Source organism: Natator depressus, chromosome 2, assembly GCF_965152275.1.
Source record: "Natator depressus isolate rNatDep1 chromosome 2, rNatDep2.hap1, whole genome shotgun sequence".
NCBI classification, from domain to species: Eukaryota; Metazoa; Chordata; order Testudines; family Cheloniidae; genus Natator; species Natator depressus.
In genome coordinates, this window is record NC_134235.1 from 227,893,006 (window position 1) to 228,006,621 (window position 113,616).

Consider the following 113,616-nt stretch of genomic DNA (forward strand, 5'->3'; position numbering starts at 1 on the left):
ATGTCTTGAAACCGTGAAGAGAGCTACGGAGGCGATTTTGGTGCTTGAGCCTGGATACCGAATTAGGGATACGACGTTCTCCTTTCAGTTCCTGTGTGTTTCGCTACAGATGTTAATAGGAGCCAAGCACCAAGCGCCTTTCTTACTTCTCTCTCTCTCTCTCTCTCACCAGCACATCGCACTGAAACTGATGCCCGTAGCTCCATGCGGTGGCTGGCACACACTTTCCTTCTCGAATTTGGAGGAAGCGAAACTAGCGGTGTTAAGCGCCGAAAATGAATTGTTTTGTGCTTTCGGGGCGGGGGGGGAGGGGGATGAAAAGGAGCCCCGCGCTTACTGGGAGGTATTATTTTCCAGCATTAACGCGCGGTTATGTGAAAATAACCCCCATGGCTTCTTCATTTGGAGCAGTGAGCGTCAAAGAAAATATGTGGCATCTGCAAATTCCCCCCACCCACTCCGTGCGCTGCGGCTTTGCTCAATGCCTCCACTGAAGCGTACAAGGCTCCTTGCCGCGGCGGCTCACACTGGGGGAAGAGGCCATCTTGCGCCTGCGCAGCTCCGCTCGCCGGGTGAACTTCCCACTTCTCTACCGCCAAATTCAAATGGGAATTTTCAGGCCGCGCACAAGGCAGAGAGCGACGGAGCAATCGGGAAGCGCAGACGCTGCGGGGAGCACTGACGTTTCTTCTGATCAGCCGCCAGGCCACAGAAAGACACATGCTCCTTGCACAGCCATCGCAAGCCGGAGAGCTAACGGGAAAACGAAAGCAAGAGAAAAGCCCCCACCGTTTTTTACAAGTAGCTTGAAAATCATTATTGCCAGCGGCGATCATGAGCGGTGGCCACGTAGCAACTACTGCCCGCGGTAACCTTTTGCCCAACCAGCAGCCACAGCCAAATTCACCCCCTAACAAATAATCAACCATTGCCAGTTGCCATCTTTCTCCCCGGTAACTGTACCCAAAGCAAGCACCCGTTGCAGTAGCGATCCTGGGCAAATGAGCAGCCATTGCCAAAGCAGCGATATTTGCCATACCAGCAATGATTACCAGCGGCCACCGTTAGCAACTAAACAATTCTGGCCAGCTATAACCATTTCCAGAACGAGAACCATTCGCAGCCGCAGGTCCCTGCGCATTCTTTCCAAACAAGGCTCTGCAGATCAATCAACCCCACATTTCTCTGGGCATTGCTGGGGAAGGGAAAGAAGAAAAAGCTGCTCCTCTCCTGTTCTCCTGGGGTGACACTGTGTGGAGGACACGAATCCCTCAGGCACCGATCGTCGTCCACATACACACATAACTCCAAGCCGGGACAGGAGTGCAATGCAACCAAGTCACAGTCAGACAGACAAGCTTATTTAATAACCAGAGAGCACGGATCTGTTTAATAAGGGAGAATGTCCCTTGAGAAGCCGTGACCCACTAACACGCAAGTCCCAGAGTCTGTGAATCACGGAGTCTCCTCCCCCCGCCCCCCACGTGTTTCCTTACGATGCTACTGGGAGCCTTAAAGTGGATCCAGTTTTGAGGGAAAGTGAACTCCTGACCACAACGGGAATGGGAGGGGGTGACGGCAATGCCCATTGGCTGGTTTAGAGCAACCCCTGCAGCTCCAGCACTCTCAGCTCTCCATGGGACTTGCTTCTAACTCGAAATATCTGGCTTCCAGCGAGGTCCCTCCAAATGCTGCCTGCATCTAGCGGCAAAAATAGGAAACAAAGCTCCAGCAGACCAAAGGTAAGGCAAGGGCCATTTGAAGAAATCCAGGCCTCCTCCCGAATAAACGAAGGTGACTGTACATGCCATTTGGTGCTTGTATTTTAATGGCACGTTACTGAATATCGCACCTCAGATACAAAGACAAAGGGCTGTATTTCTGATCGCTGTAAAAAAAATGCAAATTCTTTCCCCCTCTGACCACCTCGATGCTATTTACATTTTCCACTTCAGTGTGGCTTCCCCTGTAGGGACTATTTCTCACACAGAAACTCAATGAAATCTCCTTTATGATACAGAAGCATTTAAAATCGCACAGCTAATAACACAAGGAAATAAAAAACTACCCCCTAAGAAGTTTCCTCTGGTGCTGTTCCCAGCGACAGTGGTGAAATTACAGACTGACTCAAATCCCAGATTAGTCGGAAATGCTCTTTCTGTATTGTTCTGACCTTTGCTGAGAGTAACGATCATTGACATTTCCCTCAGCACTGACATTTTTAACTCTTCAATTCTGATTCGGTGAAAATGATCGCCAGGAACCTTCTCTACCCAGGCACTTTTTGATCGACTAGAAAAGAGAATACACAATCTCTGAAGCTGCTGATGCAGTGGAGGCCTCAGAGACAGACAGATCGTAGGACTTGCTTTCAGGTGGAGATGTTGGAATGATCAGAGAAAAATGTCATCAGGGCGCCTTGTGAAACCTTTGCAATGCAATTTCTGACTCTTGTGTAACCTCAGCAAGAAAACATAAAATAACCCCCTCGGCTCAGACGTATTTTTTTCTTAAAATAAAATAATTCTCGTGGGAACATTATTTCGGCTGCTTTTGGACTGTGCATGCGACTGGGTGAGGAGGAGGTCTGCTTTCTAGCAAGGGATGTTTGTGAGGCCGCAGCTCGTGCTCGAATTAAGTCATTACGGGTTTTGAGTGCACATAGGTGGCAGTTTGGGATATTCCCAGGAGAGGCGGGGGAGGGATAGCTCGGAGGTTTGAGCACTGGCCTGCTTAACCCAGGCTTGCGAGTTCAATCCTTAAGGGGGCCATTTACGGATCTGGGGCAAAAATTGGGGATTGGACCTGCTTTGAGGAGGGGGTTGGACTAGATGACCTCCTGAGGTCCTTTCCAACCTTGATATTCTATGATTCTATGACCCAGTTTATGGCTGAGCCTCGGTCGCCCGGTGCGGAAATACAGAGTTGCATTTTCTCAGTGGGTCACCCTGAGTGTATGGGAGAAGGGGGGATGGGGAGAGGTTGTTGGAAGGACAGGGAAATTCGATGACAAACGAGTATGAAGGGGGCTGCATATAACCTAATCACATACGTACGGAAAAGGGTGTCTATAACCTGATCCTAACAGGATTAAGTATGCCATCCCCTACGGGCGCTGGAAGGGGGATAGATAACCTCCCACTCTGTGCTCTGAAAGGTGTGTATAATTCACCCTCTACAAATGGAGAGGTGTGTATGCAACCAACCTTCCGTGCTCGGAGAGGGGTGTGTAACAGCTCATCCTCCTGACATGGGGAAAAAGGGGTGTATATAACTTCACTCTTTATCCTCGGAATGGGGTGTATACAACTTTGCCCTCTGTGCAGGGAGGGGCGGGTAGATAACCTCACATTGTAAGAATTGAAATCGTATCTCCTTTGCGTTGACTGTGAGCACAGCTCCCATGCAGGAAGGTATACAATCCACGTATGCTGGGAGGGGGGTGGATATAGCGTACCCGCTAGGATCTGCCATCTTGTCTCTCTTTGAATGGACTGGCTTTTTCCTTTCTTGGAGGTGTGTGCACCCAGGCACACGGGGCCTGTAGTTGGAGTACCTTCCTCCCTTCCCTCGGCAGCTGCCTCGCGGGGCTCCAAGGCAGAGAGTCCCCTTCTCTGTGCTCTCTAGGTGACTCCAATGAGCCCAACAAGCCGTGGCCTCTCTTTTCCCGGCGCTTTCCTCGCCACCTCCCTGCTAGGTGCTTAGAGCTCGCAAGCTGTTCAGCTGATTTGTTGCTAATAGCAACCACACGACAGCAATTTCCAGCCCGCTCTGCTGCTGGTGCCTCTTGTTACACCTCCTTTTTCTCCCGCAGACCGGGGTATCGTATCCTGCCGGCGCGGCATTTATTTGCCCCCACCCTTACGCGCAGCAGCTGAAGGAATCACGTGTGTGTGTGTGTGTTTGTGTCTTCGCTAGGTAACACACAAAGCTGATCTTCGCGGTCAAGATTTCAATATTGGCGTACCAACCTCTGCGCCTTATTAGCACAGACTCCGTTTACCTCGCATTGTCTGAGAGCATTGTTCTACATGACCAACGTACGGATAGACCTCAGCTCTCTCTGTGCATGTTCTGTGTCTCTGGCTAGATAGACATGAACAGTCTTCAGCCGCAACTCAAAATACACACTCACGCTTATTAATAGACACACAAAAAAGACCTAATTGGTTTCAGATCCTCAAAGTCATTTAAGGCTTCTTTCAGTTTTTGGAACACATCATCTTCTTCTTCTCTGTGTCTGCCCAAGCTCTGAAGGTTCTACAGGAAGCCAGTGATGTAACTATACCCACGTGGCTGCCTCTGTCTGAATAAAGTATTCCGGGCTATGAGGTTGCTGGTTTCATTTATGTAAACTGACCTGTATTGTTCTACCTTTCTTTTAATTTAGTTATATTTATTGCGTTACGTCGTTATTCTTATCCTTTCTCTGAATTAGTACTGTGACCGGGTACTAACTTCCACAAAGCAAATGTACACGATTCAACACCATTTACAAATTTCTGTTAAAATGCCAATGTTGCCTTTTCAAGTCATGAGAAAGGAATGACTCATTTCTAACGTGTCTACAATTTCTTTAGGTTTCTGGCATCGGTCAATAAAACGTTTTAAAAATATATGTATTTTAAAAGATTTTGTAAATTAAAATTATCGACAAAAATCTGAGAAGAGGACCCACAAAGTTATTCTGTTTAGGTATAGCTCAACATTTAGGGGGAAAATGGAATATTATATTGTTCTAATTGTACTTCACTAATTGTACTTCTTCTCTGTAAAATTAACTCGGGGGCCAAGCCAATGTTAAAGTTAATTAATGAAGTAAAATCACTCGTTGACTACATTTTAATATAGGAAACACTATGCCATGAGGGATCCCCAAGACCAATATATTCTTCTCTAAGAAAGCATTTAGTTTTCCGGACCCCATAAATATCTATCATAATTCACTTCGCTGCGGAAAAGGTATCTGTTGAAGTTAACAGCGTTAACCTTCTAAGCCACAGAGGAAATCCAGTGAGCGCTCTGCATCACCCTTTCCACCAAAGCCTCAGACTGGCTAAGTGATGGCAACACTCTGCAACTAAAAAGTCATTTTGCGGACCTATCTGTGCACTCAAAGCAGTTACTAATAAGCTTAAACAAGTCTGGTTGCCAAGATAAGTTGTAAGTATAATGCAAGCAAATAAATACTACACAAGACTAATGAGTAGCAGGAATTCTGCTACGTTATTGTAACTTTACATAATTCTAAGGAACATAGAAAATGTGATTTAGGAGCTGCAAGTTCTACCATCAACTTTTAAATCCTTCTCAGACACTGAAAGCACCTAACGGGTTGGCTTGAAGTCGAAAACAGGAGTCGTTAAGACTGTTGCATTTAGGTGGTAATACAAATCCAGGACAATATAATCCATAAACCCATCAACTAAATGTAACTCGATTTCAAGCAGTCTTGATATATTTCTCATTCTTCGTGAATATATAATTACCTATATAGCCCAAAGCAATTATGCCATTTAAATGATCCATATATGTGTGATGATTTTAGACTCCTTCCGTGAAAAAAAAGTTACCCCCAAACTTCTCACAATGTAATTACAAACACAATGTAAGCGATAAGAGGATATAAGAAATACTTACCTGATATCATACAGGGAACTGAACAACCTGTTGCAATTCATCCTCACTGACACAAGGAAGAAAGTAAAGCATGTGAAAAGTTCTTTTCTTCAGTGTTTCAAAAAATCACAGGCCAACAACAGCTGTGCTGTGCACTGAGTTGAAGTGAATATTATCTCATTTTCTCACAAGAACTGCATCTTCTAATGAATCAAGGGACACGATGAAAAACCATCCATATTAATGTGAATTAGCGCGATTCACTTGAATAATGCTTGGGTTTCTTGTTTTATTTTAAACTGGAAACCAGTAATGCATCATGCTTTAACATGCCTAAGGCTACAGGTTTTCCATTATAAGCACTCATAAGCCAAGCAATTAGGTCTGACAACCACGTCATTTCCATAAATGACTTTCTGTCTTGAGCACTTTTGCAAGAATCAATGATGTCTCTGCAGACTGAGTTTCTATACGATTTTTCGTAGTTTATTACTATCTATGTAAGTAGATCATCACAACGTACAGGAATGAAATAGAGCAGGAATATTTGGATATGTTTATTATTATAATTTTGGCTTCTTAATATCTATGAACACATGACTTGTTTATCCAGCCAAATCAATTATATCTGTAATGAACACCTCTACTTCTTTAAAAAACGTTGACCATAAATCATTAGTGTTTGTTTATTTTTGTAATTTAACGTAAGAACCCGAAATTAGAATGACAGAAATGTGTTTAACAGCTGTTGCCTTTGTCAAATACACGTGGTGACAATTTCCCAAAATATTTTCTGTTGCAAGTGACCTCTTTGACAGTCTGATTTGATGAGTCCTATTTATTTTTAGAGCGAAACACACCGCCAGTTTTTTTTTTAAAGTAGAAGTTTTTGCACTAAATATTCATCGAAACACTTAGTTGATTGTGGTGGATAATGCTGTTAGTTTCAGTCCATTTTATTTTCAACTGAACAGATTTCACGGATTATTTATTAACATAATATAACTTTCTTAAAACCTGGGTAAACTTTGCTAAACTTTTAAATAAGACTGAAAGAATAACTTCTTTCAACTGCAAGGTATATACAGACCTTTCTAATTACTTATCAGATAACACGTTCGTGTCATGAGTGATATTTTTCATCGGACTTGTCACATTTAAAGCCTTAAAGAATAACAACAAAACAAAAACAAACAAACAAACAAACAACAGTTTCCAAAATCATGATGGCATTTTGTTTTACATTCTGAGCTATATGACTTTATACTATCCATTAGAATTTGAAATACATCGGACTTAGAGTAACTTGGCCAATATTTGGGTTGAATACTATATAAGTAAGAAGTCTTGTTCACAAATATTCAACTTATTTGGAATCACCATCAAAGGAATCTGGAGCACTATGTGCAACCTAGGTATATTAAAAGACTGTCAATCTTAATTTTACATTTCAATCCTACTGCTTACTTTAGATGCTATAATGATGACCTCCGGGGTTATATTTATTTATAAATATAATCTTAGTTCTGAGAGATCAATTATAAAGTCAGACTCCAAATTTGTAAAGTAATTATGATACTTGGTGTGGAACTACTACTAATTCACAAACACCTTATCCTTCTAGTACTGGAGTTTTAATACCCTAAGAGTCCAATGCAGTGACTAGGTTATCTAATAGTTTAATATCTGGAGTCTTTTTTGACAAACTATGAATGTTGTAAAACACAAAGACAAGAACTTTCTGCCTTCATCAGGTATGCTCCTTGCTTACATCCCACTGGCATCTGTACATTACTGCATTGTCACCAACAAATACAACCTTTCTTACTGGCTTTAGTCCTGGATACCGCATTAGAAATTATCAAAAGCTACCAGAGAGACAACTCTATCGCGTACAGAATGCACCGCATTCAGCTCCCACACTGATAGCCTCATGCTCGGAATGAACTTTCTCCAGACATATGCAGTAAATAACTCCCGCTCTTTTAGAGGGGAAGAAATGGAATTTTCTCATAACCTCATTTTTGAATGGCAGAAGCCACGTGGGCGCCCCCATTACTTAATTTGCTCCTGAAAAAGGCAATAGCTTTTATTCGAAATTACAATCAATTATTCTTTATTAATTAAGACATCAGCCCTCAAGTCTGTGTACGTGTGTACTTGTGCGTGTGCCCAGACAGCTACATGGTGTGTACACACATTGCATTGTCATAGGAAGCGAATCAAAAAAACAAAATTTATTTCTCGGCTGCACATGCGCGATGCGTGGCGCAGTCCCGTTGCAGGCTCAGCGTCGACACTTGCCCCAGTCTCATCAGCCAGCTGCGCGCTGCTGCGGGGATTTGGGGGATTTTAATCTCAGTACAATTCTTGTAAAGGAAACAGAACAAAGTGCCCGCGCAGTGGCCTGACGGCGAAGGGCTCTGTTTAGCTCATCGATCTGGCGACAAGGGGAGGGAAAAACGGCTCCGGAGAAAGCCGCGCGGTGAGCGCCTGTCTGCTGTGCTCCGAGGCAGCTGCTCACGCTCCGTTCCCGCCTGCGGGGAGGCTGGGGGAGCCGATCTGGTCGCGCCCCGCCGGAGCCTGGGAGGAGGCGCGGCCTGCCGGCTGCGCGCGGGGCCAAACTCGCGTGCTGCTGCGCACCCTCAGGTGGACGGAAAGTGCTCGGTGGCGGGGAGAGGCTCCGGCTCCTCCCCCCGCCCCTGACGGCTGGCCGGAGCTTCTTAGCCTGCGCAAATGGAGCAAGTACAGTATGTTTCCAGTGACGTGACCGAGAGCACAGGGCGGGGGACTCCCGGCGCCGGTAAAGGGCGAGAGTTATGACTAAACGGGTCTCTTCGAAGTACAAGTAGCCCTAGGGGTGCACACAGACACAAAAATCCCCCTGCTTCCCCCCTCCGCCAACGGCTGCCTGCGGGTGACACACACAACAAGCGGTCTATAAGGATAAACACCCCCCCGCCCGCCCCCAGCTTTCCCAACAAACAGAAAAGGCGTTTCCCCCGCGGTTTAGCAGCAGCAGTTGGAAGCCACCCCAAGTTGTTCCTTGCTGAGCAGTCAGCCAAGAGTCGCCACGATGGAGATTTATTTTCTATACAAGACACTCAATGGAGCAGCGGCTGCTTTGCCAGCCAAGTGGTTGGCAGCAGGTCTCCTGCCAACCCCAAATGTGGGATTAGCGAGGTCACCAAAACTAGCCGCAGCCGCCGCGTACGCGCTGGATCGCTGCCGGCAGCAGAGTCCTCGGCAGAAGGCGGCAGCGCCGGCGTGCCGAAGTCACCCCCCTGTGCGTGTCGCCAGGGGCCAAGCTTGCCGCGGAGCTAAAGATTTAGTAGGCGCCGCCGGGCAGTTTCTTTGTCTCCATACGGAATCACCACCGAATCGGATGCTCCTCGTAATACAAACTTTGCTCGGGCGGCGAAGTGAAAGGAGGAGAGGCCGAGCCTGGAAACATTCACTACCCCCGCGTAGTGCTGTGCTTGCTGCTGCGCGCAGTGCCGCGGAAGTCCCCGAGAGAGCCCAGAGCGACAGACCTTAGGCGGGGGAGAGTCTCCAGAGAACGCCCGCGGGAGCGGTCTCGTGGGGTGCAGCTCTTGTGAGCAACAAGAGCCAGGTCTATACGCTGCCTACGGCAGAGCCGCCCCCGCCTTTCGGTCCTCCCCAAACTCCCCCGATTTCCCAGGGCTCCAGGGAGCCTTGAACTCTGGGGGAGGCGGTGCGTGGGGGTGCGGAGCTGCGCCCGCCTGGCGCCTCGAACAACTCAGTTCCATTCCTCCCTGCTTGTCTAAGGGGACTTCTCTTCTCCGGCTTGAGGCTATGGCTTTAACTCCCGGCTGCTTGGTAGAGAGCAGCGTGCAAACGCAGAGGCTGCCGATTTCCTTTTTAAAAAATAAATGTTTTCAAACTGGATTAATTCTTTAATCCAGTTACAGAGAAAGGAGGGGCAAAGGAAAATTGTTTCCGAAGCTTTGAAATCTTTTTTGTGAAGACCTTAAACAGTTGCAGGAGACCCAGCTGGGCTTTGTTAAAATGCCATTTGAGTTCTTGTGAGATATTGATTTTCACTAAACACATTACTTTTTCATCCCCTCCAATTAATAAAGTGGAGAGAAAACCCAGAAGTAATGAAAGCAAACAGGGTTTTAAATTAAAACACAAAAGTAGACCTGCTAAATCTCACTCTGTTGAGGGGGTGAGAGATCCCTTCATTTAAGATTCATTTTAAAGCAGCATTTAAAGGCTTTCCCTCGGGGGAGGAAGGATTTTGCTGTGGCTTTCACTGAAGCATTTAAAATCTCATAACTTTATGAAATCTTTCTTCTCTGGAGCCTAGCACAAGGAGACACAGTGGTGGAGATGTTTTCTTTATAGGTCGTGAGCACAGTGAATTTCAAATGAAGCTGAGGGTCTTAAGCACCTCTTAAAATCAGACCCCGTGTGTATGTATAGAAGACAGAAATGTCTGTATTATCATACATATACTACATTGACTTAGAATGACTCTCTCTCTCTCTGAATATATATATATAAAACCTAAATATTGCCACTTAAATATATAGGTGAAATACAAGTGATTTTATAATATCACACATTATATATATACACAGCAAATTTTAGGTGACAAATCTGAGGAATTGTCCCAGATTGAGGTGTTGTTAGCAGAGGTTTTGGAACAAACTGATGAACAGTAATAAGTCACCAGGATCAGATAGTAGTCACCCAGGAGTTCTGAAGGAACTCAAATATGAAATTGCAGAAATACTAACTGTGGTATGTAATTTATCTTAAATCAGCCTCTGTACCAGATGACTGGTGGATAACTATAATGTGACACCAACTTTTTAAAAGGTGTCCTGGTAATTACAGGCCAATAAGCCTGTACCAGGTAAACTGGTTGAAACTATTGTAAAGAACAGAATTATCAGACACCTAGATGAACATGATTTATTGGGGAAGAGTCACATGGCTTTTGTAAAGGGAAATCATGCCTCACCAATCTTAGAATCCTTTGAGGGTGTCAACAAACATGTGGACAAGTGTGATCCAGTGGATATAGTGCACTTGGACTTTCAGAAAGACTTTGACAAGATCCCTCACCAAAGGTTCTTAAGCAAAGTAGGCAGTCATGGGATAAGAAGAAGGTCCTCTCACTGATCAATAACGGGTTAAATGATAGGAAACAAAGGGAAGGAATTAAAAAATGGTCAGTTTTCATAGTAAAGGGAGGTAAATAGTGAGGCCCCCCAAGGATCTGTACTGGGACCTGTGCTGTTCAACATATTCATAAGTGATCTGGGAAAGGGAGTAAACAGTGAAGTGGAAAAGTTTGCAGGCCATACAAAATTACTCAAGATAGGTTAGTTAAGCCCAAAGTTGACGGCAAAGAGGTATAAAGGGATCTCACAAAAACTGAGTGCCTGGGCAAGAAAATGGCAGGTGAAATTCAGTGTTGATAAATGCAAAGTAATGCACATTGAAAAGCATAATCCCAACTATGCATACAAAATGGAGGGGTCTAAATTAGCTGTTAACACTCAAGAAAGAGATCTTGGAGTCATCATGGATAGTTCTCTGAAAACATCTTCTCAATGTGCAGGAGCAGTAAAAAAAACTAACAGATTTTGGTACCATTAGGAAAGGGATAAATAATAAGACAGAAAATATCATAATGACACTATAGAAATCCATGGTATGACCACACCTTGAATATCGCAGGCAATTCTGGTTTCCCAATCTCAGAAAAGATATATAAGAATTGGAAAAGGTACAAGGAAGGGCAACAAAAATAATTAGGGGTATGGAACAGCTGCATGTGAGGAGAGATTTAAAAGACTGGGACAGTTCATCTTAGAAAAGAGACAACTGAGAGAGAGATGATAGAGGTCTATAAAATCATGACTGGTGAGGAGAAAGTGAATAGGGAAGTGTTCTTTATCCCTTCATATAACACAAGTATCAGGGGGCACCCAATGAAATTAATAGGCAGCAGGTTTAAAACAAACAATAAAGTACTTTTTCCACACAAGACACAGTCAACCCGTGGAACTCTTGCCTGGGGATGTTGTGAAGGCTAAAAGTATAAAGGTTCAAAATAAAGTTAAATAGGCTCATGAAGGATAGACCCATCAGTGGCTATTAGCCAAGATGGTCAGGGACACAACCCCATGCTCTGGGTGTCCCTAAACCTCTGACTGCTAGAAGCTGGAACCAGAGGACTGGGGATGGATCACTGGGTTAATTTCCCTGTTCCATTCATTTGCTCTGAAGCATTTGGGACCGGCCACTGTCAAAACACAGTATACTGGGCTAGATGGACCATTGAGCTGACTCATTATGGCCATTTTATGTTAATTAATGTGTTTGTGTTCCACAAAACACACAAAGGCAAACAGGTAATAGGGAGACAGCTTTTCTTCTAGGGAGAAAAAAAAAAGGCAAATAAATAAATAAAAGCACGATATAACGATGTGATAAAATCCATGATATGGTGTCTATGTCACTATATATAGCATAAAGACATGCCATACATTTTATGTTGGATATGTAACATGTCCGCTAGGACAGCCGGATCCTGCACTTACACACTTGTTTAACTTTATGCCCAGCGCAGTGTCTATACCGTCTACAGCTCCTAACAGACCCCGCAGCCAGCAGGTTCATTGCACTTTCCCCACTACGCCGCTAACAGCCCCCAACGGATCTGCGTGGCAGGTTTGAGCAGCCAAACACCCGCACGCTCTGTGCCCATGGCCGGGGCTGCCCCCGCCCGCGTACGCGACGTGTCGCGGGGGGAGCAGCTCCGCGCGCTGGGCTGCGGGGTCAGCCGCCTGATGTCACAATCGGGCGGAGGCGGCTCCCGCTCCCTCCTCCCCCCGCCGGCGCCCGGCTTCCGTTTGGTTACCTAGGAGAAGGTACACACTGCGGCGCGGCCCTGCTCCTCGGCCCGGCAGGCAGCGTCAGGGGGTTCGCGCCCCGCGCCGGCAGCCCAAGTCGAGAGCGCCAGGGGCCCCTTCAGCCCCGTTCATTGACTCGGGAGCTTCACCGCCACCCGGAGCCATGAGCCAGAGGCAGGTCTTACAAGGTATTTATTTGGGGGGCCGAGCCCCTGGCTCTAGCCGTGTGCGGGGCGGGAGGGACTGGCCCGGCTCGGGATCTCTAAGGCGCCACAAGGTCTCCTCGTTGTTCATGCTAACTCTGTCCCCCCTCTGCCACTTGCAGTTTTCGAGCAGTATCAAAAAGCCCGGACTCAGTTTGTTCAAACGGTCGCTGAACTGGCTACCAGGTCGCAGAACATCGAGACTCTCCAGAATGCAGGTAACGCGCTTCCTTTCTTCCGCGGATCGGGGCCACAGCCCCCTGTGCAGGCACCAGCCCGCAGCGCGTGCCCAGGGTGACTCTTACCGGTCTGTACTTCAGGTCTTTGCGCCTTAAGGCCAGTCTGCATTTGCTTATCGAACTGATATGCCCACAGCAAAGGAACCCCAAGAGGTGTAGTTACATGATTCACAATCGCTATTGCCAGGAAAAGAGAGAAAGGGAGGATCATACTCCCCCACCCAGGAACGAGTCGCTAGTTAACCATTTTTACTTCCCTCCCTCCCCTGCTGCAGTTTTATGAAGGAGAAAAAGAGCTCAGGTGTTACATTTAAGGAACAAATGCTAGGGTTTACAGAGTGCTACTATCTAATTTGTGTGTTTAAACTATTGATGGTAGATCGAAAAGGAATGGTAGAAGATTAGCATTTTACTTTGCCATTATAACGGTGTCTGACAATGTTGGAGTAGAAATATTGATCTCATTGATAGAGGTGAAGAGAAAAACTTTACAGAAATACTTTAAAATATAAATGTTCCTGTTAAGTTCACGAAAGCTAAAAGTTTTTTAGGCACAGTGTGCTGACTGAAAAAATAAAATATCTGTAATTTTTAAATATTCAGCATATATCTGTGGAATTCTTCTAGAGACAGCTCAAGACTTTTTGTTTTGTTTTTGTTTTACCTGTTGCTTAGGCTTCCAACTAGTCAATATGTAGGTACTGTATAGTTCTCATTGCAATCATATTTGGGCACCTGTCTGTTGTATCTTCTTGGGTGAAATTTGGAAGTTTAACTATACTCTTGGATTGCACACACATATTGTCTTGCTTGACTGCAATTTTATTTCTAATTTTTTTAAGACTATGGATACCTGTGATATGATCCCCTACAATTTCCAATTTATTTGTATTTAAAGGAAAATTTGGCAGTATAAATGAACTTTTTTATTTTATAAATAAAATTGTATTTGGAAGCATGAGGAATCATTAATAAATGGACTTTTAAATGAGGCTAGCTGTGATATTGTAAAGCAAAATCCTACTCAAACGGTAAGCAGGTATATATTGTGCTAGTTGTTTATAAATTGTTGAATGCTTTCAGCCTCTGATGTGTTCTGCAACCACCCAGAAATTCAGACTTATTGCTATTCTGGAATTTAATAAACCAAAATAAGAATAGTAAGGCATGTGAACTGATGAACAGTACAACCTGACTTAACTTATTTTATGGTATTGATAAACTAATTAGAATACTGTAAGCATTTTGTATTAAATACTTGTTTTCCAAGTCTGTTAAACCAGTAGTTTTCCTGAAATGCGATAGAAACAAAGAAAACACGTACAACTCGATTAATAAATTTTGAACCAAACCATATCACTATACCTAAGTTCTTGTTAAAGAAAGGTTGGGCTTGATTGTGCAAATGATCCATGAATGGAACACCCATTAAGTAAGCCTTTTATAGTATTATATGACTGTGTATACCTCTTGATTTTGTCTTCCACACAACCTGATCTTGGTGTCCTTGCTGATGCAATTTGTCCTCATTTCTGAAACAGGACAGTTTGCTTGAGTATGAATTACTCATGATTAAGGGATTTGGGATCGGGCCGAATATTTTAACAAATTGTATTTCTTTTGGAAACAGTTCTGCAAACTATTCAAGTCAGGATCAGGCCTTATATTTGCTATTTAAAAAAATGACTAAAGAAAGTTATTGTTTTCAGAGAGTGAACAAAAAAACCCAACTAATCAACCAGATCAAACCCACCAACCAAACAAAACACCCCTAACCTCCAAGCACAGTTATACTCTACTTTGTTATTTTAAAACACTTGTGATTGATTAACTTAGTGTAAAGCTATTTGGCTAGTTGAAATTTTGATCACTTTACAAACTGGAAGGAAGAAGTGCAATGTCTCTACAACTAACTAACAATTAGAAAAAGAAAATATCAAAATAGCTTTTTTGAACTTAAGTAAAATGAAAACAATGATATGGTTTAGATGAACAATAACTAATTTTAAAAAATAGGAAATGGGTTTAATGCACTAACTAGCATTTCACTTCAGTGTCCTGAGGTCAAATAGTAGACTAGCTCAGGGGTTCTCACAACAAATTTTTTGGTGGCCTCAGAGAGCAGCCATCAACTCTTGCTGGTGGCTGCTATGACAATTTTTCTTAAAATACTTAATTAATTTTAGGAAAAACAAATAAATATGCACGTATAAATGTCCAAATCATTGTAATTTATTTATGTAGGCTTTTTTTTCACACTCAATAATAAAAATAATGTACAGTTGTCCCTATTCTTTACTGGACCTAAATAGAATAGAAACACAAATAAGGTGCTTTGCATGTTTTGCTTTTTTTGGTTGATTTTTTTTTTTTAGACTTGATAGCTAGTAAGTCTACTATTGTGAAAGTGATATTTGTATATTTGTTAATATCACTTTGCACAGCAGACTTACTCATCCTTGGCAAGTTGGGGGACAAATTAAACCCTGGATGGGGAGGTGGGTACGAAGACAGGGGGGCCAGGGGTGATGCGGGACTGGATGGGAGGATGGAGGAGGGAGCGGGGGTCAGGGTGATGGTGGTGGGGGGGGTGAGTCCGGGGCTGAAGCCTTGGGTCCTGCTGCATGGGTGGGGGCTGGAGGCAGCGGGGGCCACTGGTGAAGTGAGGAGGGTGAGCCCGGGGCCAGAGCCCAAAGCCCTGTGGCTGGGGAACAGAGCCTGCTGCTGTAGGGACAGAGCCTGCTGCCCACCACCGAAGGGCTGAAGCCAAAGCCCAAGCCCCACCACACCCAGGAAGCTGGGAAACTCACACTGGTTGTCTGCTCCTACAGTGTTTGTGGCTTCAGAAGGAGGCAGGGTCCAAGCCCTGCTGGTGACCCCGGGGTAGGGGCTGCTGCTATGCTCCCCTCCCCCCCCCAGTCACCACCCAGGAGGCTGTGGCTGCAAGAATAGCCCCTGGTGACTGCATGTGGCCACGGTGGCCGTGTTTGAGAAACGCTGGACTAGCTTACAAGTGAAAACAATGACTCAATACTGCACCCACTGACATAAATGGAAGCAGGACTGGGGGATGAGTTTCATAGTTTTATCCTAGTTTCCACTTGTGCGAATCATAAAACCATCAAGCAAATTGGCATGATTCAGCCTGTTGACAGTTTCTGTTCAAAGTAGGCCTAGGACTGGGATATCTGAAGTACTCCAGTATTCCAGTTCTTTTTTTTTTTCTAAAATATGTGTTCTAGGAATTATTTTGGGGAAGTCCTATGGCCTGTGTTATACAGGAGGTCAGACTAGATGATCACAATGGTCCCTTCTGGCCATGGAATTTATGAGGGGCCTGATACTGTATTTGTTGTGCAGCCAGAATTCCTACTGAGTTTTGGGTGGACAATGAATGCAGGATCAGGCCCCAGCCTACTGGTGTATTGGAACAGCAATGCACAATGTTTGGGTGCCAGACCTGTTTCAGTTTAGTCCTGTTACTCCTGTTTCATAAGTTTTAAATTTTCTCTCAAATTTTTAGATAAGAAAAATATTTGCAATGATAGTTTTTGTATAATTTTTTTAAACTGCTGACATTCACAGACATTAAAAACAAAACCTAAATTGCTCCTTGAAAACCAATTCATAATCATATGATTGTAACAACGGCTGTTGGTATTGAAATACTTCAGCAGATGTGTCAAATGCACAGTTTCTAAAACTGAATGTGGTTAATTGCTTAAAAAAAAAAGAACCAAGAACCATATTTTGAGGCATTGTTGTCTAGCAGACAACTGTCATGTCCTTTTTGGTGATCCTGCTATATGAAGCTGTTTCTAATAAAACAAGGGGAGAGGGCAGTTCCTTTATTACATAAGAATGAAACCATTCTGTATACACTTAAAAGTTGTCTCTTTGCTTATCTTTGTAAATAAAGCTCATTGTTTATTAAGCAGAGAACTGTTTTAAGAAGATGTAGCACTGGATCCTGAAAGATACTGACTGTCTAAACTTCCATTGATTTTAACAGGAGTTGAGGGTGCTTGTCACCTTACAGGAGAGGGCCCCATACTGAATTTAAAGGACTGTCAGGCCTGCTCCTGCTCCCAGTGAAGTAAATGGCAATTTTGCCATTGAATTAAATTTGAGCAGCATTGGGCCTTTAAATAACTTACTTTACATGAGTCAGTGTAGAAATCCTTAGCAATAAATACATGAAGTTTCCTAATGTCAGTTCAAAAATGAAATACAGTTTGAGAGGGCTCTTGCTCTTTATAAAACAGTGTCCTTGATCAAAAGCACCCAAGCTGGAGATGTTATTTTTAAAAATTTTGATTACACTTCAAGCACCACTTATCTAGTATCATAATAGATGCCATTTGAGGAGGCGTGTGAACCAATAGTGAGTAACAAGAAATGCAATATCAGTGGCAACTGTATTGTGGTGGTAGTAGATAATAATACTAACAGTGTAATTGAATTTAAAATATAATGGCTCAGATTGAACTCCTAGATCTGCGCACACAGATCTCCACCACCTTTTGCACAAAAACAGGGTCAGTGCCGGTGCTTAATTTGTAATGAAAGAGGTGTCGGGGCTCAAGCAATTCATTTACTTTTGTAACTGACACACCAAACTAAGAGGTGCCAGAGCTCAGCCCTGGCATAAATTAAACACTGTTTAATGCCCTTAGCAGCACCATTTTCCCCTTTCAGACCCTGTGGAGGCCTTTCAATATGGTCTGGGCTCCATGCTAGTGGAGACTGGGGATGTGTCTATGCTGCAACTTGGAGTGAGCCTCCCAGCCTGGGTAGACAGACTCGTGATAGCAGGCGTCAACCTAGTGTGTTAAAAATAGCAGTGTGGACGTTGTGGCTCTGGTGGAGACTCAGGCTAGTCACCCAAGCTTAGACCTATGGTGTCGGGTGGGCTTGAAAGCCCAAGCGGCATCGTCCACACTGCTATTTTTAGCACACTAGCTTGTGCCCCTCTGTCTACCCTCACTGGGAGGTTTGTTGTCAGCTGCAGCCTATACATACCCTGGGAGGGCTGAAGGGAAGATACATATCTTCCTACCCCCAATACACACATACCTTCTGGACTTTGTGGCGAATCCTCAGTAAAGATAATATAGCGCCAGGCTGCATTATTCTGTCTGCAGAGCCCCCACCCCCAATCCTGTAGCCACAGTTGACCTGGGAGTTAGGGGCCATTGCAGATAATGCTTCATGCAGGTGACTCTGGCTTTCCTCTGATACCCACATTTGGTGCAGAGTGTGCCAAGTTTGGAGGCTACCCTATGGCTTCTTCCATGGGGGAGCAGTTCCCCTCTGGGACAGTGAGAGATCATTGCGAGATAACCTTCACAAAGATTTCCTCCAATAGAGCTCCTTCCTGTATGTGTGCTTTCTTGCTGGCCATTGTTCCTGCCTTGGACGTTTTTGTGAATGGGTCTACTCACATGAGTAAGTGCTACTCATTACTCAAGATGAGTAAATGTTGCAGGATTGGGCCTTTTAATTCATAATTAATGCACATGTCTGGAAAGGCAAAAAAATCCTCCCCCAGAAAACCTGCGTCAACTGGTAAATGTGTTACTGAGACACTGAAAAACAATTCACTTATCAAATTTCATTCTAGTGGGCTGGGATTTATGGAAGAAATTTGTTTTGATGTTAATACTTTTACACATTTCTTTTAAAAATAAATCTGTTCCTTTGGCAGGCACAGCCTGTGAGTTTTGGTATCAGAATGAATTATTAAAAGAAAAACAATGATTTCAAATATTAGAAATTGCATATTTTCAACAATAATTAAAGATGGACTTGAATCAACCCCTCCACTCCATGTGATCCAAACTTCCACCTGCCTTGAACTTTGGGATAGTTTGGAATCAAGTCTGAACTTTTGGCACAGGCCCATTTCTACTAGTGAAAATCTTCACTGTGAGCCTAATTCTGCCATCCTCATTCATCCTTCCTTAGAAGTAGAATATTCTGCAAGTAGTCCCACTGGAATGAATGGGATTACTTGCTGGGCAATTTGCTATTCAATAAGAATAAGTACAGCGGAATCAAGTTCTGTGAGTTTAGTGGTTTCTTAATTTCTGGAATCCGGTTCTGTACTCTCACCTTCAGCTTGAGTGAGAATTTAAGTTATAATACATTTTCTTCCAGTGGAGCTTGCACTGATGAGGATTGTTGCTTTTAATTATGAAGTTAGACATCCAGTTGGAATTAAGAATCAGTTTTGTTTCACTGACTGAAATGGCCTCAAAGCCAACAGACTAAGGAACAATTCTTGCCATCCTTTCTCATGGCTAGATCATGCCCTTCCGAATAAAGGCTCTGGGTGGCTAGGAGTTGGGTAGAAAACTGAGGATAGAATTTGAGAATTTGAAAAATGGAATTTGAGAGGCAGTGTAGTCCAGTGGATAGAGAACTGGATAAGGAATTGGGAGACCTGCTGCCGACCTGCTGGGTGACCTGTGCAAGCCACTTTACCGCTTTGTGCCTCTGTCATGTCTATTCAGACTATAAGCTCTTCAAGACAGGGGCTGTGTCTTATCTGTTTCTACAGGGTCAAGTGTGATTGGGTGTGGGGTGTGGGGCTTGATGTCAGTTGAGACTTCTAGGCACTATTGTAGTACAAATATTAAACATTTCCAGCTCTCTATTGGTAGGGTGGTTTTTCTAGAGAGGGCTGAGTGCATGGCCATAAAAGGATAGTGAGGACATAGAGTGCAGAGAAAGGAGGATGTACACAGGAAGCTTGAATGGTTTACTCAAAGCCACATAGGAAGCTCATAGCAGACCTGAGATAGAGTCAAGATCTCCTGAGTTCCAGTCCACTATCTTAACAACAAGACCATCCTCCTTTCTTTTCTTTTTGAGTTTCAGGTGTTCTCCCCCAAGCAGTAGAAAGAACCAAACAAAGGCTGCTGTCTGTGGCAGACTACTCTTTGTTTGGCTACAGTCTTGGAAAGAAAAACCTGGAACCTGTAGCTACCCTGAAGGCTTTTCCCTGGTAAAGTTAGGCAGCAGCCAACACTTGCCTGCTGAAATGAGGCAAATCAGGCTTTTGCACAACACCACCACTTGAAATGTGTGAGTTAAAGGTGATTCAGTTTATAAAGGCTATAAGGTTTCTTTGAAACAAAAATGATGAATTAGAAACTGTGGATAGAAAGGGGAGTCATTCCCTGTCCAAGGTCAGTCACTGTGAGGTTATGTAAGGGAGAATATTTGCCTACTGTTGTTAGTTACTTCATCTCTGAATAGCTAATAGGATCTCTTCAAAGACAAATCTAGACTGTTGGTATAAGTAGCGTACTTTGTTGTTATTCTTTACTTTCTACATTGCTGCATGCAAACAAAAGTTAGAGAATTCATGAATAAAGTTTTCCTGCCTCTGTAACAAGAGACGTATCTACAGCAAGTCCAAAAAGCAACGCCCCATCAAAGCTCTATAGTAGGGCACTGCTACTTCCAGTTCTCTGTCTGCTCCTTCTGTTTCTCCATAGGAATTAATTCAGCTATCCCCTAAATGGGCGGTAGTGGTGAAACGAAGAGCTCCCTATTCTTATTCGGCTGTGTGCCAAAACATTCTGCCCCTCCCCCCCATCCAGTAATTTTTTTCTTGTTCAGTTCCACATACTTGGGTCTAGTGGTGGCAGTCCTCTGTAAGATGTCTTCCTTTCCATCTCTGGTCATCTGTATTTGTGGGGCAAGGAGATAATGTTCTTCAAGCTACTTCCTTTCTATGGCTGAGTTCTATTTTGGAGCTCAGTCAGGAAAAGGTGATATGGGTCTTTTATACTTGTTCCCTCAGTAATCATCTAGGGAAGGACCTTCCCCATCCCAGTGAACCAAACTGCAGCAATTCGAAGTAGATTGAATCTTCTCTGTGAAGGATTTGGTTTTGTTTCTGTTCTATTCGGGTTCTTATGTTGAGCCCATCATCATGGTATCTGAGTACCTTCCAGAAGAAAGAAGACTAGTATCTGTTGTGTGCTATGTGTTGCTTAGCAGGAAAGTAAAGGTGAAAAAGAAAGTTTTGCATTTTCACTAGAATGTGATGAGCATTGTTGATTGACATCCCTGTAAGCAATGTTTGTGCCAAAAATGACTTGATGCACTTGCTTTGAAGAGGTAAATAGATTGTGTAGTCACCAAAGCCTCCTGAGCATGCTGTGGGATCGTTCCTAAGTGGGCAGTAGTAATGTTGTAATAAAAAGGGAGAATGTGCAGAAAAGCAGTGGAGGATGTACTGGGATTAACAAACATGGGCAATGTGAGTTGTGTTGGAGTAGGAATAGTAACCTTTCTTCTCTTAAAGGCACAGACTTGTTAAACTGTGTAGTATTTTATGTTATACAAAACATTTTTAATCTTAAAAAGGGTGTCTGTGTCCATATACATTCTATGATAGGTTCCCCTAGCAGGTAAGCACAAATATGTGTTTTGTTGTTTGTTGGACAGGACCTAGCTAAAACTGCAGCAGAACTGATACTATAATTCTAGTACATGGTCTCTTTCTACTTCTCTCTGCTGTGCTGGGGCAATGTCCGATCCCAGTTGCTCTGATATTGTAGCTAAACTTTTTTTTTAAACTATTTTTTCCCTTCCCCTTTTGGCAGCTATTGGTTTCAAGGTGGGAAGGGAGGGAATGGAAATTGGCTTGTGTGGAGGTGTGTCTGGTGTACAAACCTGGATGGGGAGGGGCAGGAGTGATCGTGACAACTTGTTCCCTCATGTACAGAATCCCTGATTCCTTCACATGCTTATGCTTGTGAGTGGTTCCATTGAATTGCATGAGAATACACCTGTGTAAAGTTACTCATGTGCATAAGTGTTCACAAAATCAGGGTCCTAGATTGTCTGGGAAGCAGTAGCCAGCTGGAATATATAGACCTTGTATTAGAGGACTAGCGGGGCCTTGACACTAATAGTGAGAGAGCTATTATCATGGTCTTACAGGGAGAATAGCCACAAGCCTTTTTGTTTTTTAAATTAATGTAAAAGTTCTTACTGATGTTTAAAAAGCAAACCAAACTTAAAGTACCCTTACTGTTGGGCTGTATAGCCTAATATGTGTGTCCATATATTTGTAAAATGAAGAGGTAGTTGGGAGTTTCTGATGTCTAAATGTTGCACTGCTGTTCTAATTTTATGCTTTGCTTTTTAAAGTTAACATTACAATTATTTTGATTCAAATTCTACAAATTCCCATGGGGTGCTGGTTGGAACATTTTTGGGAGATAGAGGGTGTGGACTTTGCTGTAGATGAGGATGAGGGGGGAAATCAAGAGACTGTTGGAGTTGCTGCTAAGTACTGGCATGTTAAGGGAAGGAGCATGTATAATGGGTCATTTGATTTCAGTGGGGCTGCTTGCATGAGTAAGGATTGCATGAGTGAATAACGGTTGCAGAATTGGTGTCCAAGGACCTGTTACTGCTCCCATTGAAGTCACTGGAAAAACTCCCATCGACTTTAGTGGGAACAAGGTTGAGCCCACCTTCCAGAAGGAAAGTCTTCCTTTGTGGCAGGCTGATCTGCCCTTTGCAGACAGAGCTGTCATCACTAAAAGCTGTGGAAAAGGAGGTAGATGCCTTTGCTCTTCTTACAGCCAAGATTGAGGTTAAAACTTGCACTTCAGAGGAGAATTTACAACCTCTAAGTAACCAAATTGAAACATATATATGGAGAGTATAAAACTATTTAATGAGTGCTAGTCAGAGAAATGCTCTGGCACACAATAAATGAGAAATCATAGGATGTGGGGGGACTTTTTTTGAGGAGTGGATTTTTAAGAGGGGTCTCAGATCACTGATAGGATCTAGACCAGGAGAATCAAACTCATTGTGTGGAAGGGTCCAGCTTTTGCTTTTAACCATGGCCTGTGGGTATAGTATAGCTTTAGAACTATATACTGTCCTTAGTGAATCTCCCACTGTTGTCAATACAAGGTTTACATGAAGATCAGAATACAATATGGCTGCTTTGAGTTCAAACGACAACAAAACTTTTATTCAATACCTTTTGTCTCATTGATATATCACTCTGGGAAAATATGTTCTCCTCTATGACCACCACTATTACTACTCTGTTTCTCAACCTTTCCCATCCTTCTCCTTTCTTCCCATTGCATATTTCCTCCCCCCTCCATTCAATGGTCTTCACACTAAATCCCTTCGCTATTGCATCATCTAAAATGATCATCAGTGAAATATTTAACGCTAATATTCAAAGTGGTGTCACTAGGGGTATATTTACACTTCGAGATGGGGGTATGATTCCCATCTCGAGGAGACATACACGTGCTAGTCTCATTGAGCTAGTGATCTAAAAATAGAGTGTAGCTGTGGTAGTGTGAGCACTGGAACAAGCTAGCTACCCCCAGAACATGCCCATCCAAGACCCTGCGCCTGTACTTGGGGTGGCTAGCCCATCCTGCCACTGGCACTGCCATGCTATACACTCTTTTTAGTGTGCTACCTCAATGAGAGTTGCGTGAGCAGGTCTCCTCGAGTTGGGAATCACACCCCCACTTTAAAGTATAGACAGACCCTGTAATTCAGCTTTAATACTCAAATTAAATTAATAGCCAGCAGGAGAGTTCTCCCATCAGCGCAGTTGTTTCAGGCTCAGGCTGTCTGCATTGTCTCAAAGACAAATCTGCATCGTATCGTCTTGAGGGCGTTAATCACTGTGTTTTCACAATCATGAGAGCTAGAAGTATATTTCTGAGAAATGAAAGCTTAAATTTTGCAGAATCTGGATATGTCATGAAGGCCACAAATGTCACCTAGTGTGGATCTGGCACTTGGACCCCTCAGATCTAGACTGCTTCAGTCTCTGTTGCGTTCAAAGTTTGATCCACTCAAAATGTTAAAAAGGTTTGTTGACTCTCAAGCCCACCCTCAGATGTTCATAGAAATACAGGTTTGGATAAGGCTTGGAAACAAAAAATGTAGAATGATTATTTCCTTCTGCTCTGTTGGCAACTTAGAGCATTTTATAAATTGACCTGAAAAAGAGGGATCTGTGCTTCCTGCTATGACAAGGGAAGTTGAGTGGCACAAGTTTAACACACATTAAAAGCAGAAAACCCATCATAGTCAGTGTAAAAGTAGCACTGCTCTTGTCTACTGAATTCTATGTAGTATGGAGATGCAGAGAGTGCCTGATCGCTCTGTGCTCAACCGGATCTTCAGTGGGCATTGTGCATTGTGTCAGGAATGGAGGATTGAGCGTGCAACGTGTCATTTTAAAAGGAAAGATAAGAAATTATTGGCTGCAAAAGCAGTAACATCTCATGAAGGGGAGGTTGATGGTTTATAAAAAAAAAAAAAGAGATTATAAAAATGGATAACATAAGATTTTTGGAGTTGGCACCAGGTCTTATCTTTTTATATACTCTGTAAAGTACCTGGCATATTTCAAAGTGATGTATAAATAATTTATTAATAATGATAAACTTCTTTCATCTTATAGCGTGGGAGGATAATAGTTTAGTGGCCAATCCTCTGGGATGATAAGTGTCTCCTGCAAAGAGTTGCATGAACTCTCATTGATATCATATTGGAAGGAGTATGGGAGGATCAGGCCCTTGATCATTGTCAAGACTCCAAAGACCACCTCTTGGCTTGAGCAGAATAGGCCCCAAATGTACCTCCATGACCAAAGAAATATTTATATAGGGCCCAGTGTTGCCTTTCTTTGGAATATGGTCCAATGATAAATAACTAGAAGATTGCAAAGTTACTATTAAAAGGAAAATCCTGGTTCATTGTTAACTCCAGAGCTGCTATCAGTGCCTTCATAATGTTGTGCAAGTATTAGAATTTAATTTTTGGCTTTCCCTCAATGAGGGGCCTCTGCATATTCTGATTTGTAGGACAGGGCTTTAGGAATTTTCTGGGAAGTAGTGCCCATTGGGGTTGCACAAGCTTCCTCTCGCAGCACTTGATGTTCTGAGATGAGATTTTTAAAGGGTCTGTGTGGCCCTAGATGGTTCCATTACTTCCTTTTCACAGCCAGCTACAGATGTAGGCTCATTTTCTCCTAGCCAGAAACAGTGATCTTTCTCGTGATCATAAAGCTCTTCATTTCAGTATGTTGTTAATTTAGTCAGCTAGCTAGTAAGTGTCAGGTAACTGTGTACATTTAATTTTATAATGGACCTAGGCCCTTAGATATTTTGGTCATGGTCATGAACTAAATAATGAGTGTGGAATCAAGTGGTGTATTTTGTGTTCTTCCATGTTCCCAGAGGCGGACCAGCATTCTTGCTGGCTGTTTTGTTTGGGGGAAGCTTATTTCCTGATTTGTTGCTTGGTGTGTAGGGCGTTTCCACCTTGAATATGCACCATTAGGCAGATGAGGCTCTGTGCCTCCCTCACTGAGGACAATTTACAAGCCTGGCCATGGATCTGACATCATCAGATTAACCATCTACTCCTGTGATTGAACAGAATCTGCCACTTTCAGCTTCGAACCAGCCAAGTCACATGACACAGTCACCAAAGAAATTAGTACCAGACAGATTGAGAGCTGTGGCTGTAGTGCCTAAAACCATTTTAGGCACAGAGGCCTCATTGGCAGTGAGAACCTCAGCAGTGTTCTTTGCCTGAATTTCACTGATGCCAAGCCTGATTTTGCCTTCCACAGAGCCCCTCTGTGCAAGTCTTTCATTGGTGGTGGGCTAAGTAACCTGGCACAAAGTTGGTAATAATTCATCTCCACAGTATGCATCCCCATAATCTATTCTGGATTATTTTTTGTACTTGGTCTCTTATTCTCTCCTTGTCTTCTATCCAGGTGAGTCAATCTGAAACGCCAGTGTATAATTTGCCAGTGGTCAGTTCTAAAGTTTTTCAGTCACTCACCATCACAAGACTCATAAAAATAACTTGTTCCATCATGGTCTCTTAACCTGGTGCTGGCAAAGTTGATGGGGTCACTGAGCCCTTGGGAGAACCCCCTCTGGTCCACTTGTCACTACAGACAGTGGGCTAGATCAGCTGAATCAAACTGGTGTTGTTGAAAAAACAGAGACAGATGGAGTGTAATTACCATAGCTCTGAACATTCAAGGCTGTGATGCAGGGCTCTTGTGCCCATTGCAACCACTGCTTTACAGCTGAGGTAGCGCGTCCACCAAGTCTTAGCATATGGAGGCAACACTTTCAAAGAACCACAGTTAGTATAATAAGTAACCTCCCCTCCTCTACATATTGTGTTCTTTATGCAGACATGCACGTATCTCCTAACTTTTGTTTTGTGTTTCTTCTTTAGGTTATATTAGATTTGGCTCTGCTTTGTAGGGTATTTTATGTCAAAAATAAAATGTGGTTCAAAACTGCTCCAGATTAAAATGTTTTATCTCTCTGCATAGTTTAATTATGTGAGGAACAATATACCCAAACTCTCAATTCTGCAGGGTACATCCATTATGTAAGCTCCTTAGGTTAGGGAGTTTTCTTTTTTTATGTTTGGCTAGCATGTTGTGGGCACTACCATAAATACATAATAAATAATAATTATTACAATAATAATGAAATATCAATAACTCTTCTATCTGGAAAGCAATATATTACAGCTCTTGCTCCCCAAATTAGTCACTATAATGTATGTAATGTAATCTGGTGTAATTCCATCAATAGGTTGTGGTGGCAGCATAAATCAAGAGGAACATCCTAATATTTCATCACCAGAAGCCCAGGATGGAATTTCTTGTGCATATTTGCATTTCCTTGGTAGCATATTTGTTGTTTTTTTAAATAAGAGTTTAAACTGCTTCTATTTGTAATGTTTATAGTTTTATATTTGAAAAAGTGATTAATACTATTGTGATGTCCTGTGAGTATTATAACTTTTATATTTGCTATTAGAATTTTCAAAAGTGAGATTGGAGGATGGTTAGAAGAAAAGGAGTACTTGTGGCACCTTAGAGACTAACCAATTTATTTGAGCATAAGCTTAAGTGAGCTGTAGCTCACGAAAGCTTATGCTCAAATAAATTGGTTAGTCTCTAAGGTGCCACAAGTACTCCTTTTCTTTTTGCGAATACAGACTAACACGGCTGTTACTCTGAAACCTGTCATTATGAGGATGGTTAAGTATCTCTAAACTGTGTTTCTAAGAGAGGACCAAATCCTGGAGTGCCCTATGGGAATCTAAGTCCCAGAAGCACTTTAAAAACTGGTTGTGGGGACTACAAGGGAATAAAATCAGCAGAGATGTTGCAAAAGAAGATTCCATATTCCTGTATGCCCAGCAGGTCTTTGCAGCTCACTGTGGAGGAAGAGAATGTAGACTAGCCATAAGGGGGACAAGGGCATAGCTGGTAGATCTTTAAACGTTGTGGGTGAAAAAAATCTGTGTCTGGCAAAGCAGACCTGCTACTCTTCCCATAATCTGCTATAGGAGCTGTAGCCTCTGTCCAGATGTCCTGGCCTGTTGGGGCCAGGATGACTTCATGTAGAGCAAAGCCCAAATAAAAAGATTTTGCTTGATTTCTCAAGATTTGCCCCCAAATACTCACCTGCTTAGGTATATTGTTGTATGCCAGATGGACTATCAGGAGAGGAGTGGAAAGATGGTTTTGTGATTATTGTGCTGAACTGGAAATGAGACTTGCTTCCTCACATGTATAATGGGGATAACAGTACTTCCCTACTACATAGGGAAGTTGTGGTGATAGATAAGTATCTGAGAACTTTATAGATATTAATTAAGTGCCGGGAGGAGAGGAGGGGCAAATCAGTACCTAGATATAGTACATCGCCCACCCATGTGTTGCAAATACATCTTTACTTGCAGGAAAACAGATGGGAATGTTAGACATTAGCAGGAACAGGCAAATATTTGATTAATTTTCAGTGGAACATTTGTGAATTTACCACAAGTTTCTGCTACTTGTAAGAGTCTATTTAATTTGTTTTTATGAAAAAAAGTCTGTTTAGATAAATCTTTGCTTATTGTGTTGTTTGTTTCTTCTTCTTTCTAATGCAACTCAGGTGTAATGTCTTTGCTGAGGCCTCTTCTGTTGGACGTGGTCCCAACTATTCAACAGACTGCTGCTTTGGCTCTTGGGAGACTTGCCAATTATAACGATGACCTGGCAGAGGCGGTTGTTAAGGGAGACATTCTTCCACAGCTTGTATATTCACTGGCTGAACAGAATGTAAGGAATTTTTATTTTCTTAAACAATTTAACTGCCAGTGAAAAAAAACATAATGAACTGTCTTGACTCTTAGTGCAGTAATACATGTACTGAAGTTACGTATAGCATGTACATTGGTCTCCTGGTAGGTCAAAATATACTGTAGTCATAATTGCAACTCAATGAGACATTTAAAAATTCTTATTTTGCATTATCTGTAATATATTCATGGAAGCTTTATTTTTCTGAAGTGTTAATGAAAGGATTTGTAGAAGGCTGATTTTTTTTAAATAATCAGAAATGCTGTACTGATAATTGGTTAGAATTTGTCTTTAATTCTGAACACTTATAAAATGCACATAATTGAACTGCAGTTATCCTGTAGTTAACATTTCCAAACATGAACATTTGGAAACTTTTATAGCACAAGGAATATAAAATCTAATTATTGGCACAGACACAGTACAATACATTAAAAGGATTTAATCTGCTTGTTTGTCAAATAAAATGTCATATGATATAGCACAAATATATCTGACAGGCTCTCCCCCACTTTTCCTACAGTTTTTGGATGGATTCCAATTTTAGGATCCTAACTTAGGTTAACAGCAATGTTTTCAAACATAGTTCCTAGTGATTGGAAAATACAGAAATTTGAGAGTTAAAATATGGCTACAATTCCAATTTATTTAACTGCATTTAGATTGTAGTTTTGTTGTTTTAGATTTAGAAGAATTAAAAATATCAATGCTTATCACTGAAATGAAATTACATAGCTTTTCATCTTTTGAGAATTCAGAAGTAATCACTAATCAAATAATATTTTCATTGTTGCATATCTGATTAATACTTCTACAGTCATAATAAAATTACATATTATTATTGAAGGAAATCACCCACTCATTCTAAAATATGTGTATATAGTATGGAAGCAAAGTAGGACTTAGACAAAGTTATAAATAATTTGGTTATTTAACTGTATTTTAAAGAGAGAAAATTATGGTCTTTGTTGTTTGTTTGATGTTACATCATTTATTTGATAGCAGAAACTATAGAAAGTTAACATAGATGCCTTGACTTATCTTTTCCATTTTAGTGTCTATACTGTCAATGCATCCAGGAGGCAGCTGTGATTCAAAATCACTTGGGGCATCAGCAAGATTAGTGTGAGGTCACAGAAGGCCTACCGTGCTTTAGTGACTGAGGGCAAGTGAAGGAAACTAATTATCCAGTTCATACAGAGTTTAGCAAGACATGCAAGTAATTTGTTAGTTCCTATGGGCAATTCCCTATGCATTCCTTTTCCATTCATTTTATGCATCAGTATAAAAAAGGATCAGATCCTGTGAGCACTCCATACGTGGAACTTCCATTGACTTGTACATGTGCAGGAATTACAGGATCAAACATCAGATCAGTGTTTTGTCATATAAACTGAGTGAAAATAAAAAAGGTTTTATAGCACATTCTAAATGCTTTTTGTGAATGTGTTTTATTTCAAGAACAACATGTTGTGAATAAGAATAAACCCTAAAAAGTGTCTTTTTCCCACAGTATAACAGGAATAATGCACATGCACACACAGGAGGGTGTATAATGGGGCAGATCCTCAGCTGGTGTAAACTGGCATAGCTCCATTTAGCTATGTCAGTTTACACCAGCTGGGATCTGCCCTATCATGGATATATTATTCCTATTAAATTATGCTTTGGGCAGAGACACAAATTTTTTAGGGTTATTATTCTTATTCAAAATATCTTTTTCATTAAAAGCAACCTATTTTTCAATTTCAGAACCAGGTCCTTCTGCCACTGAAGTCCTGGGGAGTTCTGCCATTTTAATTTCATTGGGATCAGGCCCTTAGGCTAACATCTGTCAATTTGCACACTAACTACATGAAGACTAGATTTTGTCTGGCCCGTTTTTATAGGTGTAGCACGGTTCACTTAGGGGCCAGCAGGCCTAGTAGGTTGGCCACAGCTCATTAATTTCCAAAGTCCTGAGGGAGGGGTCCTTGTCAGGCAGTCTGGGGGCATGTTAGCCAAGTTACAGTCTGTCCTTTTCTGGGTTGCCCTCAGTTGGGCTAGGGGAAGACGGAAGGGTAGGGAGAGCTGGGCCCTCCTTCTCAACTGGATCCTGGATCAGGGACCAAAGGGAAGATGGGGGTGGTATGCTTCCATCCCCACTAACTGATACCCCAGATCAGCCTTCCGTGGGCCACTTCCTATCTTCTCAGTGCTCTCTTCAGTTTGGAGCATGGTCACAGCCCTCTGCTTCTCTCCTCACAGAAGGTTGTTCAAGCAGTCTCAGTGATTCAGGTAGTCAGCTGGGGCTTCCAAATTGCGATGTCCAGTGATTTCCCCTTGTCAGGTAGAAGGGGAAAGAAAAAGCGGTCAGGACCCTGGCTGCCCAGTGAGGTCTTACCCACGGTCCAGGTTCTTCTCCTAACTGGCTTCCTTCTTACAGACAGCCTTTCCTTCACTCTCCCCCCGCTTGATTGCCAGAGTACCATTTTAAGCAGGTCCTCCAATTGGAGCATAGTCTGCAGCTGCTGAGGGGCGGGGCCTTCTTGGCTTGGTCTTGCTCCTTTAGTCTTAGTGAGGGGTCTGTAAACCCCATCACAATAGGCATGTAGGAGGTGTTGGCCCTCAGATGCTTCACAGTCACCTGTGTACTCCCCACACAAAGCCAAGGCACAATCTTGGTAACTGCTCAGAGAAAGCACAAGGACTGCTCCCTTCTAGTGCCCACAGGGGCACAAGGAACCCAAAGGGGGTAGGGAAGAGAGATGGCCAGGTGCACAAAGGGGAGCATGCTATGCTGTCCTAAGAGAGTTAGAGAGGAAGGGTGATCCAGTGTTTAGGATACTAGCTTGGGACTTGAGAGACGTTGAGCAGATCATTTAGGGCCAGCATTTTAATGGTATGTAGGTACTTAATGATGTACATAGGCAGCCAGTGGAATTTATAACAGCACATAAAGCAGGCTAGTGCCTAATTCTCATAGACTTCATTGAAACTTAGGCATCCAACTCACTTAGGAATTTTTGAAAATCTTATTAGGCATCTATCTGCATCGTTAGGTGCCTAAATACTCTTGAAAATCTGTCCATTAGTCTGAGTGTTCCCCATCTGTAAAATGGAAGTAATATTATTGGGCTTGTGAGGATAAATACATTCTACAGTATTGAAGGCCATATAAATACCTTAGATAGAATCTGTCCTGGAGCTTATCCTGTGCTGGGGGCAGATAGGTGCATAACATACACAGTCTGGTCCAACAGATCAGATTTATTGTATTTGCATAGCTTTTGTGAGTTGTGAGCATTCATTTATGCAGATATATGTATCTTTCCTGTTACCTTTTTGTCACACCTCCTCAACCCTCCCATTTTGTCTGTTTGTTTATCTATTGCATACTGTCAGCATCTTAGATTGTGAGCTGACTAGGGCAGGGTCTGTATGTGTTAATTGTCTGTTCAGTGTCTTGTACAATGGAGCCTTCATTCCTAATTTGGATACTTATGTGCTACTGCAATAGGAATTAATAAATAGTAATAGTAAAATACTTATTTTAATATTTGTTCTGATCTTTTTGATTTTTGAAGTAAATGATGTCAGTAAAAATGGATGTTTTGTTTTGTTTCCAATTTGTGTAGCGTTTCTACAAGAAAGCAGCTGCATTTGTGTTAAGAGCAGTTGGTAAACATTCTCCTCAGCTAGCCCAAGCGATAGTTGATTGTGGAGCACTGGATACACTTGTGATTTGCTTGGAAGATTTTGACCCTGGAGTAAAGGAAGCTGCAGCCTGGGCACTTGGGTATATTGCCAGACATAATGCAGGTAATAGGTTTTGTGTGTGCTATCTTTCACTGTAATATTGTTTGTTTAAAAGTGATTACACATTGTGATAAGTTGATTTATTGTAATTTATAACTCAGAAAATGATTTCTCCCCCACATTAAATCTTACGTTTGGAACTGAATTCTACTCTATTTTACCAATCCACCAAGTTTCAGACCTGTATATTTGGCAGACCTTAATGCCTGGCAACATGAGAGAGGCATTCCCCCATGAAATGCCCTTTGGCTTAGGAGGAGATGCATTGGGATGAGGACCAGCAAACCACAGATTCTGACTTCACCCCTTTTACTGAGTGGTTTTAATATTTCTGTGCACTTCATAGCACTTATTACTGAACAAGGACTCCTAATCCCTCCAGCATTTATTCCCTTAATTTAACAAATAGCATAACTGAGAGGTTGTACAACATCACTTCTGGGAAAACTCAGAATAGAACTGATGTCACCTAACATCACAGAACCAAATCTCATCTGCTTGGCTGCACTGCCTTTCAGAACAAATATGCCAAATCTATTGGCTTGACTATACTGTCTGTAATCATTGCTCTTAACCTGTAGACCACACTCTTCTCCCAGAGCCAGGAACAGATCCCAGGAATCTGGTACCCAACAGTCTACTACTCTCTCACATATAGTTGTGTAACACTACTTTTAATGTGTATATCATGTTCCTATTTAAGGGCTGATCCAGGGTAATAGCTTACTTCTACCACTGTTCCTTTAGTTCAAGTGGTAGAGGGTTGTGCTGTGGAGTTAAGGGTTGTGAGGTAAAACTCCACTGACCACTTGTATTTGGGGGGGAAATAGCTGGTGTTTATTTGGATGAAAGAGCTTAGTGTGTTGACCCTGGAATAATTGTAGCTGTTGAAATGATTTTATATTCTGAAATATTGTATTTAGTATGAATTTGAATGTTGTCTTTTGTTGTTTTTATGTGAGTGGGCACTTGATTATAGATTGTGGGAGATCTTGCTTATATGTCCAGAGAGTAGGAGACCTTGCTTGTGTAAGCTCCCAAAAGGTCAGCACTTGACTTAATAAAGTCATCTTTCCAGAACTTCTGTCCATGTAGACCAAGCTCCTACCTCTTCCTGATGGAACAGCTCAACTTCTGACTTTTGACAACAACTTCTGACAACAAATCTGACTTTTTCGTTTCTGTCCAGCCCTCTTCCCATCCCGGTTTCCTTTAGTGAATCACAGTGCTAGCTCTTCCAGTCCAACACTGCTACTTTGAACATTTTGATACTACCTTGTGAGATGATTTGGGCCATAGGTGTAACTGTCTCATTACAAAGTGTCAAGCATGGTCCACAAGCTAGAGAAAGAAATCTGGGAAGAAAGGTGGGAAAGAAAACACTTTAATTTCTGATGCACACATATAAAAAGATCCAAGTGTAATTGATAGGAAATAGCTTCTGCTAGTTCTGATTCCCAACATCACCCCCAAACTTGTAAGTCCTAGAATTGCAGTTCTTTTTCAGGTGATTTCAAGTATTGTCTGAGTAATTGGCCCCAATTTCAGACTGCTTCAGTGAATGTGCGATCTTGTCTCGTCAGGTCCACTTAGATAACTGGCTAGGTGATAGTACTAATGAAAAGGATCTGCGGGGTTATAGTGGATCTCACATTGAATATAAGTCAACAATGTGATGCAGGTGCAAAAAAGTCTAATGTAATTCTGGGGTATTTTATCAAGAGTATCGTATGTAAGACACGGGAGGGAATTATTCCATTCCACTCTGCATTGGTGAGGCCTCAGCTGCAATTCTGGGCTCCACACGTTAGGAAAGATGTGGATAAATTGGAAACAGTCCAGAGGAATGCAACAAAAATGATGGCAGGTTTAGTAAACCTGCCCTATGAGGAAAAATTAAAATAACTGAGTATGTTTAGTCTTGAGAAAAGAAGACAGGAGGAGGGCCTGATAACAGATACATTAAGGGCTGTTACAAAGAGGAGGTTATCAGTTGTTCTCCATGTCCACTGAAGGCAGGACAAGAAGTAATGGGCTTAATCTCAGGAAGATTTAGGCTTGATATTAGGAAAAACTTTCTAATTATAAAGGATAGTTAAGTTCTGGAATAGGCTTCCAAGGGGCGTTGTGGAATCCCCATCACTGGAGGCTTTTAAGAACAGGTTGGATAGTCTAGATTTATTTGGTTCTGCCTCAGCACAGGGGGCTAGACTTGATGACCTCTCAAGGTCCTTTCCAGCCCTACATTTCTATGATTATATGAAAACAAGCCACATTCTCAAAGGTGCCACATGTCTCAGGGCATTGGTATGAGATAGAGCTTTGCACCTATTTGTCACCAGTTTGAATCCAGTCCAGTTCAGTAGGGATTAAAAGTTACCATCTAATGGATGTTTGGTGGCCCCTGTATGAGAGAAGTTTGACAGATCTCAGTTCCAGCTCCTGCATCATAAGCTATGCTTTGCATGAATTGGCAGACCTGAGAGAGAGACGAACTGGATGAATCGTGGAGACTGAAATACCTGTTTTCCCTAATGGAAGTTGTTCTCCTCCTGCACCCTGTTTAGGATTGATGCATGCTGGCAGTGTGTGGGACTTCATCAGAGCCATCAAGCAAATCCTCTAATCAGCAATAAATTCATACAATTTGTTTAATACTAACATTATTGTTATATGCAAATTAGTTCATTAAAATATACATAAAATGTTACACATGAAGGGGAATCTTTCATACCATGAGGCTGTGAGGTTAAAGCCCTGGAATCCCCCTCTCTCTGATTCTAGGACTTGGATCCTAGTTGTTGCACAAAACTTGGTGGCTATGATTTTAGTTTATAAATGAATAGAAATAAGGCCTGGTTGGTGGCTTAGTAGTATAATCTCATGGCTTCATAGAGAGAACAATAGTTGGAATACTCATCTCAGTTCTTCATGAAGATGTGTGAGTATTGTATCAATCCTGTGTCAGCTTCAACTGACTGATCTGGATGGGATACAATGTTCTAAAGGTAACAAAGGACTCAGGGCCCAGTCCAACTCCCCCTGAGGTAAATGGGAGTTTTGCATTTGTGATAGCTGCCATCTTGGTCAACATACGAGAAAGATTGAACCCAGAACTGCTATAGGTCATACAGGGGCCACCAAACATCAAGAGCCAAGGCTCTGTAGCTGTGGAACATAACTCCTATCCTTTGCAGAGTGGCACAGAGGAGGGACCTGTGATATACTCACTAGTGGTAGGTTTCAGAGGGGTAGCTGTGTTAGTCTGTATTAGCAAAAACAATGAGGAGTCCTTTTGGCACCTTAGAGGCTAACAAATTTACTTGGGCATAAGCTTTCATGGGCTGTAACCCACTTCATCAGATGCATGGAGTGAAAAATACACTGATGAAGTGGGTTATAGCCCATGAAAGCTTATGCCCAAGTAAATTTGTTAGTCTCTAAGGTGCCACAAGGACTCCTCGTTGTTTTTGTTGATACAGACTAACACGGCTACCCCTCTGAGGCCTGTCATTATGGTTGAATTTGTCTGCCTACACCAGCAACTTAGCTGTGCATTTGGTTCCCTGTAGCCATGCTTCCACTCTTACTTATCGGACTGCTTGCCCTCTTTCTGACTCTGGTGGTGATTTCCATTTTGCACCAAGACCTCTCCTCTATGGAGGGCCAGAAGATTCATTTTGTAGCCCCTAGCTTTTCACTTCCTGCCCTCTTATCTTTACAATTCATCATCATCATCACTCCCATAACCACATTGGTCGTTGGGGAACCATCACTGGTGAGCAATCAACCAATTACTATTAACTAACACTTTTTTACACTAGTAATAGTCAAATGTTCATTTCTTTTGACACTTCTGGGGCCTGATCCAAAGCTTTTGGAAGTCAGCGTGAAAACCCACATTGACTTCATTGGACTTTGAATCAGGCTCTTAATGACTGCTGCTCCCTGTTCACTTTCCACTTCTGGTGAACAACAAAACTCATGACTTGATCTCAGCTTCATTTAGGTACAACTCCATCCTCTCCATTGACTTTCCATTGTCTGTAATCTTGGTGTCATTGACTCTGAGGTTTCCTTATCCCTTCACATTTCCCATGTCTGCAAATCTTCCTGTTGGCCTCTCTACAGTGTTGCCCATGTATGTCAGTGCCTTGACTCTACCTTGCTGGAATCCTCCTTTCATTTTTGATTATCTTGACGATAGCAATTCCTTTTCACAGACCTCTCCTGTTGCCCAGCATAATGCTTCCTGCTTTCTCTTGTGGACAGAGAAGAACTGCCACATCATCCATGTGACCAGACAATTCCCCTTGTTCCCCATTTCAGGTTCCAGTTCAAAACTACCCTTCTTGTTTTCTAAAATCTTTCAAGGACCAGCACCAGACTGCCTCAGGAACCTCTCATCTCTCTGCTTCTCCTCCCTCTATTCATTAGGCACTGGCCTCCTCTCTGTCTCTCCACATAATCTTTACACTTTTTGTGATGAAGATGCTTTTATTGTATCTCCTTCCATCCAGATCAACTTCCCTATCTTTTTTTGTCTCTCCATTTGCTTTCAAACTTCACCTGAAAAAATATTTTTTCTCTCTTTCCTTATCAGTTTTTCCACCCTCTCTCTCCCTCTGCATGTGTGAGAGAGAGAGTGAGAGAAAAAAACTTTGCAATTGTATAATTTAACTCTCTAAAGTGTCTTGGGGGGTATAGTTTGAATGAAAGACACTATAGAAAGTGAAGCTATATTGAATCTCTTTTTGAGAAAAATAAATTTTGTTTCACATGTGCACTTTGCAAATAAACACAAGCAAATGAGAAGGTTTCTGAAAACAGATGATGAGTGTTTCTTTGACCACTGCTCTTTCTTAATGCATGTTGGCAGGGCTTAAACTGGGCTGTGTCAACTCAAAGAATGTATGGATGGAAAAAATCATTTGGCCACTAGTGGAGAGAGAACACAGACCTAATGACAGCATATGGGAAGTGCATTTGGGATTTTGGGCATGGAGAGCAAGGGAAATGATGGGGTAGGGTATGACAGTGAGGATAGGTAGCAAGATTGGGGGCAGGGGGAAATGAACGGTTGGAATCTTGCGTCTCTCCTTAAACACTGACATGAGCAAATATGGGGCCTGATCCCCTCCCCCATGCTACAGGAAAGCTTATAGGAGAGGGCTAAAGGAATTAAAATCTCCACAAGGTAAACATCACAGAGATTTCTCTGCAATTTTTCTGTTGGGGGAAGAATTTGTCCCAGTCCCCCCTAAAGAACAGGCCACAGGGACCACACACAAAGCTCTTGAATCTTGGGGAATCAGAGATAAGCCAGGGCCACTGAATTTGTCATTGGCTGACCCTACTCTTTGGCAGCATAGCTCCAACAAAGCCATGCCAAGAAGGAACCCTTTAAATGTAGATTTTCCCATCAGTGTTATGCCCCAGGCCATGTTACATTTCTGTCTTGGGCTATGCTAGGCATTAGTGGTGTGGGGGGATGGGAATGATACGTGTTTCCCTGCAGCCCTGTCTCAACCTGCTCACTCCTCTGCCAGCCCACCTTCCCCCTACCTTTGTGGATCTTAGGGGTGCAGTTGGGAGCCTACATTAATTATGTCTTCAGCCATGCAAACAGATACATCTTACAAACAATATCAGAAAAGCAGATACTCATGGTTCATATTGGTCATGTTTAAATTAGTATTTAAATGTTATCAGTCTTCTAGACCTTCCGAAAAGATTTAAACTAAATCACACTTAGTTTGTGTTCCTTTTTAAATTTTGTGGATCATTAATTTAAAAAAAAACGTGTTAGGGCTTAGTGGTGACCTTAAGACATTATACCACTTTTCCTCTTCCTCCTCTTTCTTTATAAAAGGTGATGACAATATCCTGACAGTACGCCACGAAATATATTTTTCCAGCAGCATCACCTATCTCCTTGATGTGATTTCCTTGGCATCATCTCCTTGGCAGTCTTCAGGCAATTGCGATGGTGCCTTTGAAGTTGCCTCTAAAGAGGCTGTTACATTAGTAGGCTGCTCAGCTGGACTGTCTGTTTTTATTTTTCTGGATATTCTCTTTCTTTAACTGACCTTTTGATTAGGAGTAAATCATGTGTCTATATCAATTAGTATACAATACCAAAACATATTTTTGGTGGGAGTCAAGTATTACTTTACACATTTTTCATTAAAAATACATAAAATGCAACAGTTTGTCACTTGCATTCAATATCTTTGTGCTCAAATAACCTTCTTTACTAAATTTTGTTTTGAAGTCGTGAATTGTAAATGCACACTCCAACACAGAGTTTTGTTGAAATCCTGGGCTTTGTATATATATGTATCGCTTTACCTTTTAGAGAGAGATATCTGCTGTGTGAGTGTGTATTAGATGCATATGACTTGGGTATATACGCAAATCCCTAATTTTCAATAAAATAGTTCTTTGAAAGTGAACCCTGGAAGATTAATTGTAATAATCTTTTAAAAATTCCTGTATTTATAATATAAATATTGCTTCATAAAAACAATTACTTTAACCATGTAAAGTCCTAAGTACAGTGTAAAAAACATGTGTGTTCAATGCATGTCAGGGTGAGCATCTGTGGTCTACTAATTCAAAAAACACATAGAGTCATAAAGATGATTTGGGTACTAACAAAATACAAGCAGCATAATGACTGCATAACTATACATACTTAATGAAAGATTGTGTGTGTGTAAAATATGTGTGTGTGTGTATATATATGTATATGTTTCTTAATATGGAAAGCCTTGATTGATGGACTGTAAATGAAAAGCTAAGCTAGGTCCTTGAAATACAATAGCCATATGTTGCCATGGTACTGTAAACCAAGTTAAATGTTAAAGATAGGAATGGATGTGCATAACAAGGATAGAACGTAGCAAAACCTTATTTAAGACACTAAAAGGTTATTTGAAACTAATGTGTTTTGTATTCATTCCTCAACATCTTAAAATGGCTATCATGTAGTTTTTGCACCTCATTATCTAATAATTTCTTATTTCATTACTGTGATTAATGCCAAATATAGGGAGAGAGCTAATGAATTTCTAATACTACAGTTCTTGAATAAGTCAGCTAATTACATGGTTTTTTTAAATTAAGATGAAGTTAGCTAAGGATGTTGTGCTAAACTCAAATGCATAATCTCACAATGACAATACACCTCATTTAGCTAAATATATGTGGTAGAATTTGTATTTTAGTGCTATCAAAATGTTCTTCTTTTAAATGGACGGTGGCAATTCCTAGTGGGGTTCTGTTACGAAACAAGGTGCATTTTTTTTTCAATGAACAGTGTAAAACATATGTTTTTTTAAAAAATAGTATTGCTGAATTTGGCACATGATCCATATTAATATCTGCTTATCATTTAAATGGACAAAATGTTGTCTAATTAGGGTGGTTGGTAAAATTTTGGTACTTTAGCTTTCTCTGTTGTTAGCCATGCATAAAATGCTTGCCTATTGATCAGTGCAGAATAGCCAGGGCTTAAACAGCTGACATCTGCTTACTCTTTTTTTTTTTTTTTTAAACACAGAATAACAAACCATTTCAGCTTAATCTACCTCAAATGTGTGCATGTAAATGGGGGTCCATCTATTGACCTGTATTCTTTTCAGTTGTGGATTGGTCCACATGGTTTATGAAACCAGGAGGGCTGATTTGAAATGCAGATGTCGAGACAGTGAAGTACACCCTCCCCTTTTTCCTTTGCTCTATCTGTCAGGGTGAAAAATGGCTTGCACAAGGGTCAGTCACCCATACTCACTTAATTACTTTTCTTGGACCTACAGAACTGTCACAAGCTGTGGTGGATGCAGGAGCTGTTCCTCTTTTAGTACTCTGTATCCAGGAGCCAGAAATTGCTTTGAAAAGGATTGCTGCCTCAGCCCTCAGTGATATTTCAAAGCATTCTCCAGAGTTAGCCCAGACAGTAGTGGATGCGGGGGCTATTGCTCACTTAGCTCAGATGATCCTGAACCCTGATGCTAAACTGAAGGTACTTAAAATTTTTTTTTTCTAAATTACACCAGGCATTATTTGTTACTAAACTGAGGACATTGGTATCCATATTTATTTAGAAAGATCTTATTGAAATGTCTAACAAAAAAAGCATAACTACACAGTTGATAAAGAGTTCTGATTATTTTTGTGTGTTCAATAGCTCCTCAATAAGGAACAGTGAAACTAGTCTTTCAAATGAATAGTGTTTGTGTTCTAGGGCAGCAGTGCACAGAGAGGTTTATGTAGTAACATCTAAGAAACAAATTTGGTGTTAAATGTAAAATCCAAGCCCCTAAACTTTAAGGCCTGTTAAATGGATTTAATAGGTATTACGTGCACAACCCAGTTACTGGAAAGCAGAGTTACACATTTCTGGTTGTGTTATAAAAACATTTTCGTTTAATATTTAAATACAATAATGCATTTGTTTTTGGAATACATTGAATATTTGTTTCAATAGCTCTTAAGTTGTCATATTTATAGTTTAGTTTATAGAAAATATAGTTCCATTCCTGTGTACGGTTTTACTGTCTTATTCTTACAGCTATAAATAAATAATAAAATATCATGATTAAAAGGAATATAGCTAAACACTTAAATGGAATATTTTAAATATAAGAGCTGTGGTCTCAATCTTATGCTTTGCAAGCAAAAGCAATTACTATAGTTTTCTATATTTTCTTTTAAGATATAGTGTTAAATTATGACTTGTATTTGTGTTTCTGTTATATAGCATATTTTAAGAGGTAAACCTAAGGAGAAACTTTTATTAGATACTAGTGAATACTCCCAGCTATTAGACTGCTATGTGAATTGACTCAATATAGCTTTGGTTGTTTGCTCAGTGTTGCTTTGTTTTTTCATGGAGCAGATTGTGTGTATGATTATAGTCTGTGTGTTGTGGGGTGTTTGTATAATAATAATAACTTATAAAACATTTTCTGTTTACTAGCGTCAGGTGCTTTCAGCTCTCAGCCAAATAGCAAAGCATTCTGTGGATCTTGCAGAAATGGCGGTTGAAGCAGAAATTTTCCCAGTTGTACTCACATGCCTGAAGGACTCAGATGAATATGTCAAGAAAAATGCTGCAACTTTAATTAGAGAGATAGCAAAGCACACGCCTGAGGTAACACCTTGAAAACGCAAATACAAGGTCGCATCATTAGATTTTACATTTTAAATACAATGCCATATTATTCTGTCATTTGCTTTTAAAAAGGGAGGGCAAAAGGCTCTATGTCATTTCCACTAGAAAAATATGGAAATGTTTTTGTTGGTGTTCTGAGATGTGAATTGAATATGAATTGGATTAGGAAACTATGAACAATGTACATAATTAGCTTTTCCTTACCAGTAGGTCTCAGTGCAGAGAATGGGGAGTGCACTAATAATACTTCAACCACAAACATTAAAAAATTATGAGTCAAGATTCCCCCTTATCCCTCCAATCATGAGATTGGCTTAAACATCATGAGGTATTTTAAAATGCTGGGATTTTTTTCTTTTCCTTCTGGTTGTTGAGCCTTTAGGTGATACTTGAGTCACATTTCAGGTTTTTTCCACAGCCATAAAAACTTGTTTTTAAAAAGCAAGAAAAACTTGCTTTTAAAAAGCCTAGAAAGCTGAGCTTCTGAACTACAGAAACTGGAGGCTTGAAACTAAGCGCTAAATATCATAAGACTCAAGATAAAATCACAAGAGTTGGCAACAATGGTCTGTAAATAATTGTGCCCTAACCAGGCTCTAGATAGACTCCTAATGACTCTCATTGACACTGGAAAGTTCTAATCCACAAGCTTGACTTTAGACTGATAACTATTGGACCAAAATCATCCCTGCTGTAAATCAACTGAAGGAATTTGTGCAACACTAGAGCTGACTTTGGCCCCAGGACTTTTCTAAACTAGTCAGATATATCAGTTATATGAACATTCTGGAAATTGTCCCCTTGGCCTCCTTCTGCAAACACAAGGGAACTAGTACGGCAGCAGGATTTGGTGAGCTCATGCAGTGGTCCAAACCCCCTCAGTGCTGTGGAGCACATCTCTACTGGACTTCCCTATGCATATTTGAGGGGACAGTGGAGGAGGGTGTGGGGCTGGTGGGTCTGGAGGCTGCAGTAGTAGTCATGGAATAGCTTTGCGGCTGTTCTACAGCCTAAAGGGAGGATTCCTTCCCCTCTCTCTTGGATTTCCCTTCTGTTTTCTGTGCCTGTGCACAGATACAAGATTTGACCCTAAGTGACTGCAGTCAACAGCCATGTAGAGTATTTATATTTTTAAAGTACTTAACTTTTAAAGCGGTCATCTTCTAACCAAGCTGTTGCATTAACAAAATGGTCCTGTTCCTAAAATGCTTTGGGAATTTTAGATAAAACTGAAAATACCCATCAATATAGGTGGAAAAATCCCCCATAATAATATGAAATTAATATAATCTCTAAATGTTTGTGATGTCCTAAACCACTCAAATGATGCTGTCTAAGTGATGTTAGAGGTGACATCATTTGGAAAAATATAAACCACAGTTTAATCTACTCTGTGGGCATTAAAGACCCCAGTCCTGATTATTCTTTGCACCAAGGCTTCTTAGAGCAAATTACACATGAACCTGCTTTAAGGACCCTTCACACACTGAGTGGTGTAATTGGGCCTTAGTGTAAATGAGCATCTGGCTCAATATGTATATTTCTACAAGTCATTAACATGTTCAACTTTCGTCTGCATAATTCATCAATAAATACTTACTAAATAGATTTTTGGATTAGGCAAGTCCATAACGTTCAATGTCCAGCTTATCTTGCAGTAAAGTTAATAGAAAACAGAGACATTCATCACACTGTCGATGTTTTGCTACACTATTAGCACTCATAAGTCCAAAGAATGGATCTGATTCATCACTCCGTTACTCCAGTTTTACTCCAGTGTGACTTGATTGTGAACAATAGAAATACACTTTTTAAAAAACAGGAGTGAAATACTTAATACTCTCCTGAGTATACTGCTTTATGGTTATAGATACTCTACAGTATCTAATTTCTCTAGTTTATTTTCTTTCAGCTTTCACAACTTATAGTCAATGCAGGAGGAGTTGCTGCTGTGATTGATTGTATTGGCAACTGCAAAGGAAACGTCAGGCTGCCTGGCATCATGATGCTTGGCTACGTAGCAGCTCATTCTGAGAACCTGGCAATGGCAGTGATCATCTCCAAGGTTAGCTCCTGCTTCCTTGTTTTCTTATAACCCTTACAGTGAGTTTCTGAGAAGAAGAGGTAGAATATAGTCCCACAAATGATTGGGTGGAGTGGTTTATTGATTTGTTTAGTAATGCACATCATAGAAAAAGTACCAGCATATTTTTCTGTTTTGTATGTCCCTTAGGTTCTGATCCTGCAAACACTTAATCACATGCTTAACTTTCAGCACTTGAGTAGCTCCACTGAAATCAGTGAAGTTACTCAAGCACTTAAAGTTAAGTACATGTTAACTTTAAGATCAGGGCCCTGTTTTTCAGTCATGTACTTACAGGTAACTATTAAGGAAAGAGTAAAACTACATCAGTTTTAAATTTCACACTTGGCAGGAACAGTGCTCTTAAACTGCTGATAAAACATATCCATTCTTTTCAATAATGAGACTAGGCAGTTGTATGTAATTTTTAGGTTAAATTATTCAGTATAAGAATTATAATTTGTGTGCCTTTATTAAATAAACAACCATATTACAATTTTTTAAAACATGTATAGTTTTGATACAAGCTGACATACCCAGTGATATGAGTGCATCTTCTGTAATATTACTCAAAGTGTTCAAAATGATCGGACAGTCTGGAAAAGTAAGGTCCTTAATGAGTTGCTGCTTTTGTGCAATGTTGGTATGGATTGGTTTACTAGAAAAAGCATCTGTTGAAATGTAAAATTATGCTGAGTTGCATTTGCACACGCAAAGAAAAGAAAAGGTGTGACTTTCTATAGCCTGTTTCCTGTAAAAATGAATATTTGTGCCCACATGATAATCCTTTTTGAAACAAGAATTTATGATGGCATATCATTTACTAAACCACTATGACTGCACTGCTACTAGTATAATAAGTTTACAACAAAAATCATCATGCTTACACACAATCTTGGTCCCTGAAATGCATTATATAGTTTGATTCAGCTGTGCATATGATACTTTGGATTTAATAAGTTTGATGTTTGTAGATTTTTCAGTTTTAAATGAATGTGTTTGATAATAACGTTAGAGGGTAGGTGAATTACCATATGTGCAATAGGCGAGAAGAGGGTTTAATATTTCTTAAATATAATTGTATCTAACATAATGTTTTGATGTGTGTTAAGGCCAGTGGATAGTTGAATAGGTGTTATACATTATCAAAATACATAATTCTAATTATAAACTGGGCATGACTAAGGGAGCAATCTAACTGACGAAGGTCCCAGCTCATGTGATTATGGGTCAACATCCCCCTAAGTAATAATGTATTAGTCGTTCTTAGATCAATTGTGTCCAATGAAAAAGGAAAAAATGACATTATGAAAGACTCCTGTTCCTAAAAATAGTATAAAGTAAATAAAAAAGTACTAAAGACCTTGGAACATCAGTGTCTGACAAAAATGGCAGCTTTGCTTTCAGCTGCAGCCTGAATTGTGGCATCAGCTCTTTGAATCCTTTGGAGTAGCTGACATGTTCACTCAAACTGCCCTAAAACTCAGAGAAACTGGCAGATTTAATATTCTCTCTCCAGTTAGACTTGTATAGATTTTTTAAAAAATTCTTTCTGGCCACTTTGTTCACTTGAAAAATGATAGCTCCATCCCATGTTCATCTACAATTTATTCAAGCCAGAAAAATAGAAACAGAAAAAACAAGCTTTTTCTAATAATCTGTTTCAGTGTCTAGTCCTGCCCTAGATTCATAATGTTTGTGTTTTTAATGAATACTACAGGGGGTGCCACAGCTGTCTATCTGCTTGTCAGAGGAACGAGAAGATCATATTAAGGCAGCGGCTGCTTGGGCCTTGGGACAGATTGGAAGACACACTCCAGAGCATGCACGTGCTGTTGCTGTAACAAATGTGTTACCAGTGCTGCTTTCCCTGTATATGGAAACAGAAAGCTCAGAAGATCTTCAAGTAAAAGTAGGTGCAGTGTCTGAAATATTATGCATTGTTAATCATCAGATTTAAGTCCTTCAAAATTACAGAGTGTTAATTGTTATTCAATATTATCATGCTACCAGTCAGTGAGTGACGTCTAATGGTGTATTTTTATTTTTTGTACACATAAGCCTTTCTTACAATTTTATAAGTGCTGTCAGCATGAAATGTGTTTTTGCTGGCTTAGAAAAACCACTCTTGGGTAAAGTATAGTCCATATTTAGGGCCATCATTACACATTTACAAGGGGGCCAGTTACTGTCTGCATATTACCCTTTGTTGAAATAGATTTTTGTGTGACATTACAGGAAATGATGTAATGGTATAATATATGATATATATATATATATCTTATCATATCATGTCATGCCATTGTGAAGCCAACTAGGGAATGATCAGCCCCAAATCTGTTGAGTAAGAAGACTCCACCTTTATATAGCCATTTTCAGAGTTTTAAGGCCAATGGTCACAAAATAAAAATTTTAAAAAAAGGCCAACATTCTCTGAACCTGCAGTCCTACTCAATTAGGTCATTACTTTCTGTACTTTCTCTGGTTTAAGACCCAAACACTGATGTACACTCACTTCCCTCTGCAGAGGTGGCAGTGCAAGGTGTGGCTCCAGACTGGCAGGGTCTCCTAATAAACTACTACTCAAATACAATCTTTTAAAAACATGCTTTTAATTTAACTTTTTTGTCACATTACAGTACTTTAATTTATATTTGTTTAGGGGGCCTGCTCCCTTTTCCCTTGTAGTCAGAGGAAAATTGCCATTACTTTGAGTAGATAACTTAATAGGAATATGATGCACTGACGGTTTGTTTTGCAGTTTGATAAGATGAGCCGACAATTGATTCTTCATTAAATTAATTGATGGATTGTATAGTTTTGATTCAGAAAAATGCCCTTTTGAAATAATTCTGACCAAAAAAGCAAATTGATCAGACTTCAAACCCCAGGAGTGTGGAACATAAATTCACATTGTTGTTTCATTGGTGTCTTACTATAGACATTTTGTTTTGCATTTCAATAGACTAAAAAGGCCCTAAAGAACATCTTGCAGAAATGCACATATCTGCCAGCACTTGAACCCTTGCTGCATGATGTGCCTCCCAATATTCTGAAACACGTAGTTGGGCAGTTCAGTAAGGTAAGAAAAGGCTCTGCTTGGTGAATGATAGATTAGCCATCTGTTACCTAGACAGCATGTTTGCAGTGTTGTTGTAGCTTTGTTGGTCCCAGGATATTAGAGAGACAAGGGGGGTGGGTGAGGTAATATCTTTTACTGGACCACCTTATATTGGAGAAAGAGACAAGCTTTTGAGCTACACAGAGCTCTGTCTCTTTCACCAACAGAAGTTAGTCCAATAAAAGCTATTATCTTGCCCACCCTATGTCTCCAGCTTAGACAGCATGTCATCCAGTATTCTTGAAGTATTCCTAAAATCAGTCTGAGCTGTTCTTTCAGGAGGTGGGTGGTAGGGGCCTCAAATATATCCATTTTCCTTTTATTAACCTAAGATCCTACCTGGGACTGACCTGCTCTAGCTGAAGAGGGGTAGATACTGCTGTCTCTGGAACTGTCAGTGATAATCCTGGATGGGGAAGAAAGCAGTCACCATAAGTAAGGCTACGATTTAGTCACGGAGGTCACGGCAGTCACGGATTCTGTGATTTTACCGGACGTCCGTGACTTCTTCAGCTGAGGCTGTGGCTGGAGCCGGGGCTATGCTCCCCACATAGCCCCATGGCTTCCACCGGTGGCCACTGCTGGGGCTGTGCGCCTCTGCCACGCAGTGAGGGCTGCAGCTGGGGCTGTGCACCTCTGCTGTGGCTTGTACGGTTATTTTTAGTAAAAGTCACGGGCTTGTGAATTTTTGTTTGTTGCTGGTGACCTGTCTGTGACTTTATTAAAAAGAAAAGGAGTACTTGTGGCACCTTAGAGACTAACCAATTTATTTGAGCATGAGCTTTCGTGAGCTACAGCTCACTTCATCGGATGCATACTGTGGAAACTGCAGAAGACATTATATACACAGAGACCATGAAACAATACCTCCTCCCACCCCACTCTCCTGCTGGTAATAGCTTATCTAAAGTGATCATCAAGTTGGGCCATTTCCAGCACAAATCCAGGTTTTCTCACCCTCCGCCTCCGCCCCCCCCCCCACACACAAACTCACTCTCCTGCTGGTAATAGCCCATTCAAAGTGACCACTCTCTTGGAGTTTGGGGGGGGGGGCGGGCGGAGGGTGAGAAAACCTGGATTTGTGCTGGAAATGGCCCAACTTGATGATCACTTTAGATAAGCTATTACCAGCAGGAGAGTGGGGTGGGAGGAGGTATTGTTTCATGGTCTCTGTGTATATAATGTCTTCTGCAGTTTCCACAGTATGCATCCGATGAAGTGAGCTATAGCTCACGAAAGCTCATGCTCAAATAAATTGGTTAGTCTCTAAGGTGCCACAAGTACTCCTTTTCTTTTTGCGAATACAGACTAACACGGCTGTTACTCTGAAACCTGTCTTTATTAAAAATAACCATCAAAAAATCTTAGCCTTACTCATAAGCAAGACATTGTCTTCCTCCTCTGCCAAAGTAGAAAATTATCCCTTATGCAGAGAACCCCACTAGGTCAGTGCATCGCTTAAGTTCCACTGAAGCCATGTTTTAGGTCTAGTGCAAGCTCTCTGCACGGGTGAATTGAATCAATTATTTGAAAAATTGTTTTAAAAGTAAAAGCTTCTCCAGTTCTGTGTTTTATCTTTTGACTCCAGACTTTTTATCTTTTGACACCTGGACTAGGTGGAAAAATCCTAAATCTTCTTCCAAACTCTTTAAAATGTGCAATTGTGTCTGTTATTTCAGTAACAGATTTGAGCAAAATATAAAGAAAGATAAAAATTAATGTAATTAAAATATTTTATTTAAACTCTGAATAATTGTCATGGATTTTAGGTATTTTGAGTTTCTGCCATGGTGACCAGCTGTTAGGGAATCCCACTCCACTATAGGCCTTTCTTCTTTCAAATACAATATTGCATAATCCTTTAGTAGAGAGTGCCAGATTGTCCTGCTGTGGTGTTCTTTGCTGGTAATGCCCAAATAAAATGTTCTGATATTATCTAGTATTACATTTCACAGGCTTATTTATACATCTGTCTAAATCAATAAGGATTGCACATTTGTTCAAAATACCAGTGCCACGTTGCTTATGTGTGTTGACCACTGGAGCTGGCCAGGAAACCATTTTCCTATCCTGCAAAAAATTTTGAGGTACTGAACAGTTCAACATCAGGATGAAAAGTCAATCTCAAAAATGTTTGTGAACTGAAAATCTGAAAAAATTCTTGGTTCAGCTTATCTGAAACATTACATTTTGATTTTGACCATTTGAAATTTTTATATTCTTCTTTGAGTGCTGTCCCTATGGGTGCACCACTTCAGGTGTTGGTGCATCCTGGTGCTGTTGATCAGAGATCTTCTGTCCCAGTGTTTGGATGGGATGCGCATGTGCAGTAGCTGTCTCGCTGCACTGTTGGAGTCTAATCTAGCGTGCGCATGACCCAACCCCTTCAGTTCCTTCTCAACCATCCTTGGCTGAAGACGGAACTTGGGGCAGTGCGTCAGCTTCTTCCCCTGTAGAAAGAGAAAAAAGAAAAATATTAGCTAGATACCTTAGATAAGTTAGGGTGAGAAATTGCTATTTGTAACCAGTTTCTTTAGTGAATTAAGCTTAGGATGTGTATTTGTTTATTTTGCTCAGTGATCTGCTTTGTTCTGTTTGCTATCCATTAGAATCACTTAAAATTCTAATCCTTTATAGTTAATAAACTTGTTTTGTTTTCTGAAACCCAGTTTGTGCAATTCATAACTGGGGGGGCAAAGAGCTATGTCTATCTTCCTCCACGTTCAGGGAGGGGGCAATTTTCATGAGCTTACGCTATATAGATCTCTATACAGCGCAACACAATCTAATTTTGGGTTTGCACACCAGAGTGCTGGGCAATCCCCTAGCTGAGTCCTCCCACACAGCTGATCGCAGTCTCTGGGTGTCATTCTGAGTTGGGTGTGTCCCTACTTGTGTGTGTGCTGGAAAGGGGCTTGAGAATCTGTCACAGCAGCACAGAGTAGGGGCAGCCCAGGCTGGTGGGACAGGCGGGCTCAGTGGGACCTCCGCACATCCGGTGGCACCCCAAAAAGGAGGTCCAATCCACCACATATCTCAGAGATCTGCAGAGCAGCTACATGGGCCTCAGAACATATGTTCATTAACTAGTGAGCAATTACACAAGATTCACAAGCTGATGCCATGCTGGGTCTACCAGTCCTCTCCTCCACTATGCATGTAACTCCAAAGTCCCCCCAGCCATAGTGGACACTGTTCTACAATCACCTGAAGTGGAGCACCCACAGGGACTGCACTCAAAGAAGAGAGAGTTACTCACCTGGTGCAGTAACTGAGGTTCTTCAACATGTGAGTCCCTGTGGGTGCTTCACTACCCACTCTCCTCCCCTCTACTTTGGAGTTCGATACAAGGACTCTATGGTAGAGAAGGAACTGAAGAGGTCGGGCTGCATGCGCGCTAGATGAGACTCCAACAGTGCAGTGAGACAGCTACTGTGCACGCATGTCCTGACCGAACACTGCTACCAAAAATCTCCAATCAACGGCACTGGGACATACCAGCACCTGAAGTGGAGCACCCAAAGGGGGACACATCTCAAAAAACTTCAGTTACTGCACAAGGTGAGTAACCCTCTCTCTCTTTTTTTCCTTTCTTACTATAACTAACTTACATTTCAAAAGGAAAAGCAGTTTCAACCTGGAAAAATGGATTTTTTCATTTAAAAAAATGTTAAAACAAAATGTTTTTTCAATTTTGAAAATAATGGTTGAAACTGACTCTTCCGCATGAATGGTTTCAACAAATCAGCATTTTCTGAAAATTCCCAACCAGCTCTGCTGACCACAGCAAGTAATGAAGGGAGTTCTTAATAGCCAGCTGCCCATTGTATGGATTCTTGCTGTTTCTAATGCTGTAAATGGCTTGGACACAGTTTATATTGGATGACATGTTGGTTCTTTATGCTTCTCCTCACCCAACTATGCTTGGGTGGTTTATGTATAATGTATACATTTATATGAAGTTCTTTGCAGTAAAAGTGTTTTTGCACCATAACTCTGAAATTCTCTGTCCTTGGACATTATGGAGATTGCTTCCATCAGCTAACTTATAGCCAAGTAAAAGCCTTATTGTCTAAAGTGCACTTCACTGTGGGGAGGCTATGGCCATTTGAACAATGCCCTGAGTACGGGTCTGTGCATCACCACACTGTCTCAGTGTGGGTTGAGGGAAGGACTGTGCCTCTCTGAGAAACACAGTCCCTCCCTAAGATCTCTCTTGCTTAAGGGGAGGGTGCATCCTGCTCCCCGCAGCCAGCTTTGGGAGCCAGTATGGAGGGAGGAAGGGGTGTGGCTTACCCCCTTTTAGGTAATTGGTGCCCTTGGATGCAGCAATTCCACAGTGAAGGGATTGTAATTGTTCCTGGCCCTTGCATGAAGTGGTAATGGGGACAAGCTCCTTGCTTTCTCCCTTTGCCCTCTCTACCTGAGGGCCAGGACAGTCTGTTGTTTAATCCTTCTGGGGGTGTTTTATATGGTACAAAAGGAACTAGAGAAATGAAGTTTGTCTGATCAAACTGTTAGCTCATCTACATGATGGGGAACGTGTCTCATTCCTTTTCCCCACTCTTTTAGCATAGTTGCTCTTTTTTTCCAACGTGCTAGTTAACAACAACTGAAACACAACCAAATTTAAAACTTGGTTTGCCCAGCCAGATTAAATGGGGCCAGATCAAGTTATAAAGTGCTTTTGCCCATGTAGGGTTTAATCTACAGGGTTGGGTACAACCATGTTTAATCAATCATGGCTATTTTTGTGATGTAGATGTAGCTGTAACAGCTCATTGTTTCACTCCACATACCATTCTGGCCTAGTAGACCCACTGGCCAACTACTGCCATTCTTTTTTGCCTGCCCACAACCCTCCTCCTCCTCTGGAGAGAGCTGCATATCAGCATCATTCAGGGGGCTGCAAAATCCCTTTACTTACCAGTTCTGCTTTCCATCCCCTTTTTGCAGAAGAAACATTGCATTTTTGCTATCTGTAGGGGCCATCCATGGCTACACAGATGGATTGCGGGATTTGATGCAGGGATTTTTAATATCCAGGAATTTGAGTTGATAGTAACAATCCATATTAGATCATAAGAATGATATGAAAATCTGCTGTACAAATAAACTGAGTGAATCAATATAAAAGACTTAAAAAACTCAGTGGTAATGGGACAGGTGCAATTATCATTCCATGTTAGTTTTCTGTTTGTTTCATCTTCACAGGCATGTTGTTTTGTAGAAACAATTAAAATATTAATTGCATAAAGCTGTCATAAGCATTTTTTATGATTTACAGTGGTGTATATTAAATGAACAAGTCAAATTATGTTGCAGCTCTGTGGAGGTGGCTCAAGATTTAATTGTTCCTAGTTAACCAACAAGTTAAAATAAAACCTTTATTACAGGAGGCGCTACATCTTTGAATATTGGTTGCAATTCTGTTTTATCTCATTCTCTGTGTATGTTCTCTGATTTATTTTTTTTTAATATTAAAGCTTAGCAATGTAGAAGGCTCTTTTAAAGGAAAGTTTAACACTCATTATATACTTCATTTTTTGTAGGTGCTGCCGCATGATAGCAAAGCACGACGTCTCTTTGTAACAAGTGGTGGACTTAAAAAAGTTCAAGAGATAAAAGCAGAGCCAGGGTCACTTCTTCAAGAGTACATCAACACTATTAACAACTGTTACCCAGAGGAAATAGTAAGGTGAGGAAACTGAAGTCGTAGCAATTCACAGTTGTTACATTGTTAGATTGTCTTCAAAGCAATGGCACAAAACGAGAGATTTAAAATATAATTTAAGGTCTGTGTGAATGTCCTTTTAAAATTAATGATCATCTTTGGTTATCAGCCCCAAAGAGTAGTTGGATGAACAAAAAATTAGACAGATACTTTCCTGTCTTTGTGAATGCTTTATTATTATCTTTTTTAAATTGCCTCTCAGGTTCAAATTTACCTCTTCCTAAATAAACCCAAGATTGACCTTTTGCAGGGAACTAAGTGGGAGTTGGGGAATAGAATTAACTCCCACATCTACCAGTCAGGCTTTGGGGCTGCAACACCACTCTTCTGGATGCCATGCTAATCAGTAAGCTGCAGTAGCAGTCTCTGCCCCATACATGGAGTATTCAGGCCATGGAATCCAGCTAATGTATCTTTTGGTGTCTCCTCTGACTTCCCAAACACTGTTCTTTGAGCTAACTTTAAGCCTGTTCCGAGGCTTCACTGAAACTTCCTTCAGTGTACCAGGGTGCAGAGAGCCTCCTGCTCTGTTGCTGCAACCACAGCTGCTCCTTCCCTGAACCTCCTCATGAGGCTTAAGTTCTATATAAAGGACCATGCACCAGCTGTCTGCACCAAGGTGAGTTTTGCTCTTAATGAATACAGAAATACTGTTAAATAGCTGGCACTCAAAATGTCACCAACCTTAACTTATAACAAGGAGGGAAATCTCCCCCTGAATTCTAGATATCCATTTACCAGTTCTTCTCTTCAGCAACATACTTATGGGGATGTTGTACTGTTGCACTCCCTGTACTGGTTCTTTGCATCAGCGTCATCAATTTTAACTATCGTAAACAGCATTTGTTAGCTAATAGCAGTGCTTAATTTGTAATGAAAGGTGCTGGGGCTATGAACTGCCAAGCCTTGAGGTGCCAGGGCTCAGCCCTGGAAAGCTCTGGCACAAGTTAAACACTGGCTAATAGCTGCTGCAAATTAGAAGTTGTACAGAAATGGAGTCTTGTTTGCTTCTGCAAGGGAAAACTCAGTGACTGCCAAAGGGGTAAAGAATCATCAAGACATTTTCAAGCTATGAAGAGTAACAATACAGAATAAAAAAAGACATTTGTTTACATTTTTTGGCTGTACTTCGTTTCCTTTAGCTACAAACTACTTTTTTTGTTAGGGGAAGCAAAGAAACATGCCATTGGTGTAATGAAGAAAATGTGCCCTTTAAGCTCCCTCCCCGCCACCCCCGCCACCTCTTTGGCCCTTATGGTGCTCCAGAGGTCAGGGCTGGATTTGTCCTGTAAAGCTGCTGTTTCAGGCTGTCTGTCTGCAGATTCAGGAAGACAGCTACATTAATTTGCATTTGGGAAAGTTATTTTCACAAAAGCTAATAATGGATTTACAAAACAACTATATAAAGTTTTAGATTCTGTAGAAAATCAGTGAGGAGAATGGAGCAAACAGAAATTCCATGCATTATTAACACACCCCCCTCCCCCGTGCTAGCATTTGGGATTTCTGATTGAACACGTTTCAGTATAACAAACCTTACTCCTATCTCCTTGTAGTCAAGGCTTTCACTGTTCTGAGATGTGCAGCATACATCTGCCACAATGGCTCTGTATGGATCTTTAGACATACAGTATTACTGTGTTTTCTTAGGAACATACACAGTAATACAAGTCTCAGATATTATGCTGATAGGTATGGTATAAGAACCTAGACAGATAGCTAGCAGTGCAAGACTTCAGTACTATGTAGATTGAAGGCTCTTTCTGGTATAGCACTGAAGTGATTTTTGCTTATACAACTAGGGTGCTTGCCTCCACTCTTAATAACTTTTAGAATTAAGAATAAATATAGCTACCCTATTGGGCATAAATTGATAATGTCTCTATTCAAAACCTTATTTGTTGTTCTTGAATAAGATGACCATAATATGATTTGGAAATATTGAGGTATATACAGCTATTCCTATTCCTCATTCCTTTCCTGGTCTGTGTGTTGATTTTGAAACTTCATCCAGCTCTCTTAAGTCTGATATTCGTGTAACATCAAGAATGCAGGACGTGGTTTTTGTAAGCTTTGGTGGCTTGTAAAAAAGGGAGCAACTTGACTGTTGTAAATTCCTCAATGCAAAGTCTTCAATGAATCCCACTGACAAAGGAAATTCTCCAGAAGTTTCTCAAGGGAGAGAGACTTTGACCATGGTTGTTTCTAAGCAAAGCATTGGAAAAATTTAACGTAGTTTTTCTTGGTCTTATCTTGCCAAGTTGGAATAGAAACAAACTAGTCCAGCATAAAGAAATCAGTATGCAATGGACTTTCAAAAGCCTTTGTTAGGACTTTATTTGTGAGTAAATAAAGGATAAAATTCTCCCCTGGACCCTATAGGTTAACAGAATTAATAATTCCTTTAGGTGTCTTTAGGATATTTCACCCCACGGATATAGGTTTTTAAAAATTCCATGAATGATTTACCAAATCAATGATCCTTTGTAGTTTGCAGTTTTTGTAGATCATAAAAATAGGGCTTAATTTACAAACAAGTGAGCATAAAAGTGCACATCTGACTTAGACATGCAAATATCTGATGCACATAGGTGAGATTTTGCATACATAGCTGGGTATGGGATAAACACTGACTTACACACACACTGGGGCATATATGGATTTACATCAGATCCGGGTGTACATAAAAATGTGCACAAATTTTAAAATTTGGCTTCTATGAAGTCTAAACTAAGCGTATTTATTAGAAATCTCAGTGCAGACAAAATTCTAGCATCTATGTCAAACCATGAACTATAGTGTAATATGCTTGAGGCCTGCAGGGTTGGAAGGATTTTATAAATTTTCACCAATGAACCTTTAGGTAAATGGTACAGTTCTGTTAAAAAAGCAAAAACAAAAAGCCTTCAACTGGTCAGCAGCAAGCTTATTCAGAAAAGGGCAGCCTGCTTAAAAAACAAAATAAAATAAAATAAAATGCTGGCCTCTGATTACTTGAGGCACACAACTGGTCTGTTCTCAAAGCCAGTCAGAATGCAGTAGGTCAGTAAAGTCACAGTGAATTTCTACTCTAATAAAAATCTCTTGAATAATATAATCTCCATCAGTCATTTGGTATTACAGAAATAAGATCATTGCCATAAAACATTGTTACAAGATCACTGTTACTAACATTGTACATTAATCAACTTTTTGCCTTTGCATTAGTTTTCGACACGTGCACTTGCATTTCTCTGGCAGCCGTAAACCATTATGCTGTGACAGCCATTCTGTGGAAACTCCTGCTTTGCATTAAGGGCCAGTGTTTCTCAAGATCTCAACACCCAGCAGCTCCCATTGAGAAGAGTCCTGTTGGGTGCTGAGCCCTCTTGAAAACTGGCCACTTCCTTTAAGTGCCTAAATGGGAGCTGAGCTCTTTTTGAAAATCTGACTCCAATTGAATACTGAGCAATTCTGAAAATCTGGTCCTATAGGTCTGAATACTGGCATTTTACAGTCATTTTGCTTAGGGGTAAATGATGACACAAGATGCAAGGTAGTACAGAAACAGTCTCTTAAAGGATTACAGGTGGATAATTACAGATCTTCTTGAGCTATAACCCAAGTTTGAGTCTAGCAGTTTTTGTAATAAATACACTAGATATTAGTATAATTTAAATATTTAGCATAATATATATTCTCTTGTCTAATACACAGACAAAATGTTTCTTTTTCAGGTATTATTCTCCTGGATATTCTGATGCACTTCTGGAAAGGGTGGAAAATTATCAACCAGTTTTATAAATGCTTCAGTTTTTCTGTTAAAATACTCTTTCTCATATGTGCTTTTATGATGGGCATGAAAATACAGTACAGTATAGCCAGAAAGTCTTGCTGAATTCTGAAATATTTATCTTTCTCCTATTCTCTGAACTATTAATCACCATTGTTAATCCTTTGTCAGTTTGAAGAAATAACCTTGACCCTTTCTTGTGCTGTAGTGTTTGTGTAAGCTTACATTGAGAACAGGGCTTCTCAAATGTCAGGAGTTCATGTTTCTCAAAAGTCACTCATGCTGCAGGCAGCTGAGCACTGCCTGGATGTACTCGGGAGCCCTCTTCAATTCCCACTGCCCTCAATGGAAGTTGAGGGAGCTCAGTGTCTCCAGCAATTTTGTTCTGTATATAATTTAGTTTCTCAAGTTTTGCTCCTCCTTTTTTGATTTTTCTGCCTGATCCTACAAGTAGTTATTACCCCATGTTTCACTAGAACTCCATGTGAGGGCAAGGATTTGTGATGGAGAAACTCTTTGTAGAATCAGTCCTTATTCTTTATTTCCTCAAGGAAAGTTAGTGGTTATCTGACCTGGGCCCAGGCTTTGGCTTTCCCAGTATTGTAACCATTTCCCTGTTTGTACCTTTATATATATGTTAGAGCTGCCCAGGTCTGAGAGAATCCTAACCCTTTTTTATTATGCAATCTGTTTTCCTCTGAAACATTTCCAACCCCTCCCTGATGGAAAGCAAGAGACTGACTTATGAGGTACGATTTTGGTCTCTAGGGGCCGAAGTAGGTGTAAAATAGACAAGCGACAGGGTCTGACAGCGATATGAGGATCAAATCCTACCTTGGCTGGTGCAGTATGGTAGACCAGGAATCCTGGCCAGTGCATCCTCTGCAGGAGTCCTGCTGCTCAAGGCAAGATTTCTCATGATGGGAAGGGGCAGCACACTTCTCTTCCCCTCTGATCAGGAACAGAGTGTGAGCACCCAAACGGAACTTTCTGTATGTACATAGGGGCCAGATCCTGTAAGGTCGTGTCAGATTCAGAGCACTTTCAACTCTGATTGAAAGTACGCAGCATCTGGCAGGAAGTACTCAACAGCTCACAGAATGGGCCCTCAGAATAATGCCTGCAAAATACTGAGCATCTTCAGTGAATTGAGGGCACTTTACTCCCAGTGATTTGAACAGGACTTGAGGTTGCTCAGCATTTGTCAGGAGACAATTGGCACACTGCAGAATTGGGTCCAAACAGGACCAGAGCCTAAAGAGAGTCCCTCATCCATAGATCACGCCCACACAGGTATGTTGCAGATATTAGCTGTTGGCTTTTTAGTGCTTGCTGGAGCACTATGGAGAGATTTTTCCCTCTTACATGTTGTAATAAGACTCTTAAATTCCTCTTATCCCTCTTGGGTACCAGTGCAGCACAGGACAGGATGTAGCCCTGAGTATTCACTAGCTTACCTGGCATAGTCATTTGTCATTCCCTTTGAACTACTGACCATTTTTCTCCCTCTAGTATGTAACATTTTCTTTGAAAGAATAATAAGAATTTTGTTTCTACAGTGGAGTGTTGAACTACTCAGTGTGGGGAGAGACATTTGAAAACCCTGCATTAAAGAGAACACTTTTGACATGCAATAAAATGTGTCAAATTAATTTTTCTACTTTCTTAAAAAATGTATTAACTGAGTAAGTTTATAAAACAGGAATTAACTATATATAACAGGAGCAATGCTTCAGTGTAGTTGGAAATAATTTAGAGTGGGTTTTCTTGGCCAAATTCTAAATTTCTATTTTCTTTTATTCTTGTCAGCATCATTTTCAGCAGTTTACAAAAATATTGATGGGCTATCTTGACTAAAGGACTAATTCTACAAAGGGCTGAGTCCCTGCTGTGAGGTGTGAGTACTATCAGCTTCCACGCTTTTCAGAGGGAGTAGAGTGCACAGCACCTTGCAGTATCTAGCCCTAATTGAAGTGGAAGCTGAGAGGCTTCATGAATTCTGATACTGAGTTATTCATAGACCATACCAGGTGGGTTCCTTCCTTAGCAACCAAAATATCTAAAGGAAAGTAAACACCATATCATACCCCATGAATGATACACTGTGTACATCCCAGGGATTCTGCATGGGTAAATTTCAGGGCCTAAACCAACCACCGACCTCTAAATCTTTTTCTAATTTCTCACAGTAGACCAGATCATCCAAGGGGATGAACTCCAACTGTGAGGACAACACAGTGTGAAAGGAGGGTGCTTGGTGCCTGGCAGAAGCTGGCCCAATATTGGGGAATTATTATTTAAGACAATTATACATTTTATCCTAGGCCAATAAAATCATTTGGCCTCTAACTGCTGTAGTAATAATCCAAGGATCCTGCTAGATCCTGCCATGCTGCTGCAGTCAGGGGAATGGAGATGCTAGAGAATCTTGTGCTGGTTGCCTGCAGTTGAACAGGCTCCTTCACTGGATTGCACTCCCTCCTCCTGTGGCTGGAGGACTCCCCAGGGACACTGATGCTGCACAGGGCAGGATTTAGGTCTTAAACAGCACTATCACTTATTTGCATTTTCAAATTTAAGATCACTAGCTCAATGACGACTGTTTTTTGCAGTGCTTCAATAGTTATGTTTTACAGCACTTCAGACCTCTCTCTCTTGGTTTAAATAATATCTATATCTATGTTAATGTTTACACCATTACTGTGGCAACTGTCAAGTGTGTATCTTTTGTCTCAATTCCATGTAACAAAATATAGACATTTGCGTTTGAATTAACTGTAGAAATTCTGGTTTTGTACTGGTTTAATGGCATCGTGTCCCACACAAACTCATGGAAGTTGGCTTGATGAAAAGGCCGATTGTGCAAGGGTCAGCTGCTGCCTCAGTTTACCTCTGGAGCAGTGCTTCTATATCTCCCTCTGAAATCTCATGCACCCACGTATTTCAAATATAATTCCCACTTGTGGGGACGGTTTATTAACCCATAACACAAAATAAATATAAACTGTCCCTTTTACCCTTCCAGGCACAAGTAGTTATGTTCCTTTAAACTCACAGCTTCTTTCGCCCTTCTTTGGGCTCAGGTAATTCTTTGCCCTACTATCAGGGCTTCTCAGTTCAAGTCCTTGTGGCTCTTAGTTGAAGGTTCTTCACAGCTCTCCTCCTAGGGGCTGCATTTGAATCCTGGCAGGCTTCCCCCAGGCTCCCACAATCCTGGCTTTACCACAGGAGAGCCTTGCAGGACGATCTGGTCCAAAGAACCCAGGCTGGCGCTCACCTTTCCATTTGAGCAGGATTCTGTTTACTGAAAGCACCACTTCTGGAGTTGTTATGTGACTCAGCAGAGGCTAGGGCCTGGAAACAGTGCAGGGATGTTCAGAATTTTAATCCTTTTAGCAGCAGTATTGGCTGGTCCACAAAAACTATCTTTTTCATCTAGCTACTCAGGGATCAATAGGATCTGCAAAGGGGAGCTTACACAGATAAACTCTACTCTCACACATATGATTCAAGGCAGGTTTCAACCAACTCAGAGAAATAGTAGACAAGGTCTCATGGAAAGACCAATTAGGAAGGACAGAAGTTGAAGGGAGCTGGTAGTTCTTAAAAGATGTAATAATAGAGGGTCAAAATGAAGCTATTCTGACACAGAGGAAAGATAAGAAGAGCCATAGGAGGCCAATGTGGCTGCACACTCCACTTTTTAACTATCTAAAACCCAAAAGGGATACATACAGGAACTGAAAGGAGGGGCATGTCACCAAGGAAATATACATAGGAATATCATGAGCGTTTAGGGACAAAATCAGGAAAACCAAGGCAATGAATGAGTTACAATTGTCAAGAAATGTTAGAGACAACAAGAAGGGGTTCTTCAAATATGTCAGACAAAGAAGATCAAGGACGCTATGGGTACACTGCTCAAAAGAGAAGGTGAGCTGGTAACAGAAGACGATAGGAAGGCAGAGCTGCTCAATGCCTACTTTGCTTCAGTCATCTCAGAAAAAATCATGTGACCAGAGGACTAGTGAAGTTACCATAGACAATCGTAGAATATCAGGGTAAAGAGGAAGGGATGCAGATCGGGATAAGTAAAGAGATCTGACCAACTTGAATGAATTCAAATCACCGGGGCCTAATGTTATTCACAGATACTGAAGGAATTAGCTGAATAAATGTCGGAGCCACTGGCAATAATATTTACAAACTCATGGATGATAGGAGAGATCCTGGAAGACTGAAGAAGGGCTAACATAGTGCCCATCTTTAAAAAGAGGATAAAGGAGGAGCCTTGGAACTATAGACTAGCCAGCCTGACTTTGATGCCTGGGAAGGTACTAGAGCAATGTACAAAACATTCAGTTTGTGAATATCTGGAGGATAAAGGGGTGATCAGTAGCAGCCAGCATGGATTTACCAAGAACAAATCATGACAAACCTGCTTGATTTCCTTCTTTGACTGGGTAACTGATTTGGTGGGTAGGGGGAATGCAGTGGACATAATATACCTGCACTTCAGCAAGATTTGTGACACAGTCGCATTCTGATAAGCTGGAGAAATGTGGGCTCCGCGGAACTACCATTAAGTGGATGCATAATTGATTAAACAACCACAAGGAAAGAGTAACTATTAATGGAATGATGTCGGATTGGAGAGAGGACTCAAACTTCCACAGGGATCTGTTCTGGATCGGGTGTTGGTTCATATCTTTATTAATGACCTAGATGTAGGAATAGAGAGCATACTGATCAAGTTTGCAGATGACACAAAGCTAGGGGAGATTTGCCAACACTTTGGAGGAGAGAGCTAAAATTCAGAGGGATCTTGATAAATTGGAGAACTGGGTTATAGACAACAAAACAAAATTCAACAAAGACAATTATAAGGTGCTACACTTAGGGAAGAAAACCAAATGCACAAATACAGAATGGGGAAAAACTGGCTTCGCAGTAGCACTGCTGAGAATGATCTGGAAGTTATGATGGATCACAACTTCAACATGAATCAGCAATGCAATGCTGTTGCTAAAAAAGCAAATGCAATTTTAGGTTGCATTCACAGAGGCATAGCATGCAAATCAGGGGAGGTGATAGTACTGCTCTACTCGGTACTGGTTAGGCCTCAGCTGGAGTACTGTATCCAATTTTGGTCACCAAATGTAGAAAGGATGCAGAGAAACTGGAAAGGATCCAGAGGCAAGTGACAAAGATGATCAAAGGGATGGAATACAAGCCATATGGGCTGAAGGAACTGGATATGTTTAGTTTGGAAAAGAGCAAAGTGTGAGGGGGGACCTGACAGTGGTCTTCAAATACTTGAAAAGTTGTGTGACAGGGTAGGACTCACCACTCTGGCACCTCCTGCTGGCTGTCATGGGAATTAACTCTGTTTGCCAGGGTGCCTTCCACTGGTGGTGCCTCGCCAACGTCACTTTCGTTCCAGGACCTGCATCACTCCCAGGACTGCAGCGTTTTCTTCCGTGATACTGCGCTCTGGCTGTGCTGGGCTCTATGTTCTCCCCTTATGGGGGACCTGCAATCTCCATCCAACCACTCCCTCAGTGGCAATTATAGTCCTTTGTCCTGGGGCCGCTTCCCATGTGGCTCCAGCACCTTTTCTGACCTTACTTCAGGGCCTCAGCCTGCAGGCCCTAGCAGCCCGCCAGGAGCTCTGTCTAGCTCCCCTGGTCCCTGCTTGCAGCACTGAATTATTCCAGGTGCTGGGGCTCCTTCCTCGTACTAGGAGTCTGGTCTTCTCCCCTCAAGCTCCAGTCAGCTACTGAACTCTGCTCTGCCCTGCAGCCCTTCTTAGATGAGCCTGCCGGGCCATGATTAGCTGCTACTCTCAGCCCCTTTGTAATTTGCTGCCTCTGGCACAGCGTCCTGAGGGCTGCTTTTAACTCCTTTTCTGCCAGTGAGGGGCAGCTGCCCTATCACAGGCTGCCATAAAAAAGATGGAGAAAAGTTGTTCTCTTTTGCCACAGAGGGCAGGACAAGAGGCAATGGGTTCAAACTACACCATAGCAGATTTAGATTAAATCTTAGAAAAAAGTTCTTACCTGTAAGAACAGTAGGACAATGGAACAGACTGCCTTGGGAGGTTGTGGACGCTTCTTCACTGGAGGTTTTCAGAAGGAGTCTGGATAGCCATCTGTCTTGTAGGATTTGTTGTGTCTAAACCATCCATCTTGGCAGGGGGTTAGACTAGAGGACCTTTGTGGTCCCTTCCAACCCTATGATTCTACAGCATAGCAGATTTAGATTAATAGCAGGAAAGCTTCCTAACTGTAAGAACAGTAGGACAGTGGAACAAACTTCCTGGGGAGGTTGTGGAAACTCCTTCACTGGAGGTTTTCAAAAAGAGGCTGGATAGCCACCTGTCTTGGACGGTTTAGACTCAACAAATCCTGCATCTCGGCAGGGGGGTTATACCAGTTGACCCTTGTGGTCCCTTCTAACCCTATGGTTCTATGATACTATCTTCTGGTCTGGGAGATGTTAAGGTCTATTTTTTCAGGTGTTTAGCAGCAGAGCCCTGAATCTAACAGGCCACTGGGAGATTCAAGGACCATTTCTCTATCTTTTTATCTGGAGTAAGACATTGTGTTACAGTAGTGACAGAAAAAAAACGGGTTTAAATCCTCAGCATCGATATGTAATTGGTTTACTAGATTTGTGGATCAAATTGGCCAATTGGAGCTCTGAGCACCATGAAATAGTAAATAGGATTGTAGCATATAGAGGCTGTTGACTATGATCCACTGAATCGCTGTCCAAAGCGAAGATGAGGTGGTTGCATATCTATCTGAAAGTATGTCTGACCATATATTGTCTTCTGTGGCTACTTGGAAGCCAATGTCCTGTTTTGTTAAACCAATGGACCTGACCATTGGGAGGGGCAGAGTGGGAGGAGGAGAGGATGGCCTGGTTAAAGCACCAGACTGTAAATCAGGAACTCTAGGTTCTGTTCCTTGCTCTGCCATAGATTTCATCTGTGACCTTGGGTAAGTCCGTTACTCTATGCCTCATCTGTAAAAATGTGGGTTATAATACTTCACTCCATTGCAGGAGTCCTAATTCATGGATGTCTGTAAAGAATTATGGATTGAAATTCTGACTAATATAACTAAAATTCTGATTAGGAAAGGAAGATTATTCTTTTAGAATTTTAGTTGCACTAAATACTTATGGATTCTGTGCATTTTTCTCAATTCTTTCTTACACAATTTGAAGGAATTTTCTTAAAAGAAAGAGAAAAATATCCAGAACTAATTCCAGCGACAACAGTCCCTTTCTCACTTGTATTAAATGTCAGTGTCATCTTTTTTTATAATACTGAAGTGTTACTATTGGTGTTACTAGAAGAAACCACATTCTGCAATCAACTCTATAATTTGAGTTAGTGTGAATACTAATTATACTATCACCACTGTACTGTAGTTATATGTACTGCAGAAAAAATCAAATTAGGAACTGTGCATTAGCAAAGCATGTTTGGGTGGCTAAAATTATTGCCTTATATGCTTACAGCAAGGAAACTACCATTATATTGTGCTGCATATCACAAGCATCTCCTTTCCCATGAGTTAAATGTATTAGTCAATTACTGTTCTCTGACACCAAAGGCCTGCTCCTGGGAATAGCTGACTGGCTCAGTGAAGTGCGGAGGGCCCTCAGCTCGCACTGCCTTCAATGGGAATTAAAGATGCCTGGCATCTTGCATCATCGAGTTCTTAGTGGGGACAATTTGATATTGTTGTATCTCAAGAGGGATTGTTCATTTCCCCAAAAAACTTTTTATTCCGTAATCAGGAGCAAACAGTTCCACCATGAGCATACCCTAAGCTGTGTGATAGATCAGTGGTTCTCAGCCTGTGGTCTGTGGACTCCTGGGGTCCAGAGACTATGTCTAAGGGGTCCATGAAAGGTTGTAGTTACCATAGATCAGTGCTTTTCAACCTGTGATCCATGGGCCCCTGGGGGTCTGCAGACTGTCTGAGGTTTCCAAAGGAGTCTGCTCCTCCATTTGAAAATTTTTAGGGGTCCACAAAGGAAAAAAAGGTTGAGAACCACTGTACTCGATCATACCAAGAGCATAGCGTATATGCATGAAAACAGAAAATAGAAAGCAAAGGCCAGCCACAAACCAAAAATGGGAGATAGCAAAAAGACAAACGTAAGAACAAAAGAAATATACTGGTACTGCTCAGGTGAGCATACACTGAAACTTTACGTGTTCCATATACACTCAGTCTCAGTTATGCTTCATTGTGCAGCACCCTCATGCTTTGGTTCATATGTTTTCCCGGTTCTAGCCCCTATCCAGCATCCTCTCCATGTTTGTATATTAGACATTACTCACCTATGCAGGCTATCATGCATTTAGACTGTGATCTAATTCTTAAGGTTTTAGTGGGTGTTACTCAGCCCATTCCCCCTTTATAAACATTGCTGGGAATAGGAAGTTAGGGTAACCTCCCAAACACAGCTTTATTTCTTGAATGAACTGAATTAACTGACTGATGGTACAAAAGGGCACAGGAAATGGAGATACATGGCCTGATTCACCTCGTACACTGGTGTAAATCACATAATTCCATTGACTTCAGTGATGATACACAAGTATAACTGGGCAGAGAATCAGGACCATGAAAACCAGCTCTCCTCTAACCATCATGAGTTAAGGATATTGTGGGGGTGAGAAGCTTGTGAATGCAAAGAGGAAAAGCATTACGGCCATTTCTTGCCTGACAGGGCCGTGTATGTGCTCGTGAAAGAGAGCATGAGAATGCTCAAGGACTTAGTGTGGCAACACAGCCAACAGCCAGGAGTAATGCTTTCAAAAGAAAGGTTATATATTCCTCTAGTTCTATAAATGTAACTTCTCTGTGCCTAGTGCATTACTTCTTTGCACAGATTCACTCTCATACATTGGTAGCTTGCACTCCTTTCCAGATTTTCATTGTTAGGGCCCATACCTTTGGGATTAGTGAATCTGAGATCTGCTGCACATCTGTGCAGGGTTACTGTAGTAACAGTACTTTATTTTCATCAAGTGTTTTTCCTGTTAAATTGTGTGCGATCAATACTGTATGCAAAATAACTCAGCAAAACTGAACACAGCTACAAACCCATCTCGGGGTCTAGTACAGCTCACACCAGTGGAGAAATGCATTCTTCTGGTTACTGCAATTTCATCAAACAGGCATGTTGTGGATTACAATTTCACCATTCTTTAATAATGGGCTGTACCAGATCATTAGAGTAGCATTGTACCACAGGAGGTGAGGTGTTAGTAGGAATCCCAAACATGTTTTGCAGGTTTATATTGGCCTTAAAACTCACACCTCGTTTAAAATGCATGTGCATATTCAAGCACACAATCTCAGTCTTAAATATAAAAATATTTGACAAAAATTTGAACGATTGTTAGTCTGTCATAAAGAATAAAATCTTTCCTTTTATTGCTGAAGGGAGCAAAGAGCTCCCTCAGAGTTTTGTCCCTGACTGTGATGGGAGGTTAATGAGAACTTTGGGTTTAGTTAGAACAAGCATTGGGACTTTTAAAAAAAAATTTGGTGACACAAGCAAATAAAATACCAACACACTTAAATTAAGCTGGGCACTTGTTCCTTAGCTCAAGCTAATGTGGGAATTATTAGGAGTGAATATTTTTATTATTATTATTATTGGGGAAATGAAAGGTTTCCTTCAGCTATTCTATAAATACATCCACAGCAATGGATAACCCTTGTCCTTTCAGCCCCCTTGCGCTGAGGAACTCTGCTCCAAAGAGGGCTCCTTCTGCATTTCTATATAAGAGGTGACGGAGTTAAGGAGCCACAGGTCCTGCCCCAGGCTAACTTCATGGCTCCAACACCCGTTCCTGCCCTGGAGGGGAGTACATATGGGGGCTACTATAGGGTTCCCTTAATCCTCCCCACCGCCCCCTATCCCCACACAGCAACCTGCACCAACCTCATGTACTTGGCTTGACATACGGAAGAGGATTTGCTCCTAAACATTTCCCATGGGTTTTGTGTGAGGATTCATTAGTGTTTTGAAGATGAAAACTGCCGTATGAGTACTAAGCATTATTGCTATTTACTGAACAGATCAATGCACAGTTGACCGTTAATTTGTTTTCAGGTGGCAATTGTGTTATTTAAAAGGCCATCAAAATTGTTCATTTTCTCCACAGTTTACAAGAATGTTATTTCACACTTACAGCACCACACATGATTTATAGGCATGTTATGACAACAGGGCTGTGAAACCTGACTTTCATTTGGCGCAGTGGTGGAGGGATTTTTTTTTGCTATATTTATTTATCTACCTACCTATATAATTTATTTAGGGCATGACCCTGCAGCAACCACCAATGGGAGTTTTGCCATTGACTTCAATGAAAGCAGAATCACGGCCTCTCTACTTCTGATAACAGAAACATACAACCCACCCTGCCAACTACCCAATTTTTTTTAAAAGTCCTATACATTGGTAATGCAAGTGTGTGTCACCGAATGGGATGTTTTGTAAATCTGGGTATCATTACAAATAAAGGTTAGAATGCCCCAATAACAATTTGAACTAATGTGAACTTAATTACCTCTTTTTAGGAGATTAGAAACTAATTTAAAAGGTGACAAAGGTCAAGGATTTTCCTCTCATCTAGTCACCCTTCATTGTTTATTTTTTTAAACTGACTTTGAAACTTCTTTATAAACAGTTTGAGTTTCTGTGCATAATTTACACAGGGGCAGAATGCACTCTGGTTTTATTGGTACTTGTTCACTGACCATGCATGAAGAAAATGAGATTCTTTCCCTCTCTTGGCTATAGTTTGGATTTGTAATAAACTAAATTCCTTCCATGCGAAATTAAACAGAGATGCATATTACCACTCTAAAGAGGAGCACACAGAACTATATCAGCAACCCAAAATCTAGATTAGATTCTCCCCCACCCCCAACATTCCCCTTCCCCTGCAGGATACAAGTAACTCCCAATCACTGCAGTGAAATTACTTTGTATCCTGGGGAGGGGGAGGGGAATAGGGCTCTTAGATCCGAGTAGTGTTTATGCACCTTCTGGTAAAGCTGTGATCCTTGCACCTATCTCCAAGCAATCTGACAATTTCAATGTGAAAAACACTGGCAGTAGTGTCCCATTTTCACAGGATGGATGTCGAAAACAAGAATCAGTAGACAGTGATTTGAGGGACATACAGAAGTATAATTATTTTATTTATAAACAGACTAATTTAACTTCAACACAATGTTGCATGCAAATGAAACCTGGATACTACAGTACTTCAATACGATGGTGGTAGATGCATTAAAAATACATAAAAGATAACTATCAGATGTATTATATTAGACACTGTGCAACCCTGTAAATGACCCATAACATTAGTGAATAGAACTGATCCTGAAAACCCTTATTCAGCTGAGCAGCCCCCTCTGTTTTAGTAGGAATACACACATTAGGCTTGTGCCCATTACAAAAGTTACAAAAATGCAGCACATCTGAATTTCTGAAATAGTTACATGGCCGAGGCAAGATATTTTAACAATGCTCTGATAGAATTTAAAACCATCATGCAAGAAAATGGGCAAGTAGATATGTAGCAAGTAAACATTTTAAGCCTGGTGTAAATTCTATCCTGTTTCAGGATGGTCAGTTATACTACCACAGATTAGCCAGCTAGGTGAAGGAAGAAAGCATCAGACAGCTGAAAAATCTGATGTAATTTTATGACACGACACAGGGGCTCCTTATTGTAAACTCATCTTTGTCCCCAAAAGCACAGCACTAACATTGCAAGTGGCCCTTTAACACCGGTGTGCACAACCACCACCATGTCTCTCCATGAATCCCACAGGTCTGGCTATATTACACTCCCTGGAAATGCAAGAGCTAGATTTTCTTCGTCCTCCTCAGCTGAAAAATGCTACTGTGCAGGCTCCAACTCCAGAGGTGATGGAGCATGAACCCACCATAATGCAAAGTAGTTCTAGGCCATAGCATGCCGGATTATCTGAGCCATTAGCAATTATCTTTGAAAAGTCATGGAAGATGGGAGACATTCCAGAAGACTGGAAAAGGGCAAATATAGTGCCCATCCATAAAAAGGGAAATAAGGACAACCTGGGGAATTACAGACCAGTCAGCTTAACTTCTGTACCCAGAAAGATAATGGAGCAAATAATTAAGCAATCAATTTGCAAACACCTAGAAGATGATAAGGTGATAAATAACAGTCAGCATGGATTTGTCAAGAACAAATCATGTCAAACCAACCTGATAGCGTTCTTTGACAGAGTAACAAGCCTTGTGGATGGGGGGAAGCGGTAGATGTGATATATCTTGACTTTAGTAAGGCTTCTGATACTGTCTCGCATGACCTTCTCATAAACAAACTAGGGAAATACAACTGAGATGGACCTTACTATAAGGTGGGTGCATAACTGGTTGGAAAATCGTTCCCAGAGAGTAGTTATCAGTGGTTCACAGTCATGCTGGAAGGGCATAATGAGTGTGGTCCCACAGGGATCAGTTTTGGGTCCGATTCTGTTCAATATCATCATCAATGATTTAGATAATGGCATAGAGAGTAAACTTATAAAGTTTGCGGATGATACCAAGCTCGGAGGGGTTGCAAGTGCTTTGGCGGATAGGATTAAAATTCAAAATGATCTGGACAAACTGGAGAAATGGTCTGAAGTAAATAGGATGAAATTCAATAAGGACAAATGCAAAGTACTACACTTAGGAAGGAACAATCATTTGCACACATACAAAATGGGAAATGACTGCTGAGGAAGGAGTACTGCGGAAAGGGATCTGTGGGTCATAGTGGATCACAAGCTAAATATGAGTCAACAGTGTAATGCTGTTGCAAAAAAGGCAGGATCATTCTGGGATGTATTAGCAGGAGTATTGTAAGCAAGACACAAGAAGTAATTCTTCCCCCTACTCTGCGCTGATTAGGCCTCAACTGGAGTATTGTGTCCAGTTCTGAGCACCACATTTCAGGAAACATGTGAACAAATTGGAGAAAATCCAGAGAAGAGCAACAAAAATGATTAAAGGTCTAGTAAACATGACTTATGAGGGAAGATTGAAAAAAACTGGGTTTGTTTAGTCTGGAGAAGAGAAGACTGAGAGGGGACATGATAACAGTTTTCAAGTACATAAAAGGTTGTTACAAGTAGGAGGGAGAAAAGTTGTTGTTCTTAACCTCTGAGGATAGGACAAGAAGCAATGGGTTTAAACTGCAGCAAGGGCAGTTTAGATTGGACATTAGGCAAAACTTCCTAACTGTCAGAGTGGTTAAGCACTAGAATAAATTGCCCAGGGAGGTTGTGGAATCTCCATCATTGGGGATTTTTAAGAGCCGGTTGGACAAACACCTGTCAGGGATGGTCTAGATAATACATAGTCCTGCCATGAGTGCAGGCGACTGGACTAGATGACCTCTTGCGGTCCCTTCCAGTTCTATGATTCTATGATTATAACTACTGTGGGCAAGAAACTCAGGGCAGTAGCTGTTTCTCAAACACTTCAGAAAGTTCTCATCTCTGTCATCAAGGCTTTGCTGCAGAGAGTAGAAGAGCTGGATCTAGCCTCTATATGAATACTAGTAGGCTGCAGGGGAGAGAATTCCTAGGTGACTCTACCCTGACTCGACCACTCATCAGAGGTCTGAATATGTCCCTGCACCTACTAAGAGGAGCTCCCTTTCTGAGGAAGATCTCTGGGGTGGGAGAGACTTGAAAATCAGTAGGAGCTGCTGAACCACTTCTGTAAGTATGGGATAGTGTACGAACCCCATGAGAAACCAGGGTCATGATGAGAAACCCTGTTTGTTATAGAAGGGTTGGTTTCTAATGCCCCATGTGGCCAGAAGTACCCATCCTTCTGCAATGGCCAAAAAGGTGAGGGGTGGGGGAATAGACATGGGGTTTCCCAACTTACACAAATACATTAGCCCACCAGAAAGCATGATGGAGCACATGGGTGAGGAAAGTTCACCGCCACTAGTGCAGAGAGAGCTGCTGTAGTGAATGACAAGGAAACTCGCAGTAGACAAGTATTTCTCCATTATATAACGGCTCCCAGGAAGAATGAGTTGCAAATGGAGGTGAAAAATTAGAGAGGTTGGTGGAAGAGCTAACCCTCTACAGCTGATGCCCAAATAGGACATGGAATCCCTAGCAGGATCACTTATCAATCAATAATTACTATGTGAGGTTTTAAGAGAGGCTCAAACTATTAGTGCACATGACTGATGATCCCGAACAAGTTGAGGATGAGGACTGAATGCACATGGCCCACCTTCCTGGATAAAGTAGGTCAGGCAATAGAATATAACAACATAGGAATTACTATACTAGATGGATGCTTCAATATCATTTTAATTGTTCATCTCTGATCCACTTCTAATTCTGCTGTATCTTTTTTTTTTTTGAGATAGTGCGACCAGAGCTGAATTCGAGGGTGTTTTGTTGATTTGTATATTATTTTCTCTCTCTTCTTTATATAGTTCATCATTTTGTTTGCTTTTTGCTCACCACTTTACATTAAGCAGAAGTTTTAATTGAGCTGTCCACAATATCTAGGACTTTTCATGAGTAGCTACAGTTAATTTAGACCCCTGTAATGTGCAAGCAATTCAAATTATTCCTTCCAATGTGCATTACCTTGCATTAGTCAACATTTAATTTAATCTGTGTCATTCACCTGGCTTTATTAGGTCTCTCTGAAGTGCTTCACAGTCTTGTCTCAACTTGACTAGTTTAAAATCTTTTGTGTCACCCACCATTTTTGACACCATGCTGTCCACTCCCTTTTGCATATCAATTAATTCATATATTAAACACTAGTCCACATACAGACCCTTCAGACACCTCATGGGAACACTTTGCCGTGATGAAAGTTGGCCACTGATTCCTAGTTTTTGCTTTCTGTCTCTTAGCTGGTTTTTAATCCAAGACAATATTTTATACCACACTCCATAGTTACTTACTGTTCTTATTAGCCTCTTGTGAGGAACGTTGTGAAAGGTGTTTTGAAAATCCAGATAAATTATCTCAGCTAGTTCTCGTTTACTATTATTTTGCTGACATGCTCAATGAATTCTGGAAGATTAGACAGGAATGGTTTTCCTTTACAGAAAGGTGTTTGTCCTTGTCATATCATATTCCTGTCGGGGTTTTGTTATTCTGTTATTTCAGCCAGTTTACCTGACACTGACGTTAGGCTTACTGGTCTGCGTTTCCCAAAATTGCCACTCCTGCCTGTTTAAAAGATAGGTTCAATATTTGTTCCCCCTCCATTATAAACAGGATTTTAATGAGATGGTGCCTCAATCACTTCATTCTTACTGACAGGTTTCAGAGTAGCAGCCGTGTTAGTCTGTATCCGCAAAAAGAAAAGGAGGACTTGTGGCACCTTAGAGACTAACAAATTTATTAGAGCATAAGCTTTTGTGAGCTACAGCTCACTTCATCGGATGCATGCAGTGGAAAATACAGTGGGGAGATTTATATACACAGAGAACATGAAACAATGGGTGTTACCATACACACTGTAACAAGAGTGATCAGGTAAGGTGAGCTATTACTAGCAGGAGAGCGGGGGGCGGAGGGGGGGAACCTCTTGTAGTGATAATCAAGGTGGGCCATTTCCAGCAATTGACAAGAACATGTGAGGAACAGTAGGGGGAGAAATAAACATGGGGAAATAGGTTTCCCGCCCCCCCCCCCCCCGGCTCTCCTGCTGGTAATAGCTCACCTTACCTGATCACTCTCGTTACAGTGTGTATGGTAACACCCATTGTTTCATGTTCTCTGTGTATATAAATCTCCCTACTGTATTTTCCACTGCATGCATCCAATGAAGTGAGCTGTAGCTCACGAAAGCTTATGCTCTAATAAATTTGTTAGTCTCTAAGGTGCCACAAGTACTCCTTTTTTTCATTCTTACTGTTATCCCCTTTAACCTCATCAGTTAGCCAAATTCAGTGTATTGTGGGTTGTTTCAGTTATGAGGGGAGATTGATGATACAGTCAGGTATTTTCTTTGTTACAATCTGTTTATTTACATGGAATGTACAAAGCCTTGTTTCTCCAAACACAGGAGGAACCAAACAACAAGAGCTACTTTATTTGCTTCAAGCCCAAGCCTCTTTAGCAAGCACCAGACCCAAAAGCCCTCTCATGAGGCTTCACCCAGGGTTACACACCATGTGTGTCCAAGCTGTGTATCTCTGTGTCTGTGCTTCTCCTGCTTCTCTTTTTTGCACACACACAGAGCTGTCTCCTGTGGCTCTTTTTTGCACATGTGCACCTTTACCCAAAACAATGTGCTCACATGGTTCAGATTCCTGGGCCTACTCATATATGCCTTTGTTTTAGGTGCAGGGCTGCTTAACCATCTTGCACAGCTATGTAAAATGAAGGGGAGTGGCCACACCCATCAGCCTCAACGTTGCTTCACCAAACCCAAAGCGTTCCATTCCTTCAAAATTCTTGAATGGTTATATCATCCGGTCTGGGTGACATGTTGCTTTTTAATTTTTTCCAGCACTTCTTCTTTGACACTTTAGTCTCTGACAGTCCCTCATCTTTAGGTTGAAGTTAACTATCTCTTCAACATCCTCTGTGCAGGAGACTGATGCAAAAGATCTCATTTAGCTCCTTTGCAATGTCCTTATTCTCCTTAATTGCCCCCTTCCACGCTATGAGCCTACAGGTCCATTGATTCTCTTGAAGGCTTCCTTCTTATGTACTTAAGGAATTATTGTTTTGTTGTTTCTGTATCTTTGGCTATTTGCTCTTCATATCTCCTCTTAACCCTTCTAATTTCCATTTATATATTGCCTGTCATAGTTTATTCTCCTTTCAATTGACTTTACTTTCTGTGGTAATAGTTACATTTTCTTGGCAGAATTGACATATTTTCACAAAAATAGCCGATGTATGCCATGAAAACGGTCGGATGTCTTCCTTAGAAACAAGCGTACTGGAATTAATTATGACTGCATATGATATAGTAATTTTAGTGACCAGCTGAACAGTGTAAATTGAAGCATTTCTTTGTACTACAGGATTGGTGAAGGCAAAGGTGAACATATGCAAAACCAGTTTCTCGCAATGTTTTCTGTAAATTAAGGTATGGATGAAACATCACTAAGAAATGAAACAATTTATTGCACATACAACATCCCTAAGGTGCTGTGCAGAAAGCTTGATGAGCCCCATGATCTTTTTTAATGAGCTCTTCTGTTAATAGCGAAGAGACAACCTCCTGCAATAAGGGGCAACAAGAGGAGCTGAAGACTGTATGATGCACAGGATGCTATGTGCATATGAAGCAGTGCAAGTGTGGAGTGAGGCATGGAAGGGACCTCCAATGCTTGAATTATTTTATATCCCAGTAGACAGGGACAAAATGCAGCTGCACTTTCCTTGCTGGCCTTAGTAAAGTGCAGAGCCCAGTCATTGCTTCAAATAAACAGACTCATCATAACAACATCAAATCAAACCCAGATCCTGTCTATCGTACACATTCCTTAATTCCAAAAGGGCTTGTTTGCTTTAAAGTTGCTTAGAGTATTAGGCAACTTCTGTCTCTCTTTCTCCTCCCTCAGTTTTGGTTGGGGTGTTTGGAGTGCAGGTGCTGGGAAGTATTGATGGCCCGTGATATACAGGCTGTCAGACTAGATCAGTGGTTTTCAAACTGTGCGTCACGACCCATTACTAAGTCGCGGAATGTAAGGCACTGGGTCACAGCAGCTCTGGTCAGTACCACCGCCGGGGCCATTAAAAGTCCTGTCGGCGGTGCTGCCTGGCTAAGGCAGGCTAGTACCTACCTGTTCTAACACCACACTGTGCCCCAGAAGTGGCCAGCAGCAGCTCCGGCTCCTAGGTGGGGGGGCCATGGGGCTCTGCACGCTGCCCTGCCACGACCACTCGGTCCGCACTCCCATTGGCCGGTAAATGGCCAATGGGAGCTGGGGGTGGTGTTTGCTGGTGAGAGCTGCACGGAGCCGCTTGTGCACCTCCACCTAGGAGCCGGACCTGCTGCTGGCTGCTTCTGGGGTGCAGCATGGTCCACAGTGCCAGGACAGGCAGGAAGCCTGCCTCTGCACCCCTGCTCCGCCACTGATTGGGAGCTGCCCGAGGTAAGATCATATCCCAACCCCATGCCCCAATCCCCCACCCCAACCCTGAGCCCCCCCAATCCCAGAGCCCCCTCCTGCACCCCAAACCCGTCATTCCCAGCCCCACCCCATAGCCCGCACCCCCAGCCCAGAGCCCTGACCCCCTCCGTACCCCAACCCCCTGTCCCAGCCCAGAGCCCCCTCCCACAACCTGAACCCATCATTCCTGGCCCCAACCCCACAGCCCTCACCCCCAACCCTTTGCCCCAGCCCTGAGCCCCTCCCACTCCACAAACACCTCATCCCCAGCTCTGTTGGGTCACGGGCATCAACAATTTTCTTCAGCTGGGGCACCAAAAAAAAAGTTTGAAAACCACTGGACTAGATGATCTGGTATTCCCTTCTGGACTTAAACTCTCTGACAAACCTCCCTCCATCTCTATATCACCATCTTCTTCCCATTAGTTCTTGGTTTATTGCTGAGTGGAAGCATCAGTAGAATAAAGGCTGTAGCTGCTGGTGACCATCACACTCACCAAAGCTTCCTTGTAGAGATGGGCCTACAAATGATAGAGACTTTCCTTCCCAATTACATGTTGCTTCCAGATGCTACGTGGATGATACTGCAGGATTGCTGAAGGTGGCGGGGGGGGGGGAGTAAATGGGATGCTTCTCTTTAGAGTGGTAACAGGGGTCTTTCTCTGGGCTGGGCTCATCAGGTTTCCCCTGACAAAATGACCCGGTAGTGGAGGCTGAGAGAAAGTGCACCTGGACATTAGCAAAGGGGAGTGCAGGCAGAGAGGAGGTAATTACACAAACCAAACAAAAAGGAAGCAGAGCAGTTGGAAGAAGCAAGGGATTTACCCCCTTACCTAGTAACACAGAGACTTAACAACACGGAACTAACAAGATGCCACCACACACAAGACCAGCTGCTTTTTTCTTGCATCCTCTCCCCACTTTCTTCCTGTCTATTCTGTATAGTCATCGTGCAAGCTCCTGGAGTCAGGGGCCTTGTCTTTGTAGGGCTGTGAAAGAACAAAGTAATGGTGACAGTCTGGGGGAATCTGTCGATAACCTTATGAATTCCATTTGATTTCATGAACTCGATATGTGACTATGACTTTCAGTGCTGGTTAAAACTTCCATTTTATGACAGAAGACAGACAGCTGAGCCACTGACTTTGAATGACCCTCAGCCAGCAGCCCCACTCACAGGCAGAGAAAACGGAAAATCCCAGTGTGAGAAGAGAAGCAGGAAGAGGTGTCATCAGACCTTGCTTTTAAAAGGGACTAGCTCTGTAGCAAGAAGAGGTGTAGCAGGATATGCTTTGCTCCTGCCTTTTATCGCCTCAGAAACCACTGCAGCTCCACTGGCTGGGTATCCACACCATGCCATTTACTTATGTTCCTTCCACCTACACCTTTACAGTCCTATGCAACAATGCAGTTTAAAGTGTCCTCTGTGCTTTCAGTCCCGTCCCCCATGGCCTCAGAGGACCAGAGGTCTCCCTTTTTTGAGATCTCTGTCAGACTGGGCTCAGCTAGCTGTGTTCCTCTCTCCTTGACTTCCTTCCTGTGCCTGTCTTATCAGTCTTGAGCTGATGGGCTAATCGACTCGTTAGCTCAGCCAGTCCCCCCAGCTGATTAGATAATTAACTTCAATTACCCCAGTCAGCCTTCTCCTGGGGGAACCACTTGGTAACAGAGTGCAGAGCCACCTGTTAGCGCCCAGCACTCTGTCACAGGGTAGTAGACCATTGCTAGAACCAGAAGACTGAGCAGAAGGACAGAGGCCAGGATGGACCTGGCCCCCCTCAAAAACATTGACCAAACCCCAAAGGATTCCACAGAGTGATGATGGATCTGAAGAAGGGAATTGTATTCAGGTGCTTGTTGTTTTCTATAGATCTGTAAATCTTTTCTGCTTTCTATGAGTAAAGTGTGTGTGTTTAGTAAGTTCCATTGCAAAGGAGCTTCTGTGTTTCTTGAACATAAGAATGTAAGTATGGCAATACTAGGTCAGGCCAATGGTTGATCTAGCCCACTATCCTGTTTTCCAACAGTGGCCAGTGCCAGGTGTTTCAGCAGGAATGAACAGAATAGGGCAATTTACCATGATCCATCCCCTGTTGTCCAGTCCCAGCATCTGGCAGTCAGAGATTTAGGGACATCCAGAAGATGTGGTTGCTAACAGCCACGGATGGATCTATCCTCCATGAACTTATCTATTTTGAACTCAGTTATGCTTTGGGCCTTCACAACATCCCCTGGCAACCAGTTCCACAGGGTGACTGTGTGTTGTGTGAAGAAGAAATTTCTTGTGTTTGTTTTAGACCTGCTGCCTATTAATTTCATTGGCTGACCCTTGGTCCTTGTGTTGTGTGAAGTGGAAAATTACTCTTCCCTATGCACTTTCTCCATGCCATTCATGATTTTATAGACCTCTGTCATATCCCCTCTTGGTATTCTCTTGTCTAAGCTTAAAAGTCCCAGTCTTTTTAATTTCTCCTCTTATGGAAGCTGTTCCATACCCCTAATAATTTCTGTTGCCTTCCTCTGTACTTTTTGCAATTCTAATATATTTTTTTTGAGATGGGGCATGTAGTATTCAAGGTGTGGGCATACCTTGGATTTATATAGTGGCACTATGATATTTTCTGTCTTATTATCTGTCCCTTTTCTAATGGTTCCTAACATTCTGTTAGCTTTTTTGACTGCTGCTGCATAATGAGCAGATGTGTTCAGAGAACTATCCACGATAACGCCAAGATCTCTTCTAGAGAAGTAACGGCTAATTTTGACCCCGTCATTTTGTATGTATAGTTGGGATTATGTTTTCCAATGTATAACACCTTGCATTTAGCAACACTGAAAGCAAAACTGGTGTTTCTTGCTTTAACTTTCGCATGGTCCCCAAATTGTTAAACTGCAAATTGAAGTGCCCATGAGGGCGGCACTCTAAGGGAGCTTGCATAGTCTACTGGGGAGACTTGGGAGTTCAGTACTGGTCTTGGGACCTAGGGCAGCCTGACCATGGGGTCCCGCATTCCAAGAAGGGGTCAGAACAAGAGACTGTCTCCGTATTGCCAACCTCAAGAGATCAAAAATCATGAGCTCAACCCCAAAACCTGTGGGATTGGCCTGAAAAAAATCTTGAGATTTAAAAAAACCTATATTGTGTGTTTGGTCTGTTTTAGGATTGCTGGACTCCTCCTGCCCACCCCCAATGTGTGTGACAATTAGCGCTACCCACACTCCAACATCGATTGGGAGAGGTATTTTTGGCTCCTGCTGCACGAGCTCTCACTCCCTCATCTGCCCGTACCCTGCCCAGCAATTAATTCTGCTCCCCCCCATATCCTAATTAATCCTGCCCCCAGCCCTGCATCAGTTCTGCCTCCCCCCAAGTTTATCCCCCTCACCTCACCTCTGCCCCTCCTAGGGTTCTTCACCCCCCTCTCCCAGGCCTGGGGAGAGCCTCCATCTTCCATCTTCCAGGGTGGGGAGAGCAGCTCCAGATGTTCTCCCTCGCTTCTCAGCCAGGGTGTTGCAGAGGAGCTGTCTAGTTGCTCACAGGAAGGAAGGAGAGAGCGAAGCCTCCCTAAGCTGCTGGACTCTTTAACCTCCTGATCCCCTCCTATGAGAATGGCTGGGGGTGTTCTGAGGCAATGGGGGAGAGAATTCTTCCTCTAGCAGCTCGGATTGGTTGCTCAGTGCCAGGAGGTGGGCAAGTGGAGAAGGCAGCCAATCAGAGGTGGTTTTCTCCCCATGAAGAGCTCAAATTTGTGAGAGGGTTGGGTTGGAACTTCTCATGTCATTGCAAGAGGGGCTCCAGCTCCAGCTGAAATCCTGTCACTCATCCAAAAATCATAAGAGTTGAAAACATGGGTGCCTGGACACTGCTCAGCCCCAGCTGGCTTAGCAATGCAGGGGATACAAAGGCTGAACCCAATACAGCAGGCTGGTGTCTGTCCACTAGTGGGGACTCAGCCAGCACTGTAACCGCAATATTTTCAGTACCGGTGTTTACTGGTGTAGCACGGAGTGAGATTCATATCCCAGAGGCACATTTAATGCATTGTTCAATTGCCTGGTTTGTCCAAAGGGGAGGAAGTTCAAATGGGAGGTTGAATTCCAAACTGCACTGCTGGGGGAGCTGTTCAGTGTGGCTCTTGTCCGGAAGCCCAACAGTGGCACTCCAGGAAAGCAGAGATTAGGTGGAGGCAGGAAAGCTGGCCTCAGAAGAAAATGGAGGAAGTTAGATGCAGGGGTTGGTCAGAGTGTGAGGGGATGACTGGGCCCTTCAACATGACTGGGAGATGTTCCCCTTTTATTGAGTAAACTGTTGGATGGTCAGAGAAACTCAGTTCAAAGGGGGTTAAAGTGCAAATAGAGATCGGTAAATCCTCTGTACATAAAGGAGAGCCCTGCCCAGGGAAAGGAAAGAACCATCAGGAGAAGTTACTGTGACTGTTTCTTATAGCAATACAATTCCGTTCGGCTTCTCAGATGTGTGTTCTGGTACTCACATATTCCTCCCCTCCCCTCTCCTTCCCTCCCCTCCATAGGGACAGGGAATTTCACGTGTTTAGGTGGTTCATCCTGAAATCTTTTGAGAACTGCAGAGAAGATGCATAGAGACATTATCACAAATCATTTATATTACTAATTGTTGTTATTTCTGATGTGTACATAGTTGAAAGTTGTGAGCTCATTCCTACAGTATAACTGGAATACGTTGGTAGCTGCAATCAGTAAAAGAAGAGAGAGACGAACAAGAATAATCATAGAATCATAGAAGATTAGGGTTGGAAGAGACCTCACAAGGTCATCTAGTCCAACCCCCTGCTCAAAGCAGGACCAACCCCAACTAAATCATCCCAGCCAGGGCTTTATCAAGATGGCCCTAAAAACCTCTAAGGATGGAGATTCCTCCACCTTCTTAGGTAACCCATTCCAGTGCTTCACCACCCTCCTAGTGAAATAGTTTTTTCCTAATATCCAACCTAGACCTCCCCCACTGCAACTTGGGATCATTGCTTCTTGTTCTGTCATCTGCCACCACTGAGAACAGCCGAGCTCCATCCTCTTTGAAACCCCCTTCAGGTAGTTGAAAGCAGCTATCAAATCTCTTCTCACTCTTCTCTTCTACAGACTAAATAAACCCAGTTCCCTCAGCCTCAATGGACTGGAGGGGTGGTAGACTCTATAAGAACAGCATTTATCAAGCAGCCAAGTGCAATATGAAAAGGAAACAAAAAGAAAATATTATATATTAGGAGTTAAGAGAACAAGCACAACAGTAAATAGGCATCTACTACAGACTTCTGTGACTGGAGAATGAGAATGAAAAGTTTCTGGATCATCTGTTAAATAGATCTAAATCACTGTTCTCAAGTGGGATTTCTGCTGAGTGAAGAATACTGCTAAATAGGAGACCCACTGAACAGATTCTTAAACTGCATGAAAATTTCATGACGGTAAAGGGGCTAGAAACCACCAAACCTTTTTCCACAAAGGCCAGCTAGTTTACAGCAAGGCTTTTTTTTCTGGATCAGGCGGACTCCTCTTCGTAACCAAGCTGACAAAGAACATGAAAAGATAGAAACATAAACTAACAATGGACAACAAATAAAAATGCAGTGAGTAACTGTAAAAAGAGGCTCGTCTTTCAACAGATTAAAAGTGACCACACAGACACCTTTTTATGGAACGAGATGAAGTACTACAGAATGATGAGAGTGCTTGGATGTTATATCTGTCATCATTATAAGCACTGACAGATGAAGATGATCTCTCCATTCTGTTTCTGTTTTTCTCAGTCCCGAGAGAGTATAATCCAGCTGTTTCCATCACAGAATTTATTTAGCACATTTTTCCATTGCTTCCTCTTTTTCTGTATGTTTCCCACCTTGAGGTATCCATCTGATGTTCAGTCCAGTGTCTTTTCTTCCAAATTCATTGCTGTTTCCTGTCTTTACTCTTCTCAGGGATATGATAATTTTTTAATATTATTTTCTCCACTTGTCTTTCAATTGATATAATTAAAAGCATATTACTATCCCTGCTGTATTGAGCTACTTACTGATTTTTGCATCATCTTTCTTGCTGTAGCCCAGCTTTCTGCAGTGTACAATATGGAGAGAATGGAGAATGAGGGAATAAAGTGAGAACATACTAGCTAAGTACACTTCTTTTTAAGATGGCCAATTTTCATAACTACATTCCCCATCCCAAATGTTATGTACTGCTTCAAATGACACCCTTGTGGATATTGTATCCATGTTTATTTTCCCGTCTACTGCAGAAGTGTGTCTAAAAACACAAAGAAAATGGTGTAGCAAGTTCAACAATTGTTACAAGATTTTAGGGAGAGGCAGATTTCCTGAAACTGCAGCTCAAGGTAAGGATTTTATTTAAAATATTTTGAGAAGATATCTGCAGTCATTAATAAAGAATTCCAAATGCTTTGCATTTTTAGTTCTTTGGTACATGACTCAGCAAAGCTATTTAAATCTATTTTCTAATGAGAAGTTGACTGTATAAAAATAATATCCAAAGATGTACCTTCCTGAGCACTCCCCAGCTTACTGCTACGGAGGAACATTCAGCATAAGATTGACTTTTATATGCATGCATTTATAATAATTTAAAAATTAAGCTGGCAGACTAAAGCTTAAGTTTCTATGAATATCATACTACGCATATGTGATGTTATCTGATTAAAATATGATTATATAGATCATTGTTGCAACCACCATTATATATTTGCAACGAATCTTGTACAAAATGTGGCATTGTAAAATATCTAGAGAAAAAGTTATGATTTGCTGATTATGACTATGCTAGCTGTATGCGTGTATCATTTTTGTATTTGAAGTTATGAATATTGGCTCTGTACCTGGATTTCAAATGTTTGCTCCTGGGGTAATGCCCTCGAGGTAGTTAGTCAGCATATCTTGGAGGGACTATTCAAATTGAGTGGCCCATCAAAAGGACATTTAACTCACAATGGACCATGGGAGACGCCTATCTACACTGAGTAGTCTGTCCTATAAATATAGGTAATGGGTTCCTGCAATGACAGGGCGAAATTGGGCATGAACATGTGACTTGCCTATGTGACTCCAAACATCATCTGGTCACCTGTGATTCTCCACTACCCGTGCTGAGGTTTTTGTTTGAAACAATAGGCTTCCCTCCACATGACAGGATATAAATGGCCCTGGAAACCCCTCCATTTTGCCTCTGTCCTGCTCAAATCTCTGGACTGTGGACTAATACTAATGGAAGCATCCTAACCAAGGGACTGAGGTCCTTCAAATGATTTGGAAGTAACCAGAGACTTATTAAGATAGCAATTTATTCCATCACTGCTACAAGCCTGAACCAAGAACTTTGCAATTACCGTATGTATTTGATTCCTTTAACCAATTTTAACTCTCACCTTTCTTTCTTTCTTTCTATGAATAAACCTTTAGATTTTAGATACTAAAGGACTGGCATCAGCGTGATTTTTGGGTAAGATCTAAGGTATATATTGACCTGGGTGTGTGGCTGGTCCTTTGTGATCAGAAGAACCTTTCATTTGACGAGGCTGGTTGTAAAGAACTACTCATCTCTGAATCCAATGTTTTTGGTGGCGATATAGGAACTGGAATGCCCAAGGAAACTGCTTTTATGTTTATGTTCTTGTTAGCCAGTGTGGTGAAACAGGAGTTTACTTTTCTGGCTGGTTTGGTCTATCTTATGAAAGAATAACCACCGGTTTTGGGTTGTGTTTGCCCTATTTCTCTGCAGTTCGTCCTGAATTTGGCATCCTCAGTTGTGACCCACTGTGACATGGTGACAGCATATTCTAAAAGTTATGTTTAAAATAATTTCAGGAATCACATGGGTAAAGTACTAACGTGCCCCTAAAATTGTTTAAACGGCTTACCTCAGTCCGAACAATAACCAACAAATAATGCAATAGTAATGGGACTCAAATGTCACTTGCACGTGTCACCTTTCACCTACGAAGGTAAATCTTCTTGGGAAGATCATGTGATGGGGGACTATTAGGTAATATTAACAAATTAGATCAGGTAAAGGATTTTGTAAAGAAAAGAGTAACTATATTTTAAAGTACATGACCAGCTGATGAGCTTAGCCACACCTACCATTACTGATGATAAAGCCACAGATGGCTGAGCATGCTTAGTCCAAAGGGCAGAATTTTCTGGTGGAGTATGTTGAGCATATCTTGAGTAAGATGATGTGACCTATATGAGAAGCCAAGCATGTAACCTGTCATCAAATGCAACTGAAACGTTTTTTGAACTTTATAATACACCTGAGATTAAACTGTTCCAGAGGTAGAGAAAAGCACTCCCTTTCCCCCAGAGTCAACAAAATGGCATGGCATCCACCTCTGACTAAGAGGAAAATGAAGACCATAACATGCCCTTGCAGAATTGGCACTTGCACTGACATTCTAAGGGGAGAGTTCAGAAAAGGTGAAAAATCTAGGAATTAAAATAATTTTAGCAAAGCAACATACTGCTGCCTCTTTGACTCTAAATCACTTTGCTGGCTAGTATACTTTCCTTACATCCTCGGGAGCTGAAAGTCTGTAGCTGAAACCAGCCATCAACTCTGCAACAGATTGACATTATTAAATCTTTCCCAGTCCCTATGAGCACACACAGCAAACTTGGTTTCAGGTCGCTGAAGCAAAAGATTTAATGAATGTGAGCAAAAGCCTCTTAATTCAGCTCCATCAGCGCAATATATTAGTTCTCTTCGCTAATTTCTGCACTAAGTGCAAAGGTTTTTGAATCACGGTTTGAGAATCAGTATCATGCTACAGTTTGTCAGTTTGTGACATTATGTTCTGTACTAGTGAGGATTAATAAAAATACAGATAAAACCTTAGACATAGTGTTATGGAAGGTTTAAGTTGGTGCTCTTGGATTTTCACTTCCAGAACCACCTTCTTTGCACTGCACAGACACTTATTTTCTGTGTGGCATAGCTATGATTCTGTGCACTGAGCCTTTAAATGTAAGAAGCATCATGTCTGTCTGCTACGGTTGTGAGAATTCAAGATGGAAGAGAGACATGCTCTGTTTTCTCTCTTATCTTTGTTATATTTTTTTTTTTTACACTCTCATCCTGGTTGCCAGTTTTCTTTACATTTTCTATACTCAAAGAGCAAAATGTGCCCTTTCCCTCTGTACAGGGAAACAACAAGGAAAGAAAAACAGAGAAAATCTCCATGGCAGAAAACAGTGTGTCTCTCCTGGTATAGGATCCTCTATCTTCAGTCTTCTCACAGCAGACAGGCAGGCAGACTTCTAGCATTTAAAATTGCAGTACGAGAAAACAGAATTACAGATACATAATTCAGTCTCCAATTATTATTTCTGTTCTAAATTGACCTATTCTGAACCAACACAGTCTGAACCTTACCAATATGCACTAATGACTGGGAGACCCAGTACAAATAATGGAGTTTTGCAATTTAGGGATTTTATATTCCATTGTCATTTTTCATCTTTAAATGTTTCTTTTCTTTTCCTGTCGCATGGCCAAATCCTAGAGTAAATGAAAGTTAAAATCTTACTTACTGTCTTTGTTTAGAAGCAGCAGCTCATTTCTGAGTATAGCTAAGTAAGGGCCTGATTCTATAACCCTTACTCACATAAGTGAGTAAGGACAACTCCAATGAATAAGGATTGCAGAATAGGACCTTTACTTAGGTATAATTGCCCATGAACTGCTTCTACATGATGATAACAGTTTGCAGGGTTGGACCCTGAGCCTCTAAAAGCAAAAAGTCATCTTCTACCAATCTGAAAAAGGCTTCAGAATATGAATTGTGAAACATGTTCCAGTAACTGGGTGAATATTTCATATAGTCCACTTGATCAGGCAGCAACCTGCTATTTGGCACTGGGATGAAGGAGAGATCTTGAGAGCAATTCAGATAGGCTAAAGTGATAGAAGTCATGTTCACGTTAGCGTTCATTAGAGTGATGGGGATTACACCCATATTGCCATCTCAAATGAAATCATGAGTTCATTAAGATAACGCTAAGTACCTTGCTAGAATCAGTGAAGAGACCACCAGGCTTTTGGTGAATTGTTGATTGAATTTGATCACGGACTGTATCATTTTAAAATAGTGACCTTCATGAAAAAAATAGGACCTTTGTTATATCAGCATTCTACTTCTTTAGCGGAAAGGTGCAAATTGTCTGTGTGCATGCCCATGTGTGTACTCAGGAGGGTTGCTGGACTCAGGAGGGATTTACCTATAAGGGAAAGCACACAGTGTGTGCACCTCCACCCTCCCTTAAGGGTTCTTCTGGGGGAGGGCAGCTATAAATTTATATCAAGGCACCATAGGGAGTCCTGCCAGCACAAGCTGTCTGAGAGATGTGTTGAATCAGTGCATGCCCTATGTCTAGCCCTAGCCAGCAATGACAACTTTGTAAGATGCCCAGCAGAGTGAGGGTCATGGGTATCTTGTGACAGGGCAAGCCCCGCATTTTTGTTTTGTTAGTGGAAGCTAGTTTAACTCAGGACTGAATCAAGCCTAATGTTTGTAAAAGACTATGAAGATAAAAAGCTTGATTTAAGCACTAAATGTGTTCTTTTTCATTATTGGAGTTCAAGACTCACATAGAAGTTTCCCTTTGGGCAGTGACGGACACCTGTTCTGTTTGCCATGGAGAACTGGCCACACCATTATTCTTGTATTTTCCATCACCTCAGTTTCTGGCCCCCTGAAGACCTCTGATTGCTCAGGTAATGTGTGATCAGAAAACTATGGCTTGGAGACGTGTTCAACAGATTTCTTTATGAAAGTTAGCTCTTTTGTCTGCCATTTTCCTGTCAAGATCTTTCCTTCATTCCAATGCCAGACAGCAGGTGTTAATGCGGATACCTCAAACTTTAAAAATGGCTTGCTAATTACATTGGTGGGGTTGTTTGCCTATCTTCCTTGAAAAATTCATTTTAAAATATTTTAAAAACACTTAGTATTCTACTGAGGTTGGCTGGCTCCATAAAAAATAAAGAACTTAAATTATGAACAGCAGTTCACTAGCTTTGTTGGTAACACAAAGTACTATTTGAGAGCCCAAAGTGGTTATAAAGGAGTTCAAATTTTGTTGAGCAAAGGACTCATTCTGTCAATGCTGCTGTAACACAGGCACGTGTTTGGTGTACTTTTCGGTGCTTCTCTTTTACCCTTTGGCATTTTAAGTTGCTCAGGAAGAACTTTCAGCTTATTTTTTAACCTCAGATTTTCCCTTATCCAACTCTCATCCACTACTGTTCCCACATCCTACTAACTTCCAGCCTTTTAAACTATTTTTTTTACTGCGATTAGCTCCTAAAAATATTTGCAACATTGAGTTAATATCTTCAGAACAATATCACTGCATAATCTCCAAAAGCCATGTCTGTACACACAATAGTATTGCTTTAACAGTACTGTGATAGTTAAAGCAATACAACTCCCCAGTGTGGATGCAATTATAGTGCGCTTATACTGGTATGGCTTATTTCTGTAAAGAAATAAGCCAGTCATGCCAATCAGCGCCTCCCCCTCCTTCCCAGCACCTACCGCCTGCCACGGATCAGCTGTTTTGCAGCGTCTGGAGGTGCTGGAGAGGAGGGGGGAGGAGCGAGGGCATAGCACACTTGGGGTGGGGGTGGAACGGGACGGGGGTGAGAAGAGGCAGGAACCCAATACTGATATAGAGATTGTACCAGTATAACTATATCGATTAAAAAACATCCCACCCTTAACTGACAGTTCTGGATGGGGGGAAAATTAACCACTGCGTCTTGGTCCAATCACAGACCAAGATGCAGTGGTTTATTCTTTTTCACAATATATTTCCAGGCTAAACATAAGTTAAATATAGCATGATTCTGTATGTTATGTACAATTCTTTTCAAAATGGTAAAAGCATTTTCTAACTTTGTCCTGTACTTCTGCACAGACAAAGGTCTACTAGTCAAACAGTGGGTTTTCACCCGTGAGTTTATTATCTTTAAGGTTAAACAAGGTATGTAAACACTGACATGAGCCTCTTGCATCAAGAAAACCTGGAATTTATCCAGCATCTAACAATGATTTTTGCCCAATAATATGAAGAAAGTTTTATATTTCTTCAAATTTTGAGAAACGTCTAAATATAGTTTCTCAGCCAAAAACAAAAGTTGACAGAGTAAAAAACCCTGCTGCAAATGACTCCATATATATGTGTGTTAGATCTGCATTTGGCTAATCCGTCAAACCTCATTTGATTTGAGGATGATGCATTTTTTCCCCATCTGTTTGTAAAAGTGCAGTTGTAGCTACATCAGTGATGTAGTGCTTGTTGTTGTAAAGCAGCTTGTTTTTGCTTTACTGACAACTGGGAGGTGTCAGTAAGTGTGTGTCAAGCTCTCAGTCTGGCTAACAAAAACCTCATATGAAGGAACACTGTGATCAGGGGCAGTGTTGGGGGGGGGCTATAGCCACCCAAAATTTGCCTTAGCCCCCTTGCAGCAGCCCCTGCTCTCCAGCCACCCAACTCTGAAGGCAGTGCTGGCACCAGCAGCAGCTTGGGAGTAAGCCTGGGAAGAGGACCAGGGGGCCCAAGAGCAGCCCCTGCCCATCTCGGCCCATGTCCCTCCCTGCTGGGGCATGCCGCCCTGGGCAGGTGGAGGGCCCAGGCTCCCCACAGTAGTCCAGACTAACCCCCTCCGGCCCGGGTTCCCAGGCCCTGCCCCCTGCAGCCACTTATCCCTGAGGGCTCTACTGACCCCTCAGCCAGGTCCCCCTGCCCAGGTAGCTGTTACCGGCTGTGAACTGTTGAAGGGCACTGGGGAACTGAGAAGCATTTGTGGCCTCCGGGCCCCAAACAGCAGCAGCAGACGGGGCAGCGCCAACCTGGCCAGGGGGCAGGGCTCTGGGGGGGAGAGGAGAGCTGGTACTTACCTGAGGAGGAGCAGGGGGCAGAGCTACAGAGAGGGACAAGGCCTCTTGGCAAAGGGTGTGTGTGCAGCCCCCTAAATTTTCTGTCTAGCCCACCTCAGTCCCCCACTGGGAAGAGGCTGGCGCCGCCCCTGACTGTAATCATATGGTGTGAGTCTCCTGTAAAACAGATCCACAGGACTTCCCTGAATTAATTCCTGCTTCAAGTCTCATAGCTGTGGTTGAACTATAGCACATCTCTTAGAAAAACATCCAATCTTGATTAAAAATCTTCCAGTGCTGGAGAATCCACCATGACCCTTGATACAACATTCCAATGGTTACTAACTCCCAACCCCCCCTTTTTAAGACCTTATTTCTAGTCCAGTCTGAATTTGTCTAGCTTCAACTTTCAGCCATTGGCTCCTGTCATAACTTTGTCTGATAGATTGAAGAGCCCTCTATTTCCAAATTTCTGTTCCCAGGTAGGTACTTACAGACTGGGAACAAGTCACTCCTTAACCTTCCCTTTGATAAACTAAATAGATTTGCCTTAGCTCTTTGAGTCTCCCTAGAAGGCATGTTTTTCCAGGCCTTTATCATCCTCATGGTTCTATTCTGGAACCCCCAATTTTTCAATGTCTTTCTAAAGTGAGGACACCAGAACTGGATGCAGTTTTGCAGCTTAGTTGTAGCCATGTCGGTCCCAGGATATTAGAGAGACAACGTGGGTGAGGTAATATCTTTTATTGGACCAACTTCTGTTGGTGAGAGAGAGAAGCTGTCAAGCCACACAGAGCTCTTCCTCAGGTCTGGGAAAGTGACTCCTAGCGTCACAGCAAAATGCAAGGTGGAACAGATTGTTTAGCATTTGTAGTTAGCACATATTGTGAGGGATCATTCAAGATAGAGCATAGGTGCCGACTCCGTGGGTGCTCCGGGAGCACCCATGGGAAAAATATGGTGGGTGCTTAGCACTCACCGGCAGCCCCCCATCGACACCTATTCCTCCCCCCAGTGCCTCCTGCCTGCCGGCGGGCCACACCAATCAGCGCCTCCCCCTCCTTCCCAGCACCTACCGCCTGCCATGGATCAGCTGTTTTGCAGTGTCTGGAGGTGCTGGAGAGGAGGGGGGAGGAGCGAGGGCATAGCACGCTTGGGGGAGGGGGTGAGAAGAGGCGGGAAAGAGACGGGGTGGGTTGGGGCATTGGAGGAAGAGGTGGAGTGGGGGCAGGGCCTTGGCGGAGCTGGGGGTGAGCACTCCTGGCAGATTAGAAACTCGGCGCCTATGAGATACAGTAGCCCATTAACAGCTCTGCAGTCATAGGACAAAAAGAGGGGGTTAGTGGGTTACAGATTGTTGTGATAAGCCATAAATCCAATGTCTCTGTTCAGTCCATGATTTTTGCTGTCTAGCAGAGTAATGAATTTAAACTCCCAGTCACATCTTTTGAAAAACTGTTATATAGGTTTCATTCACCCACCTTGTCTCACAGCATTCCAGTAGCAGTTGCACCAGTGCCAAAAATTGCGTTAGTATAACCTCCCTACTTCCCTTTTCATACATACAGGCCCCTTTAGTAACAGCATCGCACCGAGAGCTCATGTTTAGCTGATTATTTACCATGACCCCCAACTCTTTTTCAAAGTCACTGTTTCCTAGGATAGAGTCCTCCAGCTTGTAGCTATGTCCTATGTTCTTTATTCCTAGATGGATGACCTTACATTTGGCCATATTGAAACTCAGACTGTTCAAGTGCGCACAGATTACCAAGTGATCCACGTCACTCTGTATCAATCACATGTTCTCTTCATTATTTACTACTCTTTCAGTCTTTGTGTCATCTGCAAAGTTTATAAATAATGAGATTTTATGTTTTCTTTCTTAAATCACATAGGACCAAAAAGTGATTCCTGCAGGATCCCTTAGGCGGAGCCCACACCACCAGGCACAAACACCTATTTCTCCACCCACCCCCATCTCCATTGGGCTTTGGCACCCCTACCCTCCGCTTAGCGAGTGCAGTTCTGTTTAGGGTGAAACCCTCAATCAGGGCATGCCAAGCACAGTTTGGCTGACCTTTATTCACACAACAAGGATGATGCTTTATTACCCCTGCATCCAATAGTGAAGTAACTTTCAATCCAGCACCAGCCAAAAGTAATAATTGGGCAAAGCAGCTCCATCATTCTGTGCACCTAGGCAGAGTGGGCAAGTCTATGCAAAGAAGGTTGGTTCCTGAAGTCTTCTTCCCCTGTTCATCACTAGATGTCGGGGAGTGGGCAGGAGGGTGTTTGTTCAGACCCTGCTTACACATTCTCCTTAGTATACAGTCTCTGATAAGGATCATCTCTCTCTTTTGGATGGTTGGAGATCTTTGCAGGCATGCTTGAGAATCTTGCAGGATGGGCTGTGCAACCATACTCAGGTATACCCCGTCCAGTTTTCTGTTCCATTCAACCACCTGGATTTTCAGAGACCTTTTCTGCAATTTCCATGCTGAGAACCTGATAATGAGTGCATATTTCTAGTTGTCAGGAATGCCTCCTTCTCTTTCTCTGGTGGTCAGATTCTTATCTGCTTAATATACATTACAGATTATCAGAAATGATTCAGCAACATACTTAGCCCTTTGTTTTTATTAGAGAATCAACAGGAAAAAAAGTTCATTAGCATTGACATATCCAGATTGTTGATATGGTAAATAAGTAGTGCAGGGCAAAAGTTCCTTTGCTGAGGTTTATCTGGACAAAATAATTAAAGAGCTATTTCCCTATCAAGTACATTGTTATTACCTACAGTTGGCTACTCCCATCTCGCAATTCTTGCTCCATTTCAGCTTCTAGATTCCTTAAAGGCAATCTTTAGATGCGATTTAAAAATATTACAGCTTTCAGATAGTGATACTTAGGGCTGATCAAAATATTGAAATTTTGATGTTTTTGGTCAAAGTTTTGAATTACCCCTGCCCATAAAACCACGTCTGAGGAATTTTAAGTTTTTTTTAATTACTCTCCCCATTTTTCTACTCTCCCCATTTCACTAGCGATAATGACATTTTATACAGCACTGTGCACCCTGATGGATGCCAAAGTGCTTCACAAGTTGATATACAAACTATTAGTCAAAACCTGGCTCTGCAGGTGTAGAGCTGGTCAGAGCTCTGTAGACCAGCCAGCCCTCATATCTATGGAGTATGGCTGCAATCCTGAGGAGGGAGCATCTCTCAGCAGTGACTGCAGAATTGTTACAGGACCATTCAGCCTTAGCCCCCTGCCCAGGGGCAGAGTCTGAGACTCTGACCTCTTTCTTTCCTGGCATCAGGGACACAGGGGAATGACATCAGGGATACCTCCCGCAATCTTTTTATGTGGGTACTGGAGTCTCTTCAGCTGAGTGATAGCTGAAGAAATAGAGAGAGTGCTGAGCAGCCCTCCAAGAGACACTAGAGTTGGCTGACTCCTCCTAAATGGAACTGTTATCTGGTAACGAGTGACAACCATACCTAGTGCAGTTGGAATGAAGGCGAAGTATAATCCCTGAGAACCTCTTCTTCCACTAGCACCCCCATCATTTGCCTCTCCTCACTATGTTGCTGTGTGGGCCTATGAAGGCTGATCCTTAAATTGTCTGCAGCTATTGAGTAATGCCAGCCTCCCATGGCTGGACATGCTTTCTGTGCAGCACTCCCAGCCCCTACCTATGTGGGGAGTAAGAGAACCAGGCTTAATCTGGTTATCCCACATAGCAGTGCAGGACATTACCACTAGATGGCTCCACTAGCCCCTAAATATCACTGACAACTGCATACCTGGAAAGGTACCCCAATAAAAATGCACAACAAATTAAAGATACTGTTAACAAGTACTATTAATTAATAACATACTGCCTCACACACAACCACATTAAGAAATGTATAGTCTGTTTCATTATCTGGAACTAAAATTGGAATGTTATTAAATGAGTTTTCCATTTTCACATGGTTGGGGAAATCTACTGAATATGCTTAGAATGATGATAATTTACTTTTTTATAGTGCCTTCTATCCCAAGGTTCTTTGGAATTGATAATCAGAGGTGCTTAGCGTTTCTCAGAGTCAGGCCATTTACACTCCCGTGCACATGACACAGCTGAAATACAGCCACCCTCGAGTGGAAGAACAGGACTGGTTTACCTCATACTACAGTGGGATGGCATTGGCCAGGACTCAAGCAAATCCTTGCACTCACGAAAGGTGTATGTGATCTTTAATATCCAGGTAGAATACAGAGAATTTTCTTTTTTATTGCTTAATCTGCAAAAGCCTCAAACAGTCAAGATGGAACTATGCCTAAATCAAAACAGTCCATTCTTTCTGAAGTCACATATTAAGTTAATTTCTTGTTTGTACATGCTTTCACATTAGCTCAGTGTGGTTTTCCTTTTTCTTCTTCTTTCTCTAGGATTTTGTGTAAAACAAGAACTCAAGCAAAGTTTAGCTGTTGCCTACTTAAAGCTGTACAAAACCTAGGCTAGTGCCGATGAAATGAAACTATTCTGATTGCTAGGAGGTAAGATATCCCAACTGCAAGGTACTCTGGCTAGATGCCAAATAATGATCTTATTAATCTTTTCCTGCTGGGCCTCTCCTAGCAGCATCTGGTTTCGTGGTGTGGCATAGCAGAGGGGCAGATAAACTACAAAGTGTCTAGAGTCACTACAGATCAAGGAAATTGGAAAGACCTCCAAATCAGGTTACAGATAGTTTTGCAACAATGGGACAGAATAGAAAAACTGCTTCTTTTAGTGTTTATTTAACCTGCCTGAATTGTCATCTGCTTTTGCTGCTTTGTTGAAGTAGGTTGAAGCAATAAGCAAAGGGAATAATCAGCCAAACTGTATTATGAAGCCTTTAGAACCTGACTGGCTCACTGCATATTTTAGTGAAACTATCTCTTTTGCTCTCCTGTCATCTACTGCAAATGTTAGGGCATTTGGAGGCACCGTGTGGGTGCCATATGACAATGATGCAAAAAATAACATGCTGGCCCCAAGATAAAAAGAGCTGAGCTTTGTTTGTAAATGGACCAATTTCACTTACCAAATCTGACTCCCAAAATTCTGTTCAACATATTAATGATCTGCAAACAGTCATAAATTAGTCAAGGCCCAGGCAGATGTGTTTCATTACAGGGGTAAATTCTTTTATCAGTTTCAGGTGATTGATTAATCTTGTGTAACTAGCAAGTGGTTCGTGCAAACTCTTTCTTTTGCTCACTGGCTACCAAAAATGCTTTTGATCAAATGAAGTGGGAGTTCACTTGTGTTGTCTCTGAAAACTTCAATGGAGGCTGAGATGGAATTTATAAAATATATATGTTTATTATAGGCCTTACTACTTACCATGGTGATTACCAATTGTTTGATTTTTTTTGATTGCTTCTCTGTGAACCAAGGCCAAACTGCCCTGGCTTCCGATGACTGGCCCCTCAGCGCTATTTGTTCATGAGCGAATGCAAATATGCATAGGACAGATCTGAGAAAAGACATCAGGATAAAAAAAAGGAGACAATAAAATCTCCTTCAGTTCAGATATCCTTGTTTTAGCTATTGAATCTAGGGACCACTCTAAAGCCCCATTACACTCCATACTTGCATGATCTCAGATGGCTAAATAAATTGCCTGTGGAAACAAGATAGGCCAGACCCTAACTTTTCATTTAGGACACCTAGAAATGTTTATAAACTTAGGGGTGATTATTTCATTTAAAATTTCAAACTATAATCCTTAAATCATACTCAAACAAGAGTTCAGAATTGGTAGGGCCCTGTCAAGTCTCTCTCAGGGGAGATGCAGGTTGGTAAAATGCTGGGCCTGGTTCTCCACTGCTTTGCACTTTGTGTCATTTACACCTGTGCAAAGTGGGTGTAGAATGGCAGCCATTCTGATGCGGTAGCATTTTACACCCCTTTTGCACAGGTGTAAATGACTGCACAAGATACAAGACACTGGAGAAACAGACCCAACTACTCTGCTGTAAACTTTGAAGCAGATACGACTTATATGCTTTCCCAGGACCTCTAATTAATAGATTTTGGGTTTATCTGCACATATCGATGATGCCAATTTGTTCATTCTTGCAGCACATGTTGGTAATTTCCCAAAGCTTAATATCTAGTTTTCCCAACTTGCCAGCACTGGCAAAGGAGCTCCTCATAGATACATGAGATCAAGAATCCCAGGGGCTAGATCCACAAAGGGGAATTAGACTGTGTTGCAATGCCTAATGTTTGTGCGCCCTGCTACCTAGTGCTACCTAGTGCAATCTACAGCCCTGAATTAGCTGCCCAGGCTCTCTATACAATGCATTGGGAAAGTTAGCACCCAAGAATGGGATCCACAAAAGCAAGCAAGCTGAGCGAGGAGCCACTTAAGCTAGCCCACAGAAAATGCCCAGGTTAGGGATGTGATCTAAGTTCCACACACGCTGGAATTATGTACTTAAACCCAGGACAGAGGGATCTGCTTCCTGGCATTCAGGATTCCAAATAGTCATTAGAACAGGAAATTGAACTTGGGTCTCCCACACTCTTGACCACTCACTTAGGGCATCACTCTCAGTCTTCCCCTGTCCCAGTGAATATTTATTCATGTTAAAATTTATTTAAATGAAGTATTTATACAGAGTAGAACAGCTTCAACAGAAGAGATTGAGAGTGATCCACCCCAGTGTTGGAGTGGAGTCAAAATGTGGCAGAACGCAGTTCCAGTACTATCCACCAAGAGCTCCGCCCCCAACCTTCAATCCCCACCACCACCAAGTTAAGGCCAGGTTAAGAAGGCTGCATGCTCATTGGCAATTTTTTTAGTTGCCTGGAGGACTTTATCCATGGAAACGTAGATGCCTAGGGAATTTAGCCACCGACAGGTTTAGTCAGCAGCTGAGCAGGATTTTGGGGGATCTAAATTTTGGATTTAGGTGCCTGAAGTGGCAGTTAGGTACATAAATCATTTTGTGGATCTAGCCTCAGGTGACTCAACATAGAACAAGCTCTGTAGAAGTTCTCTTCCTTAAAGGCCCTTCTCTATACCATTCTATTTCCATATGAAGCAGCTGACCCCTTCTGGTTCACCAATGCACTACATGCAAGGAATATTGCCTCATTAAGAAACTGAATAATGAAATTAACCCTGCTGCTATTTGGATAAGTAGTGTTCCTTAATTTCCTCTTTGCTCACACTGCATCAGTGAATGCTGGTCTCCTATTAACCTTGGGGTGGAGTTTCTGATCTTGACACCAAGAAATAGTGCCAACAGCCCTCTGCTCATGCTGACTTCTCATTCATCTCTTTTGGCTCAGTTTGCCCAATATATATGGTTTTGGTTTTATTTCCCTCCCTGACAGATATTTATTACTTGACTATGTTGCTCTTGATAGTGTCTATCTTAGTCCCCTGCCCTATTTTTATGCTGATTAAATATTAATATCGTTATTAATATTTGTTCAGCTCTGTCAACTCAGCCCTATACAAATCGGAGGAAATTGAAGCCCTTAGTGCGAGAAGCTTACAGTCAAAGCAGATGTACAAAACAGTTCAGACACTGGATATCCTGTATGGCCAGAGATGTCTAATTTTAATGATAGGAATGAATTTTCTTACCTCTGTGGGTTAATAACACAGGACTGCTAATGTCACAGCATTCAGAACTCAGTGTGAACAGTGCCCCTTCAGTCAAGCTTTCTTGTAACATCACCCTTACTTACTCCAGTACTTCTGCTCTCCTATCCTCAGCAATAATCCAAAAAGCAAAACCCTAAACCTGCCTCTTGCTGGGAGTGAAAGAAGAGAGAGAGAGAGAGAGAGTTCATTGCTCTCCCTCTTGCTCTTGGTAGGTGCTCAGATGACGCTATGGCAATGAGCACCTAGGGTGACCAGATATCCCAATTTTATAGGGATAGTCCCGATATTTGGGGCTTTTTGTTACATAGGTGCCTATTACCCCCCACCCCGGTCCTGATTTTTCACACTTGCTATCTGGCCAACCTGTGGGCACCCCAATATAAGAAAGTACATGGACTGGCAGACATGATTAATATTGACAAATATTTTAACTGAGCCAAGTTTGACTTCTGGCTTTTATTAGCACCTTATTTTTGCTACTGTTAGTGCATGAATTTGGGATTAATGTAAAGTACACTAAGTACCTCTCAACTGGTTAACACCACCAAGAGTGAAAATTAAAATGCTCCGTAAATCTCACACAACTACAGGCATAAGGTGCAGCGGGCAGTGCAATGGTTTGAGGTGTTAAGGTACTGGGGAGCCACTCTCAGTATTATTCCTGACAATACAAAATCAATGGAATGCATTTTTCAAATAACCATTTCCATCACATACTATTTGATTTTACTAATGAATGCAGGAATTGAATCTTAATATGTTTCATGCAAGTATTCTGTAGAGATTTATTAGTTCTAAAAATGCTTTGTGCAATCACAGTACTTTGTCATTAAAATTGCCAGGTTTTGTTCTACAAATATATTAGAATCATAATTAAAATGCTGTGATGTTGGCTGCTGCAGGATCTGATATCCTTACCAGGGTGATTGAACCACTATATTTCTGAGATCTTCCGTCCCTCATTTCTCTTTGTATTTATTAAGGCAAGGGAAATACAGTAGACCATAAAACACATTGTAAGACAGAGTAGTAATGGTACATAAGAAGAAATAAGGAAAGTGTCAGTCAGATCAATGCACAGCGCTGGACTAAGATACAATATTCTCTCTCTAAGCTACCTCTTCTGACATCCCTGAAGGAATGTCAACAACAACCAATTAAACAAGCTTCTGTCTCCCTGGGTGTAGGTCAGGTCTAAGGCTGTGAATATAGTAATTGAAAAATGGGTCCCAAATGTGGCTTAAGTAGTTTACCTTATGCTTCAGGTAACTCCCTTGGATACCAAGTGTCTGCCTCCCACACCTGCTGCTCTGAACATGTTCAGGCAGAAATGGCTTTCCAGTGCAGTTTCTAATAAAGAAAAATAATCAAAGGCCAGGCTGGTGGTTTGGGATGATCCTTCCAGGAATCCCAAATGAAAAAGGGAAGGAGTTAGCATTCCCCTTAGAATTAAGGCATGTAATGTGAATGGCTTTCAGTCTGGAAGGGCCTAATGATTAGACAAGACCACAAGTGTGATAGCATATCCATAGGCGCACAGCCCCTGCAACGCTCCAGAAGGTTGTCTGGATTAAAACATTCTGCCAGTGGAACTATATTGCATAGGGACTTGGTAAAAGAATACAAAGCCCTTCCCTTTGAGGTCACTGGTTTAAATCTAGCCCAAGTTAGAGTAGCTGAACGGCATTATAATTTGACAGCTGTTTGGTGGTTCATCTTCAGCACAGTTGAGGACAGCATCAGGTCACTGTTCTGCTGAATTAGGCAGTGAACTCTTCTGGGATGGGATGATAACTTTTCACATGGTTTGTAAAGTATTATGCCTTTCCATTTGGCCTGTGGAAAACTGGCGACAGGCTACTCAGCAGCAGCAAGATGCAACTTCAAGGCTATATAAATCTGCTGCTGTCTTTGATTTGCCAAAAAAGGTTATTTTTTGCATATAACTAAGGTATACTGCTTAAGTGCTATCCTGAATAGGGATGCTTTCCTGAGTCAGGGCTCTTTGTAACCCTGGGAAAATCATTTACCCTCTTTGTGCCTCAATTTCCCCATTTATAAAATGAGAATAATAATTCCTGTCTTGCAAGGTTATTGTGAGTGGTAATTAACATCAGAGAGGCTCAGATAGCAGATGCTATGGAAATGACAAATGTTTTGGTTATTCTCCATCAGTTTTCAGGATTCCATTATTTACATGTGTTATCAGCAAAATAAGATGAAGGGGAATTAACACTCTGAAGAGAAAAATAAGATCTAAAAGCTCTATATTTGTTTCCAACATGTTGCTTTATGTATAAGGTGATCTACTCTTATTAGATACTTAGATGTGTATTAAACCAAACAACGTGGTCTCTGCCCCAGTTTAAGATTGGACATATCAGAACAAGTGAGGACGGCTGAAATGAAGAGTACAGGGGGAAAAAATGGGAACCTGGGAGTACAGGAGTTACAAAACATTAGTGAATATATTCAAATATTTTTCAACTCTGGTACCTGGTTAATGTGATCAAATCTCCTGGGTCAAATCATTTGTACTAAAAATAATGCAAGTTCCACACTTTATGTAGTTCACTTTAGGCAGGTATTTATTGGATAATTCAGTCCCTGAGTAGTGAATGTTAACAATTCATTTGTTTGACATTGTAAACAAGATACAAGAGAAAAAGAGCCCAAGAAAGACCTATGATAATAAAAGGTGATGACAACTAGTCTGTGTTATGCTGATACTGCTGTTGACATTGTAGGCCAAATGTACAAAAATGTGCATGAATAACAGAGAGTTTGCCATAGTCCAATGCGTGTTCACAAAGCAGGTTTGCATGTGCACATAGGTTTGTGCAAAGCCAGACTTGCACATGCACTGGGACATTTGTACCTATGTTGCAAGTACTCATTTTTGTGCATTTTGGAAGGTTTGGCCCATAAGCACTATCGTGGGCTGTGCAAATTGTGATATGCATCATCCTCCCACCTGTGTTGGTACGGTCAAACGAACAAAATGTTAGAACTGACTTGATTGTAATAAAAAGAAGACACTTCATTATAGAAAGCTATGGAAACTATTACATTCATTATGTGTAAATCAGGAATATGAGGTTGTCTGTGTTTTTCCATTCCATTAACTCTGCATTTATTGTGTTTACATGAACATGGTTTCACAGAGGGGAAACAAAGGGAAGTATTCTGTGTTGTGTACTGAAATAACGAGATGTACTAAAATGCCTAGTCACTTTGCTGGATATATGCCTCTTTAGCCACAGAAGCTCTGCTTCACATTTTTGCTTAGATAATGAAAGTAATGGTATTCCGCACATACTTTATTGCAAAAACAGGAAGGATATTCCCTACTGCTGAAATTGTTGAGTTTTAGCCTAAAACCTAGGAGTATTTCTAGCTGTGAATACTTCACTTTTTTCTCTTTTGTATTGAGATTTGACAGAGAAGTTTGTATTGAGTAGAAGCAGATACTTCATTAATAGCATGCTGTTGCTGTATAGTTTAAAGTCAATGGTTTATCAACACCACAAACTACTTCAAGCCAAAGAGCTACCTGCTAACCAAGAAGAGCATTTCTGATTGTTAAATGTTGTGAATATTACCTCCCAAGCAATAACTTATAATTACTTTTCAATGCAGATTAAATTAATTAATTCAGATTTTTGATCCTAAATAGGGGCACAATAAGGGAAATAAAGAAGTGATTTAAATGATCAGGTTTCACCTACAAAGAACGGAGTGTTTAATTATTTCCCTTTGGGAGTGCTCAGTCAGGGTTACATTTTGGCATTAACAATAAAATACATTTTTTTAATATTTTGCAAGCAACACAGACAAAGATACAAAATAAGGGAGAACGGTTGATTACAAATTGAGTGATGACAGGAAGAAAGAAAGCCAACAAATGCATCACATGCCGTGTGCTTTTAGAAGGGCACCATCTCTCTATAGCAAACAATGAGGACTTGTAATTTATTCATACATAAAGAGAAACAATTACATTTATTCCATTTCCTAGTTACATCTGAATTAACTCTTTCCCCAAATTCCAGAAAGGTAGCCATTCAGAAGAAAGTTACTGACTCCCTTTCTCAAATCATCTATCATTTCCCTCTCCCATTAAAAGTATACCTAATGTTCTTCTAAACCAGCCAGTATTGTCTAGGGTTTCTCCTCTCTTCATAACACAACAGTGATTGTGCAGCAGTATGCCACCAGTAAATGTATAGTATGATGATATTTAATCTTTAGAGACTTAGATCTGCATCTGTAGTGCACCTAAACTCCCACTTATGTCAATAAGATATTTCCCCCTCACCATTCATACAGCTGAATTAGTATTAAAAAGGAATTTTAAAACTCAAAAATAAAATGTAAAACATCTGCTTCAGAGCCAACCACAAACAGCTTCGGAGTCAATCACAATTCCACCGAGTACTGAGTGCCCTCAGTGCCTATTGATGACAATTCATTGGCACAGCTAAGATTTTCATTGACGCTTCACCCACACTGTTTTGTTCACCAAAAGTATTTAACTATAATGACACAGTAAAAGTGAAAGGTATTACATACACAGTTACATCAATGTGATCAACACTGTGATTCGACAGTCTTACTTATATTTGTTGAACTTTGTCACTGTGAGTAAACCATGTTTAAAGAGAAACTCAAAAATAAGCCATTGCAGGACCTGGACCTAAAGGAGCTAACAACTGTCACTGTAGCCATGCCTTTCATTACAACAAAGGGAAAATAATTAACAAAATTCACCTCTTTTTTTATTTGTAAATTGGCTGTGAATAGACTTGAGAAGACTGTGATTTATTCGTTATTCAGAATTATTAGCGAAATAATTTTGGGCAAGTAATTCTTGTTCTGTAGTTTGTTCACAAGAAGCGCACTATAAATATTTGAAATTTGAGCTGTTTTGATTGGACCCATCAGTGCCATGGTATGTTTCTGTGCCCAGAACTGAAGCCTTAGAATCAGAGTTAAAGTGCAAATATTCACAACTGTCAATTACAAATACACATGCTGTGAATATTCCCCTACATCCAATTAAAATTAGCTGTTTCAGTGAACGTACCTGACAAAAAACTAACTTGCTAGAATACCTGCAGATAGCAAACACAAAAGGGACACAAAGAGAGTCAAAACAAATTCATTTACATGTTTTAACAAATATGCCTGGAAATGTTTTTTCAGTGTTCACCTATCTCTGCAGTACTGTTCCACCCACTGCAGCATTTTTTACTTCCATCCGTTTTCCTACAGCAGAATGAGCTTGCTCCCAGATCAAATATATACAATTTAGAGGGTGCATTTGCTAGCCGGAGAAAATTTGAAAATGTTCAATTGTCCCCCATAGATGCACAGATTCACACAATAGCCAGCCACTTAACATTTACTACCCTTAATATTTTGCTATCCTAGACAATTGTCTAATTTGCCTGTATGCAAAAGCCAGCCCCTAGCCATACTTATTAGTGAAAAGCTAGAGTTTAAAAGGTCAGATTTTCCTTTAAATAAAAAGATAAACTTATTTTTTAACGTTAGTTTTCTTTTGTAATTTTCATTTCAGTCTTAGCCACATAATTTTAATATAAAGACAGCAAAGACGCAGCTATTCTGTTTGTGTACAGCCTGGGGTAGCTGTTCCAAGACATATCCTGCTTGTCTTACTCTCCTGAGAGTGATCCCATTGACTCAATGGGTCCAATTACATGAGTACATCAGCAACAGAGACTGAATGCTAGTTTTCCTGTTTCATCCAGAATAAGTTCATATTCTAGGGTCAATTATTTTGTGTGATGGATGGAAATCTAAGGTTAGCAGAGACCATATGAAAGTCTGATTGTGAAATATGATCCAGGAGACATTTACTAAGGGTCATTTCTTATTCAGGCAAAACTCCTCTTAAAGTCAGTAATACTTTGCTCTTTCATTAATGGCACTGGGAATTCTGGCTGCAGAAGGGCTGAGTAAAGCCTGCAGGGTTTGGCACTAAGAGCACTAATAATTTTCCTCTACAGAAGGCCTGGTATGTGCAGTGAGTAAAAATCATTTCATTGCAAATGAATGACAAGAAATAATTTAATGAAACACCACTATAGTCTTCAACAAAAATACCTGAATGGTAAGATACTTTTTTGTGTCAGGCTTCTTAAAGAGAATGCAGCAGAAGGAAATAGCCTACGAAAAAAATAAAGGTTGCACTGAAGGAACATATACAAACCCACACACAGGAAAACTGTTGGGGACTTAATAGTGGTAGAGGTAAGCTGGCCACTATTCTTTCTATCAGAAAGAAAGCAGAGTATTTGATTAAGTTAAACAGGAGCCACTTCTTTGTTCCTGAGAACAGAGAAAACAGCATTTCCACCAGACAACCGAAACAGGGAGTCCAGGGAAAAAAATCTATTAAGGAGATAACAAAGGAGAAAGGCACTTACACTAATTTTGACAAAATTCATGAAGCATCCTGAGAGGTTTATAAAAGCTATATTCTTCTCAGTCATGTAGAGAACAGAATATAGGAGAATATTGAAGAGTTGTCCAAGAGACTGGTGATTTCTGGGCATTCTGTGATAAGTTAAAGGCCCCAATAACTCCTTATGAAATAAGGTAGGCAGCTAAATCTATAAGGACCAATAAAATATGACGGCCATATGGATTCACATCTAATTTTTATAAAGACATGAACACTTAGCCTTTATAGTGTCAAGATTATTTCAAGAGACAGTATAGAAATGAAGGCTATCAGATTCAATGAATGCTATTGTTATAGCTGTTTTACATAAACCACACAAATAAATGAATGTCTATCATGCACACTATAACAGTCCTGTATCAGGGGGTATCCGTGTTAATCTGTATCCACAAAAACAAAAAGGAGTCTGGTGGCACCTTATAGTGGTGGCACCACTTTAACAGTCCTAGCATTCTGACTAAGGAGCTTGCAATTCCATTGTACTACATGGAAGAAAAACAATCCAGGCTCATGATCCTTTGAATATAGATGTTTCAAATCAGTAAGTTTCTGTTTAAATTTCCTTAGCAGTTTATAGAATTAAAGTCTGGAGCAACATGTACCAATCAGATTGTAAATGAAAAAAATCAACAACAGATAGCAGCAGTATGCAGAGAAATTATTCTTCACTTTCAGGGAATAATTTTCTAACCCTCTAGTTTTATCTCTGCTATAGAAGTTTAGTTTCTAAGCAAAACCAGTTACATTTTGGAAGCTTATGTCCACAATGGTGATATTATTGATGCATACATTCATTCAGAATGTAACAATACTTACCTTATATTGGACAAATTCTGTACTTAGTGATACCAGTGTAAATCTATTCACCTCACTGCTGTTACTTTGCATTTATACTGAAGAGAGAGCAAAATTTGGCTCACTGACTTCATATTTAGGTGAATATCAAGATTTATTATCCCTCTAGGTAAACAGTGACCTTGGCTTTACCTTGGTCAATATTTACTTCTCAGGCCAATAAATCTTTATATTAACCGCAATTGAAGTCAATCTCTGCTTGATAGATAAAGACCAAACAGGATTAATATGAAAGCAGCATTCATCAGATAAAGTCTGCAGGTTAATTTACCTTCTTGTCCACTTGCCTTAAAAAAAAAAAAAACCAAAAAACGAAAAAAACCTTCTACTATCCATAGACAATGAAAGATGTTTCCCTTGAAGGGGGAAGTATTTTTATTTGCAGTTCCACACATCATGCCTACCTTTTGCAATGGTGGCAAAGCTGTTAACCCCATCCCTAAGGGATAGCTCACATTTATGGGATGTAATACTAACAGAATATTATATCATTACTTTATATTTCTTGATGGTCCACTTCTGTCACTCTTACTCCCATTGAGGAATATCTTACTCAATGAGTAGGCATGTAAATTCACAGAGCAAGTTACTACTCAACGTGAATAATGTGGCAGCACCTTACATAGCACATTTGATCCAAAAAACTGGGTCAGAGTAACAGAGTGATATTGCAATAAAGTGATAAAAATATAAATCAGCATCTGATGATCCTGCTTGAGACCAAAATATTGAATTTACAAGAAGAGAACAGACTTCAAAGACCTAATCTAATGTCTACTGATATCAATGTGAGACTTTCTATTACTTTAATGGAACTTGGATTAGGTCCCAAATCATTAGAAGCAGCATGAAGTGCAAAGAAAAGAGCGAGGGTTAGAGATTTTCTTTAATACAACATTCAGAAAAAAGAAAGAGGAAAAAGGTTACAAAGAGTTAATATTTCTCTTCCTGAGTTTTATTTTTGTTGTTATGTATCCCAATAAATGTCAAACATCACACTGATTAAATAATTCAGGATACAGCTATCTCCACTTCTAAGATAACTTTAAACAAAATCATATACTTTGTCTAGAGGTCTCTCAGATTTCTTCTATCCCAGATTGTGCCATATTTCACTTTTAAGTGGGCCCTCAACTGCATAAAGTATTTATGCTTAACCATTACCCAACAAATAGAAGCTCTGTATAAAGATAATTACTTCAGATTATGGAGACATTAAATATTTAACTTTCTGAGGAATAGAATCAAAGCAGTTTAAAGACTAAACAAACTGCAAATTTTAAAAACACCTATTTAAGATCTCACTTAAATAAGTATCAGACTATTTACTCAGGCAAGTAGCCCCTTTGAAGTGAATGGGATTAGTCATGGGTGAAATTCACCCAACCTCTGTGCAGAGGGACCAGCACAAGGCATATGTGTCACTCAAGCCCCACTTAAATTCTCAAAATAAGGCTTAAGTGGTCCATAGGCCTCTTGCTAGCCTTCTAGATGGGGTGAATGTCACCTCCTATATGTAAGGGCAACGTGAATTGTCTCAGTATTAATCCATTTTAAATCAAATATTTCCAAGGGAGGTCCTCGGTTTTCTGCTGAGTTCTTATTTCAGGATCCTGTGTTTCCCATGCAGCACTGATGATATTACAAAGATGTCTTGATGACAGCCTCCAGGCTGTGCAGGGAAATGTCATACAAACTCCATTAATAAATCATTCTATTGGTACAAACCATTCCAACGGCGTAGCCATTTCTACTAACAATACAATATGTTTGCACATTTACTCAGCATAGATATTCTCCTTCCAGTCCAAAGTTAAACTGTTCTGCATATTGTTTTTGTTCTTAACTGGACCACATTAACTAACGAAATAAATGATAAGGCAAAGAAAAGGAGACAGACTATAGAAAGAGAATAAGTGGACAGCGTAATGCACTTTTGATTTTCATTCATTATAAATGATCAACTCATAGCTTTACTTCTCTCTGCACCTAATTAGTCGTCCCTAACTCATGAAAATAAAATGTATATTGCATTTCACATTGTGATTACTTATTTTTTCTCTGCTTACAACAAATTCTTTGTACTTACAGAGCCTATTGCAAACATAAATTAATCAAGACTCACAACATCTTTGTGAGCACTGTAGGTAAATAAATATGGTTTTACCCATTTTAGAGCTGGGTAAGTTAAGACAGAGAGAGTTAAATGACTGCATAAAGATTACATAGCAAGTGAGTGGAAGGCCAAGGGAAAAAAACCACTAGGAGTCCTGGCCCCCAATTCCCTATTTCAATAATCAGAAACTGCCTTAGAGGAAATATGTGCCTTGCTCTATGATCACATACATAATATACATCAAAATTACTGTATGGTATTACTTTATGAAGTAATGATATATCTTATTATGTTTATATAAATATATTTTTTCAGGTATTTCAATATATATAATATACTTAACTATACAAATGCAAGTGGAGGTGCTGTTCAGGACACTCAGAATGTGTCAGCTGGTGTTGTCAAAACACACAGAAAGCCATAGTCCCTGCCTTAAAGAGTTTAGCTAAGGTTGCCTCTGTGTATACGGATATTTATATGCACAACATATGCATCTAGAGTATCATTTTTATATATCAATAATATAAAATAAATCTACACAGGGCCACTATTTTTGACTAGTGTGTATATCTAGAAAGGGCTAGGAGATCAAGTCCTGTATTTAAGAACTAACTCAAGAGACAAGTGGTGTGTAGTGCCCTTCAACCTTTCAGAGCCTGGGATAATTTACCAATGAGCTTCTGTATTAGCTAGGTTCCTTCCTGAGTGATTCCTTTATGGGTTTTGGTTAATCCGGCCTCAGCTCTGTCTGGTATAACAGCACCGTGCTGGATGGCTTCTCCCTGTGCTTAGTGTGCGGAGATCACAGCTCCCTGGAGACCGATGGATCGCAGCAGCCCTTGCTCAAGCCTGCAGCAGCTAGACACAGGTTATATAGTCCCTGTTGCCATGGGAGCCGCGTTCCGGGGGTCCCAGGGGACTCACTGGTTTATTTTATTACATCAGAATTGATCAGCACCAGGCGCTGCTGTTGCTGGTGCTGGTGCTCTGAGCGTGGGAAGGGACGCACGGCGCAGCAGTAAAAACCACCCCCTCTAGCAGCAGCAGCAGCTGTGGGGGAAGATTTGCGTTTCCAGGCGCTGCGTCAAAGCGGGATCTGTAATGATTTGGGATTGTTTTTCGCGGAGGGAGTTGGGATTTACGTGGTTTGATTTTTTTCTTAAAGCTTCCTCCCCTCCTTTTGAAAAAAGTGCTCCAAGTTGTTGTGGAAATTCCAGCTTCCACAGCGCCAGGTTTCTCCCTCTGTGTGTTATTTAGATCAGCGTTGGGCAGGCATTGCAAATGGCTAGTAAATTGCGTTTAAAAGGCGTTGGCAGCTGACCGCCCATGCATGGTGAGTAGGATTTGGCCAGAACTGGAGCGCAAAACAGAAAAGAGGAGAATTTGGAAGGTATAAAATTAGGAGCACAAGCCCTGTCGTGGCCTCTTCCCACCTTGATGTGAATAACTACTTCCTAACATATCGTGTGCCCAGAGAGCTGGACACAAACGCTCGGCAAGAGCGCATTTGTGTAGTTAATAAATGAATGGCTTTTAGGAATTAATTCTATCCATTTAGACGTCAATCTGTTAATGAGACGTGGAAACCCCCAGTGATCAGAGAGGAAAAAACGAATAAAGGGGAGCCCGGCATGTGGTGAGGGAGGTGGTTGATGAAAGGTAAAATGTTTATAAGGAAGAATTCAGACATCTGTTTCTCTCTCTATATATAATCCTTTCCCACCTCAGCTGCTTGATCTGGATTTCCTCAACTATATCAAACCCAGCCGCGATCTTCCTGCTTTATACGTACTCCAAACTTTCCCGTCCCAAATAACACTGTGCTGAAAACCCCTGGCATGCTCCGTCCTCCCAGCGAAAGAAACCTCCAGGTCTTCTCCAGGCTATAAATATTAATACACTGTACTGCGCAGGGCATAATTATCTCCCCTTAATTGCAATTCAACCCAAAATGGAGCAGGCTGTCATTTACACACCTCTAAATTATTGTAATTAGGTGTTGATGTCAGGCGAATCCCTTGACTGAATGTCATTCCTTGCACTCTACAGTGCAATATGCGGCGTTATTCTGCCTCAAATTGCGACAGAAAGATAGCGGAGCTCTGCTCCTGCGAAAGGTGCGTGCTGACCGCAGGGATGGAGGTACACTGGGAATGGGAGAGGGAGGTGCGGGGAGGAGCATTTGCTCACTTTGGCTCAGCTGTAGATTTCCTGGGAATAAGGTAGAGATTGACCAGTTGATGTAAATAACCCTCTGTTGGATAGAGCGCAGAGCCCCTTCAAAGCGGATACTTCGAGGTCCATGATGGGAACATTTTGGGGGATAACTGTTATCAGCCTTGTCCTTTCACCATACAATTCGTAGACAACGAAAAATTAGCACCACCGACCGCAGGCGGTGAGTGGTTGGGCAAAAGCCTCCCAGTAACAAGGTCCCGTACAAGGACGATCTCTGGCTCCGAGGGTTTAGTGCTAGGAGGCAAAGGAGTTTGGAACTGGGAGGGAGGCGCCTCCTTCACGCAGCTTTGAGCCGCGAGGCTGCTCCTGCCGTGCGGGCAGAGCCTGGGAGTGTCCCAGGAGAGCCGCAGGGAAAGTCAGCGGCGCTGGAAGGTTTCGATGAAGGCAGATCTGCGCTGTGCCCGGCCTCTCCAAGCAAATCCCAGCCCCCGCGGGTGGCAGCGGGGCTGGACCGGGGCGGAGCCGGCCCAGAACAATTCCGCGGCCCGTCGCGTAAAGGTTTTCACGACACCCCCCAGCAGCAGCATTTAACCGTGGGCTGCTCAGGAGAGCCGGCGGCGGGTCACTTCCCCTGGCTTAGCTGCCACGAGCGGGCCTGCGGGTTTGCCAGCTGCCTGGGTCCAACTGAGAGATGCCGGACTCCGGCCTTTCCCTACGGGGCGCTTTGTAAGCACGGAGCAGAGCGCGGCCCAGGCGGCCGGGCAGGAACGGCCAGCGGGGGAGCCAAGCCCCGTGGCCGTCGGACGGGGACTCGCTCCGAACTCAGCCCTGGAACTACTGTAAACGCCCCCAGCCGCTGCGCTCCAGCCCTGTGCCGGCATTCCCCGCACAGGACAGTCCTGCGGAGAGGGGCACCTGTTACCGCGGCAGGGCGCCCACGCGTGCAGTTTCCTCTCTGCCAGCTCCGGCTGCGGGGGAAGGATTAGGTGCAGATATTTACATCCCCGAGTGGGTGGCGGATAGGCTGTGATGCACCCGGGGCTGCCCGAGAAGTTTCCTTTAATACTATACTTTCCAGCTGCTTCATTTTTTCTCTCCTGACTCCGGAGGGTGTGTCTACACCGCAATTCGAGACCCGTTTCTGGCCCCTGCCAGCTGAGTCGAGGTAGCGGGGCTGGGGCTATTTAACTGCAGTGTAGGTGTTCCCGATGGGTGTGCGGTCTGGGCCCCTCCTTCGCCGACAAATCCAGAGTCCGACCCCCGCACCCCCCAGCATCCACCGTTACCCTTTAAGGGTCCGATCCTGGTGTCTCTGCGGCTGAAGTCCCTTTGACTTCAATGGGAATAGGAGTCAGAATCTAGGGCCCGCTCCGACACTTTCCTTGCTCACAAAAGGCGGAATCCTATGGAGGGTTTTGGTCGCAGGATCGGGCCCCGGCGTTTGCTGGGAATGTGTTTTGGTCCCTTGTGAGATGCAGGCTGCGCTGAAGGGCAGCCAGGCGCCGCCGGGACCCCTCCTTCCGGAACAAGGAGTAAGGACACCAGGGGAAAGCTGCAGGCTGCCCGGTGTCCGCCCGCCGTGCCCTGCCGGTGCTTTCTACCGCTGCCTGGGTAAGGACGGGGTCGGTGAAACCGATCGGTGAGGATACGCCGTAAAAACCTCACTGGTTAGTGGCTCAGCCTTCGGCAGGGCTGGTTTCCTGCGTTTCCCTTTGTCTAACCGAACTAGCTCCACGTTGCCGGCACTGACTCCGCAGACTCGCGTTCCTTCTCCGGCTGCCGATTTCTCGGTCATGGACCCTAGCGGGGCTTTTTCTCCAGGCGCTTGTTCTACTACAGAATCGCCCAACAAATTGTTCTGGACTCGAGCAAAATAACCAACGCCTCCCTCTCTCGCCCCATCTTTCCCACAAGGACAGTGAGCATATTATGGAGGACTTAAGCCTCCCCTTCGTGATTACTGTCCAGCTTCCAGAAGCCCCTCTAGTTTTATTTCACTTTAATAAACAATGAATGGCATTTCCCGCACAGCATCACTATCATTCGACTTCACTACCCATTCCCACAACATCATTGAATATTTTTGAAATATATGCTCTTAGTATGTAGTCCAAGTAATACCCTCTGCTCCTCGGGAATAAGAACACAAGCAAACTGGGAGCGAGTCCCTAACAGGCTTGGCGGCTAAAACCCAGGATGCTTTAGATCCACTGGGGCACAAACGAAAAGCACATAAGCTTAAGCTGTGCATATAAAGTCACAAAGAGTGAAATGAAAAAAAAACAAGCTTTTTTTGTATTGGAAGCGAGGTTCGTTTTAGCATCATCTAGTTTTATTTTACATAGGTTGTAATGCCACCTTCATCATAATATCTGAGCACTTTCCAATAGTGCTTTAAGCAATGTGACAAACACCTGTCAAACGTAGTTAATTTTCTCTCTTATCCTCTTCCCAGAATGAGTCCTAAATTCACTAGCCATTACCTATGATCACATATCTGCCAAACCTATCGAGGTATAATACACAGACTGCAATCATTTCCCAAAAGCAAACTATGAAGGAGCCTATCTACTTCCACTATCAATCAACCTGTTAAGAACATCAGATGATTAACTATAAAATACATAAGTTTATGGCATCTTAAGTAAATGTTTGGAAATTATTAACATCTCCATGGTTTGTATTTTGAGGCCCAGGTATGCAAAGTTGGTTCAGGTTGGAGGCATTGCTGACCTGATGTTTAAAAAGGACACCATCATGTTAAACATCATATTATATATAGCCTATAGTTAGGGTTTAACCTGTAAACACCGATACAACACATCCCCCAATATAAAATAAAATTAATAAATAAAAATGAAATTGTGTTTATCCCTCAAACACACCAGACATTGTAACTTGTATCTAAGGCCTTGTGTACATGAAACAGTAAGGTGGATAAGGTGTTTGTTATTTCTAAAGCATACTAATGTGTTATGCATTAATTGGTCTGTGTAGACCCTGCTGGTGTGCACTAAAGATTCCCTAGTGAGCTTTGATGTAGTCCTCTTTGAAACAGTACCACATTAAAGTACACTAGGGAACATTATAAAGAGCTACTCATTACAGTATATGCTACCATAATGACTAATATATATTATTCATTACAGTATATACAGAGAAAGCCCCAAACCACACCAGTTTTTGGACATCTACATGAAACTCAAACATTTCTAAAAATAAAACCAGAAAAATGAAGTTAATACTCCCCAGCAGAAACCTTACCTATAGGTAAGATTCCATATCCATTGTAAGACCCATTTTCAGTTGTGTATAAGTTTGCCAAACGTACACCATTTGGGCTGAAATTTTCTAAGCCTGAGGTCTATTTCAGGGTTATTTTTGGGAGGGGAAGTTTCAGCTAAAAATGGTTCAGCTATTTCCAAGAACAAGGTTAGGGGAGAATACATTGATTTTGCCCAGGTTAAAAATTCTTATAAACTTTGAGAAACTTGGTGGCGCCACGCCTTGGAGTAGGAACTTGAAATTTGTCAGCGTCGTTGCCCTACTGTCAGAGATGTGCCTTTTGCCATGACTGTGAAAATTCACCACAATCTGACCAATTTATAAGCCTCTGAAAAATCTCCATTTGCACTTGCTCATTAAAGTTTGGCAGCTAAATTCTTCAAAAGTTCCCTCTGGATTGAGTATGCCCCAGCCTGGGGCTGCAGGAGTTGAGCAGGACTTTTCCTACAATTGCTCCTCCTGGCATCCAGCAGCTGCTGCTGTGGAATGGGGGCACAGACACTGAGAGTAGGGAGACTGGCTTTCCTGTGGTCTCAAATTCATCCTTCACCCTGCTGACTCCTGGAGGGGAAGGAGAAGGCAGCCTCACTTGCATGTAGAAGGATGAGAAGCCAGGTGGTAGGGGACAGAAGCAAGAGCCGGGACTGGGGGTGGGGGGTGGGTTAAGGTCAGGAGCAGAGTGGGCAGCAATCACTGCTGAGGGAGGGGGAGGGAAAAGATAGAACCAGTGGGAGGGGGAGGGCAGGAACTGAGGAGGAGAGATTATGAGCGGGGAAAGGAAAATGGGGTCAGGAGCAGAAACTTGAGGGAGATGGGGAGGGGCATCGGACAGGGAAGGCAGAGAAGTCAAAAAATTGTGTGATCCCCCTGACCTTTATTATAAAAATAAGAGGAAAAATGTATCAAGTTCACAATAAAAGCTTACAAAATTTGTTTGTGTGTGTGTGTGTTGAGAGACTGACAGAGAATATGTGACTTTGCAGGGTAGGAATGTGTGGGGGGAGAGAGCGAGCATATGATTTGCCTCACTTTAGACTGTAATAAAATTTTAAATGCCTTGTGTCCCTGACTGTCTTTCTGCCTACCTGTTGAGATGCACTGCACTGGAGCACACTTCCTTCAGAACCTGAAATTGAACCCATTGTTCCTGAGTTTCAACATTCCTTTGTTGTCTAGCTGCTAGGTGTGATGCCTCCTAACAAAATGTGCTTTCATCCTCCCGGATTGGCAGGCCTACATCAGAGATAACATCCTTTTGCTACCAGTTACTCTGTTAGCTAAACTGGTACAGACCTGTGCGGTAGATCTAAAAATCTCATCTCTACGGCCGACCGATGGGGTGGGGGCGGGGGGAATATATTTCTACAGGATGAACTTTTTTGTATTTTTAGTTTTAAAACCTTAGGCTCTAGCTAGTGGGACTGATCTCTCCAGTATCGGCGCTTCCATCTGAGTCGGGTTCCCCCCTAAGTCTAGCCTTCAAGGTCCTATTGTCTGGTAATGTCTCTGTATGCCAGGCCCTCGCTGCCAGGGCCCCACCTCATTTTTCCCAGCCACTCGCAGCACTTAGCTCCAATGTTACTCACAGCACAGCAGGCATCTGCCATCCTGGGCCCCATGTTACTTGTGGCATGGTGGGAATCTGCCATCCCGGCCCCAGGGTTACTTGTGGCATGGCCACATCCACCATCCTGGCTCTGTCCCCACAGCTCCCCACTGTAGCTCAGCCCTGCCTCCCTTTCTGCAAAGCTGGTCTGCACTACTCCAACTCACACGGAGGGCGGGCCCTGGGATTTTGACTCCCTCATTGGCCTGCCTGCCCTGTCAATCTGGCTGATTTGGAGCATTGCCATCTCCCCATTGGCCCAGGGGACTGTCAGTCTCAGGATCCTGATTTCTTTTCAGCCCTTCCCTTTTCTCAGGGGAGGGCTAACCAAAAAACCCACCCAGTTTCAGTAAGGGGAAAAGTGCCCTCACAAACAGACACCGAGCCCCCTGGTCGGGGTGGAGGAAGGGGCCTTGCCAGGAGGTAAAGGTGGGTGGAGGAGCCATGGCCACCTGGGTGAACACTCTGGGTGCTGAGGAGCGAGTGCCCCCAGAGCTGGTGGAAGGGGTGGCAGGGGAGGGGGGCCATGACAGTAGTAACAGCTGCTGCAGAAGAAGCCTTTTGGGCAAGTCTTAGCCTTTTTCTTCCCCTGGCCCTTTCTGCTGACCGAGGGGGCTCCCTTGGTGGTATCAGGAGGTTTGGCAGCAAGGTCCCGGCCGGTGCCTGCTGCCACTGCCCCAGTGCGGGCACTGATGGTATTGGCAGTGCTGTTGGTGGTGGCTGCCATTGGCATGGATGGGGGTGAAAATAGAGGCTGGGCAACAATGGTGGCCAGGGTCCTCCTCCCTCAGTCCCCCCATGGGCAAAGCTGCTGCAGCTGAAGCCTTGTGTGTGGCCAAGTCAGGGGTCCACCATTGAGGGCAGACGATGAAAAGAGTCACCAGACAGGTGGGGGAATAGAAATAAGAAAGGGAAGGGTTGGGGGGTTAATCCCTCCTCCCTACTAAGCTATGTGTGGGGGAGGAGAGTGCAAACTATAGCATGAGGGGAGTAATAAAATTAGGGAAGGACATGGGGACACCAGCTTCTCCAGGTGTCCTGGGTGAGGGTCAGCAGTAGGTGTGAGGTAGTGCAGTAAGCAGGGGGTAAAAGAAAATGGTGAGATGCAATCGCAAGTGCTGGGAAAGCACAGGTATATGGGGCAAGTGGGGCATGGAACAAATGGCAAGGTGGCCCTGGGTGGCGTGGGGAACAGTGAAGTGAGGAGGACTGGGGGGGCAGGAGAGGCAAGCAAACAAACAACAAGGGGTTTGGTGGGTCTAAGGGAGTCAGGTAACAAACACCAAGGAGGGAGGGGGCTGGGCAGGATGGGTAGGCCAGGACAGGCAGCAAGTAGCAAAGCATGGGACTGAACGGGACAAGTAGCAAAGGGGACAGGCTGCAAGGGGGTGGGGGGGATGACTAATGGGCAGGCAGTGGTGGCAGCCCGCTGCAAACTGAGGGGAGCAGATAAGGAAAGTCCAAGGGGGCAGGGAGGAATGTGCTCTCACATGTGCTGCCAATTAGAGTCTCTGCTGCTGCTGTATTCTACGGGTGGCTGGGTGGAGGCAAGCAAGTAGAGGCAGTCTATGGATGGTCTTCACTGTTGGTAGGGGAATGGATGGATGATGGGGGAGGGCTCCATGCCGTTCCCCACTTCTCCTGCGACAACAGCATAACAAGGGTAGCTCAGGCCATAGTAGCAGTTGCAGCAGCAGCCTCTGTCTCCCACAGCAACGTTAAGCCCCATCCATGGACAGAAAGAACCAGGAGATTGCAGGAAGAGAAAGGAGGGTCTTTTGACTTAAGCAGTTGAATGCTGCCTTGGAGAAATGAACTCTATTGTTGCCTCTGCTGCAGAGCATGCAATAAAAATCATTTAAACCAAACTCCTCACAGATGGTCAGTGTGTGTTTTTCATTTTCTGGGCACCTAACCCTGGAGTCTGGTTTACAGAATTGCTGAGCGCTCATAATTTCAATTGAGGTCAAGGGGAGTTGGGCTTTGCACATCTGAAGTGCTATAAAATGTTAAGTACTCTGAAAAATGAGGCCCTCCGTTGCTCAAATTGGGCACCCAAAACTGTTTGACAATTTTGGCTTTAATCTCTGTGACTCAGTTCCCTATATTTAAAATGGGGATCATAACCCTACCTCCCCACCCAGGGGTGTTGTGAAAATAAAGAATTATGGTACCAAAATGAGAGCACCATAGAAAAGCCCATCAGGAAATTATTAATTCAATGTACAGTGAAGGTTGGAGAATCTGCATTTAAACATAAAAACAGAAGTTCTTTTCTTAAAATAATTGCACAGGAGTGAAGAACAGCTGAATGTTTCCTCATTCTTTGCTGCAGTCTTCAAGCTCTTGATTGATTGAAAGCCAGAACGGTGCTTTGAAAGGCACCAGCAATGCTAGACTTCCTGTAGCACTCAAAACTGATACCGCACACTGTAATATTCTTTCAATGTAAATGTTGC

At 42.0% G+C, this 113,616-nt stretch overlaps 1 protein-coding gene across 3 annotated transcripts; it reads left to right on the forward strand.

Moving 5' to 3' along the window:
• Positions 1-12,511: 12,511 nt before the first annotated feature.
• Positions 12,512-80,177, forward strand: SPAG6 (sperm associated antigen 6). Of its 3 annotated transcripts, none has more exons than XM_074946066.1 (11): positions 12,512-12,700; positions 12,838-12,933; positions 27,960-28,126; positions 31,765-31,948; positions 39,766-39,971; positions 40,929-41,102; positions 43,036-43,188; positions 44,927-45,118; positions 46,172-46,288; positions 51,880-52,025; positions 80,120-80,177. In XM_074946066.1, the coding sequence occupies exons 1-11, from the start codon at positions 12,676-12,678 to the stop codon at positions 80,160-80,162; spliced, it is 1,503 nt and encodes a 500-aa protein (XP_074802167.1). In that variant the 5' UTR covers positions 12,512-12,675; the 3' UTR covers positions 80,163-80,177. The 3 variants fall into 3 exon arrangements, with proteins under 3 accessions (XP_074802167.1, XP_074802166.1, XP_074802168.1); XM_074946065.1 differs by lacking the exon at positions 80,120-80,177 and adding an exon at positions 55,778-58,569; XM_074946067.1 differs by lacking the exons at positions 46,172-46,288; positions 80,120-80,177 and adding an exon at positions 55,778-58,572.
• The last annotated feature ends 33,439 nt before the right edge of the window (positions 80,178-113,616 follow it).

What these genes read in the sequence shown, in the direction of transcription:
- SPAG6 (XM_074946065.1), top strand. Translation starts at nt 12,676, where the DNA reads ATGAGCCAGAGGCAGGTCTTACAAG. An exon ending in ATTCACTGGCTGAACAGAAT is followed by an intron (nt 28,127 to 31,764) that starts GTAAGGAATTTT and finishes CAATTTGTGTAG; the next exon opens with CGTTTCTACAAGAAAGCAGC. An exon ending in TATTGCCAGACATAATGCAG is followed by an intron (nt 31,949 to 39,765) that starts GTAATAGGTTTT and finishes TTGGACCTACAG; the next exon opens with AACTGTCACAAGCTGTGGTG.